Raw genomic sequence first — 144,179 nt, 5'->3', positions numbered from 1 at the left:
AAAAGAGCAAGGTTAAGGCTGACTGCAGTAAATAGTAATAAAAAATGTATGTTTTTCAATGTTGTCAATAAAAGGACGAAACTATTTTCAAAGGTGATTCACTCTGGTTGAAATAAGAAGGGAAGGAAAAACACCAACATCTATGTAAGCTAACCTAAATCAGAGCCACTCAGCCGCTGTGGAGAGAAAACTGCACTTGTTCCAATGGGGGTTGAACCAGCTCAATCCAGCCAGCAGCCTCTGGAGGAAGAGTCATTCACACACACACACACACACACACACACACACACAGCACACACAATAGCCAGCCAAAGAGTGTGAAAGAGAGAGGGCTACACTAACCACTTAAGGACCAAAGCAGCCAAAGACATCCTGCAAGGAGGAAAGAAGTCCAGGAAAAAGGTTGATGAATACCTTAGGTCAAAATCTTGTTGGGAGAAAGGTTGGGAGAAGGTTGAACAGTTCCCTGGTTTCAGAGGTCCTGAGACAAAGATTCTAAGCATCATTAGTAGGCCTTCCAGGCTAGGACACCAGAGCAAACCTGGAAGGAGAGGGAATGAGGCCCCAATGAAATAACACACTGCACGTGCTCAGACGTGCAGGACTGGCGATACATAACTTGAAGAAAATGGACAAAAATTATTTCTGAAAGCTGTAAAAATGTACCAAAAAGGAGGGGTTGTGGAGTGGGAGAAAGGAACAGCCTTGGCCTCTATAAGTCTATATTCCTACTTTAACTTCCTTAACTAGAAAAACACTTCTATGAATGAGACTTTTAAGACGCACAAGCAGAAACCTAGAGGAACAATAACCAGCAGGAGAACAGATAGTCTCACATTTATCCAACTTCGCTGTGAGAGAAACAGCAGGTACCACACGACAGAAGGGTAAAAGGAATATCGTTCATTTTAATTTTTTTTAATGTTAATTTAATCTTATGAAGATATTTAGGGCAGAGGGTTGGGAAGAGGACAGAGAATTAACTACCTCAGGAAGACAGGTCCGCTTACAGCCATGAGATATGCTCCACTCTAGACGGTTCCTCTCGAGTCGCCCTCAGCTCAGCCTCACGGGTCCAGCTGCCCTTGGGCCCTCCACCAGGCGGTCCTGCAGATCCTCAGCCTCCACACAGCCAGATGGAACTGCCCACCTTCCCCTCCTTCACTCTGTTTCCTCTTTCCCTTTCATCTTCCCTCCCCCTCCCAGGAATATTTTGGCACACCCTTGTTTAAAATAAGTCTGCCACCTTGTTGACAAGCAGATAAAATCCAAACCTTCCCAGCATGGGAGAGCAAAGCTCTTCCTGTTCAGGCCTCCATCTACCTTCCAAACCCATTTCCCTGCCTACCCTTTGCTCCCCACTCACCAAAGTCTCCTGTGAACTTGCTCACCGAATCACCTCTCAGTACCCTGGGACACACACCTGCTCTTCTTTGCCGAGGAAACTACAATGCCACCTCCAGGCTCTGCTGGAACATCACCTCTTCTATGAAGACCTGCTTAACTCCCCAGGCAGTTGGTCAGTCTCTCTTTCTTTATATATATATTTTTTTCTTATTTATTCATTTTTAGAAAGAGAAAGAGAAAAAGAAAGGGGGAGGAGCAGGAAGCATTAACTCCCATATGTGCCTTGACCAGAAAAATACCAAGTTTCAAACCGGCAACCTCAGCGTTCCAGGTTGACGCTTTATCCACTGCGCCACCACAGGTCAGGTGGTCAGTCTCTCTTTATCCTCTCATGGGCTTGGATTTATATGATAGCACTCACCTTGCTGACTGGTCATTGTTCTTTTTAGCACTGTCTTCCCCAGTGAATACTGGAGGGCAAGGAGGTATCTTGTTAATCTTTGTATGTGAACATGAAGCACCTTAGTCACCTTACCCAAAATCACAACATAAACATACGCACAAAACCCACTTAGTTTTTCTCCATAGCGCTGAGATAGACTTTGCTCATTTATCTGTGTATTACCTGTCTCCCTCCACTAATATAAGCTTCACGAAAGAGGGTGTTTTTGTCTATTCTATTCTCCCTGGATCAACCATTCCCAGAATAATGCTTGGCCATGTGGTTGGCCCTTAATGAATATTTTCATGCATATGTATCCAAAATGGCTAGAATAGTCTCTGGCACAGTAAACACTTAATTGTCGAATGAATGCTGAAGTCCCACCTACCCCTTAGAACTCTTCCACCTATTTCCCCACATCATCTGAACTCCTACAATAGTGACAGTGAGAGTCCACAACTCTGAGCACTTTATTCGGTTCATGTATTTTAATCTTGTCTCTCTAAGATTATAAAAATCCCCAGGGCAGGTGCCACATCTTTTAAGAAAGATAATATTAAATATAACCAGTGCCAGATGCTTCCCAACTTATGGTATCATTTAATTTTCTCCCAAATATCATGTAAAATTATTGTATTAATTCCAATTTGGCATACAAGGTAACTGAGGGTACCTTGTATGAGGGTAACAGACTTACCCAAGTTCACAAGGCCTTTGAATAGCAGAGTCGGGATTCAAACCAGGTTAGACCCCAACTTCCATGTTCTTTCTGTTACCCCACACTGCCTCTTGGCTAGTAAAGCTCATTGTTAATTTTTCCAAAAACATAGAAAAGCCAAAAGAAGTAAAACCATCACCCACAAATTCATCATCCAGAGGTAATTGCTATCAACATTTCTTCTATGATCTGGTCTTTTACATTCTATGTATTTTCAAATAATTTTCATCATGTTATGCATACAAATTTTTATACCAACTTTTCAATTAATATTTCAAGTTTGTGTCCCATGTGTAAAATTAATATTATAATGATATAATTGCCTGTTTACCCATGATGATAAACATTTTTTCATGTAGTATTAAAAATGTACTTTTCCCCCCTTGTTTGTGAATTGTCAATTCTTCCCCTGCTCATCTATTTGAGGTTTTAATAATTTTCTTGTGCATTTTATAAAGAATACTCTTTCTTATCCCTTTATGTATATTATTTTCCATGTTATTTCTCAATTCTCTCATCCAATAAGGTCCTAAATTATGCTCAATACAAAGTGGGTGTGACTTAATATTGTTGATTAATCATTTAAAATTATTCACCCAACTAAGTGATCAAGGTTAATATCCCCAGTAATAAGTCAAATTGATATCGTGTATTCCTGACATGATACAATAAGAAAGGCACTTCATCTCTGTGGAATTCTTTCCCAAAATTAATAACCCAGTATAATTATAAAAAACACAGCCTGACCTGTGGTCGCACAGTGGATGGAGCATTGACCTAGAATGCTGAGGTTACTGGTTCAAAATCCCAAGCTTACCCAGTCAAGGCACATACAAGAAGCAACTACTACAAGTTGGTGTTCCCTCCTCCCCTTTTCCTCTCTCTCTCTCCTCTCTCTAAAATCAATGAAAATAAATCTTAAAAAATAAATCATGAAGAAAACATCAAATAAACTCAAGTTCAGGGACATTCTATGAAATACTTGATCAGTACTCTTCAGAAATGTCAAGTTCATGAAAGACCTTGGAGCAGACTAAGAAGACATAATGAATAAATGAAACATTGTATCCTGGATCAGATTTCTTTATAGGAAAAAGATAGTATTGGATAAATAAGTAATATCAGAATAAAGTCTGTAGTCTAATAGTACTGAACCAATTTTATTCTTCATTTTAATAAATACACCATGGCTAGATGAGATGTTGACACTAAGGAAGCTGGGTAAAGAATACAGAAAATCTCTGTTATCTGTCCAACTCTTCTTAGATCGAAAGTTATTTCAACATAAGGGGTATTTTTTTCTTTAAATAATTCCCCCTAGATACATAACTGGTGTCATTTCACAGAAGATCACACCTTTACCCAACACAACCTTAGCTCTTCAATAACTTTAAGTGACAGAATAAAAGAACTATTGATTGGCTTCATAATAAGTTAGAAGGTAGCTAAAGTCCAGAAACAGATATTATGTATTGAATGTGAGTTTGCCAAGTTGTAAAAGAGATCAGCAACAATAAAATTAGGTTAGTGAGACAGGTCAAAATCACCTTTCTAAGGCAGAAAAAGTGGACCATACAAACCATGAAGATTTGTTGTCTTAGAGCAGCATGGGATGGTGGAAATAGCCTGGGTTCTGAAGTTGGTCCTGGTGTTGCCCAGTCAAGGCACATACAAGAAGCAACTACTACAAGTTGGTGTTCCCTCCTCCCCTTTCTCTCTCTCTCTCTCTCTCTCTTCTCTCTAAAATCAATGAAAATAAATCTTAAAAAATAAATCATTAAAAAAATCAAATAAACTCAAGTTCAGGGACATTCTATGAAATACTTGATCAGTACTCTTCATTTGGGGTTAATATCTCCAATTGGTTGGGGACCTTAGGAAAGTAAATAATCTTCTGGTGTCCCATCTTCTTCAAATTTGAAATTGAAATAGTAATATCTCTCTTATGGGGCTCTGTAGTAGGGATCAGCAAACTTTTTCCATAAGAGAAGAAATATTTTAGGTTGTGTGAATGTGAAATAGCCGTGTCACAGCTATGCAACTCTACCACTGTAGCTTGAAAGTAGCCATAGACAATAGATAATTTGAAGCCTTAAACAAGAGACTAGCAAGTGAGGAAGAAGAAGGAAGGGAAAATTGAGAACTTCTGTATGCCTTAGAATGTCCCCAATTCTGTTGCCAGGTCAATGACAGGTACATCAGTGTCTACGGAGCCTTCTACTTCCAAATGTAAAAATTATATACATTTTAGCATTCTGGGAATAGCTTTAACATGTGTTTGCTATATATTTTTTTAAGATTTTATTTATTGATTTTATGGGTCGGGTGGAACAAGAAGTATCAACCCAGGCCCTGGCCGGTTGGCTCAGTGGTAGAGCGTCGGCCTGACATGCAGGAGTCCCGGGTTTGATTCCTGGCCAGGGCACACAGAAGAAGTGCCCATCTGCTTCTCCACCCCTCCCCCTCTCCTTCCTCTCTGTCTCTCTCTTCCCCTCCCGCAGCCAAGGCTCCATTGGAGCAAAGTTTGCCCAGGCGCTGAGGATGGCTCTGTGGCCTCTGCCTCAGGCGCTAGAATGGCTCTGGTTGCAACAGAGCGATGCCCCAGATGAGCAGAGCATTGCCCCCTGGTGGGCATGCCGGGTGGATCCCAGTCGGGCTCTTGCGGGATTCTGTCTGACTGCCTCCCCGTTTCCAGCTTCAGAAAAATACAAAAAAAAAAAAGAAGAAGAAGAAGAAGTATCAACTCATGGTTGCTTCACTTTCATTGTTCACATACTTGTCATATGTGCCCTGACCAGGTAAGTCCAGGATTTCAAATCAGAGTTCCAGGTTGATTCTCTATCCACTGTGCCACCACAAGCCAGGCTGTTATATTGTTTTTAAATATTTAGTACAATTATAGAAAACAAGAAAAATAAACAAGAAAATGAAGACATAGATAGTAAATAAGCTAGTGGCTTGTGCAATGCAAGTGAAATTCACTGATGTATTGAGTAAACTAATGTGCTAACCATAGACAGTGAGTAAGCATATAACATAATCCAGAAGACATGTTGTATTACATAGAAAGAGAGAGTTAGCCATATAGGATGTGTAAAAGATAGAATTAATTGTATTTATTATTTTAAAAGGGTGTTGGAACAGGCCCTGGTGTGTAGCTCAGCTAGTTAGAGCATTGTCCCAACATGCAGGTTCGATCCCTGGCCAGGCCACGTAAGAACCAACCAATGATGGCATTAATATGTGGAGCAATGAATTGATGTTTCTTTCTCTCTCTCTCTCTCTCTCTCTCTCTCCCCCCCCCTCTCTCTCTGTGTGTGTCTGTTGCTCTCCCTTCCTTTTTCTCTAAGAATCAATTAATAAGAAATTTTAAAATAAAATAAAATAAAAGGACAATGAGCAAATAAGAGTGTTACTTATAGCTAAAATGGAGTCGAAAGATCAATGTCTATGATACAGATCGTACAACATGAAGGCTGGTAGCCCTGTCTTCCCTAAATTCCTCCTCTGGAAGTCAGCGGGGAGCCAGCTTTTTGAGCATTAGTTCATCTGGGACTCCGAGCATTGCACCATGTCCTTGATAAATCCTCTAAGAAATACCAGGTCATGGGCTTAAGTACCCTTTCCCCCTTCTCTCTACCTTAAACTTTATATTTTCTTTTTTTTTTTTTTTTTTTTTTTGTATTTTTCTGAAGCTGGAAACGGGGACAGTCAGACAGACTCCCGCATGCGCCCGACCGGGATCCACCCGGCACGGCCACACGGGGCGACACTCTGCCCACCAGGGGGCTATGCTCTGCCCCTCCGGGGCGTCGCTCTGCCGCGACCAGAGCCACTCTAGCGCCTGGGGCAGAGGCCAAGGAGCCATCCCCAGCGCCTGGGCCATCTTTGCTCCAATGGAGCCTCGGCTGCGGGAGGGGAAGAGAGAGACAGAGAGGAAGGAGGGGGGGTGGAGAAGCAAATGGGCGCTTCTCCTATGTGCCCTGGCCGGGAATCGAACCCGGGTCCCCCGCATGCCAGGCCGATGCTCTACCGCTGAGCCAACCGGCCAGGGCCAAATTTTCTATTTTCTTAATCCCATTATGGTCACACTCTGGCCTCACATGCGTGCTGCCCAAATAAAACACACATAAAGCCCCTAGTCACTGTATTAGCGTCCTAGTATTTCTACAACAAATTACCACATACTTAATGGCTTGAAAGAACACAAGTTGATCACCTTACAGTTCTGGAGGCCACACAGCTGAGGCAGATCTCAATGGGCTAACATCAAGGTGTTAGCATGGCTGAGTTCCCTTACAGAGGCTCTAGGGGAGAATTTATAGTATTTCCTTAGTGTCTTAGCTTGCTACAGCTGCCATAACAAAATACCACAGCCTGGGGGCTTAAATAACAGAAATGTATTGTCTCACAGTTCTGGAGGCTAGAAGTCTAAATCGAGGTGTGGGCAGGATAGGATCCTTCTGAGGGCTTGGGGGGAAGGGTCTGCTCCAGCCTTTCCGCTTGTCTTCTCCTGTGTCTTCCCATCATCTTCCCTTTGTACATGTTTGTGTCCAAGTCTTCCTCTTCTTATAAGGACACCAGCATATAAGATTAGGGCTCACACTAATGACCTCATTTTTAGCTTAATTACCTTCACAAAGAATCCTATTTCCAAATAAGGTCACATTCTGAGGTCCTGGGGTTAGTCTTATCGTATGCATTCAGCAGGGATGGGGACAAAATTCAGTTCATAACACTTGGATTTTCCAATGTCTAAAGGCCACCTCCATTGCTTGGTTTATGGCCCCTTACTCCACCTTCAAAGCCAGCACTAAAGCATCTTCAAATAGACATCATTCTGACCTCTGCTTCAGTCATCATACTGTTTCTACCTCTGACTCCTGAGCTTCTCACTTTCCTAAAAGGACCTTTGTGATTGCCCAATAATCCAGGGTAATTTCCCCATCTAAAGATCTTTATTCACATCTACAAAGACCCTTTTGCCACATAATGTTACATATTGACAGGGCTAGCAACTAAGACATGGGCATCTTTGGAGGCTGTTATTCTACCTAACATAGGCCCTTAGCTGGTTAGTTGGTAATCTGTAGCTATTGGCTAGACCTCTCTCCAAAAAGCGAGTGTGGGTTAGTTACAGACACCTTTCTTCATCTGCTAAACCCCCTGTTTAACCTCAATTCTAGTCCTTGTAACCATATCATTGGTAGTGAAGGCTGAGGCAGCAGATAAAAAAGCCACAGGCAACCAGGATTCTAGAATCCTGGAGGTATGGTCTTTCCATCCCTCAGGCACCGTAAAAGCATTTATTAACCTGCAATCTCCCATTGCTTTCCATAGTATGTTTTGAATTAATTCAATGAACCATGAGATTTGAGCATTTTTTTTTTCCTTAAGTGAGAAGCAGGGAGGCAGAGAGACAGACTCCTGTATGTGCTCCACCGAGAACCACCTGGCAAGCCCCCTACCAGGCAATCCATTGCCAATCCATGTTGCTCTGTTGCTCAATAACCAAGCTATTTTAGCACCTGAGGCAAGGCAATGGAGCCATCCTCAGAGCCTGGGGCCAACTTGCTCCAACCAAGCCATGGCTGCAGGAGGGGAAGAGAGAGAAAGAGAAAAGAGAGACAGAGAAGGAGTGGAGAGCAGATGGTTGCTTCTCCTATGTGCCCTGACCAGGAATCAAACCCAGGATATCCATATGCTGGACTGATGCTCTACCACTAAGCCAAGTAGCCAAGGCCAAGATTTGAGCTTCTTAATTTGTTTTGTGAGCTTGTGTGTTCCTTGACAGCTGGGACAGCCTGCCTGGTGGAGCACTGGAGGCTCCCACTGCATCAAGGTCATTTCCGCAAATCATCGGCTCCCATACAGAAGCAGATTTTTGAGCCAACAGAACACAGTGAAATTTAATGGAGGAGGATAAGATCCAGGACATGAGGCTTGAGCTCAGAGGAGGCGAACTTGGGCAGAACCCAGTCATGAGCAGCCCAGAGGTCCCGGGAAGTACTCAGCATCAGAGAGCTTGGGAATGACCAAACATCTACTACCGTCAGGGAGGAGGGCCCCACAGGTCAGCTTCCCCCTCGCACACTGCCCAGACCAGCCCTGCCTGCACAGTGTCCAAGGCTCACGGCAGGGCAGGTTCCAAGAGCATTCTGTCACCTGGCTCTGAGCCGGTTAGACCAGTGAACTTGGAACAATGTGGGAAATCCGACAGTCAGGACACAAATGAGAAGGCCAGGAAAGGAAAATCAAACCAAATTCTTGTTTCCTGTTTTGTGTTGTTTCTGAGCGATGCCTGCCATAATTTGCCAGAATCCACAGCAGAAAAAGAATATTCAAGACTTGTGCATCATAGGTTCAAAACTTTCCACCCTTTTCCCAAAATACAGAAGCATTTCAGATTTCAGGAAGAAAATACAGATTTCATTTAAGAGGTTCATGAAAAGCTGACTTCTAGACAATAAATTGATTTTTGTTTCAAGGAAGCTTTAAAATGTTAAATTAATATTCTTTTAATTCAATGCCAATATTTTTCAAATTAAAAAAGGAGCTTCTTTCAATAGTAAAAATCTGAAGTGCTCTGAAACCCTACATGTTGAAACCTCAGATGAGAAGGGGGATAAAATGCATTCTGCCCAATGAAAGGAGGTGCGGTTACAAGGACCAGACCAAATGCTTCCCTTTAGAGTCCAAATTCTAAATCCAGACAAGCCTCACAGGTGTCCTCTACTACACTCACCACGCCGATTGGAATAGAGTGCATTCTTGAGCAATGGGCATCCTTAATAAGTCACAACTGACCACTCACAGGTTGTTCCGGGTAACAGAAGACCCTATAAATGGCCAAAATTGAACTTTATACACCAGGGTTATTAAGAGCAGCCTTTTTGGACAGAAATCTTCAGAGTTCAACTCTCAGGTTATAAATGATACTGGTGTCAGGCAAGGAGAAAATAGCTTATTTGCAAAACAGAATAATCTGGATTTCTGCCACCAACATTGTCTTCTATGAAAAGTTGCTATGGGTGAACTGTGTTCCAAATGTCAGCCACTCTTCTGGTTTCAGAGGGCCCCACTCCTGCCCTGAGTTCATAACCACATAGTGAAGAATTCTTCTTGAGAAAGACATACAGATGGCCAATATACACATGAAAAGATGCTCAATGTCACTAATCATCAGAGTGATGCAAATTAAAACCACCATGAGCTATCACCTCAGACCTATCAGAATGGCTATTATCTATAAATCAACACACAACAAGTGTTGGCCAGGGTGTGGAGAAAAGGGAACCTTCGGCCACTGTTGGTGGGATTGGTGGGAATGCAGATTGGTGCAGCCACTGCAGAAAACAGTATGGAGTTACCTCAAAAAATTCAAAATAAACCTGCCTTATGATGTAGCATTTCTACTTCTGGTAATTTATCTGAAGAAACCCAAAACACTAATTTGAAAGAATATATTCTTCCCTATATTTGTTGCAGCATTATTTACAATAGCCAAGATTTTGAAGCAGCTAAGTGCCCATCAGCAGATAAGTGGATAAAAAGGCTGTCGTACATTTACACAGTAGAATGGTAAGCAGCCATAAAAAAGGAGGAAATCTTACCTTTTGCAACAGCATGATGGACCTGGAGACTATTATGCTAAGTGAAATAAGCCAGTCAGAGAAGGATAAGTACCATATGATTTCACTTATATGTGGAATCTAATGAACAAAATAAACAAAATGTAAACAGACTCGTATATACAGAGAACAGACTGACAACTGTCAGAGGGGAAGGGCATTGGGGGTCTATAAAGTGAAGGTATAAGAAAGATAAAGGTGAAGGTATCAAGAAAGAAAAAAGAAAACTCATAAATACGGACAACAGTATGGTGACTACCAAAGGGAAGGGGACTGGGGGAGGTAAAAGAGGGTAAGGGGGGATCAATGGTGACAGAAGAAGACTTGTCTTTGGATGGTGAACACACAGTACAATTACAGATGATGTATTATAGAACTGTGCACCTGAAACATATAGAATTTTTTTAACCAATGCCCCCCCCCAATAAATTCAATCTAAAATTTTTCTAAAAGAATAGACACATACAGAGACACAGGAGACAGCATATGACAGTGGAGGCACAGACTGAAGTGCTGTGTCTACAAGGCAAGGAGTACCAAGGGTGGCCTGAAACCACCAGGGCTAGAAGAAGCAGGAAGGATATCCCGGACTCGGGCATCTGCAGGGAGTGCGGCCCTGCCGGCACCTTGACTTTGGGCTTCCAGTGTCCAGAACTGTGAGGGAATACATTTCTGTTGTTTTAGGCCACCAGTTTGGGGGGCTAGGAAAGGGTGATACATTTGTCCTCCCATTAATTCCAATTACAGAAATGTATTCTATCAGAGCTATAAAAACAATACTTATTTAAGCACCGTTTCTGAAAGTAAAAAACCTGAAACAACCTAAGTGCCCATCTATAGGGAAGGGATTAAATAAAGTGAAACACAGGCAGGGGGTGGAACAGTATGTTCCCATTAAAGCTCAGGTTCTTCAATCCAGTGCATTGGTCCCCAACCTTTTTTGGGCCACGGACTGGTTTAATGTCAGAAAATATTTTCACGGACCGGCCTTAGGGTGGGATAAATGTATCACGTGACCGAGACAAGCAGCAAGAGTGAGTCTTAGATGGATGTAACAGAGGGAATCTGGTCATTTTTAAAAAATAAAACATCGTTCAGACTTAAATATAAATAAAATGAAAATAATGTAAGTTACTTATTCTTTCTCTGCGGACTGGTACCAAATGGCCCACGGACCAGTACCAGTCCACGGCCTGAGGGTTGGGGACCACTGCTCTAGTGTACACCTGAAACTAACATTATATTGAATGTCAATTGTAATTGAAAAAAAAGGTTTTTAACTTGGTGATTTGAAGAGAATTAATGATATGCTCATGTTATAATGTAATATTAAAAAGAGAATATAAAATTATACGTACAACATGATTTGAATCGTCTCTATAAACTGGTTAAAATTATTATTTTTGTGATACTTTTCGGTATTTTTCAAACCAGAGGAGGAGAAACGACAATATTATTCAGATAAATTAATTTGTCCCAAAGAAAGTCCCCCTTTCGATTGCCGCTATTTTGACAGGAAGCCAGCACACAGATGGGAGAAACCACTACAGTGAAGGCTGCCTTGGCCACAACCCTCTACACAGCTTCTATCCAGGCCCCAGCAAGTCTCACCCTGTGTAAGACTGTGTCTACACCCCAGGAGCAACGCTACTACAGACACCCAAGAACCAGCCTGACTATAACTTTCCAGTTATCCCAATGGATCAAAGTGTGACCCCAAAGCAGCAGTAGCAGAGTGGCTTCTATCAATTCAATGACAGATGCTGCTGCTTCACCCCACAATGATCACAGAGAAGAAGTTCAGCCTCAAGAACACTTGTTCTAGCTGCCAATGTGTGTGTTTTCAGCAGGACACATGGGCAAGAGGGGAGGAGAGGGGGAGCAGAAACAGAAGGAAGAGTCGGAGAGGGAAGGGAGTAGGGGAGAGAAGAAAAGGGAGGGAAAAGAAGGGAAGCAGAGAGGGAGAATATTCATACAAATAACTGAAGTCTGCCTTGCCTAATTTAAAATTTTGCTGACCGTAAAAATTTTCCTAGCATTTCCAGGATAGGGAAGAATACATCTCTAAGCTTGGATAAAGGAGAATAGTCCCTCTGTTTCTTTTTCCAACGACTTAACAGGAACATCACCAGCTTTGTCTTGTTTCTGCCTCTGTGTACACAAGCAGTCTAGAGGACTGGAAACTGTTGCCCAGGGAGAGAAAGAAAGAAGTGAGCTGTTCAAGCAGCGTTTCCATCTGAAGTGCACGCATGATGTGCATGCATTAGTAAGGATGCACATTAACGGAGAGGCAGCATGGGCACACAGCGACACCTAGCGGCCATCTGCGTGAGAAACAGGTGAGCGCGCGGACTCCATGGAGGACGCAGTTATCCACCAACAGTTGTACTTTATTTGATGAATAATTATTGAACACCTAATGTGTCCTAGGCACCAAGCTAAGTTTGGGGAACACAAGGAATAATACAAAAAAAGGAAGAGTTTTCCATAATTTGTGTATGATTGTATCTTAACTTTACATAATTTGTAAATATCTCGTTGGAAAATGTCTTTCTTCTGTTGTCACTCTTTATGAAAGACAAAACACAACCCCACATTTAAAACAGAAGGTCTCTCCAAGGTAAACCAAATTATGCACTTTCCTATTATAAGATAGTGGTTTTCCAAAAGTTCTAGAAATAAAATTATATCCTGTCAGTAATTCGAAATTTGCAGTACTTGCAACAGACTGTTTCTTTCTCTGATTTTTGTAACAATTTCCCCATACTCCCTCTCGGACCCCAGGGGGCTGAGCAGCACAGAAATACATAGTGCTTTCCAAGGGGGTTCAAAAGAATTTTAAGTATTCTTCTCATGACATTCTTTACTTAAATCGGTTCAAACAGCAGGCTCACAAACTAACAAAAGCAAATATAAAACCACAAAATTCTGAATTCAGGACTTCATAACACTATCAAAAATGTGTACACAGAAACTTTTCTATGCTAACAGTGTAAAGGAGTGTGTGTGTGTGTGTGTGTGTGTGTGTGTGTGTGTAATATTTGACTAAAAAATAAAATGTGTGGAAGTTTCAGAATGTATTTTATTTTGAATTGTATCCCAATATATTGCATGTATAAAATGGCACACTGTAAATCACACCACCATGTATGTCTTCCCCATTATCAGAAGGGGAAAACACTTAGTATTTCTGTGTGCCAAGCCCTAGAGAAGTCTGTGAGCCATCATATGGGGGCATCGTACAGAGGGATGGTCGGTACCTTTCTTCTGGGGAGGGCCAATGACACTCCAAACCACGAGATCTCATAAGACTCTTATGAGCAAAAGCAACCAGACTTCAAATTTGTCTTATTTAGGGTTTTCAGTGAGTAGAAAATATAAGGTACGCCATTTATTTTGAAGGCAAAGACTAGCAACATTAAATTACCCCTTGAATGCAATAAGTGAAAATCAAGTCCAGTGCTACATTCTGCACGTTTCAGGAAAAGGCGCAGGGATGGGGAGGGAAGTCAGGAAAGGAGGAGAGAAAATGAAACACGTGGGCCTCACTATCTGCCACGAGCTCTGAAAGCAGGATGGCCTTCTTTGGGAAAATCTCAATCCTTTAGATCAGTGGTCCCCAACCCCCCGGGCTGCGGACCGGTATGGTCCATGGGCCATTTGGTAAAGGTCCGCAGAGAAAGAATAAATAACTTACATTATTTTTGTTTTATTTATATTTAAGTCTGAACGATGTTTTATTTTTTAAAAATGACTAGATTTGCTCTGTTACATCCGTCTAAGACTCACTCTTGCCGCTTGTCTCGGTCACGTGATACATTTATCCTACCCTAAAGGCCGGTCCGTGAAAATATTTTCTGACATTAAACCAGTCCATGGCCCAAAAAAGGTTGGGGACCACTGGGTTAGATGAAAAAGATGAGTCACTATTTCCAAAATTTTAATTAAAAATTTTGTTTCACTCTTTCCATGTATACTTGTCGTCCTCCCTCATTTCCTTCCCAAAGCACCAGAACTCCACCCACCCCCTGCAGACCTCCTGAGCCCTCCCGCTCAGAGCAGTGTCCATGGGGCTGGCTGAGCCTCTGTGGCCTGTTCTGCAGCCCTGCTTCTCCACCCACTGGCCCTGTAACTGCCCTGTACACACCTGCACGACAGCAGCTCCCGCACGGAGCCTGCCTCCAAGACAGGGCTCTGAGACAGCTCTTTGCCACCATTTCATTCTCAACAAGAGTCTTCCTAATGGCTCTGAATACAGCACATGTCAGGCTGAGCCCGCCTAGGCAATGCAGGGGATAAGTCATCGAGATGGGACTCTGCCAGACCTATGTGCCCCCACGTGTGCCATGTGTACACTTATGTACATGCACACGCACTAGTACGCTCAGTCATGCACATGTACACACACACAGTCTTTGACCGTGATGGGGTGATGACAAAACAATACTAATAATGACAATTTTGAGATAAATGAATAACTAGTGATCACTATAACCAAGCCAGTCTTGCTCATCCCTGGTTTTGAAAGTCTTGGCTACCCAAAAAGGAAGCCAGGTCAACACCGCTCTCTCGGAAGGACAGGAACGCATGCTTCTACATGAAATAACACCCTGAGAAACGACAAAGAGGGTCAGGGTAATTAACCAGACTGGAAGGTTTAGAATTGACCTTCAAACAGAATTTCCCTCACACTTCCACTCGTGACAGTACATGCACACCCATACTGGGACAGACCAGCCACCCCGCGACTCCTGCCTTTGGACGGCCCCGCTGCCCTGTTGCCACAGCCATGAGTAAAGACAGTCATGCTGCCCACCTCCCCAGGTCTGTGCCCAGGTGTCTCTCAGCCTTACAGCCCATTGCAGAGAAGCCATTGCCCCATTTGCCCGGGATGGTCCATGTTTGCTCCTGTTAGCCCAGCACAATCATTGATGGCGCCCTCTTTCATCCGGCAGAGTCCTGGATTAGATAATAAATTGCACGGCTACTTACCTGTGGAGAACTCTCCTGCCCCCAACACACCTTTCCTATCTGTTCAGCGGCAGAGTCAGCTGACACAAGGGACGCATACCTTAGGTATTCCTGTGAGGATGCTCTGGCCCTATCCATGGTTCCTAGAGGCCAAGGAACAGATGAGGTAGCACCAGATACCTGGCTACATTTTTCTTCATATAAAACATACAGATCCTAATTCCCTTCAAACATCTTTCTCCCTGCAGGTGAAACATAGATGCCTTTATTTTTAATAAGCAAGGTGGAAAAGGATCCTTTATATAATATCTTCTCATTTAGTTGTGCTCTCATTGATTGCTTCTCATACGTGTCCTGACCGAGGATCAAACCAGTGACTTCAGAGCACCAGGACAATGCTTTATCCTCTGAGCTACCCAGCCAGGACCTGCATCACTTTTTTAAACAGAGAAAAATGTTATATTTTTTTATAATCATTTATTAATAATGCACGTACCTTATAAGTATATGAATATCTGATTCCTTTTGGCATACAAATAATGTTAGCCTATAAGGTAAAATTTTATAACCAAACACAAAAGCTGTTATGAATTATACTAGAAGCTATGGACACTCAAGATATACACTTGTAAACAAGAATTAAAGAAAACATATGGTTGTTATCACTTGAGCGAGGATAGTTTTAGGTAATTCTCTGTTGCTGATTCTGTTTCCGTTTGCCAACTAGAAATACATTCCCTTCACTGATGCCCTCCCCCGCTCTATCTGGGTGTATAAAATGACAGCTTATGTGGACATCACACCGAGGTCAAATTACCAATACTCTGCGTGTGGCTGGAGGTCAGAATTACCTTCGTAAAGAGCCCTGGGGCCCAGAATGGATTTCTATTTATTCAGCATTCTACCTCCCAACCTCGGCTAACTAAAGAGAGAGAGGGGTAGAGAGAAGGGGACAAAAAGGTTCCTAAACTCAGGGTTCAGCCTGTGTTTGCAAATGACCAAAACAAAGAAAGACATAGGCAGGCACAAGCAGCAGAGCATGGGCTTATAAATTCCTTGTAGTTGCAAAGGCAAATATTTGACTAGTTCACTTCAGCCTGAACAATTTCAGTTGCACAATAATAGAGAAGAAAAGTGATCACTGGCAGACAGCAAAGAAACCTTTGATGTGCTTTAGGCTCCCTACACATTTTTCAATTTAATGGGCACTAGGAGCCTCAGCTGCACAAGTAGCTATGGCCCTAGACCCTGGGAAGAATGTGGCCACTTTTCTTGACACTTGTTGACCGTGCTCTCTAACTATTTTTAGTTTTAGCATGTGTTATGGAGGCATAGTTTCCCTTCCAGAAGTGCCTGGTAACTAACTAACAGTGGTTTCGTTGCATATAATGCTGATTTGGGCTTCAACACGAAAGGCATCTGGGCTGTGGATTTCTATAAAGGTTGAGAAGTCAGATCCTGTGTGAGGCAGCCCCTGGGCCCTGGCTCTCCCACCGTCATCCATCTCTTCTGCCCCCACGCCCTGCTGCCCCATCTGAGGTCAGCTTTTCTGGCCTGTTCAGGATAATAGGATGCCGCTCTTCGTGAGCTGCTGCCTATAGCTTGTATTACTTTTGCACACACCTTACTACTTTTATCTCACTTATGCTGCACAACATCTTTGATGGATGAATGGAAAAAATAAACGTGATACGTCTTGACACACGGAATGTGCCAAACCCTTCCGACGCAAGGTCCTCTGATGTAGGACTTCCACAGCCCGTCAGCTCTTCCACCCGCCTCCTCCACCCTCGGCCCACCCCCACATCTCTGCTGTGGCCCCAGAGGGCTCTCCCAATAATCCAAATCTGATCATGATCATCCCCCCATGGCTCCACGTCGCTGACCAAGACCAGGCAAAACTGCTCAGTGCGTCTGCCTGACCGTCCTGGGCATCCCCTCTGGCAGTGTCCTTCCTGCCACAGCCAAGGCACACATGGCCCGCCACCCTCCGCCCACCTCGTCACCCAAAGAGCAACACCTGCTCATCCTCCAAAAGTTTGGCACAAGCATTCCATCTTCCATGAATGTCTTTCTTGGAAAAACTCAGTTTTTCATCAGGAGAAACATTTGAATCAGTATCTTCTTTGGAGGAGACAGGAAGGATGGTCTTGACCCTGGAGAAAAAGTTACACCCAACTTAAGATAATTTGTGTCTCTGCTTTTTCTTGCATCCAGTAACCATAGTTACTAATAAAGTGGACTCTGTACACCAGGTTAGAAGTCACATTAATTTCACTACTAAGTTTCTGGGAAAACACAGTTCATGGAGCCAATTAGAACTGGTAAGATCTCCAGGGAAAATGTACATATAAACAAAAAGATCTGATGTGATATTTCCCTCCCTTGTGGAATACACTTTCTCAGAAGTGTGGCTTCCACTTTAATCACCCTCCCCAAGTACGTTGGGGGAGTGAGGCGGCTACTCTGAGACTTAAGCGGTAAAGCCATCTGATAACGGGTACAAAGGCAGGTTCAAGAGAAAGAATAGCTGCCTGGCCAGCAAGGCCACAGCCAAGGCACACGTGTGGCTGCAGTAACATATCTAAAAATGACATGTGTTCTTGGTAGAGGAGATTAGTCAGCCCTGGAAGCTGTCCAACCCCTGCAGGCCTCGGTGGTCTCTGACTTGTCTCCTCACTCCAATCTCTGCCTGTCTTCACATGGCCAGGTTTCCTGGGTGTCTCCTCCCTCTCTCTTCTGAAAACACTTGTCATTTGTAACTTGTTTTTGCATTTAGGGTCCACCCTAATCCAGGGTTATTTCATCTTGAGATCCTTAACTACATCTGCAAAGACCCTTTCTTCCAAATAAGGTGACATTCACAGGTTCCAAGTGAGCACACCTCTTTGGAGCCCACGCTTAGCTCATGGCAGAGAGCATGCATCACTCTGAAACATTATTGTCATCACCCCTGGTTCTAATTCCTGGCTGACCACACTTCCTTCTGACCACAATTTCGTTTCTCAGGTAGCATGACCTCTCTGCAGTTCTCAAGACTCCAGCTTTTCTGTGGTTATATTTCTTGTGGAAAGTCAATGAATCTGAATTCTGGTAGTACACCTGGGTCTCGTGAGTGAACCAATTCTATCTGTGCTGAAGGGAGAAGGGTTCATCTCCCAATATGTTGACCCAAAATTCTTCCTGAGCCTGCCACCCTGTGGCCAAATCTGAGCCTGGTCAGTTCCCTAAGGCAAGCCACCCAGGGAGGCTCCTGGAGAGACTTCTGGGTGCCCATTCTGCAGAATACCCCTCCTGTGCCCAGCCAAGTGAGGATAGAGAAGCAGAGGAGACTAAATAAAGATCATCAGTGAGCCAGTAGTCCTTCTGGATCCTTCCACCCTGTTTCTGTGATGACCCCTGGTTTGGCTTTTGAGCCAGTCTCCTGGAAGGCAAGAATGGAGCCAACAAAGGTGACAGAAGAAAGATAAAAAACCTTGAAGACCATCCTGAGCCCTAATGAACCGATTCAGAGAGAGCAATGGCTACTGTAAAAATAAGTGGAACTCATGGCCCAGCGGCCACAGCCTGAGCACAGACCTTCCACACTAGAATTTTATATGACCCCCCCCCCGTAATATATTCTGTCATATGTCATTGGAAGTGAAGCCATACTTGTCATACTGTCAAGGCCCTCTCTTGGCTATCATCAAAAATAGCCAAGAGAGACAGATCTACACAGAGGCTTTTCAGCCTGTTTTGCGTAGTTGGCTCATCTATTATTTTTAGTGTTTTTGCATGATTTCCAAAGGATTTGGCTTCTTGGAGAAGCTGGCAGCTTCCCAGTAATTGGAATTATTCTCTGTGAGAGGGAAGAGACTCAAAACTAAGGTCCTCAGTGTCACAGTGACGTCCTGTGTGTTTGTCCTCAGAAAGACACTTCACCTGAGAAATAAAGGCTTCCAGAGGTTTTTACCTCAGAATATCATAGAAATTCTAAGATGGAGCATTCAGCCCTGCAGACACTGAAATAGGGAAAGAACCCTGTGTGGGGGCAGGGGGGGGGGGGTAAGGACAGGTCCATGGGCTAGGGCTAGAGATGGAGAGTTCAGCCTGGCTCACACTGAACTCATTCTGGCTTATGCTTCTGAAGTCAATTTAACTTAAACATACAACATCTTCGTATAGGAAGTGCGTGCCTAGGTCTGTACTGTGTGTTCTGCCTGGTTTCCCTTCATTTTCCGTACCAAGAATTAGCTGACATGGTGTGTCTGCCCAGGTCCTAATTAATTTTGGCCAACCAGGCAGAAATTCAGGGGCAAGGCGCCCCGTCCATGCCTGCCCGGCCTCCTCACTGTCTCCTGCGACACCAGGCATCAGTGGCAGATTGTCAAAAGTGGCCATGGGCTCTGGATGGAAGAAAATGGCTTGCCAATAGAGAGTGTCCAAAGAGACAGTTGTGTGTTATTTTGTGTTACATTTCAAACCCCACACACACATACACTGGGTCTCTCTGCCTAACAGAAAAGAGTGAGAGATTCTGGGAAACATCCACAATGAGATCATTAAGTGAATACGCTCAGAAACACTGTCCTAGACCCCCACTCCCATGGCCCTTCAAACAAGAAAGCACAGTTTCATTTCAGGACATGTCAATAAACTTAATGGCTTAGCATTTCCTGTAAAGAAGGAGTAAAGAAAAAGGAAAGGATGACATACTCAGCTTGCAAAAAATAGAGTGTGTAACACACGCCAGTTCTTACTTACCTGAATACTTCAAAAGTCTACCCCACAGGCCCTGGCCGGTTGGCTCAGTGGTAGAGCATCAGCCTGGCATGCAGAAGTCCTGGGTTCAATTCCTGGTCAGGGCACACAGGAGAAGCGCCCATCTGCTTCTCCACCCCTCCCCCTCTCCTTCCTCTTTGTTTCTCTCTTCCCCTCCCGCAGTGGGGCTCCATTGGAGCAAAGATGGCCCGGGCGCTGGGGATGGCTCCTTGGCCTCTGCCCCAGGCGCTAGAGTGGCTCTGGTCGCAACAAAGCAACGCCCCGGAGGGGCAGAGCATCACCGCCTGGTGGGTGTGCCGGGTGGATCCCGGTCGGGCACATGTGGGAGTCTGTCTGACTCTCTCTCCCCGTTTTCAGCTTCAGAAAAATACAAAAAAAAGTCTACCCTACAGTGAACACAGAAATATCAGCGCTGACATGGCTGTGGTCATTGAATAGACTTCTGTCACACGGACTCTGCAACTGCTAGAGAGTTTCCTATAATGATTTTGGAATTTGCCACATAAAACCAACAACTACTTTATAGCAGAGATTTTTTTGTTACAGTGAAGAGTTTTTCATCCTCCGGTAAGATGAGAAAGCCTGAAAAGACAATGTTACCTGCCTGCTTTGTTGTTGTTGTTGTTATTGTTGTTGTTTTTATTCAGTAAGAGAAGGGGAGACAGAGAGTCAGACTCCTGCATGTGTCCCAACCAGGGTCCACCTGTCAAGCCCACTAGAGGACAATACTCTGCTCATATGAGGCGTTGCTCTGTTGCTCTTCAACCAAGCTCTTTCTTAGCACCTGAGGCGGAGGCCATGGAGCCATCCTCAACACAACACCCAGTGCCAACTCGCTCCAGTTAGAGCCATGGCTGCAGGAGAGAGAGAGAGAGAGAGAGAGGTAGAAAGAGAGGTGAGAGAGGGAGGGGTGGAAAAGCAAATAGTTGCTTCTCCTGTGTGCCCTGACTGGGAATAAAACCCGGGACATCCACATGCCAGGCCAACACTCTACCAATGAGCCAATCGGTCAGGGCCAAAGTTTTCTTGTTCAAAGGTGAAGTATGCCATTTTTTCAGGATGGCTCTGTGGCAAAGCAGAGCTCAGAAGGCAAACCCGGTAGGATAACCAATGTGCTGTTTTGAAATTCAGCTCCGCTCAGAGGTGAATGGTCAGCTATATTTCTATTCTGTTTTCCAAGAAAACGTAGGCCATGTTCAACAGAAGCCCATTCAATTCCAAAGCAGCCAATCCATGAAGCAGACCTCGTCGCTAGTTGGGGCAGCGCTACCTCTGAGTCAACGCCTGGAAGAAGCTCCTGCCTAATGTGGAAACACAGACAGTTGCAGGAAGTGAGCCTTTGCGTTCCTGCCCTTGGTCACCAAAACTAGGATATGAAGTGCACACTTCCAGCCAAAAGTCAAGTCCGCTTTGACCCTTGCTTCCCCCAAGTTCGCTGGTACCCCAGAAAAGCAGAGGGTTGCCTGGAAGAAACCAGAGAATCACCTGGCAGCCCTCATCCAAAATGAGTGTGAGAAATATAATATGTCTTCAGAATGCACCTGGGAAACAGCAATATTATATCCCCAGGGAAAGTCTTCCTGGGGATATAATACTCTGAAGTGGGGGCTCTGAAACTTGAGGTTTCTCAAGCTTTCATAACTGTTATTACAATGAACATGACTACAGGTGCCCTCCTGCCCTGTCCCTCTGAAACTCACAGAGCCACGGTCTTCAACACTTGCCTCCTGAGGAGACTTGACGTCCCCACCCGACCCTCCGGCAGCCTTGTCATCCGCCTCCTGCCCGCATGTGCTCTCCTGCATGTCAGTCATGCTCTGACCCTGACTCTAGAGAGGACTGAGCGAAGGGAAATGCCTGATCACCTTTCCATTTATCAACCGAGTATCTTCCCATTGGCACCTTCATTCGGCAATCACGGACATAAAATCTTTTTATAAAGGAGGAATCAATTAGATATTGTAAAGTTTGCTTTTGAACTCGGCCCTGAATAAGAGATGTCCCTGAATCAGAACAGTCCATGTGGAAACTACTATGCCTCAGAACCCGGCGTGCTGCCCCCGGGGCTGTGGCCGTATCCAATCAGGTGGGGGGAACTCTTGTCCATTTTTAACTGAATTGACAAGACGTCATTTTTCTATCTGAGAAGAAGAAAAGGGATGCTTTAGATCTGTGCAAGCTAAAATTATGCCAAGAGACAATACAAAGTTGATAAAGGACAAAGCTTTCTGTTTTTGCCACAGACTCTGCCCCGATGGTGATTGTCCCGGCCTCTGCCCCTGAAGCCGCCTCCTCTTTTCTTCAGGTCTCCATTCAGATGCCAATGTCCAGGCCAGGCCTCCCTGAACCACCCTGCTGGCAATGGTAAAGCCCCAGCCTCACCATGCCCACCCACCTTCTCCACTCGATTTCCTTCATCATCCTTCTATCCTGGGCATTCTTTATATTTCGTCTGCTCCCTTATTTTGCATATTGCCTCTCCTCTCCCCCTGTCATGAGAACAGAAGCCCCATGAGGACAGGGAGGTGTCAACAACACCTAAGCAGAGCAGGCGCTCGGCAAATAGAACGATATGAAACGTTCACAATGGGACGTCAAAGTAAGATCACCCGCCATGAACACATCATAGTCATCACCCTCCTCTCCACTATGGTGGACGGCATGGTGGAGCCATTGTCTAGGTGTGCCAAGACCGAACCAGGAGGAGGAAAATTATTCATGCCCTGGAATATCAGAATCGAGCCTTGTGTCTTCCATCTCACCTTGGAGCCCTGATTCCAGTGACAGTCGTGGTCCCTGTGCGCACCTCCACCTGAGAGACTTACCAACTTGCCGGGGAGTCCTAGCGAGGGCCGGCGTCCTGGGAGCACAAGCTGTGCCGGCACACTGGGCCCTGCAGCCAGAAGGACCCATGTTTTGTGTCATGCTCTGCTATCTCTGTCCTGAAATTCTTGATTTGACCTCTGAACTTGGGTTGTAAGTGAAGTTCAATAGAACAACAGAGATGCAGACTAACAAGAGTTATGTGATAACAAAGAGAAAGGCTTCATACTTTAGTATTTTTAACCACACTTTTTTCTACTTTTCAACAAGCATCCCTGTTTTTACCTTGCACTGGGCCTCTAAAACTATATAGGTGGTCTCGGTTGTATCCATGTTATTTCTGGAGGGCAACAAAACTTTGTAAGGTGGAGAAAATCCATTATTTTATGGTCCATTCTCCCAACTTGAAAGAAATATCTTTTTAACTAACAACCACCACCACCACAAAGCTCAGGTTCAATTAAATCAGGAATTAAGGAGAGCAGTTGAGGCAATGAGTTGCCTTTGGAAGGAAAGTTGCTTTTGGAAAGAAAATTCTTTTATAAAAAATAATTACTGGAAATGTTAATAGCTTGGAAACAACATTTGCAGTTTGAGAATTTTTCAAACAGTTGTTTCTTGAAATCATGTGGTAATATCTACTACAAGTGCAACATGTACTAAAATGAAATTATTTAATCCACCTATTCTCAGGGGAAGAGTAGGGAATGGTGAACATAATCCAAGTCTTCTCGAATACTGGAGAGAATTTGGCTATGGAACAATTACTCAGATTAATAAAAAGCAAAGTGCATATTTGCTTCTATACTTTTTTAATGTTGAGGAAACTCCATGGACTTATAGGTTAAAGTAAAACAGGGATAATTTAAATGAAGTGCTAAAAATAAAAGTCATATGGGTCATTCATAAATTAACTTACCGTGACATCCAAATGTGATAACTTTGAAGACATCAAGTAGATTAACTTCATATTCTCAACTGAGTAACATTTTCATAATTGGCTAGTCCTTCTCTATTTCTCTATCTCCACTATTTTCTAAAAGAGGACACCAGACCTGGGAAGTGGAATCAAACACCTCCAAGGGCCAGACATGGACACAGGGGTATGAGTCGGGCTGGACACAATCTCATAGAAGAGACTGGGGCAGCAGGGATGCCTGGTAGCAATGCAGGGTCTGTGTTGATGAGTTTTCTGAAAATCCAATTACAAGTAATTTATGCAGAGAAGTGTGTATAACAGAACACAGGGAAGGGGCAGAGGAGGCTGCAAGAGACGTCGCACATGATGCAGTCTGACCCGCAGGATTCAGAGGGAAGGGAGGAAGTTTGAGCAGAATTCTCTGGACGGCACTGCAGTTCTGCAGGAAGTGTGGCAAGACAACCAGGGAGGCCTTTGACCCCGGTCAGAACCATCCCATCTCTATAAAAAATGTTCCTGCCTCAGTATCCTGCCTTGCTCAGTCACAGCAAGCGTGGCCTCAGCACCAACCAGTGACAGATTTCAGAGCACAGCAGCTGGGGCTGTAGGTCATGTACGATCCACACCACTGGAGATCTGAGACCATTCTCATGGGCACCACAGTGCCCAACAAAACACGCCCGCCACAGGGTGAGACTCTGGGAGCCCGGTAATGTTGTATTCTTCATCCTCTCGATATCTGTTTCTTGATGGACCACTGTGATCTTTCTACACCTACAGAGCACTACCGACAACATAAGACTTCAATCATCCACCACCCCGTTCAGGGACATTGAAAAGAGTCGTTCATTGAAAAATGGGCCTTGCACTTCTAGGAGCAAACACATTTCAAAACAAGCTGTCCTGCCCTAGCCCAGTGGCTCAGTGGTTTAGAGTGTTGTTCCAACGCACCAAGGTTGTGGGTTCAATCCCCAGTCAGGGCACATACAGAAGTCAACCAATAAATACATGTAAAGGTGGAACAATAAATTGATGTCTCTCTCTCTTCTTCTTCTTCTTCTTCTTCTTCTCTCTAAAATCAATAAATAAAATTTTTTAAAAAAAGAAAAAGCAAGTCGTCCTGAGAGATTTGTTGTTAAATCTTGTCACCAGACTTGCATTTGGGCCAGAAAGTTTGGATAAGGCGTTCAGGTTGTTCCCTTTCCCCCTGGAGGTCATGGTGCTCTTTGTTGGATGTAATTGCACAGTCAGATAAGTAATAAACACCATTTCTTTTCACTTTTATTTAGAAAATTTAATTTAATAGGGTGACATTGATCAATAAGAGTACATAGGTTTCAGGTGAACATTTCTATAGCATTTGAACTGTTGATTGTGTTGTGTGCCTATCACGCAAAGTCAAATCATTTTCTGTCACCATATATTTGTCCCTCTTTGCTCCCCTTCCCTATAGCCCCTCCCCCCATAACCACATCACTCTTATCTATGTCCATGAGTCTCATTTACAAACAGCATTTTTTAAGCTAATCAATTTTATGCCAGTTTTTGAAACATAAAGGAATTGCGCATTCTCCTTTTTATACAGAAACATGTTCTTGTTGGGAAACTTCCAGTGACCCACATCTTTTCCCTGGCTGCCTTAAGTGGTGTTGGTGTTATATTTAGGAAGTTGGGAAGACAAGAGCCCAGCACTACCAGGCCCAGGGCAGTGTCACCACACTGCAGAGACAAAGGGACAAAGGCTGTGCTCCCCAAGGCAGTCTCAAGTTACCAACATCCTCTGCTGAAGGATGAAAGAAAACAGGAAGTCTATAAATGCAGAACATGAAGAGAACAACAAAAAAAGGCATCCTTTTAAATACACACATGAAACGTGAGACACAAAGGAAGATTAACGGCTGAGTGTTCATGGGGTGGAGGGGGGCAGGGGGGACCAGAAGGAAAAAGAAAACTTTCTTGTTGGCATGTGCCAAATGCTACCTGAGAAAGCCAACTGCAAGGGGCTCTTCCCCTTCAAGAGTAGTCAGTGAAAGGATCCAAAAGAGCTCCAGGTCGCTAACACGCATGGCATGTGTTTTTGGAAAGAGAGGAGTGGAGAGCTACTTTGTCAAGAACTAATGTGGTGTGTAGAAAAGTAAAGAGCGTGAGACTTGTGAGTGAGCCACATTTTACTGATACTGTTAACCAAGTCTGTGGTTACACTGTCTACTCTCAAAATGAATTCACGGCATAATCTGTGTGTTGCCTTTCCTGGTCACTATTTGTCCAGGTCATTAGTCATCTACTAGGAAGTCCAAGAATCCTCAAATTCAACATGTCCCCTAGCTGGAAATCTATCCACGTGGGACAGTTCTCCTCACCCCTACATAGCCCATTACTTTCTGTAGCATCCACCTACTTTTCTCAACAGTAACTGCCCTCTGGTCTGAACGAGGGTCACTTTTGCCTACTCTCCGGTGACAGCCACCTAACTGGCTTCCTTGATTGGGCTCCTGCTCCAAAGCCCCATCATCCTCCAAAGGGCAGCCAGTGATCTCCTCAAAATTCAAATGGGATCATGTAGAGTCCACTGTAGTCTAAACCTCTTCAGTTCTGTTTCAGTGACAAAGACCCTCATCCTCAATATCACCCACAAGACCCGGGAGGTGTGTACCCCCTGACATGTCCACCCTATCTCCTCGGCCCCCACACAGCAGCAGTACTGGCTTCTTCAGGTCCTTCAGACATTGTACTCTTTGTCTTAAAACCTTGCCAAACACTTTTCCCTCTACTTTTGCTCCCTCTCTTCACCTCTTACCTCCTGCATTGCCTGAAATTCAGAAGCCATGCCCCTCAGGAAAGCTTTCTCTCACATGCCCCTAACTCCTCTACTCCAGAAGAATTTAGGCATTTTTTTTTTACAATTTTTGTAGCATGGTTGCCATTCTAGTGTATTTGTGGGGTGCTATGACTAATCTCTGTCTTTGTATCTAGAATGAGGGCAGGAAATACATCTGCTTTTTCAATGATTTCCCTTGTGGTTAGCCCAGTACCTGGAACACAGATGAATAACTATGGTGGGTGGGTTTGTGGTGGGTGGATGGATGGATGGGTAGATGACTAAGTACAGGAATATAATAAATCCATTAAGAAAATACATATTTGCAAGGGCAAAAATAAATTTCAAATGTAGACAGATGCTAATGGGTAATTATACCATGTTTTCAATTATAATGTTTCAATTGTTTTGAATAGGTAATATATCAATATTTGCAAGCCTCAAATCTAAAAGATATCCATGGAGATTTATTCCTACCCTGTATGTTACCACTCCATTCTTCACTGCCCTTAGAAGGCACCCTACTTTTTTTTTTCTTTTTTTTTTTGTACTTTTCTGAAGCTGGAAATGGGGAGAGACAGTCAGACAGACTCCCGCATGCGCCCGACCGGGATCCACCCGGCACGCCCACCAGGGGCTATGCTCTGCCCACCAGGGGGTGATGCTCTGCCCCTCCGAGGAGTCGCTCTGCCGCGACCAGAGCCACTCTAGCGCCTGGGGCAGAGGCCAAGGAGCCATCCCCAGCGCCTGGGCCATCTTTGCTCCAATGGAGCCTTGGCTGCGGGAGGGGAAGAGAGAGACAGAGAGGAAGGAGGGGGTGGGGGTGGAGAAGCAAATGGGCGCCTCTCCTATGTGCCCTGGCCGGGAATCGAACCCGGGTTCCCCGCACGCCAGGCCGATGCTCTACCGCTGAGCCAACCGGCCAGGGCCAGGCACCCTACTTTTATTGGCATTTCATATCCTTTGTGTTTCTTTATGCAGATACAAACAAATACAAATATATGTTATTTTTCCTCTTTCTCACATGAAACAGAGCATACCGCTGTGTGGATGCATCATAGTTTATTTAACACTCCCCTCCTGCTGTTTCTAGTCTTTGGCTCTTCCAAACAAGAGCTTAATATGTGACATTTATCCTTTAACTTTTTTATTATTATTATTCAGTGAGAGGAGGATAGGCAACACAGACTCCTGTATGTACTGTGACCAAGATCCACCCAGCAAGCCCACTAGGGGGCAATGCTCTGCCCATCTGGGGCATTACTCCATTGCTCAGCAACTGAGCTCCTCCTAGCACCTGAGGCAGAAGCCACAGAGCCATGCTCCAGCACCTGGGACCAACTCACTCCAATTGAGCCATGGCTGCAGGATTAGGAAAAGAGAGAGAGAGTAGCAAGAGGGGGAGAGGTAGAGAAGCAGATGGGCGCCTCTCCTTTGTGCCCTGACCTGGAATTGAATCCGGAACATCCACACGTCAGGCCAATGTTCTACCACTGAGCAAACCAGCCAGGGCCATATCTTTTGAACCAGCGACCTCAGCATGCCAGGTCAAGGCTTTATCCACTGCGCCACCACAGGTCAGGTACGGCCATATCTTTTAACTTAAAAAAAATAAAAGGCCCCCAGACTACTAAACCCCTGGAAACCTCACTGATGTGATAGACCTCTAAATTTCCATCTACCACCTCTGGTACCCGTGTACCTTAGTAGGACAATGTTTCTCAACTTTGGAACTCTTGAAATTTGGGGCCAGGTGAGTCGTTGTAGAAGGGCGGGAGCCATCCTAAGAATTGTAGGATAGGTTACACCATCCCTGGACTCCACCCAGTAGATATCAGTTGCTCACAATTTCCCATTTGTAACAACTAAAAATCTCTTCCAGACATTCTCAAATGTCCTGTGTGGATTAAAATCTTCTGATGGAGAACCACTGCATTAGGGCATCTATGATACTTGCCATTCCATGGTCAGCAAGTCCAAGTGACTGACACCATCACTCTGGTGGACCAGACTGACATTCTGTAAAATGGCAGGATAATCAAGGTTCATGCGGACACACACCCAGTGAACATATATGGCTTTCCTCACTGTGCAGAGGCCAACCACTGAGTTCTCAGCTGACAGGCACAGAGCAGATAGCATTTGCCAACTCAGTGGTCACATGCCAAGTCCAAGAATGCGTGTTCCTCTTCACCAGCAAACAGAGCCCATCCATCCCAGCAGCTTCAAAAGCAATTATCACCTGAATAAGTTCACGGTGGCCTAATAACACCTGCCATAGCTCATCTGGAATTATAGAGATGTAGTGAGTAAACACATGGGGACCATTGCCTTGAGTCCTTTATATCTTTGATGGTGGCAATAATAGCTACAATTCACCCTGAGATGCAATACTATTTCTGATTTACTATCTTGAGTCCTTGGGGAAGAATAGTTTCAGGTGGCTTCACTTTGCCCTTCCTACCATCATGTCCCTTACTCCACAAGTCAGAAAATGGCCTGGGAGTTCAGCCAACCACTAAATATATCTGCCCCATTTTGGGACCTGAGAAATAACACAGGGTCTTTCTGTAGACCCAATGGACCCATTATGGAATGGACTAGGGGTGGAACCTTATTTGGCAGCTGGCCTCTTAAAGCTGCTAATAAAACTGTGGAACCAGTATGTGGCATTTCAGGTCCCCTACATTTGTGTCAGCTCAGAACTTGTAGTTAGCAGTCCTCAAGAACCTGGCTAGTCCTCATTCTCCAGCACTAGTTATGGGGGAAAATATCTACAGATTCTTTGAAAAGGAGGATTTGCAGAATAAATGTTCATGTCTCCTTGTGGTCCTTCTCCAAGGGGACCTCAGCCTCCCCTAGAATTTATGGATTCTACAAGTGTAGACAACAGAAGGAGAGGCACTAATTTTCCACTGCAGTGACTGATGTTAAACATCTGTTCTCTGCCTTTCCTTCTTTATCATTATTATACAATTGTGACAATGCCCTACTCAGCCATCCATTTGTCTGGTGTCTAGGAATAGCAAGATCTATTAGCCACTGCTTCAAACCTGGAGGTTATGGCACCCTAACTGCCACTCTGCAGTTCTCTGGTTATGATCACTGGTCACCTGTGATCCTAGTGGTTAAGAGCTGCTGTCTAGCCTTCTAGCTCTGGAATCTCATCATCCCCACTGACAAAGGCCCAGTCCTAGAGCAGTGTTTATCACCATTAACCCCAGCCCACAGAAGACAGAAACTGTCCTCACAAATGTATCAGTGAGCCCCTGTGAGTCTTTATTGCCTTCAGACGTAAGTGTCTTCCATTCTCCTTCAAGAAACATAGCTAAGTGGAGGGTCCTCAGGTTTTACATAGTAAATCCATTCCCAACACTGCATGACCATTTCCTCCAAATTATGCCAAACATACTCCAGCATCTCCACCTTATCGACTATCTGCCACCATCCTGTCTACATGCCAAGGAATCACCCCAATAGACAATGAAGACTAGCTCCAGGTGACTGCGACAATCTCACACTTTCAAGATATACTCCAACCTGGCCCTGCTGATACACATTTGCCAGTTCTTGTGTCTAACATGCAGATTGCTTTCTCCTGGACAAGAGAGTGAACTTCCCCACCGAAGCCATGCTCACACCTGACTGGTTATTTGCAGGAGACGGTGAGAGGTGACAGGAACAGAGCTTGAGGAAAACAATGGCCAGCATGGGACATCACCTCTGTGAGGTCATAACGAAATAACCTGGGAAAGGGAGGCTGCTGTCTTCAAGTTCTTGGGGACAGCTTCTGCCATCAGGAAGGGTTAGGCCATTTGGGATCCAATATTGTCAGCCTCAGCCAGGCAAATGTCACCATCGAAGGTTTCACTCTTTCCCTATCAGGGAATTTTCTTTGACACTGAGGAGCCGTTAAAGCTGTACATTTCTTCTCTTTTGCATTTCTGCCCCCCTGACAATCACATCCTGACTTTTAGACCCTCTGCCCTATAGCTTTAAGAACTGTACCCTCTTCCAAAGCTACCCTGGCTCTTCCATAGGCTACCCTGGCTTCGGAGAGAGCCGCAAGCAAGCGGCTGCCTTGTGCCTATTGCTACCTGTTTGCAAAGCTTCCCATGTCTTCAAAAGTGATCACCCCACATCAAAATCCTTATGGTTTTCATGGCCACCAAATAGTTCAAACGGCTCAAGTGCCAGGGCCACCAGATATCACAACACTTTACCTTCCACATCCACCAAGCCACGGCGTAAGCGGCCGCAGGGAGGGGTGGGCCGGGAGACGGAAGGAGGGAGCACCGCAGGCAGTGAGAGGAGGCACGCTGAGTCAAGAGACCGGGGAACTGTCTAATGTGACAGGAACATGGTGGCCGAGGCCAGGGGCCTAACAAGCTGTGTGAGGGAGGCTGTGTTCTTTCTCAAGAGCAATGAGGCCTGACATATGGTGGCACAGTGGTTAAAGTGTCGACCTGGAATGCTGAGGTTGCCGGTTCAAAACCCCAGGCTTGCCTGGTCAGGGCACGTATGGGAGTTGATGCTTCCTGCTCCTCCCCTTCTCTCTCTAACTCCCTCCCTCTCACTCTCTCTCCCTCTCTACCCTCTGTAAAATAAATTTAAAAAAAAAAAATTTAAATAAAATTTAAAAAAAGAGCAATGAGCTGCTCGCAAAGGATTTTGAAGAGAAGAGAGTAGGGAGATGTGGCCCAGACGCTGGATAGTCACTGAGTGACTGAGCATTCCCCCGACACTGCATGGGAAGTGGAGCAATGCCATGTGACTAGTCCTGGCCAATGGGCCGTGAGCGGAAGTGATCTTCACAATCTCCATGCTAAAGCATTTAAAGAGCAGTGCTTGACCCTCCTACATTGGTTGCCACCACAACCAGGGAGCCCTGTGCTGAGACGTTGGCTTCCCAAGGTGACAGCTGCCTGGATCCCCGAGTCATAGCAAGAAGGACAGCTGCCCTGAAGACTCGCCCACCACATGCTGGAAGTTTCACCAGCAAGAAATAAATCTCTATTGCACGAGTCATGAAGACCTCAAAATTCAGTTATTGTGGCAGCATAGCCTAGGGCTACCCTGACCAATAACGTTCCCAACTATGGTCCAGAGATTGGGGAGGCAGCGTTCCGGAGCTGCACACCATTGAAGTCCTTGTCTTCCATAGCTAAGACTACTCCCTCCCTTTGGGAGAAAGGAACTGATAAAAACCCAGGTTGTAGCTACACGTTCTCAGGGGTTTGCAAATGGCTTCACCAGGAAGCACTCGGCTCTGTTGGGCAAATGGGGTGCTTCCTGCACGGAGACCCGTTATTAATCTGCAACGTTCTTCTCTCTCCTCCAATAGTCCGAGCTCCCTTTCCTATTTACGTGCCCCTTTGTTCCTTCAGCCCTGGCCTTTTCCCTCCTTTACCCCCCGCAGTGAGATGGTCCTGGGGTGACTCAAACATAGCCATCGGACGCGACAGCCGCAGACAACGCCTTCGTTGCCAGCCCCTTTACACCTTCACTGGGAGTGGACAGGCCCCTGTGTAAAGCGGCTCCTTCAGGCCCAGAGACCTGAATTCAAATCCTGCTGGTCTCTTTTTCTGCACAGGAACTTTGATGATGTCCTTAACTTCTCTGAGACTTTTAGTTTCCTGTTCTGAAAAACAAGAATAATAATACTCTCTTTATGGAAATTATGGCAAATGACAAGTTACAGTTCCCAGCATAGGGCCTGGCACAGAGTGTGGATTTCCTAACAGTCCGTTGCCCTTTGTCTCCTGCCCTTCCTTCTGAGGGGGAGACCGAACCCTCTCGAATCTCCGTGGCTTCCACCTCTATTTACCTTGGCCTGTGATGGGCAAAACCCCACATGTAAATCTGCAGAGAGTACAAAGGACCAGAGAAGCAGGCAGGGAGGCAGGACGTAATCATGGTGAAGAGTGGACAGCCTTATTAGTAAAATTTGCAAATGCCCGAGCATATAATGTAAGCCATGAGTGCTAGAGAAACCCAAAGAGGAAACATCCTCAGATTTCTGGGAGTTAGGCTAATGACTCCATACGGGGAGGTGGGAGGCGGAAGGTGCCCCTGCATTCCCTAAGGCCAAGGCCCCCCTCGTCAGCCAGCCATACTCTGGTGGCTGTGATGGTCATCAGATTGACAGGTGTGCCCATGACAACAGAGAAGGATGGAGTTTTTCATACAGGTCCTATCCACTCAAAACAGATACCCCCGTAAGTACTTACACATTGATTTAGGAAGATCGACCAAACGTGCCTTTGAATGGGTGTGCCCATGCAACAGACAATTCTGGAAAGCCTGGTCTGTGTCAGGTCCGAGAGTAGTTATACAAAGGCTATACTTGAACCTAAAAGCTGGGACTGTGCCCGGCACCACCCAACTAAGCCTGAACCTGACATCGGCACCGGGTACGTGAAGGGTACATTTATAGAATGTCAGAAGAGGATCCCATAGCTCTGCAAACGCTGCCCACAAGTGTCCTCAAACTTTTACATGGGGCAGGTCAGCTCCCCACAGTCTATCATCATCCACTGGTTCAACAGTTCACGTGACTGTGGAACCCACAAACAGCTCCTTTCAGCATCTGACAAAGCTCGAGCCACCGTTCCCAAAGGAGGACATGAATTTTAGTATGAACCTATCACTTTAGACGACAAAATATGCCACATTGCATAGCAACATAATATATCCACTTGCCTCAGACTCTACTATCAAATGCCTCATTTAAAGGCCGTGATTAAAAAGAACAAGTCCTTAGTGACTCGGTCAAATGTTTTGAGTCTGGGCCTGGCCTGTGGTGGCACAGTGGATAAAGCATCAACCTCGAATGCTGAGGTCGCTGGTTATAAATCCTGGGTTTGCCTGGTCAAGGCACATATGGGAGTTGATGCTTCCTGTTCCTCCCGCCCCTTTTCTCTCTCTCTCTCCCATTAATAATTAATTGTTATAAATAATTATTATTAATTATTTAATTATTATTAAAATAAATTTTAAAATTTAAATTTTTGCTTCTGCTTCTTTCCAAACCCTCCGGGAACATGGAAATGTAAGGGGACAGGTAGGTTGCACTTCAGGTTTTTTTGTTTTTTGGTTTTGGGGGGGGGGGGTTTTAATTGATTTTAATTTATTGTGTTTACATAGATTCTAGTGTTGCCCCGAATGCATCTCCCCTCCCCGTATTCCCCTCAACATCTTCCTTGCCCCCCTCCCCATAGCGCCCTCCCTCCTTCCCTCCAGGTTTATCCCATCCTATCATCCCCTTTCCCTCTGTCCTCTTTTCCTCTGTTTCCTTTGACCTCTCCTCTGTCTCAATTCCGTTCCTCAGTTCACATTGTTCCTTGGATTCCTCATATGAGTGAGGTCATATGATATTTTTCTTTTTCTGCCTGGCTTATTTCACTTAACATAATAGTTTCCAGGTCCATCCATGTTGTCACAAAAGGTAAGATTTCCTTCTTTTTCATGGCCCCATAGTATTCCATAGTGTATTTGTACCACTGTTTTTTAATCCACTCGTCCACTGACAGACACTTGGGCTGTTTCCAGATCTTCGCTATTGTGAACAATGCTGCCATAAACATGGGGGTCCATTTCTCCTTTTGAAACAGTGCTATGGTGTCCTTAGGGCATATTCCTAAAAGTGGGATAGCTGGGTCAAAAGGCAGTTCCATTTTTAATTTTTTGAGGAATCTCCATACTATTTTCCACAGTGGCTACACCAGTCTGCATTCCCACCTGCACTGCAGGTTTTAAGGTAAACACAAGCCAGTGGTGTAACACAGCTGCCAACAAAGTGAATGAGATCTTAGGAAGGATTAATAAAAGTATAGTGTCATGAACAAAGAAGGCCATCGATTTCCATATATGAACAACACATGGGCCTGCTTGTGATCAGACCTGGCGGACGCCTGCCAGAGATGGCAGGAAGATGACCAGCAGTCTTCCTTTGAATCAGAAAGCAGTGAGGACACTCAGACCAGAGACAATAAGACAGTCAAACACTAGCATCATCTTTAAATGCTGTGAAATATTTAAAGTGTGAAGAACTAGTTTCCCATATATTAGTTCCAAAGGGCAGCGCTGCGAGCAATAGATAATAGTGACAAGGACACAATTTCCAACCAAAAGTGAGGAGACCTCTCAAACCACCATAGCTGTTCAAGATGTCATGATTGTCACTAATGTATTTACACCAAGATGTCTTCCTACCTTCCCGGCTGCGTGGACATTTAGGAGAACGGGAGATTCTTTTGGGCTTCAGGGTGGGTTTGGTGGGAAAGTGTCCCACGGGACAGAGAAGTGAGGTTGGGCAGCCTCAAAGGACTGCATGTGAGCTCACCAAAAATTCCCACGCCCTCAGATACTATTTTCGCCTCTGACAAAGGTGGAATATTCCCAGCTCTGATTTTAAATGGGTGCCCTAATCCTCCCGTTCACGTTTCCAGTTCTTTTCCCAATGCAAGTCCCCTTGTGCGGTTCTCCCCGCTTCCCCCACCGACCCCACCCCAGAGTTGTGCCCGCACTCTTGCTAAAAGCTGTAGGCTATAAACCTCATCATGTATAATGCAGAAAGGGAGTCATTCATTGATTCTGTTCTCATTAGTCATCATAACGCCTTTCTCTTATATGTGCTCAACCGCTGTGGTTTCTCCGAGAATGGAGAGCCCTCCTTTCCACAGGAGAATCTAAATGGCTCCCCAAGCAGACACCAGCTGGGCAAACAGTGCAGAGAATCTGGGTGGGATGGGATGAGTACGGCCACACCCAGGGCCCAGGCCAAGTGGCCACGCAGCCCCACAGCCAAATTACAAATAGCAGCCGAGCCTTTGATCTAATAGAACAGGCTGCCTGTTTCTTAAGAGGACGCTCCATCCAGTTTTGTGGTTAGTCGCCAAGCCTGAGAATGATCGGTGGACGAGGAAACCGGCCGGTGTTTCCCTTCAGGACTGGAATCCGATGCAGCTCTGGAGGCCGGAAAGGACCACACGCCCAGCACCTGGCCAGGGACCTGAGCCTCTCGCTCCCCTGCCTCCCCTTCCCACCCTGCCTCTTCCCGCTCTGCTCCTCTCTGCACAGGGGTCCACCCTGCCATGCCCACATCAGGGGGAAGCCAGGGTCCAAGAATCCTTTGTCCCCAGTGTTTCGGTCCTGATATCACTAGTGAGAGGCAGCTGGGGTCACAAAGGCGGGTCTCACTCGTCCCCAGGCAGCAATGGTGGCAGGACAACAAGGGCTGCTGCAGTAGCTGTGGTGGCTTCTGACAACATCCTGATTTCTATTTTTTTTTTAAGTGAGAGGACGGAAAACAAACAGACTCCCACATGCGCCTTGACCGGGATCCACTTGGCAACCCCCATCTGGAGCTGATGCTCTGTGCACCTAGGGTCATGCTCGCAACCAAGCTATTTTTAGCACCTGAGGCAAGAGTCTCCATGGATCCATCTCAGCAGCCAGGGCTGATGCACTCGAACCAATCAAAGCCATGGCTTTAGGAAGGGAAGAGAGAGAGAGAGAGAAACAGAGAGAGAAAGAAGGGGGAACGGTGGAGCAGATGGTCATTTCTCCTGTGTGCCCTGACCAGAAATTGAACCTGGGATATCCACACGCTGGGCCAACACTCTACCACTGAGCCAACAAGCCAGGGCCAACTTCCTGAATTCTGACAAGTGCCCCTACCCCCGCCCTTTGCTCCCTCCTATCCCTTCCAACAACTCTGTGGGACCTGACTTCCTGTATTAACCTCTTCCTGCTGGAAATACAGGTTTACAGTTGTAAGAGCACAGAACACAGTTTATTCTTGCGTTATTGTTTATCAAACTATGGCGTTATTTTCCAATATGAACAACTGTGAACCTACTTTTGCCCCATCCTGTATATAGAATGGTTTCCAGTTTTAGGGGTAAAAGACTGGGATTTCTCTGTGTTGACACATGGGACCTGGTGCCATTGTTTCCAAGGTGGTATAATATCCCATTCTGTGGTGGAATCACACAGCCTTCTCCATGGTGAGGTTCCCTTCCACACCCTGCCTGTGCAGCCCTGGCTGCTCAGAATGGAGCCCGTCCGCCCCAGCGCCTTGCAAAAGCCGCGCACGGGGACGGAGCGAGACTCAATTCCAACGCTGCAACTTTTCCGTGCGGTTGGGGGTTTCACTCAGAGCGTGAGACTGCTGGCCGGATATCCTGGTCTGCGCGCGCAGCCAGTGAGTGAGAGTTTCCTCCAAGCGCCCCGGAAGTGGGCGCCCACCTGTGTTACCGGACAGAGTGGCAGAGCCAGAGGTCTTTGAATGGCCGGAAAGCCCGCCTGATTATGCTGGCAGCTCTGACTGACTGAGCCTTACCCAGAGCCCTGTGCTGAGTGGAAATAGAGTGGGGAGTTGCCAGCTCTTTGAGCCTCTTACTATCCAGGCAGAGGCAGTGGCAACCCCATAGCTGGATTATCAGGCTACTAATTGAGGAAGGAAAGACTAGGAGAAAGGCTCCAGGAACACGGACTCTCTCACTGTCGGAGCCTATAAATGCTAATAGCCTCGACTGCCAACGAGACTAAAGCACAATACATGACATTGCCATAGAGACTTATCAACTGCAAACCTCCACCTGAGCGTGGCAAAGGGGCAAAACCCGGGGTACAGAGTCACCGACCAGGAAGAGGGAGAGAAAAGAAAAAGCAAGAAGATAACCTCTCAAAATCAAGAATAATCTGCAGACTTTATAACCTATCCCATTTTATTATATTTGTTCGTTTGTTTCTCTTATCTTCATTCTTGATACTTTTTTTTTCCTCCTCCAATTTGGCCGATTAACTCTCTACCGGTCTTACTCTCTCCTCTCCTTGAACTACACTACCCATAAGTGTTACATCTCCCATTATCTTTTCTCTTCTCTTCCTTTCTCTCTATGAGGGTTGCACTCCAAAACCCTTAACTCTCTCTCTCTCTCTCTCCTTTCTTTTTTCTTCTTTTAGTGGTTCCCTCTTTTTTTTTCTCTCTCTCTCTTTCTTTTCTCCCTCTATATTAGTTTCTTCCTTTCTCCTTTACATCTCCTCTCATTCAAACCTCAATAACAAACAAATTATCTTATCTGGGACTCAAACTTATGTTTGTGGCATTTTGGGGGGTTTTTACTTCACCTTTTTAACTCACTAGCAGTGCTCCCATACCTGGCTCTCCATATTATCTAGTTCTTGTTCCACTAAATACAATAGTAATTTTTTAATTTGTCCCCCCATTTTTCCGTTTTCCTCTTAATCCTCTCATCATAACTCTTAGACAACCAACACCTAAAAGCAAATCATTTTATTCTTGACCCAAATTTTTTCCTTATTTGCTTTTTGTGGGTCCATACGCTCTTTTTTTTCTTTTTTCTTTCTTTCTTTTTTTTTTTTTTTTTTTTTTTTTTTTTTGCCCCTTTATTACTTTTCCCCAATTCAGGCCCTCCATCACAGGCATTGTTTGTTATAATTCACAGTCCACCACAAGATTTTCTCAAGAAAGAGGAGAGAGGAGAGGAGAGGAAAAAAGGAGGGGGGGAATAATTTCCTTTTTTTTTTTTTTTTTTTTTTTTTTTAATTTTTATTTTATTTTATTTTTCTTTATTTCATTATTAATTTTTTTTTAAAAACAACTCTTTGATTTTTTTTTATTATTTTTTTAAACTTTTTATTTTTTATTAAATCTCATTAATACTATCAACAAAACCACCCTCAGATGCCATTAAGGAAGAGAAAATCAAATATCATGGATACAAAAGAAAGAGGTAACACAGCTAGATGAGGAAAAATCTATGGAGAAAAAATTTAATATATTGGAAACCTTGGAGCTAAATGACAGAGAATTCAAGATAGAAATCCTAAAAATCCTCCGAGATATACAAGAAAACACAGAAAGGCAATTTAGGGAGCTCAGAAAACAACTCAATGAACACAAAGAATATATGTCCAAGGAAATTGAAACTATAAAAACAAATCAAACAGAGATGAAAAACTCAATTCACGAGCTGAAAAACGAAGTAACAAGCTTAGCTAATAGAACAGGTCAGATAGAAGAGAGGATTAGTGAAATAGAAGACAAGCAACTTGAGGCACAACAGAGAGAAGAAGAAAGAGACTCAAAAATTAAAAAAAATAAGATAGCCCTACAAGAATTATCTGACTCCATCAAAAAGAATAACATAAGAATAATAGGTATATCAGAGGGAGAAGAGAGAGAAAATGGAATGGAGAACATACTCAAACAAATAATAGATGAGAACTTCCCAAGCCTGTGGAAAGAATTAAAGCCTCAAGTTCAAGAAGCAAACAGAACTCCAAGTTTTCTTAACCCCAACAAACCTACTCCAAGGCATATCATAATGAAATTGACACAAACCAACAGCAAAGAAAAAATTCTCAAGGCAGCCAGGGAAAAGAAGAATACAACATATAAAGGAAGGCCCATTAGATTATCATCGGATTTCTCAGCAGAAACTCTACAAGCTAGAAGAGAGTGGACCCCAATATTTAAAGTCCTGAAAGAGAGGAACTTTCAGCCACGAATACTATACCCATCAAAGCTATCCTTCAAATATGAAGGAGAAATAAAAACATTCACAGATACAGAAAAGATGAGGGAATTTATCATCAGAAAACCCCCACTCCAGGAATTACTAAAGGGGGTTCTCCAATCAGATACAAAGAACAAAAAAAAACAGAGCCACAAGTAAAAGCTCCAAGAAGAACACAATAAAACCAAATTTAAACTGTGACAACAACAAAAAGAAAGAGGGGGAGAAGATGGAGATTAACAGTAGCAAAGGACGATGGAGTGCAAAAGTACTCACAAAATAGTTCGCTACAATGAACAGGGTAGGGACCCTTTTCATTACTCAAAGGTAACCACCATTGAAAAAACCACCACAGAAGCACATGAGATAAAAAAGATAGCAACAGAGGAAAGATGTATGGAATACAACCAAATAAAAACAAAAGATAGAAAAACAAAAGAGAAGGATCAAACAAGACACAAAACTAACAGAAAGCAATCTATAAAATGGCAATAGGGAACTCACAAGTATCAATAATTACACTAAATGTAAACGGATTAAACTCACCAATAAAAAGGCACAGAGTAGCAGAATGGATTAAAAAAGAAAATCCAACTGTATGCTGCCTACAGGAAACTCATCTAAGTAACAAGGATAAAAACAAATTCAAAGTGAAAGGCTGGAAAACAATACTCCAAGCAAATAACATCCAAAAAAAAGCAGGTGTAGCAATACTCATATCGGATAATGCTGACTACAAGACAGGAAAAGTACTCAGAGACAAAAATGGACATTTCATAATGGCTAAGGGGACACTGAATCAAGAAGACATAACAATTCTTAATATATATGCACCAAACCAAGGAGCACCAAAATATATAAGACAGCTACTTATTGATCTTAAAACAAAAACTGACAAAAATACAATCATACTTGGAGACCTCAATACACCGCTGACGGCTCTAGATCGGTCATCCAAACAGAGAATCAACAAAGACATAGTGGCCTTAAACAAAACACTAGAGCACCTGGATATGATAGACATCTACAGGACATTTCATCCCAAAGTGACTGAGTATACATTTTTCTCCAGTGTACATGGATCATTCTCAAGAATTGACCATATGTTGGGCCACAAAAACAACATCAGCAAATTCAGAAAAATTGAAGTTGTACCAAGCATATTTTCTGATCATAAAGCCTTGAAACTAGAATTCAACTGCAAAAAAGAGGAAAAAAATCTCACAAAAATGTGGAAACTAAACAACATACTTTTAAAAAATGAATGGGTCAAAGAAGAAATAAGTGCAGAGATCAAAAGATATATACAGACTAATGAAAACGACAATACGACATATCAGAATCTATGGGATGCAGCAAAAGCAGTGATAAGAGGGAAGTTCATATCACTTCAGGCATATATGAACAAACAAGAGAGAGCCCAAGTGAACCACTTAACTTCCCACCTTAAGGAACTAGAAAAAGAAGAACAAAGACAACCCAAAACCAGCCGAAGAAAGGAGATAATAAAAATCAGAGCAGAAATAAATGAATTAGAGAACAGAAAAACTATAGAAAAAATTAATAGAACAAGGAGCTGGTTCTTTGAAAAGATCAACAAAATTGACAAACCCTTGGCAAGACTTACCAAGGAAAAAAGAGAAAGAACTCATATAAACAAAATCCAAAATGAAAGAGGAGAAATCACCACGGACACCGTAGATATACAAAGAATTATTGTAGAATACTATGAAAAACTTTATGCTACTAAATTCAACAACCTAGAAGAAATGGATAAATTCCTAGAAAAATACAACCTTCCTAGACTGAGTCAAGAAGAAGCAGAAAGCCTAAACAGACCTATCAGTAGAGAAGAAATAGAAAAAACCATTAAAAACCTCCCCAAAAATAAAAGTCCAGGCCCTGACGGCTATACCAGCGAATTTTATCAAACATTCAAAGAAGACTTGGTTCCTATTCTACTCAAAGTCTTCCAAAAAATTGAAGAAGAAGCAATACTTCCAAACACATTTTACGAAGCCAACATAACCCTCATACCAAAACCAGGCAAGGATGGCACAAAAAAAGAAAACTACAGACCAATATCTCTAATGAATACAGATGCTAAAATACTAAACAAAATACTAGCAAATCGAATACAACAACATATTAAAAAAATAATACATCATGATCAAGTGGGATTCATCCCAGAATCTCAAGGATGGTTCAACATACGTAAAACGGTTAATGTAATACACCATATCAACAAAACAAAGAACAAAAACCACATGATCTTATCAATAGACGCAGAAAAGGCTTTCGATAAAATACAACACAATTTTATGTTTAAGACTCTCAACAAAATGGGTATAGAAGGAAAATATCTCAACATGATAAAGGCCATATATGATAAACCATCAGCTAACATCATATTAAATGGCACTAAACTGAAGGCTTTCCCCCTTAAATCAGGAACAAGACAGGGTTGTCCACTCTCTCCACTCTTATTTAATGTGGTACTAGAGGTTCTAGCCAGAGCAATCAGACAAGACAAAGAAATAAAAGGCATCCATATCGGAAAAGAAGAAGTAAAGGTATCACTTTTTGCAGATGATATGATCCTATACATCGAAAACCCCAAAGAATCCACAAAAAGACTACTAGAAACAATAAGCCAATACAGTAAGGTCGCAGGATACAAAATTAACATACAGAAGTCAATAGCCTTTCTATATGCCAACAATGAAACAACTGAGAAGGAACTCAAAAGAATAATCCCCTTCACGGTTGCAACAAAAAAAATAAAATACTTAGGAATAAACATAACAAAGAATGTAAAGGACTTATATAATGAAAACTATAAACCATTGTTAAGGGAAATCGAAAAAGATATAATGAGATGGAAGAATATACCTTGTTCTTGGCTAGGAAGAATAAATATAATCAAGATGGCTATATTACCCAAAGCAATATACAAATTTAATGCAATTCCCATCAAACTTCCAATGACATTTTTTAAAGAAATAGAGCAAAAAATCATCAGATTTATATGGAACTATAAAAAACCCCGAATAGCCAAAGCAATCCTAAAGAAAAAGAATGAAGCTGGGGGCATTTCAATACCTGACTTCAAACTCTATTATAGGGCCACGACAATCAAAACAGCATGGTATTGGCAGAAAAATAGACACTCAGACCAATGGAACAGAATAGAAAGTCCAGAAATAAAACCACATATATATAGTCAAATAATTTTTGATAAAGGGGCCAACAACACACAATGGAGAAAAGAAAGCCTCTTCAATAAATGGTGCTGGGAAAACTGGAAAGCCACATGCAAAAGAATGAAACTGGACTGCAGTCTCTCCCCCTGTACAAAAATTAACTCAAAATGGATCAAAGATCTAAACATAAGACCTGAAACAATTAAGTACATAGAAGAAGACATAGGTACTCAACTCAGGGACCTGGGTTTTAAAGAGCATTTTATGAATTTGACTCCAATGGCAAGAGAAGTGAAGGCAAAAATTAATGAATGGGACTACATCAGACTAAGAAGTTTTTGCTCAGCAAGAGAAACTGATAACAAAATAAACAGAAAGCCAACTAAATGGGAAATGATTTTTTCAAACGACAGCTCAGATAAGGGCCTAATATCCAAAATATACAAAGAACTCATAAAACTCAACAACAAACAAACAAACAATCCAATAAAAAAATGGGAAGAGGATATGAATAGACACTTCTCCCAGGAAGAAATACAAATGGCCAACAGATATATGAAAAGATGCTCATCTTCTTTAGCTATTAGAGAAATGCAAATCAAAACGGCAATGAGATACCACCTCACACCTGTTAGATTAGCTGTTATTAGCAAGTCAGGTAACAGCAAATGTTGGAGAGGCTGTGGAGAAAAAGGAACCCTCATACACTGTTGGTGGGAATGTAAAGTAGTACAACCATTATGGAAGAAAGTATGGTGGTTCCTCAAAAAACTGAAAATAGAACTACCTTATGACCCAGCAATCCCTCTACTGGGTATATATCCCAAAAACTCAGAAACATTGATATGTAAAGACACATGCAGCCCCATGTTTATTGCAGCATTGTTCACAGTGGCCAGGACATGGAAACAACCAAAAAGCCCATCAATAGATGACTGGATAAAGAAGATGTGGCACATATACACTATGGAATACTACTCAGCCATAAGAAATGATGACATCGGAACATTTACAGCAAAATGGTGGGATCTTGATAACATGATACGAAGCGAAATAAGTAAATCAGAAAAAACCAGGAACTGTATTATTCCATACGTAGGTGGGACATAATAGTGAAACTAAGAGACATTTATAAGAGTGTGGTGGTTACGGGGGGGAGGGGGGAATGGGAGAGGGATAGGGGGTGGGGAGGGGCACAAAGAAAACAAGATAGAAGGTGACAGAGGACAATCTGACTTTGGGTGGTGGGTATGCAACATAATTGAACGACAAGATAACCTGGACTTGTTATCTTTGAATATATGTATCCTGATTTATTGATGTCACCCCATTAAAAAAAATAAAATTATATATTAAAAAAAAAAAAAAAAAAAAAAAAAAAAAAAGAATGGAGCCCGTGGTCCAGACTGTGCTATCCTGGCAACAAGAGGCTGTGCGCCAGTGCCAACCCCTGTGGCTTTCACTCTGCTCAGAGACTCCTCACTTCTTGCCCTTACCACCTGCTCCCTCACCTTCTGTGGCTGACCCAGAGGACCCTAATTTCTAGTCCATCACCCTCGGCCAAACATGCTATCACATGTCAAAGGAGGAGCCCTGGTGGTAGCAGACCAGTTCTGTGGGCCACCGCAAGCCCACAGATGGGGTACGGGAAACGTTCCATCATGGAACTGTTGCTCACCTAGGCACAGGGAACCCCTGTTAAATAGAAGTTTATAAAAGCATGGCCAAATCCACAGCAGTCCACATCTGCTCAGTAGCTCATCCAACTCAGCCAGAACTTTTCCAGAATGTCCTCCCTGTCCCCACACAACCTGTGCTGAGATGCTTGGGAGAGATGTTAATTTATTGCTGGAAAGAAAAGAGAAATCTTTTCTCCCCTTGTCTATAGAGAAGCCCTATTCATCCTTCAAAACCTAGTTCAGCTACCTCCTCCTCCATGAAGCCTTCTCAGTCTAAAATGCCCTGCTCACACCTGACCTGTGGTGGCGCAGTGGATAAAGCGTTGACCTGGAAATGCTGAGGTCACCTGTTCGAAACCCTGGGCTTGCCTGGTCAAGGCACATATGGGAGTTGATGCTTCCAGCTCCTCCCCACCTTCTCTCTCTCTCGCCTTTCTCTCTCCTCTCTAAAATGAATAAAAAAAAATTTTTTTAAATCTTTAAAATACCCTGCTCAATCTCCTCTGCATCTTGTTTGCCAGTTACTTTAAGAAGCTCAGAGCTCCTGGGCTGTGACATGAACCTACTGCAGACTTAAGACCTGCCCAGGCCCTTCACTGCTCCTGGGGTGACTCTGAGTCCTTTTATTCTTGGGGCTTCAGAGTCTAGCACAGGTCCTGATTAGCACACGTTTGAAATTTAATCAAGTTGCATTGACTAGACAGAAGACAGCTTTCTTCTACTGAGTCCTCTTTGGCCCAGTGACTCCCAACCTTGGCACTCTTGTGTTGCTGGGGCTAGGTCACTATTGTGAGGGTCTGTCCTGTGCATTTGCCAGGTGTTTAGCAGCAACCCTAGCCTCTTCCCAGCAAATGTGTGTAATGCTCACTCTCCAGTAGTATCTCCAGATATTGTCAGCTGCCTCCTGGGGAGGCAGGCACATCACTCCCCTTCCCCCACACTGAGAACCACAGAGTGGGGGTGAGAGTGAGAAGGGCAAGTAAGGGGCCCTAACTAAATTATAACTTAGCCAATCTGAGATATGAAAGCACTGGAGAGAGGCATGAGATACTGCACTTGCCTGCCTTTTCAGCGTTGAGAGGAAAGGCAACCACATGAGCACCCATGGCTTACATCAGGGGTGGGGAGGGTGTGGCAGCCAGATCAGCCCGTCCACAGCCGTGACACCTCACCGTGTAGGAGCCTAAGGGACGGGCTGGGTAACTGCCTCACCCCCGTGGGACAGTCTGCCCTTGAACACAGCTTCGGATCTCCAACACCCTTCAAATTATTAGCCTCATGCTATGACCCCCACAAAGAAGTGGAAGGCAATCTGAGGTTTGCAAGTCCTGAAATGGGAAACCAGAGTTTACCTTTAAAAAAAAATTAAATTTACATGTCAATACTGGTCTCTTAAAGGTTAAAAGACACATAACCCTTTAGATATTTTAAGTGAGCAATTACGTGCCAGAATATGTAATAACATACTTAGATCCCCTATACAATGTTCAAATACGAGCCTCACGAGTTGCTTTCTTTTCAGTATCCAGGAAAATGCTAACCATTTAGTCCAGAAAGGAGAAAAGTGCCCAAATCTGTTTTAGCAGAGCAAACACCACGCTGAACTTCAGTGGAGTGCCCCCGCCATCTGGTGGTGAGTTAGAGAATTGCCCCTAAAACACTTAAAGCCACTGGGTCCTTTGCAATGAATGGCTGCTTTGAATGTGTCCCCAGCTGAGTCAGACACAGGTTGATGCTGCAAATTGATTACCAGTTGATGCCAGATTTTGGTAAAAGCACTAATGGACCTATGAAATCACAAATCTTGAGTTACCCCTAAGGAAGAATAATATTTTGACTTTATTTAAAGCTTTTCCTGAGAAGCTAACATTCTCCATATCCTTAATTCTCAGAAGTATTTTAAACACACTATAGTGTTTCATCGTGGAGGCGGAAAAGGCAGCAAGAAAGAAGCAGGGAAAAAGAGAAAAAAATGAAAGAGAGGGGAGGTCACTGTCACAGTCAGTGCTTAAATACATGATTCTTTTTAAACATGTATGTGCACAATTAAAGATTTAAAGATGTGTATGGCAGTTTCTCCCAGGAATCCTGAAAAAATCATCTAGAAAAAACAAATAATTTTCTTTAGTTAAAATAATAAATTCATTTAAAAGTGGAATTCATGCCCAATACAAATAAGAGACATCTAGATTACTCATGCTGACAAAAATATCTCTGTCCAATTATTTTGTTCCCAAAACAATGGTCTCATGTCTTCGTTCCTCAAATCTATAAACCGGCCTCTTCCTCTTTGCAGTAAAATCATGGAAAATTCTATAACACATTTTCACTAATCTGATAAATATTTTATCGGGTGTCTACTCTGCACCAGGCATCAGGATAGAACAGTGAATGGGACACAGCCTTGCCCCCAGGGCCTACGCTCCAACGGAGTAGATGGGCACCTCACAGGTTCTATATAAAGGGTTACATAAGCATCATCTGATTTAATTCTCACAACTCTATATAGTGGGTCATATTATCCCCATTTTACATGTGAGGAAACTGAGGCTCAGAGGAATGAGTGCTCTGCCAAGGATTCAGAAGAGTCAGTGGCAGAATCAGGACTCAAAATCAGACACAGCTCCTCTAAAGCCCAGCACCGACACCTGTGCACCCCGCTGTAAGTCCCCAGTGGTGGAACAGGCATTATGCACTGAGAGCCATGTGGTATACGGGTGGAGGCCGGGTCCTGCAGAGCGCGGGGGAGGGGTGCTGGGCCCTGCTTCCAAGAAGCAGAGTGTCAGCTGTCTGCAAGGATTATTAGTACGTGAGGACTCTAGGTGCAAGAGCGCACCCATCTGCTCATCAGCATTCATTATAAATAATAAATTCTCCCAAACTCAACTCTCACATTTGGTGGGGCAGGGGAAAAGGGAAAGAAGTCATTCTCAAAAGTGATAATTATAGTAAAAGTAAAATCCAACAAGAAGATTAATACCAAAAGGGTCATCAACACATCCTGCAATTTCCCCATAAAGGGTAAGAAGTTAGGTTCAGGGCAATGGATTTCACGGGGCTCCCCCTCCCCCGTTTATGGAGACTAATGATGAAGATCATTTACTGGAATTTTCAGGGGGCCAAACACAGCAACTGAGGTGGAGATTTTTCTTCTGTATCAAGAGCGTGTTTTGCGGGAGGGGGAGGGGCACAAAGAAAACTAGATAGAAGGTGACGGAGGACAATCTGACTTTGGGTGATGGGTATGCAACATAACTGAATGACAAGATAACCTGGACATGTTTTCTTTGAATATATGTACCCTGATTTATTGATGTCACCCCATTAAAATTAATAAAAATTTATTTATTAAAAAAAAAGAGTGTGTTTTGCAAGGCCTAGCCATCCAGAACAGAGAATGAGGAACCAAACTCTAAAAAGACACTTCACTCGAACAAATGTAATAACATCAGCACCTCTAAATTTCACGGACCTCTTAGACAGGTACCCTAATTCAAGACTGTACCTAACAAAAACCACCAAAGCTAACATCAGACTGAGGGGTCAGCCCGCTGCCCATTGCTAAGGCCACTGCTCACAGACATTTCTGGCAAAGTTTTGTTTCCCCCTTAAAACATACTGTTTGCTTGGCAAAAGCCAGGAGACACGAGAACCTCCTACAGCAAAGGTTAATGTAAAGAGAACGTCCCCAGTGACCAGCGGTATTTATCCAGGTATTACTTCCTCCACCTGTGCCAAGTTTACCAAGTAGGTGGGGAGGCTCCTGCTCTTGTGTGAATTCAGCTCGAGTTGCCCGGATACTGCTTCTTGTGCTCCACAGAGAACATAAATCTAATTGTTCCTCTTGTCACTTGAACCAGAAGGATCCCAAATCAGATCATACCGCTGAACCACAAGACTGAACGTTGTGCATTTGAACTCCATGTGGCTTGCCAAGGCTGCCTTCTGACCCCAGAGGCGGCAAGCAATACAATCAAGGACGTGTTTTGGGATCTCAGCGAAGACAGCCAATAGTCAAGAACCCCTCCCCTGGGCAGGCGCCTGTTGGGGTGTTCTCATTCCTAATTGCTTCTGATGTGAGGAGCTGATTGCTGAGGTCTCTGCCATTCTGCGGCCAGATTGCTGACGTGTGTTCAAAACACTCTCATCAACTGCCACTTATAGGCACAAGTGTGAGGACCATTCATTCCAGGGTGTACTTGGCTTCTACGGATCAAAAGTAAAGAAGAGATTTTTTTAAAAATAAGCTCATAAAAGGATACAATTGTACATGTAATTCTAGGAGTAAACTTTAAAAGCTGTAGCTACTGTGGAATCTGGCAACTCTTAAAATAAGGGGACCAAATGCCATGGAAATGTTAAAGTCATCCTTTCATGAAGTCAACATTCTTTTTCTCTTGGGTGTATTTTCATGCCCAAGCCCTTGTCACAGTTGTGATTAATGAATTATCTGCCCTTTTTTTACGTAATGCTGGTATCCCTTGTTACTCCGTAACTCCCTTGGGTTGGGGGTGGGGGTACCCAAGCCTCATCTGTGTGCGTTCCTGATGCCCAGAATATTCACTAGCACAGAGGAAGGACTCAAAAACAACGCCACTACTATCTTTGTGATAGTACTGAGATTCCGTGATCCCGCGTCCCTTGTTACAAACCCTCTGCCTCACTTCCTAGTTTCTTTTATTACTATAGTTATGCAAGGTGTTACCGAGCTGAAGGGTCCATGGGACCTCCCTGTGCACTTTTAACTTGCCACTTCCTGGGAATCTGTGATTATTCAAAGTCTTGGATTTCACCTAGACAGGGGGACTGCCCCTTCAACCATGTCACTCCAACAATGGCCCAGTGGTCTCGTCTTTCTGGATTACACCAGCTCTACTTTCAATAATCTGATGTCCCAGGCAACCTAATAGCCGCTAGAAGCTCATTACTGTCTCCCTCTGACCCTGGACAGAGCAGGTCACATTATACAGCAGCCACCCTTCTGAGGCAGCCCCCCTGAATGCCAAGGATGATAGCAATTTTCCTATAATGTCCTACAATGTATTCTTTTCTGTCTTCTCCACACAGACACCACCAAAAAGCTGTCACATGGCAGTCATTTTCAAGAAGAACTAGCTGGAAAGCCAAGGGTCAGGGAGGGATGTCCTGGTGATGAGCCATCATTCCCTCAAGGTCGCAGGTTGGCAGTGACATCCAGAGGTGCATGTCTGGGCTCCCCGTCACTGGGCCAGGCGTGTCTAAGGGTTACTCAGCCACATCCGCAGCAGCCTCACGTTACACAGAGAACCAGGCCACTGCTGGGCTGCCAAGAGCCTTGGAAAACTGTACAAATTTCATTAAAGATAAACGAACATCTTCCCATGTCACAATATTTGGATAACGCCTCGCCCCTCCCAGCTCCCCTCAAAAGCTACCACTGATTCCACTTTGACACTCCTGGCTCGAATCACATAATCAGATTCAAACTTTCAAACAAATTGCAGTTCAGATATTCACTAACTTCCCTGCGGGCCCAGGGAACACAACCCGGGCCCGCTGGATATGCAGAGAGAGTCAGGGTCTGGGGGCAAAGTGGAGTCAGGATGCAGAGTGTTCCACGGAGAGCTGACCAGCTGCTCCCGCCGGCCCCGAGCTGAGCCCACTCTCTGTGGTTCTTCCTCCTCCTCGGATTGTTCTACAAGACAAAAAAAAAAATCTTACCTTAACACGCACGCCAGTCTCTGTGGGTCCGAAAACAACGGCCGTCCAACTTCCCAGCACCAACACCAGCTCAGAGCATCACCTCCGCTTGACCTTGTTGTACAAACAGATGGCAAGAGAAATACAAGGGGAACACCTTTGAGAGCCTCTCCAGACAGAGAAGCTGGGCTTCCAGGGAAGAGGAAAAGAAATGAAAACCAATTTTTATTACTTCCTGGACAAAAGCAGGAGAGAGGGAAAGAGGGCCGGAGGAGGAGGGACAAATGATCTTAGTCATGAAAGAGTTTTAATACAGCAACACACTGAAGACCTTGCACATCCGGGCGGTGAGTCCAGAAAGGGACAAGCAGCCCGCCCTCTCACGGCTTTTGTAGCAGAAAGTCAGGTTTATTCATCCAGCTTTTTAAAATCAGTAAGGTACTTTCATATACAGAAAATCATTTAAAACTCACAGCCCTGAGCTATTCTACCCACTTTACAGATGGGGAAACGGACACAGAGAGATGTAGTGCCAGCCGGAACAGTGGTATCGGCCCACAGTTCAGTAAAAAGATGAAAGAAGCAGGTGACAATTGTCTGCTACGTTTGGGGAAAAAAAACAAATAAAGCATAGGCCCCAGAAAGGGGTGTGGGAGTATTCATCCCCCCCTCTGTGGCGGGCCTGGGACTACAGAGACAGAACTTCAGAGAGAGGCATTTATTCTTCCCCTGACAATTCAAAGAGAATAGTCCCTAAGCTCATTTCAAACATGATTCATAAAACATTGTCCCCAAAGAGAAATCTACCCAGAAACATGAGATGAGAGAGTTATAAACAAAGGGCCCCAGCTGTTACTTGAATCAGTCTGTCCAGCCTCTGATGGGACAGCTGCTTAAGTCAAAATATCAAAGGACTTTAAAGGCAGCAGCTCACCTTGAAGTGACTGGAATACGACCCGGTCTGCAGATGGAAACAGGGCTCTCGAAGGCCAGGCCCATAGTAGCAGTGTGAGGTCAAGTCCACCACTCAAGCGCCAAGACTACCTTCTGACTTTGCCACAAGGGAAGAAAGCGGGCTTCCCCACCCACCTCAGTGTCCCCGAGGCTCCACAGGAGCCCACTCATTAAACATGAATACGCTCACATCTGATTCCACAGTGGAAACGGATGTGGCCTTGGGGAACAGAGCAGAAGGGAGAGGGGTTGACAGGGTGCAGCGAGAGGAACGTGGTCCCAGGTTCTGCCCCTCACGGTCCCGCCTTCCTGTTTCCCTGTGGGGGAAAAAAGCGCTCGGCCTCCCCATCTCACAGAGCTGGACTGAACCCTGTTGACACTTCCCCGGTGCTGGGCCTGTGTGACTGCACTGCCCCTACCGTTAGAGAGAATTTGGGGGTGCAGCACCCTGGGCAGATGCTATGGAGAGCAAAAAGCACATTCCCCAAGTGCTGGCATACAAAATAAGTCAGGGGGATGCGGAGAAAAGGCGAGCTGATGGCCCCGAAAAAGGCACAGCCGCCCCATCAGCCCGGCCCCAGAGAGACCCCGAGAGCCCCAGCACCCTGCTGTGCCCCGTGGGCTGGGAGTGAGGTACTCCACACACACACACACACTCACTCACACCGGACATAGGGCACAGAGTCACTTTCGATTAGACCTGGGTTACAGATTTTATATTCTAATACACCAGAAATGTGCTCTAACTGTGAAATGACTTAGCCTCCCTCCATTTTCCAAGCTTACTCTTCAGAAAGTTGATTCCAGGTTTCTCTTTTCACTCGAAGAGCAGTAAAGGATTTGGCCCATTTTGTGGTCTTTTCATGGTTTATTATTATTATTATTATTATTATTATTATTGTAAAATACACATAATATAAAGTTTACCATCTCGACCACCGTCTCCGGGCACACGGCTCAGTGGCACTCACTCAGTGTGTTCTCACTGCTGTGCAGCGTCAACACCATCCATCTTTTGAACTTCCCCAATGATCCCAAACAGTAACTCTGCATCCATGAAACACCAACCCCTCGACTCTGCTACCCCCAGCCCCTGGCACCCCCCGTCCACTTCCTGTCTGTAAGGATGTGACTCCTAAGCAGAGTCACATGGCCTTGGCCCTGTTGTGACTGGCTCATTTCACAAGGCATAATAAACATTAGCCTCATGGTTCATTCACGTTGGACCTTTTACTACCGTGATGTCACTGCCCAAACTCATGATGCTTGGGCCCAGGGGTCTGTCTCTGTCTCAGTGGCTTCCAGAGCCCCTCTTCCTGTTCAGTGCCTTCCACATGACAACCAGCTCCCACCAAAGGCCCAAACCATTGAAGAAAAACACTTCAATTCTCACACACATCCCGTCTCTCACTCACAAGCCCCAAAGCGACCCCATCATCTCTGGGAACTTCCTGGGGTGCCCTCCTGCCTACACAAGAGAACTGCAGCCCTATCCCAGCCTCAGGGCTCTTCCATCTCTGCCTTTCTCCCCCAGATGGGAAAGTATACTTTTGAAAACAAAACACCCCCTGCCTCTGCCCACAGGGGCAAGGCCACTCCCTGTCTCCTGGAGACAAAGCCCTCCTCTCCCCTTGGAGATCAGAAGTAGGGGAAAATACCCCAGTAAGTTATCCTGCACTATAAAGGTGTTTGTATACTCTCTAACTCTGGCTTCTTTGGTCCTATTTTTATTACATTATGTTCAGTTTACATCCAAAGGGAGGAATCGATTAGAAACACATACTTTAAATATCCTCAGAAGGTTCTCCTGCTGTCCTTGGGAGATGGTACAGAGAATACGGAGAGAGCTTTCAAGGACAGAAGACGTGTCTAGGAGCAGTTCTGCAGATTAGACAGAAACACGCTGCAGTCTTGTTCACAGCTGTGTCCCCTGTGAAGACTGCAGGTATATTGTTGGTGCTCAATAAATAACTAATGCACGAAGTTTGAAGTCAATGCTAGGATGAAGGGAGGGACTGGGTGCCCCCTTGAGCACCACCTTCACCTTGGAGCAGTTAGGGTAACACTGCTGCTTAGAGAGGGAGCTTTGGGAAAACCCAGGAGTCAGGCCCAATGGCTGTTGGCTCCTGGCTCACTGCACGAGTGTGGGCCCATGTGGACTCGCAGACAGAGGCCTCCTTGTGCACCTTCCCAGCCCATGCACCTTACCCAGCATCCCTCTCAGCGGCAGCCACATGCAGTGCACGGACACTCCAGTCTTGGGTTCTCTTGACAATGAGATGTCTGCAGCGACAAGGGCAGAAAGCTGCCTCAGACTTCCACCTGCTCACTTTCCTGCCCCCCGAGTTCCAGCGCCCGGGGAGGTGGACTCACTGCACCGACAGGTAACCCACCTTCACCCTTCCATCCCAGACATTCAAGCTTCAGACAGTCAAAATAGGGAGAAGGCTGCTTTCCTACCCCTTTTCAAGAGTATTGGGGAAGAATAGTCCTTTTGCTAAAAACAGACACAGGTTGACGGCTGTGGATAATCACAGCCTGTAAATTAGTCACAGCCCCCGACCTAGACAAGATGCACAAGGCAGAAATGCCCTGGCCATGAGGGTCATCCACTTCTCAGCAGGACAGAGGAAGCAAATGTCCAATGAAGAAGCCCCATCAAAAACAATGGATAAGACTCCTCTGACCCATCCTCAGTAGTTGGGCCATTTCTGGCAACAGGCCTGCCATTTTTGTCAGTTGAACCAATGCATGGAGTTGTGTCTCCAAAGACCACCCCTCGCCCCATCTCTGGATCCAGCATGCTTGAACTTGAGACCAGAAGACTGGAAACCATCCTGACAAAAACCAGGGGGGGGGGGGTAGGTAACCCATGAGGAACACAAAGGCGTCACCCACCTCTGGTCAGAAGAGTTAGTCTCCATTTATGTAAAACTCTGGGGCACCTGCAGAAATAATGACACGCAGTTGAATATGCTGCTCCTCACTTCAAGCCACCGCATCATGGCCACTGAGACCCAGAAGAGTCTGCCACTGAGGCCCAGGAAGAAGGGGAAAGTAGTTCGATGCTGAGGTTTTGTGGTGAGCCAAAGGGAAACCTCTCTAGAGTCTGCTGTTTCCATCTCACCCAGCTACTTTATCCCCACATGGCTGTGGTTTGGGCTTTAAACAAGTTGAAAGATAAGCAAATATGCTTCCTCCAAGGTCACATGTGACTGCCCTCAGGATGCCGTGTGGTTCCCGAGTGCCGGCAGCACAGTAAAAAGCCACAATCCGTGCACACTCAACCACAGAACCCCCACCTAGTACAAACCAGTGCTGAAGCAGAGGGTCCCATCCAAAGAACAAAAGTCAACCTGACTAAAAGGTGAGACAACCAGCCTCTTTTGCCCACTGATCTTTTTGAAGTGAGAAATGTGAAAGTCAGGGAAATCAGGTGGGTAATTCAAACCATGATAAAACGCTACCAGACATCACGAACGATGTCTTAACACCACAGGAAACAAAAGTTACAGAAGGCACTGACCACCTAGATCTGCACTGTCCAACACAGTAGTCACTAGACACATGTAGCTATTTAATTTTTAACTCATTAAAATGAAGTAAAACCTAAAATTCAGCTCCACAGTCCGACTAACCACACATTTCAAGTGCTCAGTAGGCACATGTGGTCAGCAGCTGCCATATTGGCCAGCACAGATATAGAACATTTCCATCCTCACAGAGGGTTCTATTGCACGACATAGGACTCAGTTCTAAAAAAAGGAGGAAGGATGGGAGTTTAAAGAGAACTTAGATTTTGTTTGTTTTCATTCAGAAACCTAAGTATCTACTGTGGACCTCTCGTGGCAGTTCCTGAAGGTGTACACAAACACAACGAACACGGAAATGACTTGAAGCAAGACTCTGCAAGCGCAGACCAATGTTGCTCCTTTGTACTGAAAAACAGAATTTGTTTCTGTTGGGATCTTTTTACCAGGTAAGTGCCCCCCCCCCCCCCGTACTTCTCAGAATAAAATAAAGATCAAGTCATTTAAAACAGAACAGGGGTCAGCTTTACTCGTCATTTGGTCCAGAATGGCCAACAAAGCAGGTGACAGGCAGAACCTTTGCTTTATCACTTTGGCTTTTCACGTCTCGTAGCCCAACCTCTCAAAATCTCCTGCAATCCCTCCAATGTTCCCTCCCGTTCATGGTGAGGAGGGTAACAGGAAAAGCATAGGTTCTGAAGTCAAACACTATCGATAAACTATATGGCTTTGAGCAAAGTACTCAATCACACAAAGCCTGTTTTCACCTCTGAAAATTGGGTTATAAAATGGAACCTCACTGGCTTGTTGATAATTACATTAACATTAATAGTGGAATTACTATTTGTGCTGTCTCTCTCTCTCTCAATAGCATAGCTTTGTTTATGAACTGCATTGTTTTGCTTGGTCTAAAAAGCTTGTCCTCTAATGCCCAGTGGACATTTCAGCTGGGCACACAGTCTAATACCCTGAGGGCTCGTTGCTTCCTTGGTTCCAACCCCGGCATGCAGTTCAATCCACATCCTGAAACAAAGCAATGGTAGGACAAAAGTGGATCTTTGAAATGGCTAAGAACATTGGTAAACCTCTATAAGTCTGATTGAAGAAAAGAGGGAAGGGCACAAATAAAGAAGATTAGGAATAAAAATAGAAACAGAAATATAGATGCACAAATTAAAATGGTAGAAAATGATAAACAATTTTAACCAATGATTTGAGAATTTAATCAAAATGGAGCAATACCTAGAAAAGATTTTTGTCAGAAGTGACTATAGAAGAAACAGAAAAACCTGAGTGGTCCTATAAAACTTAATCATTAATTTAAAATCTTTCCTCCACTGAATGCTATGTACATGACATGGGGTTAAGCCTCTCTTTGTTTTATTGTGGAAATGTTCAGGTATAGGCAAAAGTAAAAATAGTAATAATAGTTATAATTTCCCCCAAAAAAATAGTTTTGCAGGTAAGTCTTATCAAACATTAAAGAAAGAAAGATTCTAATCTCATGAAACTTTTTTTTTGATAGAGACAGAAAGAGTCAGAGAGAAGGATAGATAGGGACAGACAGATGGGAAGGGAGAGAGATGAGAATCATCAATTTTTTGTTGTGACACTTTAGTTTGTTCATTGATTGCTTTCTCATATGTGCCTTGACCATTGGGGCTACAGAGACCGAGTAACCCCTTGCTCAAGCCAGCGACCTCGGGTTCTAGTTGGTGAGCTTTGCTCAAACCAGATGAACCCGCGCTCAAGCTGGCGACCTCAGGGTCTCAAACCTGGGTCCTCCACATCCCAGTCTGACACTCTAACCCAGGGGTCCCCAAACTACAGCCTGTGGGCCGCATGCGGCCCCCTGAGGCCATTTATCTGGCCCCTGCCGCACTTCCAGAAGGGGCACCTCTTTCATTGGTGGTCAGTGAGTACTGGAGTACTATATGTGGCGGCGCCACAAAGCACAGTGTCGCTCACCTACAGTACTACTTCCGGTGACGTGAGACGTACGAGTCACGGCTCCAGAAGCGCGTCATATCATTTGTGGCTAGCAGTGACAACTATGGAACCAGACATTGACCATCTCATTAGCCAAAAGCAGGCCATAGTTCCCATTGAAATACTGGTCAGTTTGTTGATTTAAATTTATTTGTTCTTTATTTTAAATATTGTATTTGTTCTCGTTTTGTTTTTTTACTTTAAAATAAGATATGTGCAGTGTGCATAGGGATTTGTTCATAGTTTTTTTATAGTCCAGCCCTTCAACGGTCTGAGGGACAGCAAATTGGCCCCCTGTGTAAAAAGTTTGGGGACCCCTGCTCTAACCACTGTGCCATTGCCTGGTCAGGCTTATAAAACTTTTTGAATAAAAGGAAACAGTATAACACATTTTTATGCTAACATATAATCTTGATGACCAATGTAGACAAGGATTAGACAACAAGGAAAATGTTCAGCCACAGGACCTATGCTGAGAACTGGCTATGTCCATGCAGAGGATGAACTCCACAGTGACTTTGCCCTTCAACTAAAAGAAAAGACGTATTTTATATAAAAAGTTGTATCATCCTTCCCATCTCACATTGTGATTTATTTTAATTAAACTGCAATGCTTCCATTAATATCTGATATATCCACACAGGTGCAGGGTGTTGTTGTGCATAGAAGTGAGGAATATGTCCTGTCTCCACCCACTGCCCTGGCTCCTGGACACCCAGAAAGCACAGGGGACCTCCAGCCCATGTGTTCCAGTGGAAATCCTAAGCAGTGTGAGCAGTGAGGATGTAGGTGACTCCTAATGGTTTTGCAGCTGCTCAACTCCCTTCCCCAGGTGACTATTCAAAGAAATGATTTTATCTGAATGAGTCTCCTGAATCAGCCAGGTACATACAGGCTGCAGCGGCCCAGGGCCATGGCTCAGGAGAGGCTAACTTCTTTGCCCAGCTCCTCTCGTTAGAAGCAAAGCCCACTTCTCGCCACCCCTCCCAAGAGGTGTCCCATCAGTAACATCAGAGGTTCCAGCTGTCACCTCCTTTACTCCTTTGTCCCTCCTGCTAGCAGTGTGGCCTTGTTCATAGGATTAGCCCAACGATACATGACCTTGCTAAGTGAAACCCTTTCCTGTTTCAACCACACCCCACTGATGCTTTCACCAATTAAACTGATTATTATTGAACTTGCACCTATTAACAACCCCTAAGTTATTAACTGTTCCCATACTTGAATGATATGTGTCCACACTCCTGCACCATTTTAAGCATGTATGTTCCAGAAGTCTTGGCTGAGCTGTGGACAAAGCTTGTGGAGACAACCCATCTACACATGTGGCATCCACTAAGCACCATAGAGGCCAGAAGCCTCGCAAAAATTCTTGAATATCTGTTGAGCTTGGGGCAGGTAGAACATGGCCAAGTAAGGGGAATCAGCAGATGGTAGGAACAGAGGACATTGCAGGGTTTCCTGGGAAAACACCTACTACCCTGGATAAAGGGTTGGACGGATGGGCCAATCTCACCAACAAGACCTAAGGGATAGAGGGTAATGGTAACTCTAGGTATGCCAAACGCCTCTGCCTAGAAGCTGCCCCAACTTCAACCAACTTAGCAGTGTGTACCTGAGTTGGGAAGGAAAATAGGGTATGGAATACAAACAATTAAGGAAACAATTAAATACCAGAAGAGCTAGCACCCAAAATCTCCACAGAGGAACTCCCTCCAGGAGAACAGAGATTGAAAAGGTGTTTCTTTACCAGCAGGAGTGGGGTAAGCCTGAGGATAATACAAGACCAGGAGGCAACACACACTAGGTCTTCCCTACTCCTACCCCCCACCACACCCCCACCCCGAAGCAAGTATGAGCAGCCTGAAGGAGTCTCATTACTCCGGAAACGTGGTGCTCCCAAGACCAAAGGGAGCTCTCTCTGCAAGTCCAACTTAGAAAACTGCTGAAAACCACACGGATTGCCCCTGCTATGTCACATGACAACTCTTGACACCAATCACTATGGTGGGAAGAATGTGGTACCATGATTGGCACACGCCTGAGTCAGGTGCCCCCTGGGCCAGCATCCCACATCCACACGTGATGGGGAAGGAATGGCAGGACTCCAAAGGTGAAGAGAAGAGCTCCTATGGAGGGAGGAGTGCTGAACAGACCCAAACAGCAGATGTCTTTGCTTGAGAAACTTCTAGACTGTCCACCTAAAAATGGGTCAGGAATAAAAGGTTTCAATGAGCTAAAATCAGAAGATACAAAGATGAGAGTTTAGGAAGATAAGTGTCACATCTAAAGGGGATAATAAGGAAAAAGATAAAGAGCTCAGACAACCTAACAGAAGTGCTGGAATGAAGAGGATAAAAACAATCAGGGGAAGACCAGAAAAAGCTACCATGGAGACACACCTCCTAGCACTATGGACAGACAGATGTTATTGCATTTCGTCCTCCTGAACAGCCCCACTCAGCAGGTGACTGTCCCCAGGAAGAGCTGGGAAATCTGAGTTTCACAGGGCAGATAAACCAAGGTCATTCAGCTCATTAGGCAGCAGATTTGAAAATCAAACCTGAAAACCCCTCCCATGGCATTCCACATCTCTCTGCTACCTTACCCGCACCCTCAGCCCCCTCCTACACCATGCTGTCTCCTCTGTTCCACAGGTTAGAAAGCCAAATCTTGAGGGTTTCGGAACTGGTACATTTTTTAAAATATAGCAATAGCCATGTTAGAGGTTAGTGTTTAAGAATTCAGTATCTACTGAGAATGTAACAGGATTAGAGGGAAGAGAATTGGAAAACCAGAAAGGCGGAAAGCGGTGCTTCTCAGATGTCAGTGCTGAAAGCTTCTCTGCACCTTGCAGGTCCTCGTCCTCAGGGACTCGGATTCCTGGGTCTGGGCAAGACCTGGGTACAGCAGCTTCATGAGCACCATGACTGTGCAGCAGACCACTAGCAGGCCAGTGTTCAGAAACACAGCAGAGAAATCAGGGAGAATGAGTGCCAGCAAAGTTTGACAGAGGAGAAGAAAGTTGTGCGCCCTCTCATACTGTGAGGACTGGAAAAGAACAAGAAACATGTCAAAGACCACCACTAAATCTACTTACCTGCTTTTTTTTTTTTTTTTTTTTTTTTTTTTTTTTTTTTTTTACAGAGACAGAAAGAGAGTTAGACAGACAGGAGTGGAGAGAGATTAGAAGCATCAATCATCAGTTTTTTGTTGCGACACCTTAGTTGTTCATTGATTGCTTTCTCATATGTGCCTTGACCGTGGGGCTACAACAGACCGAGTAACCCTGTGCTCAAGCCAGCAACCTTGGGTCCAAGCTGGTGAGCTTTGCTCAAACCAGATGAGCCCGTGCTCAGGATGGCGACCTCGGGGTCTCAAACCTGGGTCCTCCGCATCCAAAGTCCGATGCTCTATCCACTGCGCCACCGTCCGGTCAGGCATCTACTTATCTGCTTTTGAAGATGGACATCATCTTTGTCCCAGAAAGAATATTCCGGAAGAGCTAGGTGACTACATCATTAAGTGGCAAAGTACCAAACCTAAGCTAAGGTTTAAAACAATGGTCAATATTTGCTCTAAGGTCATAAAAGAGTCCAGAGAGAAAATAAGAGGAAAGAATACACTAAGTCAATGTTATTTTTTTTTCATTTTAAATAGATTTTATTCACTGATAATATTAAACATTCACTAATAATATATTTTAACCCTTTGAGTAGTGAGCTTTTTCAGCTCCCTGACCCACAGGAGTGTTTTGGTTTTTTTCAAAAAATGAAATTAGTTCCAGTTATAGTTTTATTAACTTAAAATCATGCTTGTTTGATAACCAATTTATGGAAACAAGAAGAACATACATTTGCCTTTTTTTAATGTTGCCTTACACATTTTTAAAATAAAAATATTTGTTATCTGGATGGTCAGGAGGCATGAGGATGTACATGAACATTCGTACTACTCAAAGGTTTAAATAACAGCTAACATTCAAGCAGTGCTTCTGATGGGCCAGCTTCCTGGCATAGATCAAACTCATTTAATTCTATCTCACCTACAAGATAGGTATTGTCTGCATCTCAATTTTACAGTTGAGGAAACTGAGGCACAGAAACTTAAAGAAACCCAAAGTCACACAGATAGTAGTAGAGGGCACCATTCTTCACCCAGTCCTGTCTCTTTTCCCTGTCACTGATTCTCCCACAAAGAATCATCTGAATCCACCTAAATAGCCCCTTCCTCCAATCCCAGAGTCAGCAGCTCAAAGTATACAGAAAAGCCATCGACTTGGAGCACACAGGACACCTTAAGTTAACACGTGGCTCGCTCTGCAAGGAGAGGGCCTGTACCTCACATCAAAGCCTTAACTTCCAGAGGAACATCAGATGAGGATGCAGTGAGTTATACTGAAGGGCCACACACAGTCTTCCTGGGGCCTCAGGACCCAAACCATATTTTCCGCATTCCTAGGAAATCTCAAACTCTCCTTTCAAACAACACAGTCCATGAACTCTCACCCAGACCTACTAAGCAAGCCCCAGGCGCTCGATTGAACAAAGCCTTTGTATTTCCACTGGTCGAGGAATAAAGAGGGTTTACTTCCTCCCCTCCCAGGGAAGCAGGACCAAGCAGTGGCCCAAACTTACTCTTAACAGCCCAACACTAGGGCTTATGCCCACTGTAGAGCCAACCCACACCGCCTGTCCTGCTGCCGCCCAAGGCTCCTTGTCCTGACCCTGCATTCCAATCCCGAGCTGGGGAAGGGGAGGGTACATGCCTCCCTCCCCCCCCCCAACCCCCGTGCCGGTGGCTCCACGGAGTCAAAGTTACTGATTTACACTCTGAAAGAAATGCCAGAACTATTATTTAGATGTCAAAATAACTCCAAGAAGAGTACAAGGCTGTTTTGATCATTGGAAACCGAATCCTCGCCTTGCCTGAAATGGGGCTTTCAGACGCAGCGCCTCCTTAACTACCCCTGCGATGTCCCCGCAGATCAGCTTTCCCCTTCAAAGGCAACACCGCGCTAAATTATACGCAATTTCAGAAAGAACAAGTCGTTGTCCTACTTTGAGTCCCCCTTTTCTTAAAAGCATGTTTTCACTGAGATTAATTTATAGCCCAGGGAGATTTGGGGAAAGGGGGGGGGGAGCCTTGAAATTGCAAGTAAAAATAACTAAGAAATCCGCTCACGTCTTAAATATCAAGCGGCCGTTGTTTTGGGAACAGGACCAGATTTGCCTACAGAGCTGCAGGTAAATGGACTGACTGTAGGGTTGGCTGGATCCCGCAGACACTTCAGGGGAAAACTTCTCACCGGGACGCCGCAGTCCTGGAGTAGCTGTAAGGGGAGCCCAGCGCGGGGCACCGCGCGCAGCCTCCAAGCGGTGCATCAAAGGGAGGGCGGTCAAAGGGAGGAAAGTCGGGGCAGAGAGGCGCCCTCACCTGGCAGCAGGGCTGTGAGGCTAATTACTAAATGCTCTCACAGCAGTCAGGAGGGGTCAGCAAGATTGCTCAGGGCACCCTGCTGCAGTTTCCCATCAAACATTTCTGTGCCCCTGATAATTGTGCCCTGACGCCTCCTATCACAGTAGCCACAGACATGCTCATCTATGTCTATGCTAAATAAGACTTTTCCATAACTTAAATCTTTTTTTTTTTTAGAAAAGATATCACCTTAGGCTTTTTTATATTCACTTTATACACATTAAGGGATGTTTTCATCGGTTGTTTCTGTAACAATTGCTTTGTCAAATCAGTATATCTGGTTACTAGTTGAAGGAGCCCCAGGAGAGCCTATGAGGCAGCTAGTACCAGGGTTATTCACCCAGCTCAGGGAGAAAAACATCCCTACACTTACCAACTTTGGCATACAGACACTTTAGTCCCTCCATGTCCAGCATGTTTGGGTTATTAAGATGCACAGTCCTGAAAGGAAAAGATGCTTTCAGTAGGACAGGGGATTAAGTGCCTGCACTGTGGCTGTGATTTGTGGAGGCATTTCCTGAGGCCTTGGGTTCTCAGGTTCTCTGCTAGAACTGCCATAACAAAATACCACAGTCTGGGTGGCTCAAACAGCAGGCATTTATTTTCTCACAGTTCTGGAGGCTGGAAGTCTCAGATTAAAATGTTGGTGGGTTGGGTTTCTCCTAAGGCCTCTCTCCTCGGCTTGTAGATGTCCATCTTCTCCCTGTCCTCATGGCCTTTCCTCTATGCGTAAAAATCCCTGGTGTCTTTTCCTCATCTTTTTTTTCTCTTTTTAAAGAGAGAGAGGAAAGGAAAGAGATGAGAAACATCAACTCATAGTTCTGTCACTTTTGTTGTTCATTGATTGTTTCTCATATGTGCCTTGACCCGGGGGCTCAAGTCAAGCCAGTAACCCATTGCTAAAGCTAGCAACGTTGGGCTTCATGCCAGTGACCTTGAGATTGTGTCAATGATACCTGCTCAAGCTGGCAATCCCACACTTAAACTGACAAACCTGCACTGAAGCCAGATGAGCCTGTGCTAAAGCCAGCAACCTTGGGGTTTCAAACCTGGGACCTACATCAATGTCCCAGGTCAATACTTTATCCGCTATGCCACCACAGGTCAGATATCTTTTCCTCTTCTAATAAGAAACCAGTCCTATTGAATTTGGGCCCTGTTGGAATCCATGGGAGTCCGAAAGACCAGAGTAACAGGCTTTATTGAAAGGAAGAAAGGAACCCTGCTGGGCACTTCTCCTGGGGCAGAAGAGCACCTGTTACAGACTAGGGGCCAGTTATATAGTGTTTGGGAGAGCCTGAGGGATACTGAGGCAAAAGTCCTGGTATGTCCGGAATGCCTCTCCTTGGGGGGCTTCGAGCATGTGGGTGTTGAACCAAAAGTCCTGGTATGTCCGGAGCCCCTCCTTGGGGCAGGTTGTCAACTTTTTGGAATTCCTTTGTCTCAGGGGCAATAGTCCAGTAAGGGTGAGGTCTGACAGATGAGCGGAACAGCAAGAGGGCAGTTTGGAATTCACGTATCTATCAGGCCCCACTCTCACAATTTTATTCATTAGTCAGAGTTCTCTGGAGAATCAGAACAAGAGACTTGTTGTTGGGCAAACAAATTCGTAACAAGTGTTTTTTAGGTTTGCTGGCTTGTACTGGGGCAGTGCCATGCATGTATAGTCTATGGAAGGCTGCGGGTGCTTGCCCTCAGGGCGGCAGATTGCAAATTGTGGATTGCCTGCCACAGAGGGGAGGGGCGATTGTTTGCTATTGTTTGCTGGAGAAGGGTTTCTTTTTTTACCCTTGCCGGTTTTGCTGGAGAATCTAGAGAGAGAAGAAATGCGAGGGGCTTGGGAGCCCTGAGAGAAAGGGTAGTGGTCTTTGTTGTAAGGTACCAAAAAGCTGCAAAATTAATATTGATATTCTAGGAGGAAAGGTCAGGCTTTCCTGTCCCATCCTTCCTTTGGGGAGGGGAGGAAGAAGAATGTAGAAGTTTCTGGCTTGCAAGAACAATGAGTCATTTAGTTTTAAATCTAAAATAAAGGTTAACTTTAAAAGTCTTAATGTTTCTGTGTATCCTCTAAACAAATGTCATAAACTTGTGCCATGATATCATGCTCTCCCCCACCCGTGTGTGATCAAGGGTATATAAACAGCCCCTGAAATATTTTTGGGGCTTGCACATGATTTGGGCCATTCACATGCAGGTTCTCATTGAATTTGGGCAGACAGTAAAGAAATGGCGGAGTCGGAGGATGGTGGGCTATTCTGTTTATTGATGTTGGTGTTTCACCAAGACAGGCAAGCCACAAGAGAAGCCAAGGGAAAAGCAGAAAACCTGCTTTTCCCATACAGGGCAAGGAATCAGGGAGGTCCCTGCAATGCTGATAGCAGGAACTAAGAGAGAAAACCCCTGGTCTGTCTCACTTTATAGTGTAGAAAATTAAAGCCTTTAAGCCAATATACAAATAAGGAAGTCTCTGATACAAAGCCACTTATCTGAGGCATAAATGGAATTCCTCATAAGAGTGCACCACCCCACATCATGCAACAGTCAAGGGTGTGGGGAAAAGCTTAGTTTTGAGAAGACCTTAGTATCAGAAGGGAGGGGAAGGCTTAGTCTTAAAACTAAGCCTTAGGCTATAATGACTTTGCCAGTTTACAGCCTGTCTCCCACACCCAAAGCGAGCAAACATATATATTTACAAACTTATTTGACCAACACTAGCCAATGAGGAAGTTATAGCTTCAGGCACTAAATTGCTTACTGGTCCATGGAATTTATTATTTTTCTTCATCAGCATGCGTGACTCTACAATTCCATAAGATTAACAACTATCTGTTGCATGCAATGAATGACGTAGCCAAGAGGCGGTTTATAACTTGAGGTCCTGTAAAGCCAGTAGCCACGGCCACCATCACAGCCACCTGGCCTGTGGAGGTTCTCATTTGATTCAGACAGACAGTAATGAAACAACAGAGCCAAGAACTGGTGGGCAGGCCATTACCTTTAATCCTAGCTCACACCCAGCAGGCAAGTAAATACAACAGTGGGAAAACACTTCCCTTTTCATTCAGGGCTCCCAAAGCCACTGACTCATCCAAGTATTCCTAGAATCAAAGGTTTCTATCTCACCAGCCTTATTCACCTCTGATCCCCATCTCCTTCTCTGTGCACAAACTCTGCACAAACTAGCTTCTCCTTCAGCACTCCGCTATCTTGGCTGCCTCTTCGCTGCAATGCTAATGGCAGGAACCAAGCGAGAGCAAGAGTCCCTGGTCTGCTTCATGTTATAGTGTAGAAAATTAAAGCCTTTAAGCCAATATACAAATAAAGAAGTCTCTGACACAAAGCCACTTATCTGAGGCATAAATGGAATTCCTCATAAGAGTGCACCACCCCACATCATGCAACAGTCAAGGGTGTGGGGAAAAGCTTAGTTTTGAGAAGACCTTAGTATTAGAAGGGAGGGAAAGGCTTAGTCTTAAAACTAAGCCTTAGGTTATAATGACTTTGCCAGCTTACAGCCTGTCTCCCACACCCAAAGCGAGCAAACATATACATCATGTTTACAAACTTATGTGACCAACAGGTCCCTTAGAGGAAGGGTAAAGTGCTGGAAACAGCCCTAGGTTATATTAAACAGATAGAATCAAGACCTACAGACAAATATTTCTGGACCTCAGAGTACCCAACCTCTTTTTGAAGCTCATGACATTTCTACCAGCTGCCCCACACCTGACATCATCAAAGCAAAATGTATCACTGCCTTCTCAGCCTAATGGTCCAATGACATTACCTTAACTTTCCCATTACCTTTTCAATCTTTATTATTTTCTCCTTGTTTCCAGCATTTGATTCCTTTCTTTTCAAGCTCCAAATCCATGCTACTTTATATGATTACATCTGTATCCAACATATCCCATAGAAGTCTTCTCTTTAGACTTCTCTAATACTGAAGACTTACGGTGATGAAGGCCTACTAATGATTATTAGCCAAGTGAAATGGTGGGGGAAAAAATTAAAAAGAAGGACTAGCCCATAGAACAATCTTCTTTGTAGTAAAGATATTTGCATATTTGTGACATATTTTACATAAGACATCTGATTCACACAAATATGGCTGATAATGGCATCAAAACTGGGAAAGCATGGCCTGACCAGGTGGTGGCACAACGGATAGAGCATTGGACTGGGATGAGGAGGACCCAGGTTCAAAACCTCGAGGTCACTGGCTTGAGCGTAGTCTCATCCAGCTTGAGTGTAGGTTCATCCGGCTTGAGCACAGGGTCGCTGGCTTGAGCGTGGGATCATAGACATGACCCCATGATTGCTGGCTTGAGCCCAAAGGTCGCTGGCTTGAAGCTCAAGGTCACTGGCTTCAGTCCAAGGTTGCTGGCTTAAGCAAGGAGTCAGTTGTTCTGCTGTAGCCACCCCTCCCCGTCAAGGCACATATGAAAAAGCAATCAATGAACAACTAAGGAGCCACAACGAAGAATTGATGCTTCTCATCTCTCTCCCTTCCTGCCTGTCTGTCCCTATCTGTCCCTCTCTCTGCCTCTATTGCTTAAAAAAATAAAACTGGGAAAGCACATGTGTTAATACTCTGGGGTGAGAACCACGGCCACATGCTTCCTGTTAGTGGCATCTGAGGTCTTGAAGACCTTCCAGATGGAACCTACATTGTCCATATTTTTTTCTCATTGCTGTTCCCAAATTATTAAACCAAGAAGCATAATATTAAGGTGACCAATTTTTTTACAATGAAAAGGAGGACAAAAATAAATTGAAGAAAACAATATCATAAATAAAAGAAACATTTTATTTATTGCAACAATACATAATATGATAAATGCATAATAAAAACCTTTGTAATATTTTAAATTGTAATTATGCTTACATGCCTATTAATTTTAATAATTGTAAGAAAAAGTGCTCATTTAGATAATATCATCGGAATGAATACTCATAATCGCGTCTCGCCACACTGTACTGCTCCTTGACGAATCGTCATGTCAAGTACAAATACATCACATCACACGCAATGGATCGACTCTGCATCGAATGAATACGGACATTTACAGATTAGTTTTCCAATATCAAAAAGGAGAACATGTAGGAGGACACTTTTCGAGGGAGAACAGAACTTACAAAAGAATGACTGTCCTTCCTAAAGGAGGACGACTGTTCATCTTAATAATATAGGAACAGTAGCTGTGTTCCCCGATTGCTAATTCAAGAACAAATTGTTTATACTTCAGTAAGAAATATTTAGAGTGCGCCATACAAAGCATTATATTCACTTTAAAATCCCAGGGGAAAACCATCTGCTCACTTCATTCAGGGTAACTAAGATGGCTTTAATGTTTCCCACAAATTGATAAACTTTAGACCAGGGGTCCCCAAACTTTTTACACAGGGGCCAGTTCACTGTCCCTCAGACCGTTGGAGGGCCGGACTATAAAAAAAAAAAAAACTATGAACAAATCCCTATGCACACTGCACATATCTTATTTTAAAGTAAAAAACAAAACGGGAACAAATACAATATTTAAAATAAAGAACAAGTAAATTTAAATCAACAAACTGACCAGTATTTCAATGGGAACTATGCTCCTCTCACTGACCACCAATGAAAGAGGTGCCCCTTCCGGAAGTGCTGCGAGGGCCAGATAAATGGCCTCAGGGGGCCACATGCGGCCCGCGGGCCGTAGTTTGGGGACCCCTGCTTTAGATAGAGCCAGGCCTAGAGGACTAAACCATGGAGATAGTTCCTAGGGGAGGCCTAGAAGGACCCACCCCTTTTTAACCATTGGTGAACTGTGGTGAAGAGAAGGAGGCACAGAGATGTGAGAAGGTGGAAACAAGGATTGTAGTCTGTTCTGGCTGCTATGACAAAAATAACACAGCCTTAGTGGCTTAAACAACAAACATTTTCCACAGTTCTGGAGGCTGGGAAGTTGATGGTCAGGATGCCAGCATGGTCAGGTTCCAATGAGAACTCTCTCTCTGGTTTGCAGACATCCATCTTCTCTTGTGCACTCACATGATGGAGAGAGCGAGACACAGAGAGAGAGAGGGCACTCAGGTCTCTCCTTCTGCTAATAAGGGCGCTAATCTCACCATGGGGCCCCACTCTCATGACTGACCTCCTCTAAACCCAACCATCACACTACGGGGTAAGGCTTCAATACATGAATTCAGGGGTGGGAGGTATACAACATGCAGTCTACAATAACAAGCCAACGGTGTACAATTTTTCTATGTGAGGACATCCAGGACAGAGAGTTCTGGCCTCACTACATTTGTCAGGTTATAAAAGAGCTACCTCAAAGGTTGCCCCACGTTCCAATCCAGGGCCCGAACATATCCGAGAAAAATAAGCAGCAGAAAAAGCATGGTCACTCTGAAAGATAACCTGAAGATCGGTTGTCCTAGGCCACTTCAGTTTCCACAGAGCAGGGACCCTGGGCTGCCAGCCAGCGGGGTAACTCCCCAGAAGTGTGGTTACCAAGGGGGAGCCAGCAGGTGTGTCCCGGAGGTACTGCCAGAGCCCAAAACACAGGCTGCAAGTTCACTGTTATGGACAAAAGAACCCACATAGGAGGGTACACCTGCAAACACAACTCTCTCTCACCCAAAGCCATTTTAGGAAGAAAAACAAGGGAGGCTATTGGAGCATGTTTTGCTTTAGGCTATTGCCTTAAAGGAGCTACTAAAATCCAGTTAAATTGAGTTAAACTGAATTCTTAATAAAGTTGGATTAGATGAAGATTTAAACTGGACAGAACCGAAAGCCAGATTTTACCCAGTCGCCTGGGGTGGGGGGCTCAGTGGAAGGTCGGATCACACAGCCAAAAGGAAGGCAGCAGTGTGAGTTACATCAGTGGCCCTGCACACCCTCCAGTCATAGCGGCACACCGCGGTACAGTTCATCTTTACAGCCGCCAGAGTCGGCGCTCTGCTTGTCCTCACCAATGTATGAGGAGAGGGAGGCATGGGACAGATATAAACTGCCCGCAGTCACAGAACTAGTGAGGGCTGTATCAGGACCCGGACTCAGGTGAGGTCCAGTCTAGAACCCACGCTTGTAATCCATACCCCTACCGGCCCCCCATCAGAATACAATTAAGGAAAAAGCCCAGGTAATCAGGATGTCCATTAAAGCAAAGGGAAGACACCTATAAAGCCAGTAGCCGCGGCCACCATCACAGCCACCTGGCCCATGCAGGTTCACATTTGATTCAGACAGATGGTAATGAAACAACAGACCCAAGTACTGGTGGGCTATTAGCTTTAATCCTAGCTTGCACCTGGCGGGCAAGAAATACACACAGTGGGAAAACACTTCCCTTTCCATTCAGGGCTCCCAAAGCCACTGACTCATCCAAGTATTCCTAGAATCAAAGGTTTCTACCTCACTAGCCTTATTCACCTCTGTTCCCCATCTCCTTCTTTCTGCACAAACTCTGCACAAACTGGCTTCTTCAGCACTCCGCCATCTTGGCTGCTTCTCCTCTCCTCCACGTGGCCTTTCTCTGCTATCCTTTATAGCAGGGGTCAGGAACCTTTTTGGCTGAAAGAGCCATGAACGCCACATATTTTAAAATGTAATTCCATGAAAGCCATACAACGACCCGTGTAGGTTAGGCATTATCCAATAAAAATTTGGTGTTGTCCCAGAGTACAGCTGTGATTTGCTCCAGCCACCCACAACCATGAACATGAGTGGTAGGAAATGAATGGATTGTAATACATGAGAATGTTTTATATTTTTAACGTTATTATTTTTTTTATTAAAGATTTGTCTGCGAGCCAGATGCAGCCATTAAGAGCCACATCTGGCTCACGAGCCATAGGTTCCCAACCCCTGCTTTATAGTGTAGAAATCAAAACCTTTAATCCAATATAAAAACAAGGAAGTCTCTGATACAAAGTCACTTAGGGTGAGAAAGGCTTAGTCTTAAAACTAAGCCTTGGCCCTGGCCGGTTGGCTCAGTGGTAGAGCGTCAGCCTGGCGTGCAGAAGTCCTGGGTTTGATTCCCAGCCAGGGCACACAGGAGAAGCGCCCATCTGCTTCTCCACCCCTCCCCCTCTCCTTCCTCTCTGTCTCTCTCTTCCCCTCCCGCAGCGAGGCTCCATTGGAGTAAAGATGGCCCGGGCGCTGGGGATGGCTCCTTGGCCTCTGCCCCAGGCACTAGAGTGGCTCTGGTCGCAACAGAGTGACGCCCAGGAGGGGCAGAGCATCGCCTCCTGGTGGGCAGAGCATCGCCCCCTGGTGGGCGTGCCGGGTGGATCCCAGTTGGGCGCATGCGGGAGTCTGTCTGACTGTCTCTCCCCGTTTCCAGCTTCAGAAAAAAAAACGAAAAAAAAAAAACTAAGCCTTAGGCTATAACAGCCCAGCCTGCTTACAGCCTGTCCCCCACACCCAATGCAAACTTAAGCGAGCAAACGTATATATCATATTTACAAACTTATTTGACCAACAGGAAGACACCCCATGAAGCTTTCCTAGCAAAGCATCAACAAAGAGTGCTCTTCAAACTGTGTGACTCTTAAGTGTCTTGAGCCTGTGGCATAATCTGCCCTCAAAGCTAAAAAGAAAAAAAAAGAAGAAAAAGAAATGAGCATGATGGCAGCAGAAACAAAGATGAGATGAGAACAATTAAGAGATAAGGAAAGTTGGGAGAGGTTTTCCTGTGAGAGTTGTATTTTTAGGGAAAGAAAGGGAGAAGAATGATTTTTCTTCTCTTGACTCTGGATCAGACTCAGAAGTTTGATTAAAGAAATAACCTTGAACCATAGCAGAGAATAATAAAAGTTTCCAGTAAGTGTGCTAGCTTGAATTAATGATCTACTTTTTATTTTTAAACTGAATTCAGTAGAGATTTACATGCATTAGGTTACAGTGATTAACATTTGAAATTTGACCTTGAAATAATCTTTACATTGTAAATTCTTAATGATCAAAACAATGTTCTCAGTGATTAAAACATATTAGTAATTAATTATTAAAAGAGAATAATTGCAAATACTCATTCCTAAAATCTCAAGGCTTTTAAACCATTTGTACAAATGACTGGACATTTTTTAAATTTGCAAAGAAAAACCTCCATCTGATTTCTCATTTTCCTTGTCTCCAACAGCAACAATTAAGGTCCTCCTCAGCCTCCTTTTCTGTTGTCTTACAAGTTAGAAATGCATGCAATTACCTTTGACCCCATCAAAGTCAAAGAAAAATCTAACATTTTTAGAAGCCCCAAAAACTTAAGTACAGGTGATAAAAGATCAGCAGAACTGATCATGATTTTTCCCTTAAAAAACTGTTTGATAACAGACAGGACAGGACCGCAGCTCCACACCTGGGTCGATGCTCAGAGTAGGAAATAGGACAGGTGGAGCCACCAAGCAAACCAGGTTTGCCTAAACAAAAAATAATTATATCTCATGCTATAGGGGAAAGAAACTCATCCAGATTCGGTCCCATCTGTTTTAAACAACCTTTCCCAATGCCATCGCCCTCCTTCAGTAGGATACTCTTATCTGGAGTAGATTTCCTCTCAACAGAAGGAACCCCAGAATGTGTACAAGCCAGGACTGATGGTGGCTTCCACTGGCCAAGGTGGTCCCAGGGCCAGGACAAGGATTCTCGTGTGTGCTGGCCTCCCAAGTGCTGACCACATCTGGCCAAAAAATACTGAAGCAGACCCTGCATTCCCCAGTCCAGCACCTTCACCATGGGGTCCCCACAGAAAACATCATGTTTAATGAATAAAAAAGAAAAGGCAATTTTCTGGGGCATAGAATCTATGTAACTTCCTGTGCTCTCAAACATTACTATTCATAATTGGCTCTATGTCGATCATTAATATGTTGTTTTTTCCCAATATAAATAAGTGATAGCCTGACTAGGCGATGGCACAGTGGATAGAGCTCGTGAGCATCTAACTGGGATGCGGAGGACCCAGGTTCGAGACCCCGAGGTTGCCAGCTTGAGCGTGGGCTCATCTGGCTTGAGCAAAAAGCTCACCAGCTTGGATCCAAGGTCGCTGGCTCAAGCAAGGGGTTACTCGGTCTGCTGTAGCCCCATGGTCAAGGCACATATGAGAAAGCAATCAATGAACAACTAAGGTGTCGCAATGAAAAACTGATGATTGATGCTTCTCATCTCTCTCCGTTCCTGTCTGTCTGACCCTATCTATCCCTCTCTCTGACTTTCTCTCTGTCCCTGTAAAAAAAAAAAGAAGTGATATTTGAAATGTTACTTATTTTAATTTTCTGTTGCTGCATAACAAATTACCACCAACTTAATGGCTTAAAGCAACACAAACATAATATTTCACAATTTCTACAGACCGGAAGTCCTGCACATTTAACTAAGATCTTTCCTTCCTCTTGTTAGGTTTGGGTTCAGGGCTCCTTTAAATCCAGAGCCCCTTTAAACTCAAATTCCCCTCACCCAACCTCCCCCTCCCCTTAAGCAACTCCCTCCACCCTGGGAAAGTTCTAGGAAATGTCCTTGGGACAAGGCCATCGGGAGGGACCTGAGGGTTGGGAAAGGGAGCCAGTCTGTGACCAAAGGCAACAAACCAAGATATGCTAATCTGGGCACCCAACCACACCAGCAAATGCCTGTGTTAGATTCAGGGAGGCGTGCTGTGGCTGCCAGAGTGTAACATTTTGGAGCAGGAACAGGGAGGTGCTGATAGGGCCCTGCTGTGGCTGCCAGAGTGTAACTATTGAAGGAGCAGGAACAGGGAGTGCTGATAGGGCCCCTGTGAGGCTGAGAACAAAGAAGTTTATGTTTGAAATTCGCCACTAAGCTAAACCCGGCCCCTGTTGCTATGCTGGCCCCTGTTGCTATGCTACGTGAGACCTCCCTAGCGAATAGCTAACTGCCACATCTGCTTCTGTAAATGCTTGCTCACTTAGGATATATAAGGACCTGGCTGTAAGCGCCAGGCGCGACTCCCGTTTGCAGCTCCTTGTGAGTATGGTGTCTCAGGACATCTTGGGAGTTCACCCCTGCGCAGGTTAAACTGGCCAATAAAGTACCATCTACACTCCTGAAAGTCTCCAACGTTTGTTCTCGTACCCGGTGGATGCAACACCTGCAGCAACCCTCTATCTAACGCTCCCTCCCACAGCTCAGGGCTGACACCCTTTGCTGGTCTCAGCCTGCCTGCACTCAGGCATTTTTAAAATAAATTTTCCTTTGGAACACACTAACCTCTTGTTTTAGGTTCAACCACAGTTTCTGCCTTTCACTTTCTACCTGCTTTTCAGGCAAGGGGCAAAAATGGTAACCCTTTGAGAACTGTTTTTTGTTAGGACAACCTAAAGGACAGAACTTCACGCGAGAAGCTGAACTGTGACCCCCCACACACACACTCCCACTGCCCTGCGCTGGTGGGGGAAGTCCCTGATTTTCCAGTAGGGAGGAGATCTTGCCTGCGAAGACCACCCTACCACCCCCTGCCAGCCAGCTGCCAGGTGCACACAAATAATTTGTAATCCATTAAAATGTAATAGCTCTGATATAAAAATTTTATTACTCTTCCAACTTAGAATCGATTAAATGTCATCCCTAAAATAATGTCACTTCTGATGTGCTTGATTAAAACAACAATAAACAATAATAACAACCTTGGTCTAAGAATGAAGGCAAGATAGCCACCTGTCCTGTCACTCACAGCCCAGAAGCCCCTGAAACAAGTTGCTGTACTGCTTGTAAGATGTGGTACTATAGTTTCTGCTGCTTTCTTTTGACTTTCACTTGGGATATATATATATATATATATATATATATATATATATATATATATATATATATATTTGTGTGTGTGTGTGTGTAACAGACAGAGAAAGGAACAGATAGGGACAGACGAACAGAAAGGGAGAGAGATGAGAAGCATCAATTCTTCGGGACAGACGGACAGAAAGGGAGAGAGATGAGAAGCATCAATTCTTCGTTGCGGCTCCTTAGTTGTTCATTGACTGCTTTCTCATATGTGCCTTGACGGGGGGAGGGGGGGACAGCAGAGCGAGTGACCCCTTGCTCAAGCCAGCAACCTTGGGCTCAAGCTGGTGAGCTTTTTGCTCAAACCAGATGAGCCCGCGCTCAAGCCGGCGACCTCAGGGTTTCAAACATGGGTCTTCCAAATCCTAGTCCGACGCTCTATCCACTGTGCCATCGCCTGGTCAGGCTGGGATATATTTTTAATATGACAGATACTGAGGAGCAGCAAAGAATGTGTGTGGACAAGAAGGCTATCAGACCCTCTCCTGTGCAGCCAACTCACTGGGGAGATGTGTGACCCGGCTGCCCTAACGCTTCTTCATGTTTGACTTAGCCTTCAGGCATGTATGTGTGCCAGGGAAGTTCAGACAGCAAGGGCGTGCCTGTGTCCCTTAGACCAGGGAGCATTAGCGGTATCGGGGCAAACCAGGGCCTTGCCTCTTTCCTATTGTAATGTTCAAAAATCAATGAATTCCATTTATAGCGATTTTTTTTTTTTTCTGAAGTTGGAAACGGGAGGCAGTCAGACAGACTCCCACATGCGCCCGACTGGGATCCACCCGGCATGCCCACCAGGGGGCGATGCTCTGCCCATCTGGGGCATTGCTCTGTTGCAACCAGGGCCATTCTAGCGCCTGAGACAGAGGCCACAGAGCCATCCTCAGCGCCTGGGCCAACCCTGCTCCAATGGAGCCTTGGCTGCGGGAGAGGAAGAGAGAGACAGAGAGGAAGGAGAGGGGGAGGGGTGGAGAAGCAGATGGGCGCTTCTCCTGTGTGCCCTGGCCGGGAATTGAACCCAGGACTCCTGCATGCCAGGCCGACGCTCTACCACTGAGCCAACCAGCCAGGGCTATAGCGATTTTTTTAGCAAAAATAATTCCACTGAGATGAGGTATCTGAAGGAGTCACACTCTTAGAAACAAAAAGCAGAACAGAATTCCCCAGAGGCAGAGGAAGGAAGGAAATTGGGAGCTGTTTCTCAGTGGGTATAGCGTTTCAGTTTCACAAGATGGAAAAGCTTAGAGATGTGTTATGTTAACACCGTAATACAGTTAACACTACTGAACTGTACATTTGAAATGGTGAAGATAGTACATTTTGAGTTATGTATTTTTACTACAATAAAAATAAGCAAAGATGCAAGATGAGTAAGTTTTGGAAAGCTAACGTACAAAACCTGGGCAAGAGTTAACAATGCTGTATGTGTACCTGACACAGGCTAAGAGGGTAAATCTTAAGTGTTCCCAGCACAGAAAAAAAGACGGTAACTATGTGGGGTGATGGATATGTTAATTAGCTTGATTGCAGTGATTACTGCTTAATGCAGGGGTCCCCAAACTACGGCCTGCGGGGCCAGGCCACATGCGGCCCCCTGAGGCCATTTATCCAGCTCCCGCTGCACTTCCGGAAGGGGCACCTCTTTCATTGGTGGTCAGTGAGAGGAGCATAGTTCCCACTGAAATACTGGTTAGTTTGTTGATTTAAATTTACTTGTTCTTTTATTTTAAATATTGTATTTGTTCCCATTTTGTTTTTTTACTTTAAAATAAGATATGTGCAGTGTGCATAAGGATTTGTTCATAGTTTTTTTTTATAGTCTGGCCCTCCAACGGTCTGAGGGACAGTGAACTGGCCCCCTGTGTAAAAAGTTTGGGGACCCCTGGCTTAATGTATAAGTATACAAATCATCAGGTATACACCTAAAGTGTATACAACGTTCACCTATCAGTCATGCCTCAGGTAAGGCCAGAGGCCATCACCATAGCCATGAAAGTTCACACTGGATTCAGGCAAATGGTAAAGGAACTATGGAGCCAGAAAATGGTGGGCCATTCCGTTTATTAAAGTCTCCTAACAGCGAACAAACAAAAAGGCAGAGAAAACTGCTTCCCTCTCTCAGGGCTCCTAAACCGGCTCAGTCTCCGGTTTCACAACCTGGACTCATTCTCCAGACTCACCTCTGGGCTCCCTCCCACCCTCCCTCTCCCTCTCTCTCCCTCTCTCTCTCTCTCTCTCTCTCTCTCTCTCTCTCACTCACCAGCAAAACCAGCTGGGTGGAAATACCCCTTCTCCAGCAAACAATGGCAAACAATTGCCCCACCTCATGGAGGCATAGACTATACACACATGGCACTGCCCCAATACAAGTGAGCAAACCTAAAAACACTTGTTACAAGCTTATTTTCCCAACACCTGGATAAAGCCGGGGTGGAGGAGCAATGAAGTTCTAACACCTGCGACAGCATGCGTGAACCTCAGAAACAATGTGCTACATGAAACGGACCAGACGCAAAAGGACAAGTGTTCTACAATTCCACTCACATTGAATATCCAGAATAGGCAAATTACAGAGACAATGTAGATAAGAGGCTAGCAGGTGCTGGGGGCAAGGGGAGTGGTGAGCTACCAGTTAATGGGTACAGAGTTTCTGTGTGGGGCGATGGAAGTTTTGGAAATAGATAGTGGTAATGGTTACATAACATTATGCTCCACACCACTGAGCTGTACACTTAAAATGATTTATGGCTGAATAGTATACCATGGTGTATATGTGCCACATCTTCTTTATCCAGTCTTCTACTTTTTTTTTATACAGTGTAAAGCCTTTAAGCAAACTCTTGGCCAATACAGCAAGAATCCATAAAAGAGTAGTGTCCTTAACATGTTCACCAAGTCCAAGTTGGCGCCATCACCATGCCAAATCCCTGAAAAATGCAACCCAACCCAGTTCAGTCTGTTAGGAGCTGTCACAAGGAGCAGGAGTCCAGGAAAAGTCCACATCCAGGAAAAGTCCGCATGGCATTGGAATTGTTGTCACAATTCTATACTTTGCAGCTCACGTCCAAGTCCCAATGACCGCTGCTTCTAGCTGGTAATGTTTCAGGTAGACTGGAAAAGCCATCTGCGGCATGTGTGGAGATGGAGCTTCTGTTCTCCTCTGCCTGGAGAGATGAGACCAGGTTGCTTTTCCCTGGAGCTCTGCGATTGTGGCGTGGTAAACATGGTATACTACTCAGCCATAAGAAATGATGACATTGGATCATTTACAACAAAATGGTAGGATCTTGATAACATTATACGGAGTAAAATAAGTAAATCAGGAAAAAAACAAGAACTGCAGGATTCCATACATTGGTGGGACATAAAAATGAGACTAAGAGACATGGACAAGAGTGTGGTGGTTATGGGGTACGGGGGGAGGGAAGGAGAGGGAGGGGGAGGGGGAGGGGCACAAAGAAAACTAGATAGAACGTAACGGAGGACAATCTGACTTTGGGTGATGGGTATCATAATTGAATGACATAGTTATCATTCATAATTGAATGACAAGATAACCTGGACATGTTTTCTTTGAATATATGTACCCTGATTTATTGATGTCACCCATTAAAATTAATAAAAATTTAAAAAATAAAGTGGTTTAAATGGCAAATTTTATGTTAGGAGTATTTTAGCACAATAGAAGTTTACATTTAAAAAAATATTTATAAATATAGGGTCTGGCTACAGCTTGCTGACCCCTGTTCTAGCGTTTTCTTTAACACTGAAGTGATTTTCTTTTTTTATTCTTTTTTTTTCTTTTTTTTGTAGAGAGAGAGGGACAGACAGACAGAAAGGGAGAGAGATGAGAAGCATCAATTCTCATTGCAGTACCTTAGTTTTTCATTGATCACTTTCTTATATATGCCTTGACCAGGGGGCTCCAGCCAAGCCAGTGACCCCTTGCTCAAGTCAGCGACCTCTGGGTTCAAGTCAGCGACTATGGGGTCATATCTATGATCCCAAGTTCAAGCCGGCAACCCCACACTCAAGCTGGTGAGCCCATGCTCAAGCCAACAACCTCAGGATTTTGAACCTGAGTCCTCAGTGCCCCAGGCTGACACTCTATCCACTGCGCCACCGCCTGGTCAGGAGGTTCTTATTCTTATTACTTATTACTTCTTATCCAGCGCCAATAGATATAAGTACCTTCCCATGAGCTCCACAATCCTGTCTTTGGGCTGAGTCATTTCCTCATAGGTACATACGGACACACGCGTGGACCATGGAGGAGGGTGTGTTTCTATTGGGTGTGTGACCTTAAAAAGCCTCCCAATTGCATCATGTGTACTGTGCCCTGTACCTGAGGAAACACACACGGGACCATCTGGGAGGCATAGTCATACTCACTGCATCACTCAGCCACGTCATCTCTGCTCCCTGGACCACAGACTTATCAATGACTCTAATCAGCTGGCTACCTGACATCCTGCATGGAACAGCAGGGGGGGGGGGGACGGGGGGGGACGGGACGGACATTGAGATATCTATGGAGACTGCCACCATCCTCAGGCGCACTCTCATCTAGAATAAACATCTTGTAGGAAACGGACATGAACTGCAAAGCTCAAAGTCGTGATTCAACATATATAACAACCTGCAAACCAGAAGGTTTGCGAGACAGCTAATAAAAGCAAATCACGGTGGTATTTTTCAAAGTGACTTCTTATGGGGTTGTGGTTACTTCTCAGGCAAAAGGTAAATTAACTGCGAAGTGCTACTTCCTGCACAGGCCTTTATCCCTCAAATATAAAGGGGTTCTAAGGCTGAAAAATGCAGACACGCATCATGTCTGCAGAAATTATAAAAAAAAAAAAAGATCAAATGTAATATTTTCTTTCAACATGGACAACCGCTTTGAGATTTTCCATTCAGACAGACGGAACAGAGCCTCCGGCGTTCACCAGTTACTCCTGACAAATACCATTTGGGCCTGAGTGATGTTGTGAAATAAAACAGTGGGAGGGAAAGAAAACAGACCATGATAAAAGGCATTCTTCTTGGTCTGCTGAGAACTTACTGTAAGTTATACATTCGGGAGGGAAGGCCTCCCTCCCTGCCGAGGACGGACCCCATGGGATCTGGAGCTTCGAGGTGACTGTTGTTTGACAGTAATAGGACAGGAAGACAAAACTCAGTTTTCATGTCCCTTGAAAGGGAGTCAGCTCTTTTTTCTCCCCAACAAAAAAAAAAAAAAAAAAGAAAGAAAGAAAGAAAGAAAAGATGTCTATAAACAATAGAAGGGACAGTGGGGGGCTGTTCCTGACATTCTGCACCAATCTACACTAACAGGCGGGAGCAATGCTGTGAACTTGGCCCAGCCAGAACCCCAGACTGCCGGCAGCCCGCCTGGACGACCCGTGAGCGGGAGCGAGTCAGAACCGGCTGCGGGGGAACCTGAATGAGACAGGACCCGCCCAGCCCACACTCAGAGCGCAGTTATCTGATCCTCCCCACCCTCGCTCCCCAAGCTCTCCTCCTCAGAGCACTTCCTGTCCCGGAACCCCAGGTGCCCCGACACAAGCTAGAAGAAACCTGTCCCCGCCATGAGACTCCAGCAGAACTGAACCCTCCACATGAGCTCAGCATGCAGGAACCAGAGACAGGCCATGTGGGTAGAAAGCCCACGTGGCATCAGGCAGGCCAGGGCTGCACTCGCTGCCTGGCACTGTGACCGCGGCTCCTCTGTAGCAAACGTTCTCACCACAAGGCAATTTTGCCATAAAAAAGGTAAAAAAAATAAAAGAGGGATAGTTGAAAGGATATAATGAAATGTGAAAAATATGAACAACAAAATTCATAAAGTAGAAACTATTTGACGACAGGTAAAGTGTGTGCTGATCCCTGGCAGTGCCGCACAGATCACCGGCCGGTACCTAAGCACTCGTCTCTGTTCCATGGGAACCTCAGAGGGGCCCTGGCCTCACTTTCTTCTCCCAGTGGCGTGTGTTTCAAAACAAAAAACCAACTCGAGGCAAGTCGCTCTCCTCTGGAAGAAATGCCAGCTATTTTAAGATCATCGCTGGCATCTACCCATCTCTGCAGAGACCATGACAGGGCTGGCTGAGATTTATACACAACATGAAAATGGGGGTAACCGAGTGAATTTCATCAATGCAGAAATGACACCAAACCAGAAAAAGGGGGAATGGTTAACCACGTTATTTTTCTCTGTTTGATAGCAAAAAAAGGCCTCATGGCCAATTAGTTACATGACAAAAACACTTGCTGCAAAGACGTTTACGGCAAAGATGCCACAGTGAAGGCACCCAGAGCCGACTGCTCAGGGAACCAGCTTCACCTGCTGACCCACCGAGCTGAGCTTTCCTCATCTCTGGAGAGACCAGCACCTGACGAGGACAGCGAGGGTGAAACCCATTCCTGGGTAGCACCAGTCTGGCACTGTGCTGGCCCCCAGCACCAACGCCATCCCTAGAAATGCTAAGCAGACATGTATCTGAAGCAGCTTTGCTAACCTATGCACACACATCTACCCTGGTACAATGCAGATTTGGAATCGGCAGATCCAGGGCGGGGCCTGAGAACCTGCATTTCTAACCAGTTCCCAGGGGTTGCTGATGCCGCTAGTCTGCAGATCGACTTTTTAGGAGCCAGGTTCTAAGGCAAGGTACCCCAGTAAAAGACACTGACAGCACCTATTAGCTTTCTGGGGGACATTTGTTGGTGGCAGTGGCCTCCCCTGTAGACCTCCTGCCACTAGTAATCTATGAAAGGAAGAAGGTGGGTTCTACCAGTTGCCTACAGCCAGTATTTTGCTCCTCTTGCTTCAGGGACACTGCTTCTGACTAAAGAGACAAAATATTTCCTCTTTCACAGTTTCTGTCGTGTCCGTGTGAGTCACGGCTCCCGGCCTTGCAGCGACCGGCCTGAGTATTGAACTGCAGCAATCAGAAATAGCTCATCATCCCAGGCTGAACCCCCTTTAGCAAGACCTGTTTCCCAAATAAGCAGCCACCACCCGTAAGGCAACTCCAGTCAGGTAAACAGGCATTGGAATGTTCATCTCCTCTTCCCACTGAGGTGGGAACCCCCAAACCTGCAGTAAGGGCCCCTCCAGGCCTTATTGGTGCACTAGGTGAAATGCCAAAGAGAAAACAAACGTCCACTCTGGGCAAAGCCAGAACATGTACAAATGGCCAGAGGTGGAAAAGGATGTCCGTGGGGAAAGCTGCGAGGGCAGCATCCTGGTCTGCAAGGTGACTTTGGGTCTAAGGACAGAGCGTGGAGGCTCTGAGGAAGTCCTGCACACCCCAGGAGCCGTTTCAAACGAGGCTGCCCTCATTGTCATGGTGTGATATTATGCAAGGTCGCCTCACGTCCTGGCCGTGGGGGACCTGAAGTCTGTCGGTTGATTGGATGGGAAGGACCCAGGACACCTGGCATTGTGCCACTCTACTTCGAAGCTCCGTCCTTGGAGCAAACGCACACCTGTCACAGCAGAGGGGCCAGCACCCCCGTCAGGGGAAATGGCTCCTCTCCAGCTCTCCACAGAATGCACCAATTTCCAATTCTAGAAGCATCTGGCAGAAGAGGAGTCCTCCTTTCTTTGTGTGGGTGGTCACTTTAAACGCCTTAAAAGCCATCCTTCCAGTCTGCTTGTGAATCAGGACCTCTCGATGATGATAGAATTAAAACCTGCTCTCTGGTGTAAGACATTTTCTCTCCCCCCACAAAAAAAGTGCTAAATATTGGCATATATTTATAGCCTGTCAGTAAGCAGAGACAGTTCCTGCATCTTGTCACTTGCCCGCTCCTCTGTCCCCCACCTCTGAGCCCACCACACCTGGCCAGGCCCCTTCACCTTGAACTAGTGTTTACCTGCCTGCGTTTCTCACACAAGAGACTACAAACATCTGTATTTTATCCCAGCAGCAACAAAGAGTTGTTTTTGCTTTGTCGGGATGCTACCACCATCTGAACACAACGTCGCCATTGCCTGACTTGGGCAGAGCCTCAGAGGCAAGAACCCTCAGCTCAGCGGTCCTCTTGCACCATCAAGTGTCCAAAGATGGAAGTGTCTCGAGCTCATCGCAAAGTCCCACAAAGATAAAGAAAAGCTCCTCTTTTTTTTTTTTTTTTTTTTTTTTTTTTTATATTTTGGTTTTCCCCCAGGAATCGACCCCAAGGCCTTGGGACACCTACAAGTGTGGTTCGTGTTTAAAGGAGACGCATGAGAAGAACTAAAATGTACTGAGCACCTGCTGTGGTCTGGCCACTCGTTTAACTGTGTCTGGATGAACAAAATGTAGAAGCTTTTGAGCTTTGAATTAATCAGTACTCATCATGGGCTGGTACTACTTCAAAAATTGTTTCAGCAGCATAAGCTCGGGTAGCAGTCTAGCAATTGGCGCTCTCTCTCTCTCTCTCTCTCTCTCTCTCTCTATCTATCTATCTCTCCCTCCTGCCTCCCAAAACTATTGTAACTGTAGCCCTTGGGAAACCAGAATGTTCCAGCCGGGAGAAGTTAAAGCAGCTGATTGCTATGCCCAGAGGCTCAGAAAGGGAACACTGGCATACATGTATGAGGCACCTGGGAGCTATAGGGCCCCTACTCTGGCACACGCCAGAATGATTCCGTTATAGCCTCTGGGGCAGGACTCTGAAGCTCTGCATGTGAGAGGGAGGAGACTCAGCAAGCTGGAGGGTGAGGAGGTGCCAATGCTCGTGCCCCCACATAAGCAATAAACAAACCACTCCAATGCCATGAAAACCGCTAAGGGAAAGCTCCGGGATACAGTGATGCTGCCGCTGACACATGCAGCTCTCCGAAGCCCAGGATGGGCACAGGAAAGTACAGGAAGCATTTCCCCTGTGTCACCACATCCCCAAGTCAGGAGCAGCTCGGTGCCGGGGGTCACAATATAGGGAGGAGCGCAGGAGAACTCCCTAAGCCTCACACTGTGGGTGCTCACAGCCTTTGCTATACGGAGGCTCCCACAGTCTATACCAATGCTGATCCCAGCTGACAGAGCTTCCCAGAGTCCCCACCACTGAGTCCCTTCCCTGGGACTGGGCATGTCACTGTGGTGAGATGAGACCTGCCCTCAAGGGCCCTGGTTGCTGCTGTGCCCCACTTTCTGGGATCAGGACTTCACAGTGCCTCTCCCCATACAGGAAGGGAAGTGCTACTGCCCTGAGCCCTGGCCTCAGTCTCCGGTGGTGGCTGTGTCCCACCATTACCAGGCAGCCTCTGCTGCCCTGAACCCCACCCTCCGGGTCTCGGGTCACGCCTGGATCACTACCGAGACCACACGGATGCTGCCCTGAGCTTCACGTTTAGGCCCCGGTAGCGGCTCTGATCCATCATTAATGGAGTTGAGCTGACAGTGTTGTGAGCCCCACCCTTGGGATCCCAAATCACACTGACCATTGCCAGGACCTCGCTGATGCTGCTTGAGCTCCACTCTCAGCTCCCAGGTCATGATTCGGATACATCACTGTGAAGCCACACTAGCACTGTTCTGAGCCCTGCCCCTGTCCCAGGTCAAAGCTCTGAACAGTCATTGCCAGGGTACTGCCGCTGCCCTAAGCCCCACTCTATGGATCCTCACACACAGCTTTTGTGGGCTACCACAAGGGACACAGTGCTGCTGTGCTGCTACTGCTCCCTGGGCCCAACCTAAAGCTTCACCCAGAGTATGGCCACTGCTGCACCACCTCCACCCGGGCGAAGTCACTGCAGCAAGACCCAGAGACCCAGACCCTGGTTCCACAGGAAATTTGCACACACCCACACCCTAGACACCAGTGTCGCTGCTGCAGGAAGTACACCTGTGCCCCAGGACCCAGGTACTGTGTTAGTTCCCCCATGCAGCTGATCCTAGTACTCCATCACTATTGCTCTGAGTGCCAGCATGCAACACCACATGCCACAAGGGATTCCTTTGGCTAAAACCTCCTCCATGGGGAAAAATAAGAAAATAGAAGACCTCAGCAACCTTCGCCTCCAAGGATCCCAAAAGCCTCAGTCGCCACTGCAGCCCACAGGACCTCTGCAGTCTTTATCACAGAAGGCACCCACAGTCTGAGCCTGCACTGACCTCAGCCGATGGAGCTGCATAGAGAACATGCTGCTTACCTTCCGAGAACCAAAGACCCGTATCCCACCCGGCGGGCACCACTGCAGCCGCCTGCAGGTGAAAGTCTTTCCCTACTGAAGCCAGCCTAAGAGGCTGGAAGAGGTGAATTCACCCTCAAATACACACATAAATGCAAAGCTATCAGAAACATGAAAAAAAAAATAAAGAAAACATGACACCATCTCAAGGAATGTAAGGTTTTTCCTATAGCCAGTCCCAAGGAAATGGAGATCTGTGAGTTACCTAAAAAAGGATTCAAAATAATTATGTTAAGGAAGTTCAGCAAGATTCAAGAGAACACAGATAACTTAATGAACTCATTAAAGCAATTCAAGAACAAAATAAAAAGTTCAACAAAGAGAAATAAATCATTTTACAAAAAACCAAACAGCCTGACCAGGCGGTGGCACAGTGGATAGAGCGTTGGACTGGGATGCAGAGGACCCAGGTTCAAGACCCTGAGGTCGCCAGCTTGAGCGCAGGCTCATCTGGTTTGAGCAAAAGCCCACCAGCAGGAGATGACGTCAGAGTAATGGCAGGGTAGGAAGCGATACCGATAAATCTCCCCCAAAACTCAACAAGATCTTCAACCAGAAATTGAAAAACCTATCCTTGGAGCCTCCAGATGTTTCGCAATACACCCAAAGGTATGATCGAGTGAAAAATCGGCTAAATATATAACCAAACCCTGAAGGAAATAGGGAGTAAGAAATGCTCCACCTTCCTCACTAACCTAAACAGGGCGGCTTTCACTGGAAACTGAGAATATAGAAACTAAGGCGGGCAAAGGGGGTGAATAGATCCAGGCCACGGCACAAACGGCCAAACCAGGCTGTGGCACGGAGATCCAAGCCAAGGAAAAACTGTTCCTGTGACAACCCGGGCAATACAGCTAACACTCGCGCCAAACCCAGACAAAGAAAGACAAGCGGGGCAGCCATTTTACCCGATCTCCTGGTCGGCGCGCGCAGATAGTGGGCGAGAGATTCCTTCCAAAGCCCTGGGAGGGTGCGCCCGTGTTACCCCACAGAGAGGCAGAGTCAGAGGCCTTTGTGTGGGCCGAAAACCTCCGGGCCGCCCCAGCGCCCTGGGAGAGCCGCACACGGGGAGGGAGCGAGAACTAATTCTAATGCTGGAACTTTTCCGTACGGGCGGGGTTTTCACTCAGAGGGTGAGGCCGCTGGTCTGATATCCTGGTCTGCGCGTGCAGATAGTGAGCGAGAGATTCCTCCGAGTGCCTCGGCAGTGCCTGCCCGTGTTATCCCACAGAAGGGCAGAGTCAGGGGCCTTTGTGTGGGCCAAAAAGCGGAATCTCGGGCTGCTCCAGCGCCCTGAGGGAGCCGCGCACGGGAAGGGAGCAAGAGCTAATTCCAACGCTGGAACTTTTCAGTGCAGGCGGGGGGTTTCACTCAGAGGGCAAGACTTCCGGCCTGACATCCTGGTCTGCACGCACGGAGAGTGGGTAGGAGACTCCTCCCAGAACCTCGGGAGTGGGAGCCCGTGTTGTCCCACAGAGGGGCAGAGTCGGGGGCCTTTGTGTGGGCCGAGGGCGGAGTCTCAGGCCGCCCCAGCGCCTTGAAAAAGCCGCACACGGGGACGGAGCGAGAGCCAATTCCAATGCTGGAACTTTTCAGTGTGGGCGGGGGGTTTCACTCAGAGGGCGAGACTTCCGGCCTCACATCCTGGTCTGCGCGTGCAGATAGTGAGCGAGAGTTTCCTCCAAGCGCCCCGGAAGTGGGTGCCTGCCGGGGTCCAGCCCCAGGGGGGAATCCAGGGGTCCCACAGGAAGAGACGGCGTTGGCGAAAATCGAGTGAGAGAGCCGAATTCTTTTCTTTCTCTTTATCCTCTGGTTAGCATTTACTGCCAGGCATCTCTGCCAATGGCTGGTCTAACATTACTTTTTATGCACACACACTAAGTTACAATCACATGGTATTTTGAATACATCATTGTTTTAGTTTCACTATGGTTACATATTTCCAGATAACAGTTCATTCATATCTATAAGCTACAAGTCAGGTGGTAAGTTATTCAAAGTACAGTTATACAATAACTTGAATAGTAATAACAATATTGGTACAAACTTCTAAAAGATTAGTACTAATTAATAACTCTATTTTACTGTTGTTGTGAGTCAAGGGCGCAGAGAGAGATAGCAGACAAAATTATCAAGGACTAGCAAAGGACCACCGCTTGCTCAGGCAAATAGCCTTGAGTTCATGTAGTGTCCTAATTCTTTTTTCACAAGACTACAAAAGGCTTGCTATTTAAGAAACTGACATAGTATTAAGAGTAATTTTTACTTAAAGATACATAGAGTGCACCTGCAAGATAGCTAGTAGCAACATAATATCAGAAGGCATTAGTTGATATTGCTGCTATGAATTCCACCACATTCCTCTCCTTATTCTTGGAAAATACAAAAATCTCATGAGAATGTTTTACTGAGAAAAGCCCAGTGACTGTCTTCAGTGACAAAACAAGTCTTTTAACAAGACATTCTTTACTAGCCAGCTGCACTCCTATCCAAGGCCACGCAACAGGCCACTCCACTATACTTTACCTAAGATTCTAATGTCTAGTTAAACTTTATTTATTTACTATATTCATATACTAGCTAAGTTCTAACTTTATTCTTTCTAACATGATTAATAAGAAGAAATTCTCCTACAAACTTAACCCTTTATGAGGGATATCATGGCCAGCCTCTTATGTTTATGAGCCCAGTTCAAGGGGCTAACAGGCTTTTCTGTGGAACTTACACCTTCTGTCTCATTTCCAAAGAAATTACTACAAATCTACAGGGAAAGCACGGTACTATTATCCCTGTGCCATAAATAATAGCACACACCCAGAAAAGGGGGGAATATAAGGCCAGATTAATTCAAAAGATTAAAGGGGGAAGTATCGTTGTGCCTTTCCTTTGCGGTGACTTTGTCAACCCACAGCTGTTGGTCTTTACTGCGGTGACTCTATCTTCTTTTGCTATGACTTTGTCAACCAGCAGTTGTGGATCTTCTCCTGCTGTGACCTAGTTAGCCAGCATTAGTGGATCGGCTCCCGACAGGTGCCTGCCCGTGTTACCGGACAGAGTGGCAGAGCCAGAGGTCTTTGAGTGGGCTGAAGCCCCGCCTGATTATGCTAGCGGCTCTGACTGACTGAGCCTTACCCAGAGCCCTGCGCTGAGTGGGAATAGAGTGGGGAGTTGCCAGCTCTTTGAGCCTCTTACTATCCAGGCAGAGGCAGCAGCAACCCCATAGCTGGATTATCAGGCTACTAATTGAGGAAGGAAAGACTAGGAGAGAGGCTCCAGGAAGACGGACTCTCTCACTGTCGGAGCCTATAAATGCTAATGAGCCTTGACTGCCAACGAGACTGAAGCACAATACATGACATCGCCATAGAGACTTATCAACTGCAAACCTCTACCTGAGCGTGCCAAAGGGGCAGAACCCGGGGTACAGAGTCACCGACCAGGAAGAGGGAGAGAAAAGAAAAAGCAAGAAGATAACCTCTCAAAATCAAGAATAATCTGCAGACTTTATAACCTATCCCATTTTATTATATTTGTTCGTTTGTTTCTATTATCTTCATCCTTGATTTTTTTTTTTCCTTCTCCAATTTGGTCGTTTAACTCTCTACTCTCTCTTCTCCTTGAACTATACTACCCATAAGTGTTACATCTCCCATTATCTTTTCTTTCTTCTTCCTTTCTCTCTATGAGGGTTGCACTCCAAAACCCTTAACACTCTCTCTCTCTCCTCTTTTTTCTTTTTTCTTCTTTTAGTGGTTCCCTCTTTTTTTTCTCTCTCTCTCTTTCTTTTCTCCCTCTATATAAGTTTCTTCCTTTCTCCTTTACGTCTCCTCTCATTCAAACCTCAATAACGAACAAATTATCTTATCTGGGACTCAAACTTATGTTTGTGGCATTTTGGGGGGTTTCTACTTCACCTTCTTAAATCACTAGCAGTGCTCCCATCCCTGGCTCTCCATTTTATCAAGCTCTTGTTCCACTAAATACAATAGTAATTTTTTAATTTGTCCCCCCATTTTCCTGTTTCCCTCTTATTCCTCTCATCATAACTCTTAGTCAACCAACACCTAAACGCAAATCATTTTATTCTTGATCCAAATTTTTCATTATTTGCTTTTTGTGGGTCCATACCCCCCTTTTTTAGTTTATTTTTATTATTATTTTTTTTCTTGCCCCTTTATTACTTTTCCCCAATTCAGGCCCTTCATTACAGCCATTGTTTATTCTATTAAATACAATATAATTCACAGTTCACCACAAGATTTTCTCAAGAAAGAGGGGAGAGGAGAGGAGAGGAGAGGAAAAAAGGAGGGGGGGGAATAATTTCCTTTTTTAAATTTTTATTTTTCTTTATTTCATTATTAATTTTTTTAAAAAGACAACTTTTTTCGATTTTTTATTTTTTTAACTTTTTATTCTTTATTAAATCTCATTAATACTATCAACAAAACCACCCTCAGATGCCATTAAGGAAGAGAAAATTGAATATCATGGATACAAAAGAAAGAGAGGTAACACAGATAGATGAGGAAAAATCTATGGAGAAAAAATTTAATATATTGGAAACCTTGGAGCTAAATGACAGATAATTCAAGATAGAAATCCTAAAAATACTCAGAGATATACAAGAAAACACAGAAAGGCAATTTAGGGAGCTCAGAAAACAACTCAATGAACACAAAGAATATATGTCCAAGGAAATTGAAACTATAAAAACAAATCAAACAGAGATGAAAAATTCAATTCACGAGCTGAAAAACGAGGTAACAAGCTTAGCTAATAGAACAGGCCAGATAGAAGAGAGGATTAGTGAAATAGAAGACAAGCAACTTGGGGCACAACAGAGAGAAGAAGAAAGAGACTCAAAAATTTAAAAAAATGAGATAGCCCTACAAGAATTATCTGACTCCATCAGAAAGAATAACATAAGAATAATAGGTATATCAGAGTGAGAAGAGAGAGAAAATGGAATGGAGAACATACTCAAACAAACAATAGATGAGAACTTCCCAAGCCTGTGGAAAGAACTAAAGCCTCAAATTCATGAAGCAAACAGAATTCTGAGTTTTCTTAACCCCAACAAACCTACTCCAAGGCACATCATAATGAAATTGGCACAAACCAATGGCAAAGAAAAAATTCTCAAGGCAGCCAGGGAAAAGAAGAATACAACATATAAAGGAAGGCCCATTAGATTATCATCAGATTTCTCAGCCGAAACTCTACAAGCTAGAAGAGAATGGACCCCAATATTTAAAGTCCTGAAAGAGAGAAACTTTCAGCCACGAATACTATACCCATCAAAGCTATACTTCAAATATGAAGGAGAAATAAAAACATTCACAGATACAGAAAAGATGAGGGAATTTATCAGCAGAAAACCCCCACTCCAGGAATTACTAAAGGGGGTTCTCCAATCAGACACAAAGAACAAAAAAAATAAAGCCACAAGTAAAAGCTCCAAGAAGAACACAATAAAACCAAATTTAAACTGTGACAACAACAAAAAGAAAGGGGGGAGAGGATGGAGATTAACAGTAGCAAAGGACGATGGAGTGCAAAAGTACTCACAAAATAGTGCGCTACAATGAACAGGGTAGGAACCCTTTTCATTACTTAAAGGTAACCACCATTGAAAAAACCACCACAGAAGCACATGAGATAAAAAAGATAGCAACAGAGGAAAGATGTATGGAATACAACCAAATAAAAACAAAAGATAGAAAAACAAAAGAGAAGGATCAAACAAGACACAAAAGTAACAGAAAGCAATCTATAAAATGGCAATAGGGAACTCACAAGTGTCAATAATTACACTAAATGTAAACGGATTAAACTCACCAATAAAAAGACACAGAGTAGCAGAATGGATTAAAAAAGAAAATCCAACTGTATGTTGCCTACAGGAAACTCATCTAAGTAACAAGGCTAAAAAGAAATTCAAAGTAAAAGGCTGGAAAACAATACTCCAAGCAAATAACATCCAAAAAAAAGCAGGCGTGGCAATACTCATATCTGATAATGCTGACTACAAGACAGCAAAAGTACTCAGAGACAAAAATGGCCATTTCATAATGGCTAAGGGGACACTGAATCAAGAAGACATAACAATTCTTAATATATATGCACCAAACCAAGGAGTACCAAAATATATAAGACAGCTACTTATTGACCTTAAAACAAAAACTGACAAAAATACAATCATACTTGGAGACCTCAATACACCGCTGACCGCTCTAGATTGGTCATCCAAACAGAGAATCAACAAAGATATAGTGGCCTTAAACAAAACACTAGAGCACCTGAATATGATAGACATCTACAGGACATTTCATCCCAAAGTGACTGAGTATACATTTTTCTCCAGTGTACATGGATCATTCTCAAGAACTGACCATATGTTGGGCCACAAAAATAACATCAGCAAATTCAGAAAAATCGAAGTTGTACCAAGCATAATTTCTGATCATAAAGCCTTGAAACTAGAAGTCAACTGCAAAAAGGAGGGAAAAAAATCCCACAAAAATGTGGAAACTAAACAACATACTTTTAAAAAATGAATGAGTCAAAGAAGAAATAAGTGCAGAGATCAAAAGATATATAGACTAATGAAAATGACAATACGACATATCAGAATCTATGGGATGCAGCAAAAGCAGTGATAAGAGGGAAGTTCATATCACTTCAGGCATATATGAACAAACAAGAGAGAGCCCAAGCGAACCACTTAACTTCACACCTTAAGGAACTAGAAAAAGAAGAACAAAGACAACCCAAAATCAGCTGAGGAAAGGAGATAATAAAAATCAGAGCAGAAATAAATGAAATAGAGAACAGTAAAACTATAGAAAAAATTAATAGAATAAAGATCTTTTCTTTGAAAAGATCAACAAAATTGACAAACCCTTGGCAAGACTTACCAAGGAAAAAAAGAGAAAAAACTCATATAAACAAAATCCAAAATGAAAGAGGAGAAATCACCACGGACACCGTAGATATACAAAGAATTATTATAGAATACTATGAAAAACTTTATGCCACTAAATTCAACAATCTAGAAGAAATGGATAAATTCCTAGAACAATACAACCTTCCTAGACTGAGTCAAGAAGAAGCAGAAAGCCTAAACAGACCTATTAGTAGAGAAGAAATAGAAAAAACCATTAAAAACCTCCCCCAAAATAAAAGTCCAGGCCCTGACGGCTATACCAGCGAATTTTATCAAACATTCAAAGAAGACTTGGTTCCTATTCTACTGAAAGTCTTCCAAAAAATTGAAGAAGAAGCAATACTTCCAACCACATTTTATGAGGCCAACATAACCCTCATACCAAAACCAGGCAAGGATGGCACAAAAAAAGAAAACTACAGACCAATATCTCTAATGAATACAGATGCTAAAATACTAAACAAAATACTAGCAAATCGAATACAACAACATATTAAAAAAATAATACATCATGATCAAGTGGGATTCATCCCAGAATCTCAAGGATGGTTCAACATACGTAAAACGGTTAACGTAATATACCATATCAACAAAACAAAGAGTAAAAACCACTTGATCTTATCAATAGACGCAGAAAAGGCTTTCAATAAAATACAACACAATTTTATGTTTAAGACTCTCAACAAAATGGGTATAGAAGGAAAATATCCCAACATGATAAAGGCCATATATGATAAACCATCAGCTAACATCATATTAAATGGCACTAAACTGAAGGCTTTCCCCCTTAAATCAGAAACAAGACAGGGTTGTCCACTCTCTCCACTCTTATTTAATGTGGTACTAGAGGTTCTAGCCAGAGCAATCAGACAAGACAAAGAAATAAAAGGCACCCATATCGGAAAAGAAGAAGTAAAGGTATCACTTTTTGCAGATGATATGATCCTATACATCGAAAACCCCAAAGAATCCACAAAAAGACTACTAGAAACAATAAGCCAATACAGTAAGGTCGCAGGATACAAAATTAACATACAGAAGTCAATAGCCTTTCTATATGCCAACAATGAAACAATTGAGAATGAACTCAAAAGAATAATCCCCTTCACAATGGCAACAAAAAAAATAAAATACTTAGGAATAAACATAACAAAGAATGTAAAGGACTTATATAATGAAAACTATAAACCATTGTTAAGAGAAATCGAGAAAGATATAATGAGATGGAAGAATATTCCTTGTTCTTGGTTAGGAAGAATAAATATAATCAAGATGGCTATATTACCCAAAGTAATTTACAAATTTAATGCAATTCCCATCAAACTTCCAATGACGTTTTTTAAAGAAATAGAGCAAAAAATCATCAGATTTATATGGAACTATAAAAAACCCCGAATAGCCAAAGCAATCCTAAAGAAAAAGAATGAAGCTGGGGGCATTACAATACCTGACTTCAGACTATATAATAGGGCCACGACAATCAAAACAGCATGGTATTGGCAGAAAAATAGACACTCAGACCAATGGAACAGAATAGAAAGTCCAGAAATAAAACCACATATATATAGTCAAATAATTTTTGATAAAGGGGCCAACAACACACAATGGAGAAAAGAAAGCCTCTTCAATAAATGGTGCTGGGAAAACTGGAAAGCCACATGCAAAAGAATGAAACTGGACTACAGTTTGTCCCCCTGTACTAAAATTAACTCAAAATGGATCAAAGATCTGAACATAAGACCTGAAACAATAAAGTACATAGAAGAAGACATAGGTACTAAACTCATGGACCTGGGTTTTAAAGAGCATTTTATGAATTTGACTCCAATGGCAAGAGAAGTGAAGGCAAAAATTAATGAATGGGACTACATCAGACTAAGAAGTTTTTGCTCAGCAAGAGAAACTGATAACAAAATAAACAGACAGCCAACTAAATGGGAAATGATATTTTTAAACAACAGCTCAGATAAGGGCCTAATATCCAAAATATACAAAGAACTCATAAAACTCAACAACAAACAAACAAACAATCCAATAAAAAAATGGGAAGAGGACATGAACAGACACTTCTCCCAGGAGGAAGTACAAATGGCCAACAGATATATGAAAAGATGCTCATCTTCTTTGGTTATTAGAGAAATGCAAATCAAAACTGCAATGAGATACCACCTCACACCTGTTAGATTAGCTATTATTAACAAGACAGGTAATAGCAAATGTTGGAGAGGCTGTGGAGAAAAAGGAACCCTCATACACTGTTGGTGGGAATGTAAAGTAGTACAACCATTATGGAAGAAAGTATGGTGGTTCCTCAAAAAACTGAAAATAGAACTACCTTATGACCCAGCAATCCCTCTGCTGGGTTTATACCCCAAAAACTCAGAAACATTGATACGTAAAGACACATGCAGTCCCATGTTCATTGCAGCATTGTTCACAGTGGCCAGGAAATGGAAACAACCAAAAAGCCTGTCAATAGATGACTGGATAAAGATGTGGCACATATACACTATGGAATACTACTCAGCCATAAGAAATGATGACATCGGATCATTTACAGCAAAATGGTGGGATCTTGATAACATTATATGAAGTGAAATAAGTAAATCAGAAAAAAACAGGAACTGCATTATTCCATACGTAGGTGGGACATAAAAGTGAAACTAAGAGACATTGATAAGAGTGTGGTGGTTACGGGGGGAGGGGGGAAAGGGAGAGGGAAAGGGGGAGGGGGAGGGGCACAAAGAAAACTAGATAGAAGGTGACAGAGGACAATCTGACTTTGGGTGATGGGTATGCAACATAATTGAAAGACAAGATAACCTGGACTTGTTGATCTTTGAATATATGTATCCTGATTTATTGATGTCGCCCCATTAAAAAAATAAAATTATAATTAAAAAAAGTAAAAAGAAAAAAAAAAAGCCCACCAGCTTGAACCCAAGGTCGCTGGCTCCAGCAATGGGTTACTTGGTCTGCTGAAGGCCCATGGTCAAGGCACATATGAGAAAGCAATCAATGAACAAGTAAGGTGTTGCAACGTGCAATGAAAAACTAATGATTGATGCTTCTCATCTCTCTCTGTTCCTGTCTGTCTGTCCCTGTCTATCCCTCTCTCTGACTCTCTCTGTCTCTGTAAAAAATAAATAAATTAATTTTTAAAAATTAAATTAAATTTTAAAAAACCAAACAGAAACTCTGGAGTGGAAGAATACAGTGAATGAAATTAAAAAATGTAATAGAGAGCTTCAAGGGCAAGGATAAACTTAACCAGGCAAAAAATAAAAATAAAAAATAAAATCTGTGAACTTAAAGGCAAATCTGTTGATATAGTCCAACCAGAGGAGAAAAAATAAATAAAAATAAAAAAGAATGAAAAAAACCTATGTGAATTATGGGGCACCATCAAACAAAACAATATTTGCACTAAGGGTGCCCCAGGAGGAGAAGAGAGAAAAAGGGACAGAAAACTTATTTAAAGAAGTAATGGGGGCCTGACCTGTGGTGGCGCATGTGACATCTTAGGACAAGCGGTGCAGGCCACCAGCCATGAAAACTGAGTACATCCAGTACATGGCTGGAGGCAAAAGATAAACAACCGTTAGAAATGTAGCAATATTTTCCACTGAACTCTATGTACCCAACATCCAGGAAGCCCTACCCTAGAGACTTAGCCAAGAATAAGGTCAGCTAATTGCACCACTTCCGCCCTTGTAAACGCTGCTTGTTTGCTCAACCTAGATAGCCACCCTATAAAAAGGAGCCATTTTAGAGGTTTGGTACTGCAGTGTTCCCTTGCGTGGGTTGCCTGCAGTCCCTGTGCAGGTTTGCAATAAAACTTATAAAATTCACTTTGGGTTTGCTGTGGTCTGTCTCCTGGGATGTAACATATGGAGGCCCCAGCGAGATAGGCCGTGTAAGACCCCTCCTCACAGAGTGGGCTGCAGCAGACATTGGTAGCTGGCCAGCCTCCCGCAGTTGCCATTTGGAAACTGAATTTGGCTGATTGGAAACATTCAGGGGTCTCGAGACTGTCTGGTAAGGAAGCTTCCTCTTTGACTATCTGGAAACAGAGCTCTGGCTAGAGAAAAGGGTGTAGTGGAGCAGGCGGGACGCCACTTGATTTCTCCCCACCCAGTCGGGGAACGCAGGATGCTGCCTTCTCCCTTTTGTTTTCAGTTTAGAAGTTTTGTTTGTTTCGTGTGCATATTTGGTTTGTTTGTCTGCTTCGCCCGTTGCTTCCTCACAGGATTCCTTCAAGACTCAAGGGCCATGGGTCAAGGGCAATCTACTGCCCTAATGCCTCTTCAGTGCTTGCTTGATAACTTTTCTGATTTCTCTCGCAGGGCACAAGACTATGCGACTCCTGTTGATTCCGCCACGTTGCAGACTCTTTGTGAACTAGAATGGCCAACCTTTGGTGTAGGGTGGCCCTCGGAGGGCACCTTCAATTTACCCACACTCTTTGCTGTCAGGGCAAATGTCTATTGGGTCCCGCACCCTGACCAGATGCCATATATAGATGTGTGGATTGACATAGCCACGGGAAGACCAGGTTATGTTAAGAAATTTTTTAAGAACTATATTAAGGGAGATAAAATCCGGGCAGGAGGAAAAGCTGTCCTATTGGCAACCCCAAACGAAGGCAAAGTGAGGCTTCCCTCCAAAAAACAAGAAACTTTGAGAGAACAGCCACAGCCTGCCCATAGACTTTATCCAGTAATACCAGAAGATCCAGGGGCTGCTGAGTCCTTACTAGATCCCATTCCTCCTCCGTATCCAGAGCAAGCCAAGGACCCGCCTAAAGCTGCAGGGTTAACCCCGCAGCAACCCCACAACCTGGACTGGCCCCCTCTTGGGAAAGCCCACCCCATACCCATACAGGGGCCAATTATGGTCATCCTTGTATGCCACCAGCTCCAAAGCCAGCACCTTTGCTTCCCCTCTAAGAAGCTGCAGGGGGGATCCTAGGGGACCAGCTAGATTAATTTATGTCCCCTTCTCTACTAGTGATTTATATAATTGGAAACATCAGAACCCCCCATTTTCAGAGAAACCCCAGAGTCTAATTTCTCTCCTTGAAACCATTTTCCATACTCATCGTCCTACTTGGGATGATTGTCAACAGGTTCTTTATACTCTCTTCACTTCTGAGGAAAGCTAAAGAATCTACCAAGGGGCTGCTAAAGCAGCATTAGGGGATGGAGATCTACATAGCCTTAGTCAAAGGCAAGAATTAGAGGAAGTTCTCCCTTCGACCCCCCCCCCCCGACTGGGACCCCAACACTTCTAGGGAACAGGAGGCTTTACGCAAGTATCATGATTTCCTGCTCAGGGCTCTCCGGGCAGCAGCAAGGAAGCCAACTAATTTTAATAAAGTCAGCGAAATCATCCAGGGAAAGGATGAATCTCCTTTGGCTTTCCTTGAAAGGCTTTTAGAAGCCTATAGAACATATAGTCCATTAGACCCGGATGCCCCAGAGAATAGGAGGTTCATAAATGTAGCCTTTGTCTCCCAAGTGGCCCCAGACATTAGAAAGAAGTTACAAAAGTTAGAAGGATTTGAAGGAGAAAATAGAAGCAAGCTTTTAGAAGTCAGTCAGAAAGTTTATATGAACAGGGAGGATCCAGAGATACGAGGTGCAGAAAAGCTGGCAAAAATACTAATCGTAGCCCAACAAAAGAAACCCACTAAAGGAAAGCCACAAAGGAAAGGGCAGAACAGTAGACCGCCTCTAGACAAGAATCAATGTGCTTATTGCAAGGAGACCAGGCATTGGAAAAATGAGTGTCCTAAGCTAAAGGAGAAGAAGGGACAGAAAGCTGAGGTCCTCTTCGAGGATCAAGACTGAGTGGGCCTGGGTTCCATACCGTTAGGCCTCCAGGAACCCATGGTAACACTGTCCATTGATGGGAAGCCCACCAAATTCCTTGTGGACACGGGGGCCACTTATTCGGTACTACAAGAAGCTACAGGACTACTCTCTTCAAAGAAGACCGCCATTGTCGGAGCAACGGGAAAAGCTAAGTCATACCCATGGACGAAGGTAAGGATTACTGACCTTGGAAAGGGAACTATCTCTCATTCATTCCTAGTAATGCCAGAGTGTCCTTATCCTCTCCTTGGAAGAGACCTCCTACACAAACTACATGCTACCATCTCCTTCCATGGGGAGGCAACTACTTTAGATCCAGCTTCAACCCTGTCCATATTAGTAACAGTACCCTTGTCAGAGGAATACTTGTTAATAGAGGAACCGTCCCAAGCAGTTCCCTCTAGCTTTTTAGAGGAATTACTCGCAGAAGTACCAGGCATTTGGGCAGAAACAAATTCACCTGGACTAGCTAGTCATCAGCCCCCTGTCCACGTTCAGCTAGCAAGCACGGCACTACCCATACGAGTCCGGCAATACCCAATCCCGCAGAAAGCTAAAAAAGGGATTTCAAAGCATATAAATAGACTCTTAAAAGCAGGCATTCTAAGGCCATGTCACTCTCCTTGGAATACTCCATTACTCCCTGTCAAAAAGCCAGGGACAGAGGACTATAGACTGGTCCAGGACCTCCGAGAAGTCAATCTCCGGGTTGAAACAATTCACCCAACGGTTCCGAACCCCTACACTCTTCTGAGTCTTCTACCTCCAGACCGCACTTACTATACGGTCCTCGACTTAAAAGATGCTTTTTTCTCCATCCCTTTAGCTGAAAAGAGTCAGCCTATTTTTGCTTTTGAATGGATTGATCCAGAAGGGGGATTTTCTGGACAGCTAACATGGACAAGATTGCCTCAGGGGTTTAAAAACTCCCCAACATTATTTGATGAGGAATTAAGCAAGGATTTACAACCTTTTCGAGAATCACATCCACAGGTTACACTACTCCGATATGTAGATGACCTTCTCCTCACAGCAGACTCTAGGGAACCTGCAAAGAAGCCACCAGAGACTTGCTCACACCCTTGACCAGCTTGGGTATCGTGTCTCCAGCAAGAAGGCCCAAGTAAACGTTAGGACAGCCGCGTATCTTGGGTATGACCTCAGAGAAGGTAAGAGGACTTTATCATCTAAAAGAATTCAGGTAATTCTTGATATCCCAACCCCTTCCACAAAAAGACAAGTTTGAGAATTTCTAGGGGCTATCGGATACTGCAGACTATAGATATTAGGGCTTGCTGAATTAGCAAAACCCCTATATACAGCAACCAGGGGTAAAAGTCCAGACCTTATATAGACAACAACTGAGAAAGCTGCTTTCCAAGCCCTAAAGGAAGCTTTGGTCTCAGCCCCTGCTCTGGCACTTCCTGATTTGAATAAGCCATTCCAGTTTGTTTTTGTTTTTGCTTTTCTTTTTTTTGGGGGGGGGGGTTTGCATTTTTCCAAAGCTGGAAATGAGGAGGCAGTCAGACAGACTCCCGCATGCACATGACCGGGATCCACCCGGCATGCCCACCAGGGGGCGATGCTCTGCCCATCTCGGGCATCGCTCTGTTGCATCCAGAGCCATCCTAGTGCCTGAGGCAGAGGCCACAGAGCCATCCTCAGCACCCGGGCCATCTTTGCTCCAATGGAGCCTCGGCTGCAGGAGGGGAAGAGAGAAACAGAGAGAAAGGAGAGGGGGAGGGGTGGAGAAGCAGATGGGCGCTTCTCCTGTGTGCCCTGGCTGGGAATCGAACCTGGGACTCCTGCATGCCAGGCCGACACTCTACCACTGAGCCAACCAGCCAGGGCTTATTCCAGTTATTTGTAGCTGAAAAACATGGGGTAGCAAAAGGAGTACTCACACAGACTCTTGGACCTTGGAAGCGGCCCGTTGCTTACCTATCCAAGTGCCTAGATCCTGTAGCCACAGGATGGCCCACATGCATGTGAGCCATAGCTGCCATGGCGGTGCTAGTCAAAGAAGCTTAGAAGTTGACTCTCGGGCAGGACCTCCAAATACATGGAGGTCATACCACTGAAGCCCTTCTAAGGTTCCCACCGGATTGATGGGTTTCTAACGCTAGGTTAACTCAATACCAAGTACTCCTTTTGAACCCTCCTCATGTAACGTTCTCCAAGTCAGTAGCCCTCAACCCGGCAACTCTGCTGCCCGAGACAGAGGAACAGCCCAGCCCTGATCATGATTGCCTTGAACTTCTTGACACTATTTCCAGTCTCTGCCCAGATTTTCAGGACTTCCCATTGTTGAATACAGAAACTACTCTCTTCACCGATGGGAGTAGCTTCCTCGACCAGGGGGTCCGAAGAGCTGGAGCAGCTATAACAACCGAGGACAAGGTAATATAGGCCCAGTCTCTTCTACAAGGAACTTCTGCCCAGAGGGCTGAACTTATTGCTCTCACTCAAGCCTTAAGATGGACAAAAGGGAAAACTGTCAACATCTACACAGACAGCAGGTATGCTTTTGCTACTGCACATATATATGGGTAGCTTTATATAAGGAGAGAGGCCTTCTTACTTCTGGAGGGAAAGAAATTAAAAATAAAGAAGAAATTTTAGCACTCCTCGAAGCCATTTGGCTACCAGCTAAAGTAGCTATTATACATTGTAAAGGACATCAAAAGGGGTCAGATCCAATAGCAAAAGGAAATAACCTAGCAGATGATACAGCAAAAGCAGTTGCTTTAAAACCCGGGGAACCAGTTACTATCCTTCCCTTACTTCCAGGAAGACTTTTACCTGAGAAGCCTCACTATTTAGAAAAAGAAGTTCAATTAGGAAATTAATTACACTGCAGAGACTTACCTAGTGGATGGAAGCAGCTACCCGACCAGAGACTGTTTATAACTAAAGCTATAGGAACAACTTTAATTCAGGAAATACATCAAGGAACCCACCTGGTTATTAACAAGCTCACTTCCTTGCTACGAAGGCACTATTACATACCTGACTTAAGTAGTCTTGTAGAATCAGAAGTATCCAGATGCCTTGCATGTGCAAAAGTAAACCCACACCAATGGAAGAATATACCTAAGGAAAGACAACGGGGACACTCTCCAGGTGAAATTTGGGAAGTAGACTTTACTGAAGTAAAGAAAGGAAGATATGGATACAAGTACATACTAGTCTTTATTGATACTTATTCAGGATGGGTTGAAGCCTTCCCTACAAAGCATGAAACTGCTACCACTGTGCTCAAGTACCTCACCTCTGAGATTATCCCTCAATTTGGCCTTCCCTTTGCTCTGGGGTCAGACAATGGTCCGGCTTTCATAGCCTCAGTTTCTCAAAATTTAGCCAAAGCTCTAGGTATTAACTGGAAACTTCATTGCATATACAGGCCACAGAGTTCAGGACAAGTAGAGAATAAATAGAACCCTAAAAGAAACTTTAACTAAATTAAGAGAGGAAATAAGTGATGATTAGGTAGGCCTCCTGCCCTTAACCCTTCTCCATACTAGGTGCTCTCCTTACTATAAAGGCTTAACCCCTTTTGAAATTCTTTTCGGAAGACCTCCTCCTATCCTGCCCAAGTTAAGTTCAAGCATGTTAGCCCCCTTTGATAACTCACAGTTCCTTAAGTCCTTACAGGCCATCGAGGCAGTGCGAGCAGAAGCCAACTCCCACACCCAAAGAATACCTAACCAGCACCCACATTCCAGCGAGCCTCCCATCGAGCCTGAACAGTGGGTTTAGGTCAAGTGGCTCCATCTTGAGAACCTTCAGTCCATTTAGGAGGGACCTCACCTTGTTATCCTGGCTACTCCAACAACAGTTAAGGTAGCGAACCGCAAACATTGGATTCATCATAGCCAGGTAAAGCGAGCACATCCTGACCACATACCCACTAAGGACAAACAATAGAAGGTACAAAAGGACCCTATAGACCCCTTAAAGCTCCGGTTTACATCATCACCGGGGTAATACTATTTACACTGACTTTCACTCAAGCAGGAACCCCTAGCCGCAGTGAATGGGTCCTCATTAGAACTCAAGATGGGTCTGTAATTGCCAGGAATCAAACTTAGGTTACTTCAGCTGTCACCTTGTTAGTAGATTTTTCTAAACTCTTTAATGAAAAATTTTGTGACTCACCGGCGGCTTGGAGGCACTCTGATTCAGCAAGGAGCCCCCTCCTAGACGACTGGCCTAGTTCATACACCATAGGTAGCAAATGCTCTCCCCACATTAAAAATAGAGCCTTATGGTATACTCCTCATTATGCTTGTCCTGAACCCCCTTCTGGGCAGTGCCGTACTTGTGGGTCTATCACTGATTATTATTGTAAAAAGTAGGGTTGTGAGACTCTTGTTAGTAAATTCCAGTAGAGTCCTCCTAAACAAGACCCAGACATAAACTTTCTCAGATTAGGAACAAGACCAGAGGGAAAAAGACCAAATGATAGATAGGATAATAATTGTACTAAAGATAACTGTAACCCCACCATCATTACTATTAAGAAACCCCAAGACCCAAGTTGGAATACAGGGAAAACGTAGGGCCTACGATTATATGTCACGGGCTCAGATCCAGGAACCTTCTTCACCATCAAGAGGTTACCCCCCGAGGCTCACAAGCCTCTCTTGAGGGGATTAGCTCATACCTTACCTAAAGCCTTTAAGCCCCCTAAGGCCGACTCACCTAAAGTAGAATTAAATCCCAATTTTACTGCTTCGCATAGTCCAGAAACTGTATCACCCACTAAAGCTACCCCTATAGCTAACACCTTAGCACCTCCTGAACCCACACTAGAACAGAGTTCTTCTATCTTAACACTTCTAGACTCTGTTTTTCCAGTTTTAAATAGCTCCCAACCCAAAGCTACTAAGAGTTGTTGGCTCTGCCTGGATCCTCAACCTCCCTACTATATTAGATTAGGAGCTAATGTTTCTTTTCAGAATGTCACTGTAAATGATTTAGACTCCCTTGTTGAGTGTGAACAGGAAGGACGCATCTCTCTGGCCGGATTCCAAGGAAAAGGACATTGCTTCACCTTAGGAGAACTGACGGATCCCACCACCGTTGGATATCAGAACTCTTGTCTCTCCATGACTCACATCAGTCCACCGGCAGCTGGAAGACCGTGGGTACTAAAAGCACCAGAAGGAACTTAGGTTTCTTGTTTATCTCGAGTCAGCAAGTGTATCTTACCTAGCACCTCTGATGATTTTTGTATATCTACTTATATTATACCTCAGGTTTACCTGTACGGGGGAAACTCTGAATTCCTTCTCCAACCCAACATCAGGTACAGAGCTAAAAGAGCTGTACCCCTACTTTTACCTATCATAGCAACCTTAGGGATCACTGGAGCCATAGCTACAGGAGCACCTGCTCACATCACCCTAGAAACTAGAATTAAACAATTATCTTCAACCTTTTCAAAGGATATATCTATTTTACAAACTCAGATGCCATACCTTGAACATGCTGTAGATTCTTTAGCAGAGGTAGCTCTTCAAAACAGGAGAGGGCTAAATTTATTCTTCTTAAAACAAGGAGGATTATAAACTGCTCTAGGAGAAGCTTGTTACTTTTATGCTAATCATTCAGGAATAATTAGAGAAAGTATCCAAGTTTTAAGAAAAAGGCTCCAAGATAGGGAAAAGGAATTACAACAAGACAATAACTGGTATCAAAATCTTTTTAATTGGTCCCCTTGGTTAACAACCTTACTTACTGCACTAGCTGGGCCAGTTTTAATACTGCTACTCATCCTCACCTGTGGACCAATCATTGTCAATCATTTAGTAGTATTTGTTCGAGAAAGAATAGATACTGTAAGACTTATAGTCTTAGCTCAGCCCTACCAGATTATACCCAGTTTGGATGAGCAATACCAAAGTTCAATGGTTTGAACTAGTAAGAAGAAAAGGGGGGAATGTGACATCTTAGGACAAGCGGTGCAGGCCACCAGTCATGAAAACTGAGTACATCCAGTACATGGCTGGAGGCAAAAGATAAACAACTGTTAGAAATGTAGCAATATTTTCCACTGAACTCTATGAACCCAACATCCAGGAAGCCCTACCCTAGAGACTTAGCCAAGAATAAGGTCAGCTAATCGCACATCTTCCGCCCTTGTAAATGCTGCTTGCTTGCTCAACCTAGATAGCCACCCTATAAAAAGGAGCCATTTTAGAGGCTCGGTACTGCAGTGTTCCCTTGCATAGGTTACCTGCAGTCCCTGCGCAGGTTTGCAATAAAACTTATAAAATTCACTTTGGGTTTGCTGTGGTCTGTCTCCTGGGATGTAACAGCACAGTGGATAAAGCATCAATCTCAAATGCTGAGGTCACCAGTTCGAAACCCTGGGCTTGCCTTGTCAAGGCACATATAGGAGTTGATGCTTCCTGCTCCTCCCCCTTCTCTCCACCCCCCAAATAAATAAAGTCTTTAAAAAAATAAAAAGAAAGAATTAATGGCTAAAAACTCACCAAATCTGGGGAGAGATATGGCCTCCAGGTTCATAAAGCTCAAAAGTCCTCCAACAGATACAACCCTAAGAGATCTTCAGCAAGACACATGATAATTAAACTCTCAAAATAAAAGACAAAGAGAATATAGAAAACAGCAAGAAATAAACTCATCATATACAAGAGAATCATAATAAGGCTACGAGCAGATATCTCAACAGAAACCTTGCAGGCCAGCCTGACCAGGCGATGGTGTAGTGGATAGAGCATTGGACTGGGACGCAGAGGACACAGCTTTGAAACCTCAAAGTTGCCGGCTTGAGTGAGGGCCCATCTGACTTGAGCACGGGATCACCAGCTTGAGCACAGGGTTACTGGCTTGAGAGCATGGGATCATAGACATGACCCCATGGTCACTGGCTTGAGCCCAATGTCACTGGCTTGAGTCCAAGGTTGCTGGCTTGAGAAAGGGGTCACTCGCTCTGCTGTAGCCCCCTGGTCAAGGTACATATGAGAAAGCAATCAGTAAATAACTAAGATGAGCCTGACCAGGTGGTGGCGCAGTGGACAGAGCATCGGACTGGGATGCGGAAGGACCCAGGTTCGAGACCCCGAGGTCGCCAGCTTGAGCGCGGGCTCATCTGGCTTGAGCAAAGAGCTCACCAGCTTAGACCCAAGGTTGCTGGCTCCAGCAAGGGGTTACTCAGTCTGCTGAAAGCCCGCGGTCAAGGCACATGTGAGAAAGCAATCAATGAACAACTAAGAAGTCGCAACGCGCAACGAGAAACTGATGATTGATGCTTCTCATCTCTCTCCGTTCCTGTCTGTCTGTCCCTGTCTATCTCTACCTCTGTAAAAAAAAACAAAAAAAAACAAACAAAAAAAAAACAACTAAATGACACACCAAAGAATTGATGCTTCTCATCTCTCTCCCTTCCTATCTGTCTGTCCCTATCTGTCCCTCTCTCTGACTCTGTCTCTGTCAAAAACAAAAAACAAAACCTTGCAGGCCAGGAGAGAAGGAATCATCATATTTTCAGAATACTCAAGAAAAAGGAAAAAGTCAACCAATACTTTAACCAGCAAAGTTGTCTTTCAGAAATGAAGGAGGAATCTAGACTTTCTCAGACACACAAAAGCTGAGAGAATTTATTACCAATAAATCTGCTTTAAAAGAAATGCTGCAGGAAGTTCTTCAAGCTGAAACAAAAATATAGTAACTAATAACATGAAAACATAAAATATAAAATTCCTGGTGAAGGTAAACATATAGTCAAATTCAAAATACCCTAATATTGCAATGGTAGTATGGAAATCATTTTAAACTCTAGCATATAGGTTAAGAGACAAAAGTGTTAAAAAATAATTATGACTACAATTTTTTAATGAATACATAATATGAAAATATGTAAATTAGGACATCAACAACATAAACTGTGGCTAAGAACAAGTAAATATGTAGAACGTTTATATGTCATTGAAGTTGTCAGCTTAAAATAGATATAAGATGTATTATGAAAGCCTCATGGCCCTGGCCGGTTGGCTCAGCGGTAGAGCGTCGGCCTAGCGTGCGGAGGACCCGGGTTCGATTTCCGGCCAGGGCACACAGGAGAAGCGCCCATTTGCTTCTCCACCCCTCCGCCGCACTTTCCTCTCTGTCTCTCTCTTCCCCTCCCACAGCCAAGGCTCCATTGGAGCAAAGATGGCCCGGGCGCTGGGGATGGCTCCTTGGCCTCTGCCCCAGGCGCTAGAGTGGCTCTGGTCGCGACAGAGCGACGCCCAGGATGGGCAGAGCATCGCCCCCTGGTGGGCAGAGCGTCGCCCCTGGTGGGCGTGCCGGGTGGATCCCGGTTGGGCGCATGCGGGAGTCTGTCTGACTGTCTCTCCCTGTTTCCAGCTTCAAAAAAATGAAAAAAAAAAAAAGAAAGCCTCATGGTAACTAACCACAAAAAGAAACCTATAATAGATACACAAATGATAAAAAGAATCAAAATGTACCACTACCAAAAAAATTTTAAAAATCATCAACTTCCAAAGATAGCATGAAAGGGACTATAAACAATACAAAATGACAATAATAATCAATAGTTACTCTAACGTAAAATGGTTTAAATTCCCTAATTTAAAGGCAAAGAGTGGCTGAATAAATAAAAAATGATTTTAAAATACCAACTATAAGCTGCAATTAAGAAACTCACTTAAGCTTTTTTATTTTTAAGAATTTATTTATTTTAGAGAGAAGAGAGAGAAAGAGAATGGGAGGAGCAGGAAGCATCAACTCCCACATGTGCCTTGACCAGGCAAACCCAGTGTTTCAAGCCAGCCACCTAAGCATTCCAGCCTGATGCTCTATCCACTGTATTACCACAGGTCAGGCAAGCTTTTTTATTTTTAATTTTTTTATTTTTTGTGTGACAGAGACAGAGACAGAGAGAGATAGGGACAGACAGACAAGGGAGAGAGATAAGAAGCATCAATATTTCATTGCGGCCCCTTAGTTGTTCATTGATTGCTTTCTCATATGTGCCTTGACCAGGGGGCTATAGCAGAGCAAGTGACACCTTGCTCAAACCAGCAACCTTGGGCTTCAAGCCAGTGACCATGGGGTCATGTCTATGATTCCACACTCAAGCCAGTGACCCCCCACATGTTGTGGACTGTAAATGGCAAAAAGCCATTGTAGATTCGAGGCTTAGCAAAAGGCTAAGTTCTTCCCACTTTACCTCCATATTGGCTATGATGCTGAGTATTTGTACTCACCTCACTTGCTTCCTTAAATTGCTGGAAGCAATTTACATGCCCTTCCTCTTACTCTTTGTTTGTTCAGATGTTGGTTGATTTCACTTATGCATGGTGGGGGGATTCCTATTTATGCCTTGGATGTGTAACTTTGTATCAAGGACTTTCTTGATTTGCATATGGTTATATAATAAAGCAAACTGGGGCTATGGGGCACTCGGATATTGCCATCAGCATTTGAAGAGTCCTCCCGGTCCTATTTTTTCTTAACAAGTGTGTTTCCTTAATTCCACACCAATATTAGGAGTCGCGCTGGTCCATGGCACCCCCACTCAAGCTGGTGAGCCCATGCTCAAGCCAGATGAACCCATGCTCAAGCTAGCAACCTTGGGGTTTTGAACCTGGGTCCTCTGCATCCCAGTCCAATGCTCTATCCACTGCACCACCACCTGGTCAGGTGAGATTCACTTAAGCTTTAAAGACACTCTTTAGGCTGAAGTGAAGAATGGAAAAAGATATTCCATGCAAATGGAAACCAAAAGAGAGAGCTATACTTATATCAGAAAAAAAAAGACTTTATAAGTCAAAATCTGTAATAAAGCAAAGAAGGTAATTATACGATGATAAAGGGTTGAATTCACCAAGAGAATATGACAGTTGTAAATATACATGCACCTAATATTGGAGAACCTAACTATTAATATATATTAAACAATTAATAGATGTGAAGACAAAAATAGCAATGCAATAATAGTAGGGGACTTCAATACCTCACTTTCAACAAGTAGATCATTCTAAGAGGAAATCAATCAGAAAATAGTGGACTTGAATAATACTTTAGTCCAAAATGGACCTAACAGACATATATAGAACATTCCAACTAATAGCAGAAGAATGTACATTCTTTTTCAATGCACTTGAAACATTCTCCAGAATAAATCATATGTTGGGTCACAAAACAAGTCTTAAGCAATACAAGAAAATTGAAATCATACTGAGTATCTTTTCCCACCACAATGGCTTGAGATTAGAAATCAGTAACAAGATGAAAGCCAGAAAGTTTACAAATCTGTGAAAATTGAACAACACACTTGTGAACAACCAATGGGTCAAAGAACAAATCAATATCTAGAAACAAACAAAAATGAAAACACAACATACCAAAACATGGCGTGCAGCAAAAGCAGTTCTAAGAGCAAAGTTTATAGTTATAAACAAAGTTTATAGTTATAGTCTTTACCTACGTAAAGAAAAACAAGTATATCGAAAATAAACAACCTAAACTTACAACTCAAGGTACTAGGAAAGGGGGAAAAAATAAGCCCAAAGTTAGCAGAAGGAAGGAATCAATAAAGAATAGAACAGAAATAAATGAATAGAGACTAGAAAGACAATAGAAGATCAATAAAACTAACAGTTGGTTTTTTGAAAGAATAAACAAAATTGACAAAACTTTAGCTAGACTAAGAAAAACAAGACAACTCAAATTAATAAAATTATAAACAAGAGACATTACTACTGATACACAGAAATTCCAAGAATCATAAGAGACTACCATGAACAATTATATGCCAACAAATTGAGAAGAAATGAAAAAAAAAAGAATAAATTCCTAGAAACAGACAATTTGCCAAGACTGAATCATGAATAGAAAATCTAAACAGATCAATAATGAGCAAGGAGAATAAATCAATAATCAAAAATCTTCCAACAAACAAAAGCCCAGGACCAAATGGCTTTACAGGATTTCTACTAAACATTTAAATAAAAATTAATACTAATCCTTTTCCAACTCTCCTAAAAAACTGAAGAGGAAGGAACACTTCCAAACTCATTTTACAATATCAGCATTATCCTGATACTAATGTCAGATAAGGATACTACAATAAAAGACAATTACAGGCCAATATCCTGGATGAACACAGATAATAAAAATTCTCAACAAAATACTAGAAAACTGAATTTAGGAACACATTAAAATGATCTCACATAATCATGTGGAATTCATGCCTGGAATGCAAGGATGGTTGAACATAAAACTCCTAAAGGAAAACATAGGGGAAAAGATCATTAACATTGGTCTTGGCAATGATTTCTTAAATAAGACACCAAAAGCATAGGCAAAAAAAATAAAATAAATGAGACTGCACCCAACTAAAGAGTTCTTGGACAGCAAAGGAAACAATAAATTGAAATGGCAACACACTGGATGGAAGAAAATATTCATGTATCATATATCTGATTAGGGGTTAATATCAAAATATACAAAGAACTCCTACAACTTAATAACAAAACAAAAAATCAAATAATTCAATTTAAAAATGGGCAAAGGACCTGAATACACATTTTTCCCAAGACATACAAAAGATTCATAAAAAGATGCTCTACATCACTAATCAACAGAGAAATGCAAATTAAATCACAATGAGATATCACCTCATACCTGTTAGGATGTCTATTATCAAAAAGATAAAAGATAACAAAAGTGGTGAAGACATGGACAAGAAACCCTGACACACTACTAGTGGGAATGTAAGTTGGTGCAGTCATTACAGAAAACAGTATGGCAGTTCCTCAAAGAAATTAAAAGTGGAACTACCATGCAATCCAGCAATCCCATACCTGAGCATATATCTGAAGGAACTGAAGTTGATATCTTGAAGAGATACCTGCTCTCCCTTGTTTGTTGTACTATTACAATAGCCAAGATAATGGAAACCTAAAATGTCCTTCAACAGGTCATAAATAGCTTCAACCACAAAATAAGGGATCACAGTGGATTGTCTCAAGAAGCTCTTTCACCCCAATCTGATACTATGTAGATTCAGGCTACATGTACTCACACCATCTACAGTCAAGTCTGCCTACTGCTTCCCATCAAGACCTCAGGAAATGACCAACTCAAACCCCAGAGACCAGCACCTCAGAGTAAGGGCACAGGCCTCACACTCTGGGACCTCCTGATCAGTGGTTCACAAACTCAGGGTGCACAAAAACCACCTAGGAACTCACTGGCGGCACACATTCCTGAACCTGCCCAGCCCACAAGGATCTCAGTGGGGAGCTGTTCTGACGCTGAAGTCAGAAGACATTTTGACACTTTTTTTTTCTAATTAGTTTACATTCAATATTAACTTGTATTAGTTTCCACTGTACAACATAGTGGTTAGACAATCATATACAGTACAGTGGTCCCTCGTCTATCACGGGGGTTAGGCTCCAGAACTCCCCACAATAGGTGGAAATCCAAGAAGTCACGACCTTATATTTATTTTATATTTATATACATTTTAAGGCTACAGTCACGCCAATCAGTGCCCAGGATACAGAACATAGTGCTCTGGATGGTCGCTTCCCATCCATCGGCCAATAGTGTGCCGTGTATGATCTCATATGGGCAAACTATCTCAAGCAGAAGTGGCCATAGTTGCATTTTCCATACATGCGAGTCTTTGTCTACTTATCTGCTATATGCTATGTATTTTATTTCAATTTAATATTCTTTTAATATCTTAATTAATATTTTTTATATTGTTTTCAATTTTTTAGGCTAGAACATACTTATTTTACCAAAAAATAATAAAAATAATGAATATATAAAAATACCTATATACTGCAAAATCTTACGATATAATGAAAAATATGTGTTGGGCAGAAAAGATTTATTTTGCTCACTTTGTTAAAGATGGCACTGCCACATGGATGGGCATCACCTAGGTGAGAATATTAATTGCCTTCTTGCTTGGGAAGGGGTGTGGTTATGCTAATGTGTGTTGGGGAGGGCTTTCGCGCCAAAAGATTTTATAAGGAGGAGCTAAGAGGCCATTTTGGAGAGAGTGGCCAAGTTCTTGTAGGGAGGAGGAGCCCAGGCTGGAGCAGGGCAGGGAAGCCACGTGGAGGAGGCAGCCAAATTGGCGGAATGGGCAAGGAGAAGCCAGTTCATGGAGGAGAAGATGGGGAACAGAGGTGAATAAGACTGGTAAGGTAGAAACCTTTGATTCTAGGAAAACTTGGATGAGTCAGTAGCTTTGTGAGCGCTGAATGAGTGGGTTTTGGAGCCCAGTGTATGTTTTTAGTCACTTGCCGAATGTCAGTCTAGAATAAAGGGAAATGGACCACCAGTTTTCAGCTCTGTTGATTCCTTACCATCTGTCCGAATCAAACTTGAACCTGGGTTGGCCAGGCGGCTTTGATGGCGGCCGTGGTTACTGGCTATACAATCTGTGATACAAAATTCGATATACGTATACAATTTATTGTAAAAATCTGCAATTCAGTGAGATTACAAAAAGTGAACCACAATATGGAGAGGGACAACTGTACTTGACAGACTATTACCACTGTTATTTATTTCTAGTACCCACCTGGCACCAAACACAGTTATTACAATATTATTTACTATATTCCCTGTGCTATACTTTACATCCCTATGACTATTTTTTAGTGAGAGAGAGAGAGACAGACAGACAGGAAGGGAGAGAGATGAGAAGCATCAACTCCTGGTAGTGGCACCTTAGTTGTTCCTTGATTGCTTTCTCATATGTGCCTTGACTGGGGCGGGGGGGGGGGGGGAGTCTCCAACTGAGCCAGTGACCCCTTGCTCAAGCCAGCAACCTTGGACTCACGCCAGCAACATTTGAGCTCAAGCCAGTGACCATGGGGTCGTGTCTATGATCCCACATTCAAGCCAGCAAGCCTGCACTCAAGCTGGTGAGCCCATGCTCAAGCTGGCCACCTCAGGGTTCTGAACCTGGGTCCTCAGCATCCCAGCTCAATGCTCTAACCACTGTACCACCATCTGGCCAGGCTCCCTATGACTATTATATAACTACCATTTTGTACTTAACAAATATGCTCTTAATATAAGGCTCCAATGGCCTATGACCAAAGGCAGTCCACCCCAACTCCCTGCTGTGTGCCTTCCTCTGAGCCCCTCCCTGCTACTGTATATAACCCATGGCTAACAATGCCCTGCTCAGGGAATGGGCTGTCACTTCTGAATGAGCCATGGACAAGTTGGCCCTTCTACACAGCACCACGGGGTCTCTCTCTGTTCATCGACAGTTGGTGGGGAATTGTGCCAGGAAGGAAAGGACTTAACCAGGCAGGCTTCAACCCTCCAAGTTCTCTTCCAAGGTGGACCAGTCCAGTGGCACTTTGATTTTACACAGTCCTCGCCAGGTGAGATCAAGTGCCTACCTGAGCCTGCATGCGCCTTCCACGAACAGTCCTTGGTGTGTAAAGATGGGGAGCATGGGGTCTGGAGTTGGACCGAGGTCTGAATCTCGCTGTGCCCCTGAGCAGCTGTTTGACTGCAATGATACCTTTACCTCCCTGAATTTTTGTTTCCACATATACAAAATCAGAGTATTACCTCAGCAGATTGCTGTAAAACTAAATGAGCTGATGAATATCATGCATGGGGCAAAGCACCCAAGGCGACCAGGGTGTTCCCCCACATCAGGCTGACAGACTCTGGACTGTCCTGAGAAACAGTGCCAAGTGGGTACTAACCTTCTCTTCTTCTAAACAGCATTATTGAAAAGTAACTCACATGCCATACAATTCATCCACAGAAAGCATGAGGCTCGGTAGGTCTTCGTACACTCAGTTGTGCAACCATCAACACAATACCTCTCAGAACATTTCATCACCCCAAAAACAACCCCAGACTCCCCTCGCCAGCTCTCACACTCCAACCCCTCCAGCACCGCGCCCCACAGCAACTGCTCATCTGCTGGCCTATTCTGGGCATTTCTGTCAATATGGTGACTGGATTCCTTGGTTCAGCAAAATGATTTCAGGGTTCACCCATGTTGTGGCATGTGTGTAGTGTCTATGGCAAAATAATACTCCATTCTATGGATGCACACATTGTGTCCATTCATTCACCTTGATGGGATATGTGGGTATGTGCTGTTATGAATAATGCTGCCATGAACAGTCATGATCAAAGTTTTGTGTGTGTGGACAGGGTTTTTTTTTTTTTTTTTGTATTTTTCTGAAGCTAGAAACGGGGAGAGACAGTCAGACAGACTCCGGCATGCGCCCGACCAGGATCCACCCAGCATGCCCACCAGGGGGCGACGCTCTGCCCACCAAGGGGCGATGCTCTGCCCCTCCGGGGTGTCACTCTGCCGCGACCAGAGCCACTCTAGCGCTTGGGGCAGAGGCCAAGGAGCCATCCCCAGCACCCGGGCCGTCTTTGCTCCAATGGAGCCTCGGCTGCGGGAGGGGAAGAGAGAGACAGAGAGGAAGGAGAGGGGGAGGGGTGGAGAAGCAGATGGGCACTTCTCCTGTGTCCCCTGGCCGGGAATCGAACCCGGGACTTCTGCACGGCAGACTGACACTCTACCACTGAGCAAACTGGCCAGGGCCTTGTGGACACGTTTTTAATTCTCTCGGGCGGGTATCCAGGATGGGACTTGCTGGATGACAAGGTCAGGTCCATGCTTATCCTTTTCAGGAGCTGCCAGGCTGTTTTCCCAAGAGCTGCCCACTTGACCTTTCCTCTAGTGGCGGGCATGCAAGGCTTCCAGTTTCTCCAGATCCGCAGCACTGGTTACTGTCTATCTTTTTGACAACTGTCCTCGTGGATGTGAAGTGGTAATCTTACATTCTTCTTAAATTCTACCGAATTTTTGTGAGCTGTTCTTTTAAATTTACACAGTCTAATGTTAAAACTGTGTAGAATAGAAAAAATATTTTTAAATTTCCATCAGGGAAAGATTACAACAGAATGATAAAGACAGAGAAATGGGCCCTGGCTGGTTGGCTCAGCAGTAGAGCATCGGCCCCGTGTGTGGAAGTCCCAGGTTTGATTCCCGGTCAGGACACACAGGAGAAGTGCCCATCTGCTTCTCCACCCTTCCTCCTCTCCTTCCTCTCTAGCTCCCCCCGACCTCCCAACACCCCTTATCCCCCCTCCGCATCCAAGGCTCCATTGGAGCAAAGTTGCCCTGGGCACTGAGAACGACTCCATGGCCTCAGCCTCAGGTGCTAGAAAGGCTCTAGCCGCAACGGAGCAATGCCCCAGATGGGCAGAGCATCACCCCCTGGTGGGCATGCCGGGTGGATCCCGGTTGGGGTCGGGAACATGCGGGAGTCTGTCTGACTGCCTCCTCGCTTCTAACTTTGGAAAAATACAGGAAAAAAAAAAAGAAAAGAGAAATGCCCTTTGAAAAGTGACAGGAAGAGCACTGGAAAGAGCAGATGGCACTGTTGTATGTGGTACAACAACACAACACTGCAGAGTGTGGTACAAGACACTGTTGAGTGTGTACAACACTTACATGTGGCACAAGACACTGATGTATGCAGTATGTGGGGACACTGCAGTCTTGCATGTGATACAACACTGACGTTACGTGGCACAAGCACTGTTGTACAAGGTACACTGACACTGTGTGTCACACACTGCATTGCTGCATGTGGCATGCTGGCAGGGCTGTAGAAAAGCGCATCAGGCTGACTTCTTTCCCCCTAATATTCTTGTTCCCTTTGATTCACACACAACTTCCTGGATCTACCCCCAGGCTAAGTCCGAGGTAGGAAGTTTACCATCCACAAACCCGTAACCAGACACCAGCAGGCGGCAGGTGTTTTAGGAACTTCAGGAGTGCACAAGGCACTAAGAAACAAAATGAGGAAGAAAAATGGTGGTAAATTAGAGAATTAGGAAGAAACAGTGTCACTGATAAAAGGGGTGGCCTGTGGGCAGGGTCTACCCTGCAGGCAGCAGACTGCCGCCCAGGGAGCCACAGAGCTCCTAAGGAGCCTGCCTGCACGGACACCAAGCCCTGTCTACCCAACAAAAGCCTTACACTAGTTTTACCATAAACGTAGATCTGTGGTGGATGATGAAAGATGTCTCCTCTGTAAATGTCTCTGAATAGTCACTCTTTTGTCATTGTCTATTTTATCCTCATCATTGGACGACTGCAGCACAATTACTACACAGGTCTGCAAGGGTCTGCAAAACTGCTCGTGGTAAGGAGGCTTCATTTTCAAGAGGTGTACAACAACATCAGGTAGGAATTAATTAATATATTTGGGTCCTAAGAATCCACTAATAAGGGACAGAAAAATATGGGATAGCACAGGGCTCAGCACACTATGGCCTGTGACCTGCCTTTGTACATAAAGTTTTACTGGAACACAAACATGCAATTTGATGGAATGTTGTCTACGGCTTGATGGACAGTATAGTTGGGACAAAGACTGTATGACCCAGAAAGTTTAAAATAGTTACTTTTGGGCCCTTTTTAGAAATGTCTGCAAACCCCCAGTATAGCATACCACAAGTATACTACAGCTATTAAAATATACAAACAGAAAAAAACATTCAAGATACAGTAACACAAATGTTGTTTCTAACTCGGCAGCCTTCTGAGGTCAGAGGCCTCAGTTGCTGGGTTCTGTGTACTCCGCCATGAGTTGAATCCTATTTCTGAAGAAGAATAGAAACCCAGGAGGGCCTAGGGCAGCCCCTGCACAGTCTGGGGCAGGCAGCGCAGATCCCACAGACCTGGCAGGCCCGGCCCCGGCTCTGAGAGTCCACAACCCCTCTGCGGCTCCATCCCTGCATTGACTTATACAGGGGTCCCTGGAGGCCAAAGCCCATTGAGAGGGAATGCCTCCCACTTCCCCACCCAGTTCTAAGTAAGACACAAAATGAAAGAGTAAGGAGAGAGATCAAAATATGACAGTGGCTTTAGGTCAGGTTACCTACATCAGGGGTAGTCAACCTTTTTATACCTACCACCCACTTTTGTATCTCTGTTAGTAGTAAAATCTTCTAACTGCCCACTGGTTCCGCAGTAATGGTGATTTATAAAGTAGGGAAGTAAATTTACTTATAAAATTTATAAAGCAGAGTTACAGCAAGTTAAAGCATATAATAATAATTACTTACCAAGTACTCTGTGTTAGATTTTTGCTAAGTTTGGCAGAATAAATCTTTATAAAACAACTTACTATATTTAAATCTATCTTTTTATTTATACTTTGGTTGTTCCACTACCAACCCACCATGAAAGCTGGAACACCCACTAGTGGGCAGCAGGGACCAGGTTGACTACCACTGACCTACATGAACGCCGGAATTGAGCGGATATCCTGAGGCCCTGCTGTGCTGGACAGGGCCAGGCTCCCAGCTGGAGAGGCCTGCCCAGGGAGGACTCCAGGAATAAATCTGAAAGAACTGCACGCCGGCCAGTCTTTTCCAAACTGGCAGTTAGAGAAGCTCTGCTTCAGGGTACAAGAGGCCAGGAGCACATGCAGGGGAAATGCCCTCCTCCCGGGAACCTCAGACATGTCCCCCAGCTCCTCCGACACCCGCCCCAATGCATCCACATGGGAAGGACACATGGGCCGAGGAGCCATGTCCACAGAGCAGAGGCAAGCCCCTGGCTTCCTGAGTAACCCTCTCCTCTCCCAGGACAGGCCAACCTTACTGAGGGAGGAGACATGGGGAGGACATAATGGTCAGCTGCCCGGAGAGAAGAAGGCTGTTCCCTGAAGGCAGGACTCTCGCTACGTTGTCAATCTCGAGACTTTTAAGTCGCATGGCAGGGAATGCAAGGGCAGCCCCTCTGATGCGTCCCCAATAAAACCTTCAGAGAAGTCTGTGTGCTCACTGAGGTGCACACAGAGCTCAGAGCAGCGCTACCTCCCACACACAGGGTGGCAGCAGAAAATCAAGAGGACAAGTACAGGACCATGAGCTCTACACACCCCCATGTCGGGATAGCACGGTGACTCTGGACACACTGGGGGCAGGATGTGGCCTTTCCACTGCCCTGTGCGCTCAACCTGCACCTTAGACGGCCCTTCCCTCCCACTCGGGCCCCACGGGCTCAGCCTGCACCTTAGGCGGCCCTTCCCTCCCACTCGGGCCCCACAGGCTCAGCCTGCACCTTAGGCGGCCCTTCCCTCCCACTCGGGCCCCACGGGCTCAGCCTGCACCTTAGGTGGCCCTTCCCTCCCACTCGGGCAGGCAGGGCAGCTATCAGGGTCCAATACCACACCGCACATGAAGGCTGCACACCAGTAATACCAACACTTAATAAACATGTTTGTCTTATGTTCCAATAATGTCCAGACTTTATAACAAGCACATACTTGCTTCTGCGGTATGATGTGATACCTGCTCTCTCCTACCCCCCCCCAGTTGTCTTAAATGTTAATTAACAGGCATGAAAACACTGGAAAAAGTATAAATCCAGAGCCAAAATTGAAAAAGTACTATTTAGAGCACATTTTACATGAAAACCATACTCAAAGGAAAGTCAACAGCCTAAAAGGCTTTCATAATTTTTAAAAAAGAAGAAAAGCAAAGACTCGTAATTCCAAATGGCCAACTGAGCATAAGGAGTTTTCTCCTCATCTTCCCAATACCACCACCAAAGTGACAGAAAAGCAGCGGCATAAGAGGTAAGTGCCCACCACGAAGAGAATGGTAAAGGCACATTGCTGACAAGAGCAAACCCAGGCTGGGAGGCTGCCCAGCACTCCCCGTGATTAACAGTCACTATCTTTCCATTCATAGCACTCACGGTCAGCGGGCACTACCTTTCCATTCACAGCAGTCATGGTCAGCAATCATGGTCAACACTGGGTGGTTCCTCCAATCATCTAATTCCCTGGTTCTCAGAGAGCAGTGGGTGGGCAGCATCACCTGGGGCCTCTGCAGTCACAAGTGCCAGCTCCTCTGCTGGGTGGGGGGCTAAGGCTGGAGCTCAGGGGAACCCCATTCTAGCCCATCAACCTCATTTTCAGTTAGGAAGTCAAGGGTGGACACTGAAGTGATGTACTCAGCTCCAAGTGGCTGGGGTGAGGCTGCAGCACCAGGACTGGCCAGCACTCCCCGTCCCAAAGCCACCCTCCCTGCCGATGTCAAAGCAACACAGCACACTGCGGCCCCTGCACAGCTGCTGAGCCAGACAAGTCGAGGACACCCAGGAAAGAAAGCCCACACACAGAGCCCAGCTGGCTCCTCTCTCACAGCTTAGCACTTTGCTCAGACTTCCTCCTTCACAGCTGGAGTTCACTTTGGGAGTTTGAGAAGTGCCATTTGATGGCATGTCCTTCTTTATACAGGACCTGCTCTGCCCTTGCAGATGCCCGTCCAGGTCCTAGAAGCAGCCACCACTCAACCCCCAAAGAAAGAAAGGAAAAGGAGCAGGATTAAGAATGTCACTCTTTAATAGAAACCATCCGTTGAGTGTAAATGAATCTGTACAAAACAAACCTCAGTGCACAATGTACAAGAAGCCACATCCTCCACAGGAGGCAATCTGTGCTCTGTGGAGTTACAGGACAGCGGTCTGCAAATGGTTCAGGATCCCAGCGGAGGCCTGAAGAATCTTTAACTCTTCTGTCCACAAAGTTTCAACCAAAGTTAGTTGGTTTATCAAAGCCATGTCTTTATCTTTCATATGAGAAACCTGAAAGTTATTTTTAAAGTTATTATGATATACATAAAGCTTACCATTTTTTAACACTTTTAAATGTACAATTCAGAGGTATTAAGTATGTTCACAACTTTATGTAATCATCACCAGAACTGTTTCATCTTCCCAGACAGAAACTCTGTCCCCATCGAACACTAACTCCCCTTCCCCTGCCCCAGGCCCTGGCAACCCCTACTGTCTGTATCCATGAAGTTGCCTTTGAAGATGTCTCATATAAGTGGAATCATGTGATATTTGCCTTTTTGTAGTCTGTTTTATTTCACTTAGCACAATGTTGTCTTTAAGGTTTATTAAAATATTTTGAATACCAGTAATGTTTTCATTCATATGAGCTACTTTCTCATTTAGTTACATTTACTAAATAAAAATAAAAGGAAATTCATGTAATAATTTTACCTATTAAAAGGTGCAGACACAATGTTAACAGTCAAAACCCAGATTACATCAATGTTCACTTATTTAAGGCATTAACACCCTAAGAAAGTGTACCATCCCTACACAACATGTCCAAAACAGTAAGTTCTTAAACACTTTAAGAAAAAGATGCATGACTTTGGGTGATGGGTATGCAACAGAATTGAATGACAAGATAACCTGGACATGTTTTCTTTGAATATATGTACACTGATTTATTGATGCCACCCCATTAAAATAAAAATTTATTTATTTAAAAAGAAAAAGATGCAAAATTATAAAAACATACCTTTTGAAGCATAAAATTAGTCTCCTCTATGAAATAATGGCATATTTTCTGGGCTATGTCCAAACTTGTCTTCTCATTTGTATCTGAAATGATTTCCCCAAGAAGCACTTTTTTCCAGCACGGACTAGAACCAAAATGTGTAATAAGATCATTTCAGCAGGGTCTCAAAAAATAAAGATGACTTTTACACCTCAACCCAAATGCCTCCATGTACCCAGAAGCATAAAGCTCATCCCACAGCATGTTCCCAGCCACACCATGTGCGGTCCCGTGCTGGAGCAGGTGGGTTCGCCGAGGAGAGGCCGTGCCTTGCACGTCACTGAGCAGGGCTGCATCTGCCAGCTCCGGGAACAGAGCAGAAGACCGAACAAGAAGATGATTCCACAGGTGAAAGGACTAAGGAGCGGCAGGCACACCTTTCCTTCTCTTCAAGTGACAGGCTTGCCTGAAAAATGGCAAACTGAATAGACCACATTTCACAAAGGAAGGCACCCTACAGATGGAAAAAGAACTCCGCAGTGAAGCCCTTCTGCTCACACAGGCCATTCCAAGCCTGTGCTGTGAAAGCTGGTGCGAAGTGTGGTTCCACGGGCCCGCAGGCAAGTGGGGGCCACAGCACAATGCTGAGGCAGGGGGCGGAGCCAACTCCATGCCCAAGGAAGAAGCACCAATGGGAGAAGGGGTGGAGGGACAGATTCTGGAGGTGAAGAATCTCAAGAGGAAGTAACTCAGAAGGGGAAAGGCAAGGTGACTACGGAAATATCTGAATAGAAGTCAACAGAAGGTGCTTAGAAATGCAGAACCTCTGACAAGCTGCACAGGAAATAAAGCCTCAGACGGCTTCAGCTTTAGGGAAGATGACTGAAACTTCAGAAGAGATGACTTCTTAGCAAAGAAAGGAAGGACTCACTATGTGGCAGGCAGTATTTCACTTGTAACCAGCATCTCATTTAATGCTCACAATCAGCTGCAGAGGAAGCATTATTGTCCCCACACTGGACACAAAGAAAAAAGGAATGAGAACCGTGAAGAGCTCACCACTGTCCTGACAAGCTAACACATGGAAGAAACAGCCCACAGGCACGCACCAGGCAGGATCCCAACCAGTGAGAAATAACCAAAGGGAGAAAAGAGGCCTTCATGTGACCTCTGAAAACATCCAGGTGTTGTATCTAATTTGAGGGTGACCTGCCTGAAAAGAGATCACACTTTTTTCTAAGAAGGTGTCACAGAAACTTACATGAGCACACACAGGTAAAGTAAAACTTAAGATGAATGGGCAGGGGAAACAAGGAGAGATGAGAGGAGGGAAGACAAGATGCCGCCAGGATCAGCCACATGCCTTAATGCCCTGCACCTCCGGCGGGCCACAAACCTGCCTGAGTCTTTCAGTGAACAATAAGAGGGACCCAAAGACACAGAAAAGGTTGTCTGTGAGACAAGACCAAACCGTCTGCTGAGAAGAAGCACCATCTCCGATGCTGAGATCAGGAAATTACTTTCTCCCCAGGTCCCCGCAGAAGAAAAGGAAGCAATGTTACAACATAAGAGGCCTCACTGCATGGACGCCAACCACTTGTAGGCACTGTGCTGGGCAATTTCTAGCATTTAACCTCCCATCCACACTAGAGGACAGCTTCCCCATCTTCAGGAAGTCCTCCCTACACACAGTTTCTCTCCTGAGCGTTTGCTGCATGGTGCGCCCTGCTCCCTGGCTCCCTGACAAGCACCTAGCTCGGGGGTAGTCAACCTTTTTATATCTACCACCCACTTTTGTATCTCTGTTAGTAGTAAAATTTTCTAACCGCCCATCAGTTCCACAGTAATGGTGATTTATAAAGTAGAGAAGTAAATTTACTTTATAAAATTTATAAAGCAGAGTTACAGCCAGTTAAAGCATATAATAATAATTACTTACCAAGTACTTTATGTCGGATTTTCGCTGTTTGGCAGAATAAATCTTTATAAAACAACTTACTATAGTTAAATCTATCTTTTTATTTATACTTTGGTTGCTCCGCTACCGCCCACCATGAAAGCTGGAACGCCCACTAGTGGGCGGTAGGGACCAGGTTGACTACCACTGCCCTAGCTGAAGGAGCTCCAGGCTGGGAGGCACGCGGCCACAGGAGCTCACAGTCCTTTCCAAGCTGTGGGAAGGACCAAAGGCCTGACCAGGACACATGTCTACACCAGAGACTCTTCAGCCTGTCTCCCCCATGGAAACAGCCAGGACTCTCTGTGATCAGGGGTTTGGATCTGTCTACCAGGCAGAACTGGGCAGGCGGGGGGCAGTCAGGAGCTCTGTTGGATCCTGAGAATAATCCAGCTCCTCAGACTCTCCTCTGGAAAGCGTCAATGCCCACACCTTTGACCCTGAAAAAGGAGTGGCAGCCCCACCAGGGGGAATACCTGAGTAGAGACAACTAAGTTCTCCGGACCACGCACTGCCAATAACACAGAAACCAAATTCCAGAAGTGACCACTGAGAACTGGAACACCCACTGTGTGGGTGAGTGACATAAAGGATAAGCAATCCCAACACACACGACACAACAGCTTCCAGATTGTGATTACAGCCCATGACCAGCACACGTGGAACTTACAGTTCTTCAACTCTCAGACACAGCAACTTCAGAGCTGTGAGGAGCCTCCAGGATGGTCCATCCCATCCAAATGTCAGATTTCTGAAGTAGAAAATAAGGACAAATCTGTCATTTCCGCACTTCATCACACCATGACAAAGGGCTAAAGGCCAAACTGTTTTTCTAAAGCGGCCACTAAACACTACGTTGGCCTGGGATCTTGGTCACAAAGGCAAAGAGAGAAGACAGACTGCAAACAATAACAAAGCCTGAGTTATAGGAAATTCTCCGGTTGTGTTAAAAAAAAAAAGTAAAAAGCTATTTTCCAATTTATTTTGGTAGCAAGCTGAAGTTGGATGAGTGGGGTCACCAGGAAGGCACGTGCCACAGGTGACAAGTAAGATAAAAGAAGGGGCAGCTGGGTTACCCTAGGGACCGAACACATGGCAGCCACCACACAGCAAACAGCCCTCACTCTGAGGCTGGGTTATTTATAACTTAATTTTATCTACAGAAGGAAATCTGGAAGGGAAAGCCTTATTCCCCATTTATCCCATTTGGTGAAATCACACAGCCACCCCATCCTCAGAGCCTATGCATGTTGCCAGGTGACTGAGTGCCACCCCACCTCACCACATGTTAGAGACAAACTCACACTGGGCCGCTAATTAACACATACAGACAGGAAGGACTCTCTTCTGGTATTGCAAGCTAGTATCTTATATCCCTGGATAAGTTTCTTGACAAGTTTCTTACACTCCGGTGTGCCCCCCATCAAGCACACCTCCCACCACAGTGAGTGCTCAATCAGTACCTACCTGTCAACTCTCAACTCAGAAGGTACCTCGTACCTACAGAAACCCTAACCCACAATTTTTTCATCAAAATTTCCTGAGGGAATAATTTTGAGAGAAAGAAACACTTACTCTAGAAATTCATGATCCTTTAAAATGGAAATCTTTTTGTTCATCTGTTTATCTGATGATGGAAGATATTTAACAAGCATATCTACATAAAAACAAATCAGACTGAGATTTAGGGTACAGTTTTTAAAAAAGAGAGATTTAGGGTGTAATTCAGACAAAAGTATAAACTTGTCCTTCTCCACTTATTTTCCTTCCCTTTGGCAATCAAGACACCTGTAAACAGTTTTACCTAATTCACCAAAAAAAATAAAAAAATCTGTTCTTCAAGTCCAACTCCATGAGATTGTTCTCAGCTCTAGAAAAGCTACGAGAATTCCAAGGCAGGGGACCAAACATCCCCAGCCTCAGCTCATGTTCCCACTAAGCAAACCAACCGACAAAATCAGGTAATTAAGACCTTTGCGGGACTGCTGGGAAGTTACACCCACCAAAATTATAGGCTCTGCACAAACATAAAAAAATATTTACAGCATTAGTTTCTAAAAGCCAGAATTCACACTGTCTGGATACCTGTGATTAAGATCATACCCAACTGACAGTGAATATGCGAAAATTAACGAACCTCTGTGGGGCAGTAGGGTCATGAGGGATTTTTCTTTTTTTAAGTAAGAGGGTGAGAAGCAGGAAGGAAGAGGGACAGACTCCCATATGTGCCCCAACCAGGATCCACCCAGTAAGCCCCCTATCAGGAAATGCTCTGCCCATCTGGTGCTGCTGTTCCATTGCTAGGCAACCAAGCTATTTTTAGCACCTAAGGCAAGACCATAGAGCCATCTTCAGCATCCAGGGACAACTTGCTTGAACCATTCGAGCCATGGCTGCAGGAGGAGGAGAGAGAAAGAGAGAGAGAAAAGGGGAGGTGAAGGGGTAGAGAAGCAGATGGTGGCTTCTCCTATGTGCCCTGACCAGGAACTGAACCCAGCACTTCCACATGCCAGGCTGATGCTCTACCACTGAGCCAACTGGCCAGGGATGGGATTTTTCTATTTTTAAATTTTCTTTTTATATATTTTTTTATTTTTTAACCCTTTGAATAGTGAGTTTCTTTCATGCTCACTGACCTCCATAAGTTCTTTTTCAAAATATGAAATTAGTTCCAGTTACAGTTTTATTAACTTAAAATAATGTTTGTTTGATAACCAATTTATTGAAACAAAAAGAATATACATTTGCCTTTTTTTTTTTTTTTTTTTGGTATTTTTCTGAAGTTGGAAACGGGGAGGCAGTCAGACAGACTCCCGCATGCGCCTGACCGGGATCCACCTGGCATGCCCACCAGGGGACAATGCTCTGCCCACCTGGGGCATTGCTCTGCTGCAACCAGAGCCATTCTAGTGCCTGAGGCAGAGGCCACAGAGCCATCCTCAGCGCCTGGGCCAACTGTGCTCCAATGGAGCCTTGGCTGCGGGAGGGGAAGAGAGAGACAGAGAGGAAGGAGAGGGGGAGCGGTGGAGAAGCAGATGGGCGCTTCTCCTGTGTGCCCTGGCTGGGAATCGAACCCGGGACTCCCGCACGCCAGGCCGACACTCTATCACTGAGCCAACCGGCCAGGGCACATTTGCCTTTTTTAATGTTGCTTTACACGTGTACGATCATACTCTGGACGGTCAAAAGGCACAAAGACATACATGAACATTTGTACTACTCAAAGGGTTAAGTATAATAACTAACAAATATGGCCCACAAATCAGTATTTTGTGGTCATCAATATTAAAGTTTTCCGCCTGAGCAGGTGGTGGCGCAGTGGATGGAGTTTGGAACTGGGACACAGAAGACTCAGGTTCAAGGCCCCAAGGTCGCTGGCTTGAGCACAGACTCACCCAGTTTGAGCATGGGGTCACTGGCTTGAGCATGGGATCATAGACATACCCCATGGTTGCTGGCTTGAGCACAAAGGTCGCTTGAAGCCCAGGGTCACTGGCTTGAAGCCCAAGGTCACTAGCTTGAAGCCCAAGGTCACTGGTTTGAGCTAGGGGTCACTTGCTCTGCTGTATCCCCCACCCCTGGTCAAGGCACATATGAGAAAGCAATCAATGAACAACTAAGGTGCCACAACAAAGAACTGATGCTTCTCATCTCTCTTTCTTCCTGCCTATCTGTCCCTGTCTGTCCCTCTCTCTCTCTCTCTTGCTAAAAAAAAAAAAAATTAAAGTTTCCCTATACTATGAGGTTCATCTCAAAGCTAGTTTCCTGAGACACCCAGCAAGGCCCTGTTTTTGCTTTTCTATTTTATTTTGATAAATAACATTATTCTTCTCCCTACAGGAGGGAGTAGTGTCACCTCAATCAAGTTTCTATTCCCACTAGACTTATATCAAAACTATTTTAATATACTTGGCAACTCTGGCCATCTCTTCCTGGCCTGGAAAACTGTTCGTTTCTGTGCTGCTTCAAGAGGAGGGGGTCAGTCTTCTAGGTCCAGTTTTTTCATACATTTGGAACTTTCATAGCATAAACTTAATAGCTAAATTAGTATCTTAAAAATATGAATATCAACGATGATGGCTAGTTAATAGGTCACAAAAGAATATAAACAAAATGAGTACTTCATCATGGCATGAAACCCTAAGACAAGGACTGTGTAAAACAGTTATCTCTGTGCTGAACACCATGCTTTACACACAGTAGGTACTCAATAAATATGTACTACTTGTTGCTTTCTAATTCTAGTCCAACTGTAGTGACAGTGAGATGTCTCACTCAAAAATCCCCTTTCCACCTGACCAGGCGGTGGCACAGTGGATAGAGTGTCGGACTGGTATGCGGAGGACCCAGGTTCGAGACCCCAAGGTCACCAGCTTGAGTGCAGGCTCATCTGGTTTGAGCAAAGCTCACCAGCTTGGACCCAAGGTTGCTGGCTCGAGCAAGGGGTTACTCGGTCTGCTGTAGCCCCATGGTCAAGGCACATATGAGAAAGCAATCAATGAACAACTAAAGTGTCACAACAAAAAACTGATGATTGATGCTTCTCATCTCTCTCCGTTCCTGTCTGTCTGTCCCTATCTCTCTCTCTCTCTGTCTCTGTAAAAAAAAAAAAAAATTTTTAAATCCTCTTTTCTTTCCATCTACTGACATATTTATGTCCTTAGCACAGTTCCCTCCATTCTAACGAGTGACCCAATGCAGTCAAACTCCCCTGGGTTCTTCCTATCCTCAGCAATCACACCTTCCCTGCTTTTCCTTCATGATGCAGTCACTTGGGCAGTAAAGAGTACAGCCAGCCCTACCTAGGAGAAAATAAACAATGATATTCATTTTAAGGTTTTCCATTTTTATTATAACTTCAAATAACCTCAACCTCAAAAGGGAAAAAATTAATATCATCCTAGTGGTAAGAACCAAAGTCAATCCCCACCTTGTGAGACAGCAACACAAGCTTGGGGGTTCTGGGGCGGCACGAATCCATACTCCAGCAGCAGCTGCCAGTTGTCATGGGGGCCGTAACAGATGAACACCTCTTCGTGCTGTCTGCAGCGTGCACCTGTTCTAATTTCATAACAGCGAGTTTCCTCATTAAATGCTGCTTTTACCTAAAAAGTCATTAAAGAGTTTTTTAAAGCAAAACTTACAACTAAAAAGACTAAGGTATTGTATTAATTTAAGCCAATGCCCCTTTCAAATACTCATCACTGAAGGTAACCACACGTGAGGACAACACACGTCACCCTGCGGTCTTGCACTCGCCTCCATCGCCCCACTGGTGAGGGAGCCCTGCCCCAGGGTTCTGATGGGCCAGCACATGGCATCTGACAATGGACATCATTACATCACAGCCTGGGGGAGACACAGCAAACCACACAGGGCTGCACTCGGAAGCAGAGCCACCAGCAGGGCCACAGGAAGCAGGCTTTGTGATAACAAGAGGTTACTGGATCTCCTGGTTCCCACAGTAAGATGTGACTTGCTTGTGTGAATAATTTCTAAGGCTGGCAGGGAAGTGAAACCATTAGGCTGAGGACCAGGCAGGGCAGCTAGTCTGGCTGAGAGAGCAACTAGCCAGGTGGGGGGAATGTCCGATGAGAGCAGAAACTTGCCATCAGGCCTCTGGGGCCCTGAGGCCCACAGCTGTCGTGGCAGCACACAGAATTTTAAGTCTTACAATACACGGCCTTTGAGCATATTGGCTGATCCTGTTATATGAGTTTTGAGACAATTTTATGAGTTGAAAGGTATAGACAAAAAGAACAAGACAACCTCTGCTGCCCACAATGAGTGGGTACAAGCAGAAATCTCAGCACAGTGAGGCTGAGTAATAGGCTAAAACACCTACCTTGCAGCATCAACAACTGATTACGGCCATGGTTTGGAGTTTCATGACAAAAGCCAGTAGTGCCACACTTTAGAGCAAAGGTCGGCAACTTTTCCCATAAAGGACCAGAGAGTAAACATTCAGCCCACCCAGGGGCCCTGAACCAGGTCCTTCAGGCTGTAGTACATGGTGTCCCTATACTCAACTGTAAAATTACTGGTCTGGAGTATGAATGCACTAAGAGCCCAATAAAAATAGTCACAGCAATGGGGACTGAGTCTCTGTGCCCAGTACCCTATTGTACTACACATCTTCAACATTACTTCATCAACATCAACCACAGAAGCAGAAGCACCCTTCTAAACTCGGCCTCCTTCGCTCGATGCTGTTAGAAATGCATCTCTCTCCAGAAGTAACAAGCAGACAAGCAAGGAGGTTGTCCTGGCTATGGAGAGCACAGCAAGGCCTCCATGAGCTCTCCTCACAACGGCAGTGGGCTAGCCAGGTGTCACAGGTCTTCTCAGGGTGGCATGGGGCATGAAGAGGACAGTATGAGCATGGGTCCCAGCCAGTGTGCCTCCGGGTATACCGAGTGGATTATAGGCGAGCTGACATACAGACACCCTCTGCCCTCAAAGCAGGCCTTTACCCAGCAGGCCCCACAGACAGACTCATCTCCTTTCTGTGCACAGGAGCGAAGCACTAGGGAGCACGATATCTGGGACTGTCTCCCAAAGCAGGATTTTTTAATGACTTCCCAGACTCCTATTCCCCAAAATACCTATCCATTCCATAAAGGTTTATTAAGTGCCTACTACACGCTAGGCCCTGCACTGAGTACTGGGGTTACAAAGAGGAGTCAGGCAAAGTCCCCGTTCTCTAAGACAGCACAGCTTGAAGGGGGAAGACTTAAGTTAATCAGTGATCATAGCAAACATAAAAGCTGACAGCAATGCCACCAAGTAACAAGACAGGAAAGCAGCCAGACTTCAGTCCCAGTTTTGGAAGAGGAAGACTGTGCAACACAGGTGGGTAAGGGAGGGTGGGCTGCTGGTGAAGACCGTCCAGGGGCTAGTGAGCCAGGCTCTGCGAACCTTGAGGGCAGGGGGACACAGGGCAAAGGGAAAGGACGCCAAGAAGGAAAACAGGGTTGGGAGAAAAGGCAGGAGCATACCCAACAGCAGGCAGGTTCACCTAACTGTGGTTTTGCTCACTATTCTAGGTCACAGGCTCTACATGCCGGAGTCCTTCCTATCGAAACAGCACGTGTCCCCTTGACGACTCACCTGCACATGCGGGCTGTGATTCAGCAGATCCAGGTATGGGGCGAGTGCGCAAGTGTCTGGCTCTGTGGAAAAGCACTGCCTCCGCCCACGCTTCAAGTACACAGCTCTGGTGTTGACTGTGCACCAGGCCCACAGGAACGCACTGTAGCTGAAGATGCTCTCAACAGCCTCAGAAAACAGAGGCTGCAGGGAATAGAAAAAGTCCCTGGAGGAAGTAAACAACTCATGCACACGGCTTCTCTGCTCTCTGGCCTGTGCTTTCAAAGGTTTGGGAAGAAGAGTCACTACTTCCGGCTCCAAACAAACAGGGCAGGTGTAGGCTTTTGGTAAGGTCTCCAGGTACGGCTTCCAGGAAGACCAATCCCCAGCATGCTTTTCTGCAACTAAGAAGGTGCACAGAGCCAGCAGGGGAGACAGAGGAGGCTTCCACCTTTTCAAATGAAAAGCCAGATTAAAAGAATTACTCGTATTGGAAGACACAGCCATCCTAGTGGCCTGTCCTGCTCCCAGGGACTTGGCCACAGTCAGCGCTTGCCCAGTTCACTTCTTGGAAGGCAGCTATGCTCACCACTATACCACCAACGCTTCGCTTAGTTCACTTCTTGCACCCATGTCTCCCTTCCTCAAGGTTTTCCCCTGCAGAGAACACCCCAGCACAAGTGCTCCAAGCAGGAACAGACCCACTAACCCAAGTCCCAACTTTGTCTGCAAGACATTCCTTTCTGCAAAACACCCCTCTGCATCTCTTTGCTTCCAACTTAGTTCTCCAGTTTTCAAGATTTTGCTGGAAACTCACTTTGTTTCACTTGGATAATGATATAAAACTTGGTGGGGATAAAACTTATGGAAAGAATCTAGACCTCCCCCTTCTACTGAGTATATGCAGCTACTTCAATTTTAATCCTAAACTTACCATCTCTGTTGCAGTATTTTTATTGCAGTTTTTTATTAATTTTATTTTTTGTATGTGTGACAAAGACAAAGAGAGAGACAAATAGGGACAGACAGACAGGAAGGGAGAGAGATGAGAAGCATCAATTCTTCGTTACGGCTCCTTAGTTGTTCATTGATTGCTTTCTCACATGTGCCTTGACCGGGGGGCTACAACAGACCTAGTGACCCCTTGCTCAAGCCAGTGACCTTGGGCTCAAGCCAGCAACCATGGGGTCATGTCTATAATCCCACGCTCAAGCCTGCGACCTCAGGGTTTCGAACCTGGGTCCTCCAAATCCCAGTCAGACGTTCTATCCACTGCGCCATTGCCTGGTCTAAGCTATTTGCAGTTTTTTTTAACTGTTCCCAATAAAAAAATCTTATGCTGCATGAATGTGTTTAGAAAAGTTTACATTAATCATTCCTAGTCCAGATTCCTATATTGCCATACATTCTACTCAAAATTTCAGAATGATACAGAAAATATTAATGCTAAGAGCATCCTTGCCTCTACTGAGGCCAATATAGATACATCACCCCTCAGGCCCTGGCCGGTTGGGTCAGAGGTAGAGCGTTGGCCCGGCATGTGGAAGTCCTGGGTTCAAGTCCCAGTCAGGGCACACAGGGGAAGTGCCCATCTGCTTCTCCACCCTTCTCTCTCTCCTTTCTCTCTCTCTTCCCATCCTGCAGCCAAGGCTCCACTGGAGCATTGTTGACCCGAGTGCTGAGGATAACTCCAAGGCCTCCGCCTCAGGTGCTAGAATGGCTCCAATTGCAACAAAGCAACTTCCCAGATGGGCCGAGCATCACCCTCCTGGTGGGCATGCTGGGTGGATTCCGGTTGGGTGCATGTGGGAGTCTGTCTGACTGCCTCCCAAATTCTAACTTTGAAAAAATACCCCCCCCCCAAAAAAAAAAAGATACATCAGCCCTTTTTCAAAAGCAAGCCAAGAGGTCGGGAGTGAAAGGGGCGGACACATCCAGAACTTACCCTCAGTCAAGAAATAATACAATCTTTCACCCTCATAATTTAGAAACCCCTTCTGCTCAGCATCTCCCGCACTCTGCCCTCAGTCCCCCAAACAAAGGCCCATTCTAACAAGAGCCAGAAAACAGCTCCACTCCAACCCTGGCCTCCTCTCTTCTATGCTAAATAAAACTCACTCTTTCACAGTGTTGGCAGCCTGGAAAGAAAAGTCAAGCAAGTACAACAAGGGTAAAAATAAAAGAGTTGAGCTCTACTGTGACGGAGAACAGGCTGCTGTGTGTCAGAGCACTCGGCCGTGATTTACCTGGTATCCCCTTTAACCTTCATTTTCTGTAAGTGACAGATCAGAATTCACACTCACCTCCCAGGAAGCCTTTTCAAAACCCTTAAAACGCAGTTTACAATGAATGAAGAACAAACTCCATAGACCAGAGGAGACCCTAAGCATCATTTCAGGTATCAGCTATGCACAGGGGCTGGGTCCTTGTGAACTGTCTTAGGTGACATATATGCCAATGATACAGACTTTAAAGGAGGAGCAGGTGCACCAGGTGAGCATGTGTAGTCACTTACTTAGCAATGTACGCCCCTAAGTAGCTCCTAATCACAGTGTCCGTGGTGAGCAGGCAACTCTCAGGCAACGAGATAATCACCTGTCCCTCCTTACCAAAAAAAAAAAAAAAAAAAAAAAGTAAAGTTTAGAATGCTCATGCTATGGGGAGGATCTGTGAGTACACATCTTTTAACATCCGTGATTCCACTATCATCTACGAATAACCCAACCACAGACCACCAAAGAGCCCACTACAACTGATTCCTGAGCCCAAGTCAGCAGATGGTGGCAAAGCTGCTCAAATGCAGATACAATGATCCCAACAGGAATTGAAGGTCAGTTATGTGACTGATCCCTACCACCAATTAGACTTTCACCAGAAAGGAATGTGGAAACATTCTGACAGCCCAAATCATCAAATTGTTCCTTCACTTTCTTAAACCTGGAAACTGTACTACCTTAAGGAAACAGACAGAAACCACCACCCCAAATTCCACCTGCTGCCACCCCACGTTTCCAGTGACTATCCCAGGCAGTGGCCTACGGTCCATGTAACCTGTGCCCACTAGCTAAAGAAAGGGCAGCCCCCCAGCACAAGGTCTCATTTTACCATCTGCAAAACTACAGTTTCCAGTTCCTCCCACTGAGACAGAAATAAGGAAAGAAAGTAAGACGTCAAGTAACAGACTCTAGACATAAATAAAGCATTAAGAGTCCAGATGCAAGATCCTGCTTCCACTATAACTGGCATCTAAGTTAAAAGTCTCAGCCAGAAACCATCTGTGTTCCATTTCTGATTTCCTCATCTATAAATCGAGATGAAGCTAGATGATCACCACCATGCCTTCCTGCCCAACATCCATAACTTTCTGATTTTTAAAAAAGCCACTTGATAAAATGTTGTATACCTTGAGTGGGGTAAATCTCTTCATCATCAAAAGTCATTAAACTGGACACTTAAAATATTTGTATTTCACTACATATAAAATACATCTCAATTTTCAAAAAGTTTAACAAGTCATATTTAAAAGTACATGTAAAGCAACTACCAATTATCATTTCATGATCTAAACAAAAATAACCCATAGCTACTGCTTAATATAAGGTCTACCGGAAAGTTCTGTCCGTTTTTGGAATAAAACAAAATATAAATTTTTCTTATTGTCAATAAACTTTATTAAATAATATAATTGCCATTATTATTAATGATTTCTTGCCAGCGTGAGGGCAATTTGTATATCCCATTTTTGAAAAATGTTTTATCTTTTGATGCAAAAAATTGAACCAGTGCTTGTTTGATATCTTCTTCATTTTTGAATTTTTTGTCCTTCAAAAAATTTTGTAAGGACAAAAACAAGTGATAGTCGGAGGGTGCTAAGTCCAGGGAATATGGTGGATGCGACAGACATGCTTCTGTAGCATTTCTTCCTTGTTGAAATTCGTAAAAATTACAGTGGCGTAAATGAACTTTATCAGTAGCCATGGGTACACTATCGCTTCACACATAAGACTAACGTGAATCAACTTTGTTTTAGTTAATTTGCTATGTCAGTATGTATACATTAAGTGATAAAAATAGAGAGGCACACATGTGCCAAATAAACGTGCTTACGTATTGAAACTTGTGATAGAAACGGACAGAACTTTCTGGTAGACCTTATACATAAGAGGTATATTTCTCCTCAAATTCTGCAACATAATGAAGTCAATTACATCTCCATTCAAAAAATAAAAATATTACACAACAATGTAAAGATGGTAAATTTTATGTTATATATAGTTTGCCACAATTAAAAATCATAAAATAATTTTAAAAATTAAAATAGCACAATAGAATTACATTAAAAGTTAGTTCTTTACACCATATATATGTACACACTTGCGTTTTATAAAAACTAAAAAATTAAAAATAAATTAACCCTAGCCAATGGCTCAGTGGATAGGGTGTCATCGTCCCCTCCCCCGCCCTCCAATCTGGCTTGCCAAGGTCGCAGGTTAGATCCCTGGTCAGAACACTATGAGAAGCAACCAATGAGTGCACAACTAAATGGAACAACTAAGTAGAACGAGTTGATGCTTCTCCCTCTCTCAAATCAATGGAAAAAAATTTTATTTTTTAATTAAAATAATTTTAGATAAATTAAAAGTTAAAAATAAATTGAGGAATTAATTTGCAGCTTTACAGAATTGTGTATCAGATGTCTTTTAAGTAGCATGGACTTAACTACAATGGACCCTGGGAATCATCTATGCCATTCACCTCCTCGCTTCCAGGCCAGGAAACAGAAGCCAAGAGGGTTAGGTGCCTCCTCCTACCCTCTAACCCCTTCACCCTCCAAGGGGCTCAGGCCTCCTCCCTCTGCTTGCTCAGCTCTACCTACTCTACTATGCAGTGTCTCAGATCAGAACAGCTCCCTCCCCTAGCACAGTTAAAATATGATGATTTATAAAGTCTGATGTGGCACAGCATGCTTGTGGTCTATGCCAACAAGCCTTCTCTCCCCCTCACCACCTCAATACCATCTGGGTACTGACAACAGATCTCGCCTCCCTAGCGGCTGTCTGGGGCTGCACACCTGGTCACTAGCAGGTGACCTGAGACTGGGATTTCCCTGACAGGAGGAAGTCTGTCTTTCCTCACCATGCTCAGCCCTGCTGCTCACACTCCATGAGATCCTCACGGGACCTGTGGGTGTCCAGCTCCCTTCAAGGACATGGGCAGAAAGCTAAAGAGCCTGGGCCTCTGACAACCCCAGGACACCACACCAGCCATGTCTGCCCACACAGGCATGTTCATACGACGGCAAAATAAACTTCTGCTTTTTTAAGCATTTTGACTTTGGGTTTGTCTTTTTTTTTTTTTTTTTTTTGTATTTTTCTGAAGTTGGAAACAGGGAGGCAGTCAGACAGACTCCGGCATGCGCCCGGCACGCCCACCAGGGGACGATGCTCCGCCCACCTGGGGCATTGCTCTGCTGCAACCAGAGCCATTCTAGTGCCTAAGGCAGAGGCCACAGAGCCATCCTCAGCGCCCGGGCACACTTTGCTCCAATGGAGCCTTGGCTGCGGGAGGGGAAGAGAGAGACAGAGAGGAAGGAGAGGGAGAGGGGTGGAGAACCAGATGGGTGCTTCTCCTGTGTGCCCTGGCCAGAAATGGAACCCAGGACTCCTGCACACCAGGCCGATGCTCTACCACTGAGCCAACCGGCCAGGGCCTGGGTTTGTCTCTTGTATGCAACAAATTTAATTCTCAGTGACAGAGTTGTATCTATTAGGTAAAAAATGTCTGTGTGTCAAATATTTTTTAAGATTATATTTATTGATTTTACAGAGAGGAGAGAGAGAGATGGAGGAGAAATGAGAAGTATCAACTCATAGTTGCTTCACCTCATTGATTGCTTGTCATATATGCCCTGACCAGGCAAGCCCTGGGTTTTGAACCAGTGACCTCAGAGTTCCAGGTTGACACTCTATCCACTAAGCCACCAAAGGCCAAAAGGCCATGCTCAAATATTTCTAATTCACTTGATTTAAACCACAAAAATAAAGCAGCAAAATCTACTTAGGGTTTTGAGGATAAGAGAGAAATTCTCACCTGCAGAGATGTTCTGCTCATCAGCCCTCTTCCTGTATCTAGGAATACAGGAACAGAAAAAGGGTAAATCCTACTGTAGCTTCAAAGTCTCAGAGATAGTATTTTGAACAAAAGATGTGAATGAACTTCAAAATTCCACAAAGATGAAGCTGGTGTCTTGTATCCTTTGACTCAGAGAATCAAGAAGCTATTCCGAAATGCCCTGACCTCCTTCTGGGTTTGTAACCCTTGGAGGGTGACAAAGACCATGCACCTTCTACAGATCTAATGCTGGGTCTCCTACAGGAACCTGTAAGCTCTCTCCCCTGGGGCCTACCAGCTCAGGGGTGGGAAGGCTACTCTTAACACCCTCCCAACCTCAGAGGCCTCAGACCACTTTTACCAGATCCAGCTTTCCCCAGTAATGATCTTGAGACCTCTTGGGCTAACTGACCAGTGAAGCCCAGTCGGGTCCCACAAAGCCTGTGGACTACATCCTCCCTTCCTTGACCAGGCAACCCATGAGACTGGATGTTCACCTCAACTGGGCAAGCTCGGTGGGACAGACTCAAAGCCAACTGCTCCCTGAAAGCGAAGGCCTTGACAGGAACAGTCACAACAATGGTAACATCACCAGCTGTACTGTCACCACGTCCAATATCCAAAAGTTTATAATCCAGCCTCAGCCTTCCCTGCTGCAACAGTCAGAGGACAGTTCTTCTGCAGGTACAGGTGTAACATGACCAGTAATTACTATATGGGGTCTAGAGGATCCATCTCTTCAAATTCAGTTCTTGACCTTTTTTCTCATCTAGGAGGGACTATAATTCGGCAAATGTCGGTCTCCACGGGGCTGCTGGGAGCTCCTGACTCAGAGGAAAGTTCCTGTATCACATCACAAATCAATGGTCTGGCAAGTTTGACTTGATGAGTCCCAACTCATCTCCCCACCCAGAAGACCACTGCCTGATCACACACATGGTTTTAGTTTTAAGAGCTTATTTATGCCTGACCTGTGGTGGCGCAGTGGATAAAGCGTCGACCTGGAAATGCTGAGGTCGCCGGTTCGAAACCCTGGGCTTGCCTGGTCAAGGCACATATGGGAGTTGATGCTTCCAGCTCCTCCCCCCCTGTCTCTCTCTCCTCTCTGTCTCTCTCTGTCCTCTCTAAAATGAATAAATAAAAGTAAAAAAAAAAAAAAAGAACTTATTTAATTTCTTGTGTGTGCCCCATGGTGGAGTTAATCATCCCTTCCTAAAATCAATTACTAACAAAATTATTTTTTCCTCAGGAGTCACCCTGTAAAAGACTTGTATGATAATTTAAGGGGAACATTATCTCCAAACATTTATGGGGTGACCAAAAATAGGTTTACAATTGTAATACAAATTGTAGAAAAATACCAACAGAATGCTGCCCTGAAACAAGTCTCTGGGGTGGACTGTGGAATGCCGAGTCCTGCGGGGCAGCACTGCCCTGGCAAGCACTGATAAGGCTGTTTAAAGGAAACAGCTGATCCCTATGGCCGTTTCCCTACACACCTGAAAGGTATTAGTTAATCATCTTTCTCTGCACCTGAATCCATTCTAGGCAAATTTGACCCAGGCTCTGCTAATTTGCTTTATGAGTTAAGAAACGAATAAATATGATGAGGCTGCAAAGATCTGGGCTCTCAGTGCTAGAGGCTGGGAGTCCCCTGTGCCCAGAGATGGATTTAAGAGCAGGCACAACCGGCGTGCACCATGGACTCCGCCTTCTGAAGGGCCCCACAAAACCCCAACTTTACATTTTTTTTAATGTAAGGGGCCTAATATTTTCTTCTGCACTCAGGGCCTCAACTGACCTTAATCCACCTCTGCCTGTACCCATCTTTTCTCTGTTGTGTCTTGTGTGCTTTTTCTTAAGTCCTGCAGCACCTTCGTTTCGGGCACACCCATTGCTGAGGTGGTCTCAGCAACAAATAACAAATAATAATACAAAAATAAATCTGTTATGCATATTCACAACTATAAACCTACTTTTGCCCACCCTGTATAGCAGTGGTAGTCAACCTGATCCCTACCACGCGCTAGTGGGCGTTCCAGCTTTCATGGTGGGCGGTAGCAGAGCAACCAAAGTATAAACAAAAAGATAGATTTAACTATAGTAAGTTGTTTTATAAAGATTTATTCTGCCAAACTTAGCGAAAATCCAACATAAAGTACTTGGTAAGAAGTTATTATTATATGCTTTAACTTGCTGTAACTCTGCTTTATAAATTTTATAAAGTAAAGTTACTTCCCTACTTTATAAATCACCATTACTGTGGAACCGGTGGGCGGTTAGGAAATTTTACTACTAACAGAGATACAAAAGTGGGCGGTAGGTATAAAAAGGTTGACTACCCCTGCTGTATAGGAACACAACATGGCATATGGGGTAAATCTGGAAGCTACTTTACCTTTATTTCTTTTTTTTTTTATTTATTTATTTTTTACAGAGACAGAGAGTGAGTCAGAGAGAGGGATAGACAGGGACAGACAGAATGGAGAGAGATGAGAAGCATCAATCATTAGTTTTACATTGCGCGTTGCAACACCTTAGTTGTTCATTGATTGCTTTCTCATATGTGCCTTGACCGCGGGCCTTCAGCAGACAGAGTAACCCCTTGCTGTAGCCAGTGACCTTAGGTTCAAGCTGGTGGGCTTTTTTTTCCTTTTCTTTTTTTTTTCTTAAACCAGATGAGCCCACGCTCAAGCTGGCAACCTTGGGGTCTCAAACCTGGGTCCTCTGCATCCCAGTCCGACACTCTATCCACTGCGCCACCACCTGGTCAGGCTACCTTTATTTCTGTAATACAATGTTCAAGGTTGGCAAGCATATCGCAAAACCTCAACTTACTAAGGCAAGGTAGGCAGCGACCACTAGGATCTTATAAAAGTAAAGCTTACTACAGACTTGCTACTGCCTTAAAATTTCTGCTATCATAAATCCACTAGGTGCTCAGACATGGCCAGTGCTTTGGGTAAGAGGAAATACTGCAGTCAGTTCTGAAAGCATAAATCACGTGAGAATCTGAAGGCTGAATCCTTCTTGCAACTTAGGAGCCTTGCGCTACCACAAACTATGATTTAATTCCCCCAAACTTTGGACATTTTGACAGACTGCCATATGTGTTTTTTCCTACCATACAGTGATTAAGAGCTGAAGATATATAAAGGACTTGGAGAAGGTGTTATAGACGGAATGTCTGCCCCCACCCCCAATTCCCATGTTGAAATCCTAACCTCTAATGTGATAGTAGGGCCTTTGGCAAGTGATTAGGTCATGAGGGTGCAGTTCTCATAAGTGGATTTTACTGCCTTATAAAAACAGACATGAGTGCATCCTCCAGTTCATGTGAGGACACAAGGAGAGGATGGCAATTTGCAAACCAGAAATCGGTGGTGGCAGGAACCACCAGGCACTGAATCTGCACACATCCCCAGAACTGTGAGAAGTAAATGGCTGTTTAAGCCCCCATCTGTGGTCCTCCATTACAGCGGCCTAAGCTGATGTAGACGGAAGGCTCTGGCCCCAGAACTGTAAGCAGTGGGCTCTGATCATGGCCAATCACTCCGCTTCCGCTTCTCCATGACCATGAATCTGTAGGTGAGACCACAGTTAACTCTTCACTGCTCCAAATTATAAACAGATTACTTCTTTTCAGGTAGTCCATTTATACTGTATGCCACTTCGGGCTTGATAATTTTAAGTTTATCCTTCTTAAGGTAAAGTGACACCCAAGGAGCAGGCAGGCCTCAGGCACAGTGTGTCCGCTCCTGACTCGTTTCTCTTGATCATGTGGGAAGAACTCCATCCAGTAAAACCTAAGATATGCCTTTAGTGACCATTCCTTGACACAAAGAAATAGGAAGTTAAACATTGTTACAGGCTGACAAATGTGATTCACCATCATTAAGTAAGAGCAGTTGTAATAGAAAATGGTTCAAATCAAGTATCTTAGCCCAAAGTCATCGTGTCTAACTGATGTACGGGTAGCAACTTAAATATCACCTAACTCAACCAGGGGCACACGGTAAATTATTTATCTTGGGTGACGTATAAGGACGTTAATCTGCTCAAAATTAAATAACCTGATGGCTTCTTGAATTGAATAATCATTTTAATGGCTGAGGGCAACATTCAGAAGCACATGATTTAAATTTTCTATCAGGTAAAATGCCTGCACCTGACCTGTGATACAGACTTTCAAGGCCCTAATCACACAACTCTCTCTGCTACAGCAGACCCAAAATCCTTCTGAAGAGCATCTAGGTCCTCTCGCCCACTTCTGGACAGAGCTAGGCTGGCTTGCACACAGGCACACACCCACAGCAAACTGCCCAACTTCTGTGAGAATGTTCCAGGAGAGAATGCTAATCCAAACTCCATGACAAGCTGCTCAATTCCCAGAAAAGAATGTTAATCCAACTTCAACAACAAGCTCCTCAAATTCCAGAAGAGAATGTGAATCCAGCTCTGCTCAGGTGACTGTTAAAGCTAAGGCCACAAAAGGCTCCTCCTCCAGCCCCTGGGGAGCAGAGTTACAGAGCAGCTGTGGCCTCCCAAGGACTCCTGTCCTCAAGCCCCACATCAAAGAACAAGCACGTCTACCGGCTGTTTGGAACCTCTCTCCCCTCAGAAAACTATCCTGCCTCACCTGAGCTACGGGATAATCCCACCAGCCTGCATAGTTTGAAAAGTCCCATGAAACTACCACAAGCATGTTGATGAGGACACCAGTCACCACACTATACAAATGTCTTCTCTAAGAGGACCCCGTGAAAACATTTCCCTCAAGTCTAAATTCTAGGATGCCTGCAGTTCTGAGTAAACAATTTAGGTTTACAGAACACTAAGGTTCAGGCAACTGACCCTATAATTTTGTCTAGGTTGCTGGAAAGATGCATCAGATCTGTGGCTCACCTGTGACAGGTGCACAGACTCTTATAGTCCTGACTTTTTTGGATTATTCTTATCCCTGCCTTCGCCTTATTTTTTACTCTCATTTCCCTTTTCTAATTTTACTTTACCATTTTGGAATTTCTCCCCACAAGCCACTTCAATTTACTTTTAGAACAAGGTAAAGTACATTAATCCATCTTCACAAACATCATAGCTACAAGACAGGAAGCCTAACGTACAATATAAGCTATGCTCCCAAAGAGAATATAGCCACCTGCCAAACTGTCACCTGTGCCAACATGTCTCATGTGACAAAGGTCATGAGAACTAAATGCCAGACTTACCTGGAAAACAAGCAGGTACTAAGTTTGTATCTTCAAACTTCCTGTCTTTCAGCCACTTCTTAAGCTCTATAAATTCAGGCTTGTGACTCTCACTCACTAATCAATGGAAAAGAAAAATGGTGATTAAGATCACTATATAATCAGATCACCACTTAAAAAGAAAATCACGCCTGACTTGTGGTGGCGCAGTGGATAAAGCGTCGACCTGGAATGCTGAGCTCGCCGGTTCAAAACCCTGGGCTTGCCCAGTCAAGGCACATACAATAAGCAAGAAACAAGGAACAAACAATAAAGTAAAACAACTATGAGTGGATACTTCTCACCCCACCACTCTGTAAAATCAATAAACATATCTTTAAAAAAAATAAGAAATACACTCATACGTACTCCCATGAAGGTTAAAAAGAATTAACAATACAATCTCAAAGAGTATTCTTTAAGAAATATTCCCTATGAACATTGCCCATGTGCCTTTGAGAAAAGCTATGTGCATCTGATAATACCAAGCAACAAAAGATTTCTCTTTTCAAAACTGGCACCAAAAGTGAAAACTATACCTCCTCTTGATTCAGAACTTCTGAAGAGTTTTCGTCTTCTGATACGACTTGTTCTTCCTCTTCTCTTCTTCATACTAAAATTGCAGGTTTTGTTTAGGTGCCCAATCTCAAGTAAAAAGCATTTCCTTTGCTTTTCCCCACAGTGTATGATAATTACTGTTCTTTGTACCTATATAGATTTAAATAAACAAACATATTATGCGGCAAACCATTTCTCTAAAGCATTTTTGTATACAAAACATTTATACTGAGAGCTCAATCATGATTCCTTGTGCAGTAATGGAATGCTCATTATATTGGTCCCTGACAGGGGTCCCCAAACTGCGGTCTCCTGAGGCCATTTATCCGCCCCGCCGCACTTCCGGAAGGGGCACCTCTTTCACTAGTGGTCAGTGAGATGCCGCAAAGTGCAGCGTGGCTCACGTACAGTACTACTTCCGGTAACGCTGGATGCACCCGTCACAGCTCCAGAAGCGCGTCATATCACTTGTTATGGCTAGCAGTGACAAATATGGAACCGGACATTGACCATCTCAGCCAAAAGCAGGCCTATAGTTCCCATTGAAATATTGGTCAGTTGGTCAAGGCACGTATGAGAAGGCAATCAATGAACAATTAAGGTGTTGCAATGCGCAACGAAAAACTAATGATTGATGCTTCTCATCTCTCTGTCCCTGTCTATCCCTCTCTCTGACTCTCTCTCTGTCTCTGTAAAAAAAAAAATTTAAAAAAAAAAGAAAGAAATATTGGTCAGTTTGTTGATTTAAATTTACTTGTTCTTTATTTTAAACATTGTATCAGTTCCTGTTTTGTTTTTATACTTTAAAATAAGATATGTGCAGTGTGCATAGGGATTTGTTCAGTTTTTTTTTTAATTTTATTTATTTTTTACAGAGACAGAGAGTGAGTCAGAGAGAGGGATAGACAGGAACAGACAGACAGGAACGGAGAGAGATGAGAAGCATCAATCTTTAGTTTTTCATTGCGCGTTGCAACACCTTAGTTGTTCATTGATTGCTTCCTCATGTGTCTTGACCGCGGGCCTTCAGCAGACCGAGTAACCCCTTGCTGGAGCCAGCAACCTTGGGTTGAAGCTGATGGGCTTTTGCTCAAACCAGATGAGCCCGCGCTCAAGCTGGCAACCTCGGGGTCTCGAACCTGGGTCCTCTGCATCCCAGTCTGAGGCTCTATCCACTGCACCACCGCCTGGTCAGGCTGTTCAGTTTTTTTTTATAGTCCGGCCCTCCAACGGTCTAAGGGACAGTGAACTGGCCCCCTGTGTAAAAAGTTTGGGGACCCCTGCTCTAACAGTTCTATCTTGAGGTCCTATAGGCTAAACACTAATTAATTGTGGGAATCCTCATAATTGATTTGATAATAACATGCTTTGGTGACTTACACATCTCAATTCTAATCAACATTTACTAACCACCAACCTAACCATACTTCTGAATAAACAGCAGCCATGAAGCCGTCCTAGAGGGAGGAAAAAAATAAACGGATCCTGAGGTAAATCGGATTAAATGGGGGTTTGCAATATATTAGAGAGAATGACAGCCAAGAAAGCAGACAAAGAAATGATCATAAAATCTAAAATGGTCACTAGTTTCTATTATGTTACTTCTCTGGAAACATAAAAAATGAAACCCATTAAAAACAGCAGGATTCAGGAAATGGAGTATTATGCAGCCATTAACAGGGAGAAAATAATATCTTTTAAAATGTCCAAGATCTATTAAGTGATAAAGTTGCAGAACATTACAAACTCAATGATCCCTTTCAGGTTTGCTTTTGAGCACATAATATATATTTTAAAAAGCCGAGGATTTAAGGAAAGATATTCAAAGGTGTGCAAGGGGAGCGGGCTTTATTATTTTCATATCCTCCCATTGTGACATATACAGTGTGCCCATAAAGTCATGGTGCACTTTTGACTGGTCACAGGAAAGCAACAAGAGATGAAAGAAATGTGAAATCTGTGCCAAATAAAAGGAAAATTCTCCCAGTTTCATACCTATTCAGTGCAGTTCGATGTGGGCTCACGCACAGATTTTTTAGGGCTCCTTAGGTAGCTATCCCGTATAGCTTCTACAGACTCGTCACTGACTGATGGCCTACCAGAACGGGGTTTCTCCACCAAACTGCCAGTTTCCTTCAACTGTTTATCCCACTGAGTAATGTTATTCCTTTGTGGTGGCGCTTCATTATAAACATGCCAATATTCACGTTGCACTTTGGTCACAGATTCGAATTTATAGCAAGCCACAGAACACATTCGAATTTAGCGAGCCACAGAACACACTGAACTTTCCTCTGTACAGTCCACATCTTGTCTGGCATGGCCGTGGGCTGCTCCACTGTATACACGGTGTTATGTAATCATCTGCACATGCGCACATGCTGCCACATCATCCTACAGAAACTGGGAGGGTTTTCCTTTTATTTGGTGCAGATTTCACATTTCTATCGTCTTTTGTTGCTTTCCTGTGACCAGTCAAAAGTGCACCATGACTTTACGGACACACTGTGCGTGCACACGCATGGCATAGTATGAATATTACTTGTGTGTACATTTGTGCATTGTAACCCCACAACTGTCTTTAAAATCTACTACCAATACAGGACAGAAGTGAGTAACAAGAGAAAAGCTCCAGGCCCTATTAACATCCCACTTGGCCCTGGCAGGGTCACTGTTCCATCTACCAAGAATTGGCTAGTGGGGTCGCAAGGTCCACCCGCTGTCTCCCGGCTCTCCCCTCTGATGCCCAGCGCTGCGCCCGCATATTGACCCCAGCCCGCAGCACGCGCGGGTCCCGGGAGAGCGAGCCTTACACCTGGCGCCGGGGCACAGTCGGCCAGCCGCAGCGTGGTCCCTCCCAGTCCGCAGACCTGGACGCGAGCGCCTGCAGTTCCCACACACCCAACTCCTGTGCCGCCGCAGACGGATGTATGGCCTCATACCCGAATGGTTACAAACCTCCCCCCGCCAGCGACTAAGCAGCGGCTTCTCGGACGCCAAGGAACAATTTCCGGACCCGGAGAAGGTATGTACTACGAACTCAGTTCTTTTTAAACCAAAAGATTAAAATGTTCGAAAACTTCTAGTTGGAGTCCATTCTCGTTACCCGGGCAACGGGAGGCCCGGCTTTAAAGTGCTTCCGGTTCATCTCGGCGCCAGGAACAACCCCCAAGATGGCGGCGGGGCTACAGGCTTGAAGGCAAATGTAGGCCAAAAACACCACCCTATTTAACCACAAATTAAATAAACTGGCCGCAACAGCAGAGGGAGAGGCGCCGTCAAGCCCACCTTGAGTCCTCACTAACCGAAGCCAAGTCCTCCGTGGCTAAGCGCGACGTTTACTCCGCAGCGGACTTCCGCCTGGCGCATGCGCAGTGGGTTCCAGTTGCGCCAAAGTCGCCCAAACCAACCTTGGTCCGGGTGCCCCGAAGCAAGGCTAAGAAAACTCAGGGAACTGCCGGCGGGGAACCTACGCTCTGAAGAGCCAGCCTAGAGAAAGAACCTCACAGGCGTGCATAAGAAATCTGACCCTCAGGCAAGCACCCAGCCCGACCCTTTGGTCCCCGACCTTGGTCTCTGCCAGAATAAACGAGCCCTAGCAGCCAGAGCCTCCACCCGCCCCCACTTGTCAGCCTGCCCACCCCGCCGCTTTGCTCCGCGAGCCCCACCCCCACTTCACCCTCACTGGCCTAGCAGTTCCGGGATCAGCCTTGGAAGGGAATTTCTTGTCGTTTAGGTCAGTGGTGGGGGCGAACTCGTTAGTCAGCAAGAGCCAAATATCAATAGTGCAAGGGTTGAAATTTTTTTTGAGAGCAAATTTTTTAAACTTAAACTATATAGGTAGGTACATTCCTTACCGAGGTAGCGCCCGCACGTGGTATTTTGTGGAAGAGCCACACTCAAGGGGCCAGAGCTGCATGTGGCTCTTTTAGGTAGTAAATACTCATACCTTCCTGAGATGGAGGTAAATTTCTGCCCCACCCACCCCCACCTTGAAAATGAGATTTGCTTAGTGACTTGTTTCCAGAGTACAATGAAACGTGGAAAGTGGGGTAAAGGAACTTTAAGGTGGAGAAACCTGGCAAGCAGTGCAGTGGCCAGGTGATGAAGGTTCACATCGTCAGTGATTAATTATTTATGTAGAGAGCATGCCCTGAGAATAGGGAGGGTACTTTACCTCTCCAAAACCCCATAACCCCAGTTCTTCCTTGAAAAAAACAGCAGACAAAACCCAAAACACCTGATCAGCACTCCTAAACTCTGTCAAGGTCATGAAACACAAACTGAGAATCTTTCATAATCCAGAGGAAACTAAGAAGACATGATGTTAAATGTAATGTGATGGTCTGTAGGGAATCCTGGAACAGAAAGAGGATGGGGGGGGGGGAATAAAATTCATATAAAGCATAGAGTTTAGTTATAACTAACTTCAATGTTAGTTTCTTGTGACAAATACCATCATAGTAAGATGGTTAATTATAGGGGAAATTGCGATATTTAAAAAAAATCCATTCTAAAATTAAAAAGTTGATTGACAGGAAAAGAGGGGGCTGAAAATAGATGGTTCCAGATTTGGACCAAGAGTCAGTGATGTAATAAAAAATCAAAGCTTTCTCTAATTTTCCACACAATACCCTCCTTAGGGAGTTGGCTATTCACCTTTTAGTTTGTTTCCTCATAGTCAAGATAGTTGCTGCAGCTCCATTCATCACATTCTCACACAAATACATTCAAGACAAGAAGAAGAGGGGTCAATGAAATGGGTATTTTACTTTTATGAGGAAGGAAGATACTGTAAACTATTTTTCTAGGTGGGAATTGACAAAGATTCTCTCCTTGTGCTGACTCTAGGTGGCCTCTTCTGACCCTTCACCTCAACAAAGCATCAACCTCAGCCTATACAATCTAGACTCAGTATGAATGATTTCATCCACTCCATTTCTGCACATTAAAAGACTTAAACAAGGGTGACCAACTTTTTTACAATGAAAAGGACAAAAATAAATTGAAGAAAACAATATCGTAAATAAAATAAACATTTTATTCATTGCAATAATACACTATAATATGATAAATGCATAATAAAAACATTTGTAACATTTTATATTGTAATTATGCTTACATGCCTATTAATTTTTAATAATTGTAAGAAAAAAGTACTCATTTAGATACAAATATGTCACATCACAGGCAATGGATCGACTGCATTGATTGAATATGGATATTTACAGATTAGTCGGTCAATATCAAAAAGGAGGACATGTAGGAGGACACTTTTCAGGGGAGGACAGAACTTACAAAAGAAGGACTTTCCTCCCTAAAGGAGGATGATTGGTCATCTTACTTAAGCACTAACATAGTGCTTTCTCTAAAAGCTCAAGGCCAGCTTCCCTAGGATAACCCTAGGCCCCCAAAGGAGCTCAAGGCTGCCGAAAGAATTTACTATTTGTTCTAGGTAACACTTGATGATGGGCCCTTTATCACCCTTTCTTAGAGCATTCACTAAAAAGGCTTACACTGTGAGAATCTTTGCTGTGTGCATTTGAGATATTATGTATCTCCTA

At 44.5% G+C, this 144,179-nt stretch overlaps 1 protein-coding gene across 8 annotated transcripts; it reads right to left on the bottom strand.

The window, feature by feature from the left end:
• Positions 1–47,198: 47,198 nt before the first annotated feature.
• On the bottom strand, positions 47,199–143,601 carry SETD4 (SET domain containing 4). 8 transcript variants are annotated; one of them, XR_010749333.1, is made up of 16 exons: positions 143,462–143,601; positions 141,921–142,145; positions 138,597–138,765; positions 138,040–138,135; positions 132,791–132,828; positions 129,216–129,304; positions 126,722–127,151; positions 124,542–124,716; positions 121,187–121,268; positions 120,282–120,362; positions 117,676–117,799; positions 116,750–116,945; positions 53,395–53,441; positions 52,705–52,779; positions 49,564–49,656; positions 47,199–48,069 (listed from the first exon to the last, which is right to left on the bottom strand). XR_010749333.1 is itself a non-coding variant. In XM_066370252.1 (12 exons), the coding sequence occupies exons 3-12, from the start codon at positions 138,667–138,669 to the stop codon at positions 116,811–116,813; spliced, it is 1,323 nt and encodes a 440-aa protein (XP_066226349.1). In that variant the 5' UTR covers positions 138,670–138,765; positions 141,904–142,145; positions 143,462–143,601; the 3' UTR covers positions 116,686–116,810. The 8 variants fall into 8 exon arrangements, 7 of the variants coding, with proteins under 7 accessions (XP_066226349.1, XP_066226348.1, XP_066226351.1 ...); XM_066370252.1 differs by lacking the exons at positions 47,199–48,069; positions 49,564–49,656; positions 52,705–52,779; positions 53,395–53,441 and having other exon boundaries at positions 116,686–116,945; positions 141,904–142,145; XM_066370251.1 differs by lacking the exons at positions 47,199–48,069; positions 49,564–49,656; positions 52,705–52,779; positions 53,395–53,441 and having other exon boundaries at positions 116,686–116,945.
• Between the last annotated feature and the right edge of the window lie 578 nt (positions 143,602–144,179).

The sequence above is a fragment of the Saccopteryx leptura genome, chromosome 2 (assembly GCF_036850995.1).
Source record: "Saccopteryx leptura isolate mSacLep1 chromosome 2, mSacLep1_pri_phased_curated, whole genome shotgun sequence".
In the NCBI taxonomy this organism is placed as follows: Eukaryota; Metazoa; Chordata; class Mammalia; order Chiroptera; family Emballonuridae; genus Saccopteryx; species Saccopteryx leptura.
Note: the sequence above shows the minus strand (reverse complement) of the source record. Positions and strands in the feature narration are given on the sequence as shown.

Excerpts from the sequence above, each read along its gene's own strand:
- SETD4 (XM_066370252.1), bottom strand. The coding sequence starts at position 138,669 with ATGAAGAAGAGAAGAGGAAGAACAAGTCGTATCAGAAGACGAAAACTC. Across the intron at positions 138,136-138,596 it reads AAGTTCTGAATCAAGAGGAG|TGAGTGAGAGTCACAAGCCT; the intron begins GTATAGTTTTCA and ends TCCATTGATTAG. Across the intron at positions 129,305-132,790 it reads TGAGCAGAACATCTCTGCAG|GAGGGACAGGTGATTATCTC; the intron begins GTGAGAATTTCT and ends TTTTTTGGTAAG.